The sequence below is a fragment of the Macaca mulatta genome, chromosome 12 (genome assembly GCF_049350105.2).
Source record: "Macaca mulatta isolate MMU2019108-1 chromosome 12, T2T-MMU8v2.0, whole genome shotgun sequence".
Lineage (NCBI taxonomy): Eukaryota > Metazoa > Chordata > Mammalia > Primates > Cercopithecidae > Macaca > Macaca mulatta.
The window spans coordinates 140,192,419-140,335,270 of NC_133417.1; the positions used below are offsets into that span (position 1 = coordinate 140,192,419).

General features: G+C 49.5%; 1 protein-coding gene across 21 annotated transcripts; it reads left to right on the forward strand.

Annotated features, from left to right (window-relative positions):
• The first annotated feature begins 9,351 nt into the window (after positions 1 to 9,351).
• SH3BP4 (SH3 domain binding protein 4) lies at positions 9,352 to 113,499 on the forward strand. 21 transcript variants are annotated; one of them, XM_077956084.1, is made up of 9 exons: positions 9,352 to 9,505; positions 42,056 to 42,110; positions 45,066 to 45,168; positions 54,003 to 54,076; positions 67,265 to 67,457; positions 92,480 to 92,730; positions 98,343 to 100,702; positions 110,406 to 110,594; positions 111,433 to 113,467. In XM_077956084.1, exons 6-9 carry the CDS (start codon positions 92,613 to 92,615, stop codon positions 111,655 to 111,657), a joined length of 2,892 nt encoding a protein of 963 aa, XP_077812210.1. In that variant the 5' UTR covers positions 9,352 to 9,505; positions 42,056 to 42,110; positions 45,066 to 45,168; positions 54,003 to 54,076; positions 67,265 to 67,457; positions 92,480 to 92,612; the 3' UTR covers positions 111,658 to 113,467.
• Positions 113,500 to 142,852: the final 29,353 nt, after the last annotated feature.

The window sequence follows — 142,852 nt, forward strand, 5'->3', positions numbered from 1 at the left end:
TTTTGAGTTGATTTTTGTATATGGGGTGAGATAAGGATCTAGTTTTATTCTTCTGCATATGAATGTCCAATTTTCCCAGTACCATTTAGTAAACAGACTGTCCTTTTCCCATTGTGTATTCTTAGCACCTTTGTCAAAAACCCATTGACTGTACAGATGTGCATTCATTTTTGGGCTCTATTCTGTTGCATTGGTCAATGTGTCTATTTTTATGCCTGTGTCATGCTGTTTTAATTACTATCACTTTGTAGTATAGTTTGAATTCAAGTAGTATCATGCTTCTAGCTTTGTCCTTTTTGTGTGTGATTGCTTTGGCTATTTGGATTTCTTTTGTGGTTTCACATGAATTTTAGGATCATTGTTTCTATTTTTATGTAAAATTACATTGGAGATTTTATAGTGATTTCATTAAATCTATAGATTATTTTGGGTAGCACAGACACTTTAACAATATTACTTCTTCCAATCTATGAACATAGGATATCTTTCTATTTATGTGTGTTTTCTTCAATTTCTTTCATCAGCATTTTATGGTTTTCAGTGTACAGGTTTTCACCTACTTGGCTACATTTATTCTTAAGTTGTTTTTGTTTCTGAAGCCATTGTAAATGGGATTGCTCTTTTAATTTGTTTTTTGGAAAGTTTGTTCATAGTGTCAACAGATCAATAGAAACTACTGATTTTTGTGTGTTGCTTTTGTAATAGTCAACTTTACTGTATTAATTTCTTAGTCCTAACAGTTTTTTGGTGAAATCTTTAAGGTTTCCTCTGTATGGGATCATGTCATCAACAAACAGCAACAATTTCACTTCGTCTTTTCCCATTTGGATGCCTTCTATTTCTTTCTCTTGCCTAATTGCAAGGACTTCCAATATGATGTTAAATAGAAGTGGTGAGAGTTGGTTTCCTTGTCTTGTTCTGAATTTTAGAGAAAAGGGTTTCAATTTTTCACCATTGAGTATAAGGTTAACTGTGTGCTCTCTCTCTCTATATATATTCTTCATTGTGTTAAGGTATATTCCTTCTATACCTAATTTGTTGAGAGTTTTTATCATGAAAGGATGTCAAGTTTTGTCAAATGCTTTTTCTGTGTCTGATGACATGATCATATGGTTTTTGTCCCTCATTCTGTTAATGTGGTGTATCGCATTTGTAGATTTACATTTGTTGAACCATCTTCCTATCCTATGATAAATTCCACTTAATCATGGTGAATGATCCTTTTAATGTGTTGTTGAATTCGGTTTACTAGTATTTTGTTGAGGATTTTTGTATCTGTGTTCAACAGGGATCTTGGCCCATAGTTTTACTTACTTATTTATGTATTTATTTTTGTAGTGTCTTTTTCTGGTTTTGGTATCAGACTAATGCTGGCCTCACAAAAAGAGTTTGAAATATTTCCTCCTCTTTAGTGTTTTGGAAGAGTTTGTGAAAGATTAGTATTAGTTATTCTTTAAGTATTTGGTAAAATTCAGCAGTGAAACCATGAGGTCTCTTAGGATCCTTTATATTTCTGTAGTATCAGTTGCAATATTTCCTCCTTTATTTCCGACTTTATTTATTTGTCCTCTCTTTTTTTTCTTTTTCTAGCTAAAGGTTTGTCAGTTTTGTTTATCTTTTCTTTCTTTCTTTTTCTGAGACAGAGTCATGCTCTGTCACCCAGGCTGGAGAGCAGTGATGAGATCTTGGCTCACTGCAACCTCCACCTCTTAGGTTCAAGGAATTCTCGTGCCTCAGCCTCCTGAGTATCTGGGATTACGGGTACACGCCACCACACCTGGCTAATTTTTGTATTTTTAGTAGAGACAGGGTTTTACCATGTTGGCCAGCTGGTCTTGAACTCCTAGCCTCAAGTGATTCACCCCTCTTGGCCTCCCTAAGTGCTAAGATTACAGGCATAAGCCACTGTACCTGGCCATTTATCTTTTCAAAAAACCAACCCTTCGTTTTGTTAATCTTTTGTATTTTATTTTTAGTGTTTCTCATTTATTTCTCCTCTGATCTTTATTATTTTTTTCCTTCTACTAACATTAAGCTTAGTTTATTCTTCTTTCTGTGTTTCCTTGAGGCACTATATTAAGTTGTTTATTTGAGATCTTTCTCCTTTTTTGACGTAAATGGAAAACACCAGTTAAAATCCCTATGTAAATACAATTGATATCCATGTTGACATGACTAATAGTTACCGATTTTTTTTTTTTTTTTGAGACAGAGTCTCAACTGTGTACTCCTTAAGTAGAAGAATATAGGACATACCTATCTTCCTATCCTCAGCTCCTATCAGTCATCCAGCCTGGAGTGCAGTGGTGCAATCTCAGCTCACTGCAACCTCCGCCTCCGGGATTCAAGCGATTCTCATGCCTCAGTCTCCCGAGTAGCTGGGATTACAGGTGCCTGCCACCACACCCATCTAATTTTTGCATTTTTTAGTAGTGATAGGGTTTCGCCATGTTAGCCATGCGTGTCTCAAGCTCCCGACCTCAGGTGGTCCACCAGCCTCCGCCTCCCAGAATGCTAGGATTACAGGCATGAGCCACTGCTTCTGGCCCGGAATTTTTTTTTTTTTTTTTTTAAAGAAATAAAGCAACTTCTCCCAGGCCATGTGGAAAAGCCATGTGTGAACCAGAGAAACAAATGTGGGTAAATCTCAGCCCTTTAGACAGAATGTTCTGCTGTTCGTGCTATTTCCTAATCACAAGACTGGCTGTGGGATACAAACCTGTCACCTCTTTTACACATTCCCAAACTCACCAAAATGCCTTTGTCAAATTTTCATAGTTTGACACTGAAATATTAACTGTGCAGACGATGACTGGCCTTGCACAGTTTTGATTCTATTCTTTGCAGGACTTTCTGGGCTTTGAGGTAGCCTGCATATCTGGCCTGGTGTTCCTTGGCCTCGCAGAAATATCCCACTCTCCTCACCAGACACAGAAAGCCCTTTGATCCTTTCCTGGAACTTCCTCAAATCTCCAAATTTTGCACTTGCAGATTCTGCCTGGGATGTCTGTCCCCTAGTTCTGTTTCTTTTTTTCTTTTCTTTTTTTTTTTTTTTGAGACAGTCTCGCTCTGTCGCCCAGGCTGAAGTGCAGTGGCGTGATCTTGGCTCACTGCAACCTCTGCCTCCCTGGTTCAAGCAATTCTCCTGCTTCAGCCTCCCAAGTAGCTGGGACTACAGGCTCGTGCCACCACACCCAGCTAATTTTTGTATTTTTAGTAGAGACTAAAAATACGAAAAATTCACCATGCTGACCAGGCTGGTCCCAAACTCCTGGTCTCAGGTGGTCTACCCACCTCGGCCTCCCAAAGTGCTGGGATTACAGGCGTGAGCCACTGCCCCCGGCCCCCAGCTCTGTTTCTAAGCCTACTAACAAATCATATTCACCCTTCATCATCCAGCCCTGAGGATACCCATGCCCACCTACATCCAGGATGGGTCCAGGTCGCCTTCCTCTGTGCACCCTGACACTTTTCCAACTATTTATCATTCTATAGACTATATAGAATGATAGCAACTGTGTACTCCTTAAGTAGAAGAATCTAGAACATACCTATCTTCCTATCCTCAGCTCCTAGCACATTGCCTGACTCACAGCAAGCATTCTACATCATTTGTTGAATGGATAAGTGAATAAATGAGCAAGGTAATGAATATTTGTTTAGATGTGTTTCTGGAAGTTTCCTTAAAGCCACAGAACGCTCTTCAGCAGATCATTTTGTCTCTGTATCCCTTCTGGATTCTGTATGTTCCTGGGATGCCTGGGTTATGTCCCAGTGCATATGATTTTTTTTTTTTCTTGAGACAGATTCTTGCTCTGTCACCCAGGTTGGAGTGCAGTGGCTGGATCTCGGCTCACTGCAATCTCCACCTCCTAGGTTCAAGCGATTCTCTTGCCTCAGCCTCCTGAGTAGCTGTAACTACAGGCATGCGCCACCACAGCTGCTAATTTTTTTTTTTGTTTGTATTTTTAGTAGAGATGAGGTTTCACTATGTTGGCCAGGCTGGTCTTAAACTCCTGACCTCAGATGATCCACCCACATTGGCCTCCCAAAGTGCTGGGATTATAAGTGTGAGCCACCGTGCCTGGGCCCAGTGCATATAAATTTATTAAGGACAGTCAGCCGTGTGGAGGGGGCTCCCTGTCACAACTTTTTAGAACTGGAAGGATAGAGGCTTCTCAGAATGGCAAACATATCACCCAACGTTTTCCGGCAAAACCAAAGTCTCGCTCTCTCTTATAGCTAGTGTCTCACGGAATTTTTGGCAAAGTAATGTTCTCCAAGCTGCTGGGGAAGTTACAGAGGATGGGCTGCATCTAGATGCCCCATGAACCCCCATTTCCCAACACAGTCCCCTTGGAATCTCTCTCTTTCCCTCTTTCCATTCACTTCATTCTTTTCTCTCTGGTCTCACTGGTGTCATTTCAGTCCCTGAGGGTGTGAAGCACTTTCAAGCCTCAGGGTCTTTGCACATGCCGCTCCCTCTGCCCAGCATGCCCCTCTCCACTCCTTTCCCTTTGGGTCCAATGTCACCTCCCCTAGAGCCTCTCCAGCCCTCCGACATAAAGCAGGTCTCACGTCATCCTAGTTCACAGCCGCCTGTGCTTTCTTTTAGGATGCTTCTCACCCCCTGTAGGCTTTGTGGTTCCCCTTCTGCCTGGCTCCACTCTGGAATCTCAGCTGCCTCTGTCTCACCAGGGCTCTCACTCCCTGGGGCCACGCTCCCGGGCTGGCATGCAGCAGATGTCCAATAAATATTTCTTGAACAAATGCATGTCATTCTGTAGGCTTGTGAATCATGTAAGCAGCATTTTCTCCCTCAACTTAAATCCACTGTATTAGGCTGTTCTTGTGTTGCTATAAAGGAATACCTGAGACTAGGTAATTTATACAGAAAAGAGATTTATTTGGCTCACAGTTCTGTGGGCTGTACAAACATGGCTCCAGCCTCTGCTCAGTTTCTGATGAGGCCTCAGGGAGCTTTTACTCATGGTGGACGGCAAAGTGGGAGCAAGAGAGAGAGGGGGAGGTGCCACATACTTTTAAAGGCCAGATCTCCCAAGTACTCACTCACTACTGGGGAGGACAGCACCAAGCCATGAGGGGTCTGTCACCATGACCCAAACACCTCCCACCAGGTCCCACCTCCAACATTGGGAGTTATATTTCAACACGAGAGTTCAAAGGAACAAATATCCAAATTTTATCACCAACAGAGGGTATGTATCCAGGCTTGCATTTTGATAACAGGTCCTCTCTCCGCATTCTGAGTCAGAGACAACTAATTTAAAGTTCCATTCACCCACATCGACGATTCAATTTCTATTGTTACGGATTCCATTTGAAAAATATCCTATGCCTTGTGTTCTTCTTCACTCCTTTAGCTGTGTTTTGTACATTTGTATTCTATTTTCCCTGTGACATGGACATTTTGGTCATTGATGATTTCACTTCACCAGAATAACATTATTCTTTTTATTTCACTGCTGAGAAAAAAAACATTTTTTTTTTTTTTTTTTGTCCACAGGGAGATATTTTCGTGGTGGGCCACATGCAATTTCTGAGTAGTTATTTCCTAATGTGAAGTGTACTTTATAGGTGGCCAGAACATTATAACTTATTAGAGGACTTATGTAGAGTTCAGGATAGTGTGTATTACTTGGGAGCTATTCTTGCCCGGGCTGCTTTTTCTGGGAGTGTTATATCTATTCTGAGAAGTCCCTGTGATGAATTGGTGGTGCTTGGTGTGATTGAACTGTTGCTGGTGTTAGTAACAGACGCAGCACATTGACCGTCAAACCTACCCCAATCTTTCCCTGCACGTCTGTGTGCATCTTACTTTCCTAGACGACAGAGACACTGAGTACACCCCAACACAGAGGAGCCCGTGCTCACCGAGAGATTTGCCGAGTGGAGTCCTTTCAAGACGTCCGAATTTCACTGTCTTCGACTTATTAATGTGAAACAAAGAATAGTGTATATGTGTGTGTAAATACTAATAGTAACAGCTTCTATTTGTAAACAATGTGCCTTGAGCCCAGCACCCAGCACTACGTTAAGCAGTCTCCATGCCCCACCTCCATTAATCCTGGTGAGCACTGTACCCACTCCAAGGTGAGAACACTGGCACTGAGTGACCCTGCTTTATGTCACCCAGCGGGTGAGTGGTGGGGCTGGCATTCAAAGCTAGGCAGCCTGATTTTAGAACCCACCACACTGTCTTTATACATAGGTGCATTTGCATGTATATATACCCATACAAATCATGCACATATGTATCATCTATACATGCACACACCCAACACGTGCAAACGCTTTCCCCAAGACGCTTGGGGAAAGCCTCTGGCAGAGTATAATTCACAGTTAACTATGGAATCTGGGAAAGGGTAGGACCTTAGGATCGATGCTTACTTTTTACTCTATACATAAATTCTCTAATCATTTTAATCCTTTGAAACAAATGTGTTATCTCTGTACTAAAAAAAACCCCAAGTTATTGATTTTGCTGTATGTGTTCCCACTGGAAAGCTTATTGAATAATTGAGTGTTACGAATGAATAGCTCATTTTTTTTTTCTTTTGATCCAGAGGCCTTTAGAAGAGCAAGTAACAAAAATTGGTGGAAGAAAAGCACACATTCAACAGGAAGCAACATCTAGAGACCTTTCTGCCTTCCAGGATGCAAAAAGAAAACAGTTCACAAACAACTTACACCTAAACCAGTAATGTTGACTCCCTGGCTCATACCAGCTGAAGAAGAATTCCAGTTACTGTAATAAGAATATAAGGTAATATGTTCTCTCCCCCCGCCACCCCCCTCTTTGTTTAAACATTCTGACCTCTGTTAATTCCTCTCTAGGATGTGGACTGGTTTGAGGATGTTTGAGGCATGACTGTAGCCAGTACTGCGCATACATATGTGGACATCATAAGACACGTTCTCTGCTTCCTCAGGCGAAATCTGTAATGCTTTGTTTATTCACGTTCTATCCTGCATTTCCACGGCACTTTGTTCTTTGTGATTTTTAGGGTATCTTCCTCCCTCTCTGCTCAGTGAACTGAGCTGCCTGGACAGGCCTTGTGTTTTCTCATTCGATTTTTTGTGTGTGTGTATTTAGCCCTAGTTCCCTCACTAGTATAGTCAAGGAGCTTTTCATGCTTTGAGCCATTTTCAGGAATTATCTACATAGCTTTTGTTCATTTTCTACTGGCTTGTCTTTTTCAATGTTTTTATAGGTATTTTTTTAAAAACACAGTGTGGATGTTATTTGGGATAGCAGTACTAATAGCCGCTAAAACTTATTAAAAGCTACTATGTGCCAGGCAGTCTGCTGAGCACTTTGCATGCTGCCTTTCATTTTCACACTCATTTAGGAAACTGAGTCACAGAGAGGCGAGATAACTTGCCAGAGATTCAGGCACACTCCAGACACATCCCTACACCAATCAGACCTTCTAGCCACCCAGAAACTTTCCTGTGTTCGGAGGCTTCTCTGCTTCCTCCACCTGCCCCTTCGCCTCACTGCCTCCTTTTAAAATCTGCCGCATGCGCGGTGGCTCAAGCCTGTAATCCCAGCACTTTGGGAGGCCGAGACGGGCGGATCACGAGGTCAGGAGATCGAGACCATCCTGGCTAACACGGTGAAACCCCGTCTCTACTAAAAAATACAAAAAACTAGCCGGGCGCGGTGGCGGGCGCCTGTAGTCCCAACTACTCGGGAGGCTGAGGCAGGAGAATGGCGTGAACCCGGGAGGCGGAGCTTGCAGTGAGCTGAGATCCGGCCACTGCACTCCAGCCTGGGCGGCAGAGCGAGACTCCGTCTCAAAAAAAAAATAAATAAAAATAAAAAAAATAAAAAAAATAAAAAAAAAATAAAATCTGCCGCATGTATTTTAGGGATGCTCGTATCCGTTTTCAGGAATTCCATGATCTACACACGGATGACACCAAAATCAGAACAGCAATGTCCACCCTTCTCCCGAGCCCTAGGTCGGTGTCTCTGTCCACCTGTGTCTCCTGAAACTTCAACACAGACTTCAAATGCAGCGGCAGAAAACCAGATTCCTTAGAGAAAGGAAGGTCTACCAGACGGACGGCAGGAGCGGCAGGGCTTGGGGCAGCCGCAGGGGCTTGGGAGTCTGAACGTTCCCGGTTTGAATTCAGACTCTGGCACGCCCCATGCAATCATAACATAATGTTTAACGTCTCAAGCCACCTATAAAATGGGGACAATAACAATATCTGCCTGGGGGTTAATGGGGAGGACTGACTGTGTGTGTCTCGGAGCAACAAATGTTGGCTTCTTCCCCGGCAAAGACCCGCGCTTTCTCCTGGGCTCCGGGTTCCCGGGGTGGGGGTGGGCGAGTCCCGAGGGCCCCAGGCAGTGGCACAGTGGTTAGACCCCAGCCTCTGGAATCGGCCTCGGTTCAGATTCTGGTTCTACCCTTCTCCTGCTGTGGCGAACCAACCCTCCGAGCTCTAAAACACTCGTGTGAAATGGACTAAGGAGAGTAGCCAATTTTTTTTTTTGTTTTTTTAAGGATTAGATGTGTCGGTCCATAGTCGTGGCTGGCCACATAGTTAAGTGGTACGTTCACTCACTGGGCATCGATGGAGGGCCTACTACGTGCCAGGCCTGTTTTACGCGCCGGGGGCCCAGAAGCGCCCAGGTCAGACGAAGTGTAAACTATTCCGACCAGAGCCCTTCAATCTGTATTCCGCTTCGCAGGAAGTTTTCCTCCCTTTATGATTTTCAGCGTGACTGCCTTCCCTCTTGTTAGTGTGTAACTTTCGCGCCGGCCCCCGAAGCCTCGCGCCTGCCTTCCCTCCACGGTCCTCCGCCAAGGTGTTGTAAGACGTCTCCGAACCCGGCGCGACCCTCGCCCACGCCCGCTCGCGGAGGGGGGGCCGCACCGCCCCAGGGGTCCTCGCTAGGGGTTCCCGGAGAAGGGGTGGGAGATGGGGGTGCGGGGGAGCACAGGAGCGCGAGCCAGCACCCAGACCTGCTCGGTACCGGGGACCCAGACCTGGGGATGCTGGGCGGCCAGGACCCCGCTACCCTGGCCGGCTCCGGGCGGAGTAACAAGAGAAGGCGCCCAGACTGCATCTCCGCCGGGACCCGGAGCCGCGGCACCACCCCCAGCCCGCCCCACGCTCTCCAACCTCAGGCGGCCGCGCCCCGCCCCGCCCCTCTTCCGAAGCCCCGCCCCGGCGCGGGACCCCCACTCCGCGGCCTCCGCTCTGGTCCCGGCCCCGCCCCCCGCGACCCCGCCCCGCCCCCGCCCCCGCCCCGCCCCCGCCCCGCCCCCGCCCCGGCGCGGGACCACCCTCCGCCCGGCGAGGCGGGGGCCCAGCGCGCCCGGCACTCTCGGCGGTCCGGGCCCCTCGCCACCACCGCCGCCGCCGCCGCCGTGAGTCCCGCGGAGCCGCGCGCGCCCCCGGCTGGGCCGAGCCGCCGGCCGACCAGCGGAGCCGCAGGAGCCCGCGGGGACGCCATGCGAGCCAGGTAGGCAGGCGGCTGCGGGGAGCGCCTCGGGCGGCAGGGCCCTGGAGGCCGGCGGGGGCGCGGGGTCGTCCTCGGGGCTTTGCACTCCCTCGCGGGCGCCGATCGTGCCACCGCCGCCTGAGTTCGGGGCTGCGCGGGTGCCTGGGCGCGGGGCGGCTTCGGGGAAGCCTCGCGCGCCCCTCGCCGCTCCCCCGGGCGCTCGGGTCGCCCCGCTGCTGGCGGGCAGGGACCCGGCTCGGGGTTCCGGGGGTCGAGCAGCTCTCGGAGCCCCCCGCATGCGCTCGGGCCGACCCCCCCACCCCGGCTCTGGCCACTTCCCGGCGGGTGGCCCTGCAGGGTGGCCTCCCTGGGCAACCGGACGCGTCCTCGGGCGCGAATCGGGGGGCGCGCTCTGCTCGTGGGGGCCGTGGGGTTACGGGAGGGCGTGGAGGGGTCGGGGCTCCCCCCTCGCGCGGCGCTGGGGAGGAGGGAAGGACGTGCGGTCTCCAGTTAAACTTGTTGGTGACAATGCATATTTCAACTTCTTCGGAGATCCCTCCTGTGAGGATGAAATTGAAAACTCCGGTTTCTGGCTTGGCGATCGGGTGACCGGGCAGCCGCGAGGTGACAGCGCCGGCGGCCCGCGGGCGGGGACCGGCTGGGATAGAGGCGCGTTGTTCTCTGAGCGATGTTTACCGAGAAGCCCGCTCCGCGGCACGGGCGGGTGTCTGTTGGGACCCCAACCCTGGGTCCCGCGGCTCCTAGCCCGGGGCCTGCGGTGTAGACGGGGTTGGGGGACAGGCCCAGCTGGCCCTGACCGGGTGTCGGGCGCCCAGATATGCCACGCGGGAGGAGCCGCGGGAGAGCCGCCGGGCTCAGCGAGCAGAGGGTCGTGGAACCTGATGGATCAATGAAATCTGAAAAAGAACACTGTGCGAGATTGCATTCTTGCTTATTCTTTTCAAGTTAATAGGCAGATTGGAACTATAGAATTTATCCGGGATAATAATAAAGTTCGCATAACTTTTGTTCTGATTACAGAAACAATGTATGCTCAGGGCAGAAAGCTGGAGATAAAGAGAAATATAAACAGCAAACAGGAAGCCATCCCCAATCCCACAGTTTCTACCAGCGTTGTCACAGCCTGGCAGAGTTGAACATTAAGTTAGAACTGGAGCCATTCTTGCCTAAACCAGAGAATCCCTGAATGCAGCTTCCCCTTCTCACCCTTGTGATCGTCTCTGAGCTCCAAAGTTTGCGTTTTTTCCTTGCTCCCTACTCGGGCAGAGCCTCTGCTGGCCACGAGTCCCCTTCCCTGTGGGCTGGGGCTTTCCTTGAGATCCGTGGCCCAGATGGAATGATGGGAGAGGCCTGAATCCTCACCGCCCTCTGTGGTTTTGGTTCCTTGCCTTGTAAAAATGAAGGTAATGATTCTCAATCTGCTTCTCAGGCCACCATAAAAATTAATGGGTGGTTTGCAGAGCGTTTTGACATCCGTGGATGGACAGCGGCTGTACTTTAAGGTGCTGGGGAACATTTTGCTGTTCCTCATTGCAGTGGTCATCCAGTGTAATATAGGCTGCTTCTCACCTGGCCGCCCTGCCCAGGAAACAGACTCCAGGAATGTCCAGTGGAGCCCTGAGGACAATATTCCTGGTTCCCTGCTCAGTGCCCTCGGGACTCGGCCAAATCCCTCAGAGTGGGAAGCTTGGGAGGAGGCAGCACTGTCAAATCCCTCTCCCCGACCTCTGCTTTCTGCTTGTAGGCAGATTTCTTAAAGTAAGGGGGCAGTGATATTTAGGCAGGACCCCAGATTGCCCACTGCCTGATGTTTGTGGGTCTGTGGAATGCCCGGGCCATGCTTATCCAAAAGAACAGTTAGTTCTGGGAGGACGCGCGAAGTGAACAAACCTGGCTTCCTAGGGATTTGTATGGCTCACTTGTTTACTAAATGAACAATGACCGGCTGAGGAGAAGCCCAGGACACTTCTGTGAGCTTTATTATTTTTTTTCCTGTTGTCCCAAGACTACATTTTAGTGATCTTATAAAACAATAAATAAGAAGCCATGCCATTTGTTAATTCCGGGTACCAAAGGCCCAGGTGGGGAGAGGTACTTCACAGCATGCCTTTTGTCCCCAGGCACCCATGTCACCCCGCCAACCACAAAGTAATCAGGGTAGAAGATCCTCTTTCTGTAACAGTTTGTCATTTGATAGTTTGATTTTTTAAATTGTGGTTTCCACCAGCACGTGGATCTGATCAGGGTCTGTCTAGTTGCAGATGACAGCTCAACCGGGGATTTTGGAAAGACCCAGAAAGTGGGCTGAGAAAATTGCTGATAAAGTATCCTTCACCGCGGGCCTTGTCTGTGAATGTATTGTGCTCTTACTTTTCTCAGTGGAGGGAGGACCTTCCTGGATTTTCTTCATTGCTCTTGTTTGCTAATCCGGCAGCCTGGAATTATTTCCCTCTGGGCTGCTTGAATAGACTTTCTTCTTATTCTAATGCTGGGTTCTGGTCCGATATAAGATATGCGAATGGTGAATGTGGTTTACGCCCTTGAGTCCTGGGAGGTGTTCCTGGTTTTAAATCCTGGGATCCTGGCCAGTTAAGAGCCCTTGGCTCCCCTGAGATTGCGTGGGAGGTGTGTGTGCTTTCTCTTCCTGGGGAGCTTCTTACAGCACCCTTGACCCAAACAAGGTTAAGAGCTCCAGAGTGCGGCCCTGCAGACCTCGTCCCTGGCCCCTGGCTCTGGGCAGACCTCCCCGTTCCTTGTTTCAGGTACCAGCCTTGTTTTGACCGAGTAGGAACTGCTGTTTACAATTGGCCAGCCATGTGGATTTCCCTTAGCTTTATTGTTTTCAAATTCCACACCTAAATGGGGCTGTGTTGTGATTTTTCTTCTGAAAGTTGGAGTCAGGCCCCTGGGACATTTCCCAAGGCCCTGGGGGTGGGCATCAGGTCTTTGTTGCGAGGTCACCGCCTGACAACCAGGAATCCGAAAAGGTCACCGAACACTAAATAGAGTTCTCAGAGCACTCTCAGTGCACGGGTCAGCTTTGCTCCTGGCCGGGAGTGAGCCTCAGGCCAAGCAGCGTTTACACTTAGCTTCTGGGGAGCCGGGCTAGGTCTCTGGTCTCCCCAGCTATTTGCACAAAAGAAGCCTCACATTCTGCCACCACCCTGTGGAGCAGTGACATGAAAACAATTCATTTAGCCCCCAAACGCCCGGGGAACAGTCCAGCTACTTGATTCAGTATCCTCCAGGAAGCCGAAACCAGCTCCTCAGTGGGCCCTCAGGGCATCCGTATGTTACATAACCCAGCACCTGATGCCACCGTGACCTCGCTAAAGGGAAAAAGTCTCAATAATCAGTCTTCAGATGGCGAGGGAGTGCAGAATTCGCTTTAGAAAGAAAGGCTGTGTGCGGTGTTTAAGAAGGGTGAAATCCCATTAGAACATCACAGCCTCCCATCTTCCAGGTGAACAGTGCCTCCTGAAGTCGTCAGGAAGCATGTGAATTTGAGGAGGTAGAATTGCTGTATGGAATTCCTCTAATTTAAGGTTTGGGGTATTTTGAGGGATGGAAATAGGTACCCCTTGTTGAGGGCTTACCATATGCTAGGCCACATGTATGCCCTTTTGAATCCTCACGAAAACTACCAGAGGTTTCATTTTACAGGGAAGCTACGAGAATTTAGGAAACTCCTGCAACCTTAGACTTTAATGAGTGCTTGACTTGGGATTTGAACCTGGATCTGTCCAAGTCCAGAGCTCGTCATCACATATCCCAGGGTGCTGAGATTAAAGAAACAAACGGCTCTCAGTCACACATTGGAGCCTGAAGATACAGGCATGCAAATAGCAGGGTGCCAGCCTCCTTCACCCAATTAGAAAATAGCTTGTACTCTGAAGGTGATGAAATCTTTAAAACATGTGACGCTTTCTCAGCCTAAATGGAAGGCGGCCATTTTGCACCTTTGTTCCTGAAACCCTCACCCCATCGCCAGGGTAAAGCAAGGTTTATTTGGAAGATTGTGACTTTGAACTTGGGATAACTCAGGATTTGGTACAACATCTTTCCTTGTCCCGTGAAAAGAGCGCGTTTGGGCACATGAGGTCACTAGAATGAGATTAAGATTATAGAAAGGCTGTTAAGTAAATGTACAATAAGGGTTCCACCTTCCTCTTTACAATCAAATAAATGACATACTAATGAGATTATTCTTATATGTACAATAAAAGCTTGTCTCAGGGGAGTTCTCTTTGCTGAAGCCTGTTAGCCCAATTCTTCTGTAGAGACTGAGAAGAATACTTCCTTTGAAAGGATTTTATGGTTCCAAGTTTTTGTTAAATCTTCCCCCCAACTGCATAACTGAGGACTACCCTGCCTCTTTGTGTGTGTGTGTGTGTGTGTGTGTGTGTGTGTGTGTGTGTGTGTGTGTGTGTTGAGATTTCTCTGTTACCCAGGCTGGAGTGCAGTGGCTCAATCATAGCTCACTGCAGCCTTCAACTCCTGGGCTCAAGCAATCCTTCTTCCTCAGCCTCGTGAGTGGCTGGAACTATATAGGTACACACCAGCACGCCCGGGTAATTTTTTTTTTTATTCTTGTAGAAATGGGGTCTTGCTATGTTGTCCAGGCTGGTTTTGAACTCCTGGTTTCAAGTGATCCTCTGGCCTTGGTCTCCCAAAGCACTAGGCTTACAGGTGTGAGGCACATTGCCCTGCCCTTGTCCCATTTTTATGAGCTACTAAAGTCTGCAGGCCTGAAGGAAGCTTTTCTAGCCCCTCCGATGTAGGAGGTCCCTGAGCCCATAGTGTGCTGGTAAACCTGCTCTCTGAGGAAAAAGCAGAACTTTGATTGCAGTATCTGCCAATTTCTGTGACGTAAATACTCCCACCATGGCTAATTTCTTTCTTTTCTTTCTTTTTTTTTTTTTGAGTCTCACTCTGTCGCCCAGGCTGGAGTACAGTGGTACCATCTTGGCTCACTGCAACCTCCACTTCCCAGGTTCAAGCTATTCACCTACCTCAGCCTCCTGAGTAGCTGGGACTGCAGGCGTGCACCACCACGCTCAGCAAACTTTTGTATTTTCAGTAGAGACCAGCTTCCCCATGTTGGCTAGGCTGGTCTCTGACTCCTGACCTCAGGTGATCCGCCCACCTTGGCCTCCCAAAGTGCTGGAATTACAGATGTGAGCCACCACGCCCAGCCTGATTTCAAACTGCCGGTTTGGGCTAGGAACATTACTAAACAGTTAACAATCTGTGTGAGCCAGTAAGAGCTGGGTCCTGCTCACCGTTCCTTGCACTGAGCCCACCCACATGACACCCCCGCTTCCCCTCCCGTCTGCCCCATCACTTAATAGCCGAAATCGTGGCCTCATGTCTGCTTGGTCCGTGTCTGCCTAGGAGCAGTGCTGAAAAAGGATTTGGGTACTACTGAGTAACCAAATTTGGCCAGCAAGAGTAGAAGGCTTCAAAACTCAGGCTGCATTTTAAAATCACCCGGGAGCTTGAAAAAACAACAGTCCATGTTCCAGGCCCATCCCCAGTTGAATCAGAATGTCTGGGTGTGGGGCCAGACCTCTGTAGATTTGGAAAGCTTCCCGGGTGACTGTAATGTATATCCACGTTGAACTCCAGGGCTGCGGTAATGAATTTGTTCAAGAAGAAAGTTGGGGGTGGGGGGGCAATTTGGGGCAGGGCGTGGCAGACCCTGTATTTGAGCCCAAGGAAGTAAGATCTCCCTTGAAAAGCAGGGAATGTTTTTCCTTGAAGCCTGGGAGCCGGTGAGGAAGTGCTGGGCTAGGAGAGGCAGGTGGAGCCCATCTTCCCCCGAGCAGGTCTGTCCTCCTCCAGGGGCACGTGTCCTACACTGATGAGGTCCACATACTTGTTTAGCTTTGGTTGCTTCTGCTGGTCTAGAAAGGAAAAGGGTCTTCCTTCCAGGAAGTCAGGGGGTCAGGATGAAGCCAGGCAGACCCCCTGGGTGGCTGTGATGAGCTGTTCTCAGATGTTAAAGCAGAGGGGCTTACTGGGACCACCCAGGCGAAGGAAAGAGAAATCCTATGGCTCGAGGACCAGAGCTGAGCACTTCATAAGAGTGCTTGAGCTTGGGTGCACACATAAGCTGATTATTTTTTCTCCATCATAATTAGCAGTAAAATTATTTTAAAATGTGAGAGCTTTCTTTGGAGGCAGTAAGCATGTGGGAGGGAAACGTCATTCAACTTCAGAGCCAGCCTTGGTGAGCGGGGCTGGGACTGGGGAGAGGCATACGTGGCCCCTGGGGTGCAGGAGGCACACGAGGCCCCTGGGGTGCAGGATTCAAGGAGATGTTCACCCTGGGGGGTGTCTGGAGCAGGGTCTGTCCTGCTGGCCAGAAGAGGGCTGTTTGAGAGAGGGCGGGCCTGGGCTCCCTTCCTTAGAGTTGGACTGTAGGTGTGGAAGAGCTTACACATGGGAACCTAGTGTGAAGAGCAGGGGCCGGGATCACACTGCTGGGTCACCCCCGGGTGGGGCAGGAAGGCTAAGGGGGAGCCAGTGGAGGAGCAGCTGGGATGGGAGAACAAGTGCCCTTCGTGGCCCTGAAGCCAAGGAGGAGAAACGTGGGGGTAGGGGGAGAGGGGGTTGAGAGCTCAAAGCAGACGGGACAGTTCTGGGTCTATCATGTGCTGAGGATTTATGGACGGGAGGACTGGAACCCTGTCACTGTGGTAGTGGAGAAACTCCTTTAATAGAAGAAATAGTGCAGAGTGGAGGCCACGCAGAAGAATGTTGGTGATAAGAGAAATTGGACTGTATTTGATGGTGTGGAGACAGGGCAGGAAGGAACCAGGGTTGGGGCAGAGGGACTGGGATTCTAGCAGGGGGCGGAAAATTCTCCTTGGGGTACCCGTGCACTGGGGAGTGGCCGCAGATACTGAGAGGGAAGCATTGGGTGTGAATAGCTGATCACCAGGAGCAGCTGGTTAAAAGACCTTCCCCAAATGCTTTTTCAGATCATACATCTGCAACTTTTTCCCACTAGCCTTTGTGGAGGGCTGGCTGGGGGGCCCATTTGTCCTTAAGACGCAGTTCACCAGACTCACTTGCTCTTCCAGGCCCAGTTCACACTCCCTTCCCAGACACACCCGAGTGATCTGCGCCTGGCTCTGCCTGTGTCCTAGCTTTCTTACCTGTCTGTTGTCCCCCTAGGCAGGGCGCTGCTTGGGAGCAGTTGCATTTTATGATCTCTGCGTCCTCCATACACAGGAGCCCCTCAGACCCATGCCCAGTGCATGAAAGAGCTGGCAGAGAGAGAGAGAGCGAGGCTAGGCAAGGTGAAAACTTAGGGTGGTGACTTCATACAGCCATGTAGTGACAACTCCAATATTCTCTTCTTGACATCTTGGCAGTTTAAAACTTGCAATATATGATAGAAGTAATTCCTCCCTATGAATAATAAACAGCTTGCTTATGAAAACTGTCAAGTGGCTGTCCCCATAGTTCTGTGCAGTTTAATTTTTAATTCAGGCAGGTTTACCTCGCCTTTGTTTACCCATTTTCCACTGTTGCCCTTTGTAAGAGGATTTGACTTTTTTTTTTTTTTTTGGAGACGGAATCTCACTCTTGCCCACGCTGGAGTGCAATGGCACGATCTCGGCTCATTGAAACCTCTGCCTCCCGGGTTCAAGTGATTCTCCTGCCTCAGTCCCCCAAGTAGCTGGGATTACAGGCGTGCACCACCATGCCTGGCTAATTTTTGTGTTTTTAGTAGAGATGGGATTTTACCATGTTGGCCAGGCCGGTCTTGAACTCCTGACCTCACTTGATCCGCCCACCCCACCCAAAGTGCTGGGATTACAGGCGTGAGTCACCTTGCCCAGCAAGGATTTGATTTTTTAATAGCTTTAAGATATTAAGAGGTAAATGGAATATTCTTAAAATGCATGTGCATTTAAACATTTTTAAATCCTCCTATCAATCACAGTTGATGGACAAGTGCTATCAAATATTTGTATGTGTCCTGTGCATAAATGGAAAATAAGGGTCCTGTGTTCAGATCTAACTGAAAATAATGATTAGAGCTGATGTAATACTTATACATAATTCATGTAGAATGCTAGGCCCAGGGCCTAGGCCCCAGTGCAAAGTGGTGAATAAAAATATGGTTGTGATTCTTACTGCTGTGGTCTGGTCTCCTGGTCTCACTTTTCCTTACTCCTGTCCCAGATATCCCCTCGGGAAAGTTGGGTTTTTGTTTTTATCTTGTGGTTTGGGGAATCGATATTTCAGATGTTTGTAAGAGGCATGCTCTGTTCCGGTTCAGAACTGAGCAGCAACCATTGATTCTCTCCTTTACAGTGCAGGACTAGGACATCGACGCAATTTTGAATTTTGGTCCCATTTCAGGCCTGTGTGAGGGGGTGCTGACTCTGGGTGACATCAGGAGATCAGGCACTGGCTAGTCATCAAAAATAGAATCCCAGGAGTTCACTTAGTGCCCATTTTTGCTAATATGTGTATCTTATTGGAGCCACCTGTGATTTTCAGAACTACTAAATTGGGGGAAAGCAGATGCTACTGTTTGGGGCCACATGCGCACACACTTGAAATGCTCAGTTGTACTGTGTAACGTAGGATGTTTCCCTGGGTTCGGATTCTTCCCAGAGTTGTTGGCCTTTTCCCTGTGTTAGGCAGTGAGACACTTCTGTACACAGCTGTTTCTTTGAAATCAATCACATATGAAACAGCCTGATTTGCAAAACTGAAAGTCGTTGTACGGAGGAAAATCCTTGGTAAGAATTTCATGGCTCACGCATCATGTTCTTCTAACATTGTTTTTTGTTTCCCAGCCATTGTCGGGGAACAATAGCTGGAATGACGTTTTCACGGACTGCAATATGAGAAGTTCCTTTTTCCAGTGGCGGCTCCGTGGCTCTTTGTTGGGACCTGGTTCATTGCGGGGACATCACAGTGGGAAAGAGCAGGGGGTGTCTCAGCCCCACACACCTGTCTGTGTCCGAATATTTGGCTTCTCTTCCTGATATGACTTGGGACACGTTTTTGGATGTCTTTGAGGCTCAGCCTTCTGATCTCTAAAATGGTGACCATCGTACTTCGCTCCTAGAGTTGGGCAGTTTAAATGAGATCACACTAAATGCCACTGTACTGCTAGCTGTGGATTTGGCTGCATCATTGTCCCTGTGGTTTCTGTTGTTTGTTTGTTTTTGAGACAGAGTCTTGCTCTGTCACCGAGGCTGGAGTGCAGTGGTGCGATCTTGGCTCACTGAAATCTCCACCCCCTGGGTTCAAGTGATTCTCCTGCTTCAGCCTCCCAAGTACCTGGGATTACAGGTGTGCCCCACCATGCCCAGCTAAATTTTGTATTTTTAGTAGAGATGGGGTTTTACCATGTTGGCCAGGCTGGTCTTGAACTCTCGACCTCAGGTGATCCACCTACCTCAGCCTCCCCAGGTGCTGGGATTACAGGCCTGAGCCACTGCGCCTGGCCCCCAGATTGGTTTTGAGTCCCATACTTGTCAGCATGCAGTTCTTCATACCTTGCTTCTTTTGTCTTGTGTACATGTGCCGTAGTTTATTTTTAGATATTGAGTTAATAGAGTTTCTGTGATGTTCCGGCATCTGAGTTGAACAGATTGTAGGGCTTTGATATTCTTTTGGTGCTCAACTTGACCTTTAAAAAGCATGTAGGTGTGGACCAGGGGCTTGATGCGGTCCTAAGTGTCTAAATAAGGTTTAGGGCTCATCCATGCTGACTTTGCCCAGTTCCTGGAGGAGGTGGGGTGGTGGGTGTGTGAAGAGAGGGATGTGTTTGATGAGGCCACAGGTCCCTCGACCTGGGGTGGAGTGTGGCTCTGGCGGGTAGCATAGAAGGACCAGCAGCAAGTGCGGGAGGCGCCTGTGCCTTTGTTTGCATGAGGTCTTTACCTGCCGTGACTTCTTGGGTGGGGTAGGGAGGTGAGAAACATCTTTTGTTCACTATAAGTACTTTATAGACATATGAGTTGTTTTCGGAATTGTTCCTTGTGATTTTCTTTTGTCTTTTTTTTTTTTTTTTATTTCTGGAGGCAGCATCTCCCTCTGTCACCCAGACTGGAGTGCAGTGGCCCAATCTCAGCTCACTACAACCTCCGCCTCCCGGGTTCAAGCGATTCTCATGGCTCAGCCCCCCTAGTAGCTGGGATTACAGGTGCACGCCACCACGCTTGGCTAATTTTTGTATTTGTAGCAGAGACGGGGGTTTCACTGTGGTGGCCAGGCAAGTCTCAAACTCCTGATCTCAAGTGATCTGCCCGTCTTGGCCTCCCAAAGTGCTGGGATTACAGGTGTGAGCCACTGTGCCTGGCCTCTTCTTTAAAAAACAAAACAAAACAAAAAACCCTTTCTGCTTATGTATTTTAAATTACTCAATAAATTACAGGTTTGTATGTGTTTGTTTTAGAAACACTAGAAAATGTAAAAGAATTCACATCAGTGGAATTCTGCCACCCACGATGACCCCTCTGGACACTTGCATATGCATCTTTCAGATATTTTTGCCTGGAAGTATAGAGCTTCCAGACAAAAATAGGCTGGGACAATGAGTGGTCTTCCGTGTGTATCTGGCATATAGCAATTTTTCAATAAGTATTTGTTGAATGAACACTACCCTTTTTTTTTTTTTTTTTTTGAGGCTTTTTGAGTATCGCTGTGTCGCCCAGGGTGGCTCGCTCCAACCTCCACCTCCTGGGTTCAAGCAATTCTCCTGCCTCAGCCTCCAGAGTAGCTGGGATTACAGGCACTTGCCACCATGCCCAGCTAATTTTAATATTTTAGTAGAGACAGGGTTTTGCCATGTTGGCCAGGCTGGTCTTGAACTCCTGATCTCAAGCGATCCACCTGTCTCAGCCTCCCAAAGTGCTGGGATTACAGGCGTGAGCCACCGTGCTCAGCAATACTATGCTTTTAAAAATAGCTTTTTATCTAAAATTGTTGACTTATTTTCAGATCAATAAATACAGATTTGCATCCTCATTTTTCATGTCAGGTTTGTATAGGTAAGTACCCTGTTTGTTTAACAAGCGTTTATGAATAGACACTTCCCAGTTATTTTGAAATTATAAACAACACTGCAATGAACGTCTCTGATATATAGATTTTTCCATGCATATTAAGTTTCTCCTTTGAATGAATCTTTTACTTTTATTGTGCTTAAAATCTATGAAGAACTTCTAATTATATTAATTGTTGGGTGACTGTGTAATTACTATACAGAAAAGCACCTCAAAAGGGAGGAATGTTGGGAAGAGTTCCAGAATCTGTTGTGTAAAACTTGGTGAACTTTAAGAGCAGCCTTACTCATTCCCATCCTTTTTGGGGGAATGCTTTCTGTTTCTCCAGATCCTGATGTGCTTTGCGTCCTGTGCTTTTGGAGTGGGAGGTTGGGTAACAGGGTAGCGTTGATGCCTTAAGCGCATACTTCAGTTTTAATATGCACACATACATGCCAGCTTCAGAAACATTAACATCTGGGAGTAACTCTGTGTCCTAGAGCCCAGGAGGTGTTTCTGCTGGGAGGTCTTCAAGGCCCACTCCCTCCTAGAAGGGGATGAGGGATGGTTTTCATGCGTTCAGCTTCGGAACTGTCGTTGCGAGCTTCTCCAGGGGCAGGTTGTCATGGGCGTCCGGAGTGATTTTTGGCTGTGTCACTTGATCAGCTGTGACAAGACAGACTGCAATTGGATCTGGCATCTGGTAAAAGCGCAGACTTGGTTTTCAGGACCTCTGGGTTCACTAAGGGGAGAGTTTGTCATGCCTCCTGCTGATTGCAAGACTGTAATTTGGATCTTGGACTGCGGTCTGGTGTCACAAGCCTTCTTTCTGGCAAGGGAGGAAAACAAATTTATGGGCGGAATATTTTTTGGCCTGTCTCCTGTGCGTAGTTTTGCACAGGGGCCTGGCTGCCTCCTTGGGTCTTGGCACCGCAGTATTTGTGAGTCATCCACCTATAGGTAACATGAGGCAGCACTTTGGGGCTTCGTGAAACCCCAGCTAGGCGGGTAAGGGACTGGCCAGCATTCCCAGGACACCCCAGGGGCTGCCTGGAAGCAGGAGACTGTCCATGAGTTCTGGTTTTTTGTTCTGAGTGTGGGGGACACCTTCAGGAGACTGGGGGCGGGGGTGCCGACATCAAGCCTGAGAGCTGACCCCTTTTCTAACTCTCTGGGACATGGTCCTGGCTCTTCCCCTCTTCTTGTTCACGCTTTAATGCCTTTTAATTCCTTGACTCACTGCTGAGCCCCTCTGGATTCCAGGTGGAGGAGATAAATGGGGAGCCCACCAGACACAGCATCTGCTCACAGGGAGTTCGCTACCCAGCAGGGGAGAAGGGGCGTTAAAGTGCACCAGGGGAAAGGTCAGGGCTCATGAGGTTGTGTTAGGGGTCAGGACAGGATCCCCAAAGAAGTCCCACTAAGTAGGAGGACCTGAAGAATGAGCAGGCCAGGAAGTGCATGGTGATTTAGGGGGGCAGTGGACTGGTGGGTTCTGGGCAGGGTGACTTGGTGAGTCCAAGGAACCAAAAGACGGCCATAGTGAGACCCCTTCCCAAGAGCACCTGGGAGGGATTCTGGGGCAGGTGGCTGGATCGCACAGGTCCTTCTGCGCTTCCCTAGCTTTGAACTTGTATCTAAGGGCACCGAGAAGATGTGATTAGATGTGTAAGCACGACTTGAAAGGGGCCAGGTGACCTGCCCGGGGTTCCCCGGCACAGGGGGTGATCTATCCATCATCGAGGCGTGGCAGGGAGGTTATCCTGTGCACCACATCCTGTTCCAGACCCCCATCTTCACAGCCCTGGCACTACGTGTAGCAGAGTCGGTCTCCCAGCCCAGTGCTCCCGTGACCCCACAGATGACCCACATGTGGAACTTCTCCCTCCCGGCCTGCTGTGAGATTCTTATAAAATTGTCTCCTGATTAATCACCCTGTACAGCTTTTAAAAATTACTTTTATTACCCAAAACAACACTTCAGAAACTAAGCTGACCGTTGAATCATTAAAGGAGTCACAGCGTTCTTTCATCCCAGAGGGAAAAAAGTGTTGAAGAAGAGAAGACTGTCCAGTGAAAACCACATGAGAGGCACCCAGCATCAGTGCACCTCTCTCTGGTCAGCTGAGTCCTTGAACTCCTGGGCAGTTCCCCCTCAGGGAAGGTCAGTGGACAGGCTGTGTCCTGGCTTTAATTGTCAGTTTCTGAAACTCACCGGGCTGGGTGGTCAGATCCCTGACAGCCCCTGTCTCTGCACTCCCATGAGCTGCTGAGTTTACTGGCCATTCAGAAAGACTTCTGTGTTGAACCCACATGAATCTGGCTAATCCCATCTCTTCTGTGAAAACTTGAATACAACCTTCTGCTGCAATAGGAAAACCGGCTGTCCTTAACTTGCTCAGAGGAAAACCATTGGTTTTTCAAGGTGAAAAGGAAATAGTGAAAACCTGAGAGATGATGTGGTAAACACTGAATTTTTTGTCATTAGTGAAATTGTCTAGAAATTGGCTGCTTACTAAATTGGGAGTCGGATTGTTATTCTGGGAAGATGGGGGTTATTTTTCATGAGCAGGAAGATGGATAAAATGGCAGTGATTCCCAAAGTGAACCTGTGTTGGAGGGCTGTGACTAACAGGTGAGTAACATTCGGGACAAAATTCCGATTTACTGCTTAGCCGATGATTGCCAGTTAGGCATTATGGGAAAAACTTGCGCTTGTGTGACTTTGAAAGTCAGGTTGTTTGTTGGCCTCTTGTGCTACTAGGAATTGCAAATCGGCAACGCAGTAGAGTTTGCAAATAGGGTCTGGAAGGGAATGTACAAAAATAACAATTGTTGTTTGGGTTGAGCTTTGGCCTGGCGAGGTTCAGGATGGTTATCTCCTGCCCAGCCACACCTCACCCCTCCTGTTGTCTTTAAGAAAACAAAGTAAACTGTAAATTTAAATACTTGGGGAGAAAAGAGGAGAAATAGGCTGGACATGGTCGCTCACGCCTGTAATCCCAACACTTTGGGAGGCCAAGGCAGCTGGATCACTTGAGGTCAGGAGTTCGAGACCGGCCTGGCCAACATGGTGAATCCCCGTTTTACTAAAAATGCAGAATTAACCAGGCATGGCCTGTAATCCCAGCTACTTGGGAGGCTAAGGCAGGAGAACCACTGAACCCAGGAGATGGAAGTTGCAGTGAGCCGAGATTGTGCCATTGCACTCCAGCCTGGGCAACTAGAGCAAAACTCTGTTTAAAAAAAAAAAAGGAGGAGAAAGGGAGGTGGTGGCTAAAATTTGTAAAGCAGCTACCGGCAGTCACTGTACTAGGTTATTTCACTTCCTTAATCCTCGGGAAAACGCAGTGGAGTAAATGATTTTGTTTCCATTTTATGATGAAACTAAAGGCAAGAGGATAATTAATGTGTCCGTGAACACAGCAAGTATCTGAAACACCAAGCAGTAAATCTTGTGTGTGGCACTTAGGTCTGGATATTAACCGAGGGGAACTGGAGACACAAGGCACTGGCATGTTGCTTTTACTTTTCTGCAAACTCTATTTCACATTCTACGTTTGAGGATGCCTGTGACTTGGACATCATTTTGACTCTCTAATATTCCTTTGAATTATAAGGGTCTTTTGAAACTTTGGAAATAGTTATTTTCATTGGCAGCAAATAGCCCTGGTGTCAAACTAATGTGAACATTGCCTGTCTGGCAGAAAAGGTAAAAAAAGCTTTGCTTAATGAAGGTAACATTATTCTTGATAATAGAAATATTAAAAATATGTAATCCTACTTTGCTAACTAATCATGTTTATGTATTCCGTCTTTCTGATCCTTGTTTGGTGTTCATGCATAATGCATATATTATGCTCACAGTAATAATAGTAGTAGAATAGGGCTGCATGCCATCCTGTGTTCTCAGCACTTTACAACCTTACAACACATAGGAGGGGAGGGACTCCTTCTCTGTTTAACAGATCGGGAAACTGAGGAACCACGGGGTTTAGGGACTTGTGTGAGCTGGGAAGGGCAGAAGCCGGGAGTTAAGTCCTGGCTGTCTCAACCATGATACTGTTCTCCCCGACACGGGCCGCCGGGTCTCGATTCCAGGGTGAGCAAGGTGCTTAACTGGGACCAGACTGGGGAGCAGGATGGGGCTGTGTTGTGGGAGGTGGGGAACCTGAGGTCCCAGATGAGGTGTGAGGGTGGGCGGGAGATTGCCAGGTGGGTAGTCAGGAGGATGAGTCCAGACCTACAGCAGGAGCCACTCCTTGGAGGATGAGGGGAAGGCCCTAACGCCAAGAGGGTATAGAGCTGGGGTCTCACCACTGCACCCTGACACGTGGGCTCCCTCTCTTCCCTGCCAGCTTGGAGCCTCCTGCAGCAGTCCTCGACCTCCCAGCCCTGCGGCTTCTGCTGCAGCCTTACACTTCCCTAAGTGGTACTGGGGCTGCGCTCATTGCAACAAGGAATTCTTCTCATGGCTTCATATCTGTGTCAGGTTTCCTCTTTCCCGTTCCTCCCTGGCTGCCCGGGTTCTTGGTGCTCACCTCTGCACAGACAGGTGTCACTGAAGCCACTCACCTTGTGACCTGGTGATGCTGAGTCCTGCTTTGGGAGGTGTGGCACAGGGGCAGCCACAGTGGACCCTTGGTGGAGATGATCGGAGCCAGGATCCCTGCCACCCTGAGTGGCGGATGCTGCAGAGACACTCTTTAAACCTGAGAAGCTTGCCTCAGGTATCTGTACATTGTCGGTTTCTCTGATTGGCCATTGTGTGTTCATCTAAGAATTAGTGCAGGACAGGAAGCTCCCACCCAGATGGTGAAGGCACCTGCTGGGTTTCCTGCCGCCTGTGGAGAAGCCCACTCCTTCGCTTGCTCAGTTGGTTGGTTCCGCTTGGTTCCACCAAGCGGTCTGTAGCTGATGGAATGAAGGGAGCAGCTGGGCTGTAGCCGGGGGTGGTCAGGGATCTGGTCAGCTCGGTGGTAGCAATGATAATAGATGGAGTGTTCTAGGTTTTCCCCTTTAGAAATCTGAACTCTACTCAGGGAATATTTGTTAGTAGCAACCTCAGTAGACTCATGAGGTGGGGATTGGGGGCTTGTGTTTCCATGAGGGGCTGCAGAAACACGGCCACCTGGTGCCCAGTGGGTTTGTAGAGCCAGATGGACCCTGGGGTATTCTCCTTGTACCTTCTAAGGAGTCTTTAACTCAAGAGAGTTGTTTTTTTTCTTTCTTTTTTTTTCAAGTTGTTTACTCTTATTTTCTAGCTACCTTCTAGAATGATTGCACTGGGGCTAAGTGGTGCCTAGTACAGGTTTTTACTTTGGGGAGTTTATTGAAATTTTCTTTGGCTGAGAATGCCTTCAGTGTTTGTGGTTACTCCTTGGATACTTGCAAATCAATTGTATTTTCTCTGGGACATGGGATTTCAGATAGATCGGTTAAATCAAGCTTGATTGTATCGTATTTCACGTCGCATGCCACGTGTCTTGTCTGTTGGACTGTCAGATCTCAAGAGACGGGCTTGGGCTTCCCTATGTGGTTGCTGCTTTGCCCTTTCCCCGATCCTCACTCACAGCTTTTACCATATGTTTTAGTCGTTCTTTCGGCATAATTGGATGTTTCCGTTGCTTTGCAGTTTTACCAGTAGAGAAATCCTGTGTGTGTGTATTTCATACTTTTCCTGATACCCTTTTATTGCCTCCCTTTCTAGGTCATTTGTTGTGGTTTTATTTTATGCAAACAGTGTGCAAGTGATTCCTTCTGCTGGTTTTCATATTTGGTGTTTGATCTGACTCCACTGGTTTCATCAATGCCTTCTTATATGAAGAGGCCATCTTCTAGAACTCTTCTTTCCTTTATGATTTGGAAGTGAGACCAGCCACCCTGGTTCCAGGCGACTTTGCTGTTAGCTTTAGAAAGGAGAGCATTCAAGCTCATCCCAGCCCAGGGCAACTTCCCCCAGGGTGCCTCTTCCCCTTAGCCACAGGGGAACTTTCATTTGAGAGGTTCTAATTTTGTGTTGTTGAAGCTGCCAGTCTTGTTAGGCAGATTGGCAGCGTAGGATATCTCATTTATTGGCTTTTTGCAGAATTTTGTGGGTGGTTTTGGTTTTGTACTTTTGGTGCTCTGATCTGTGGGTGGCTTTGGGGAACGGTAGAGTCTGGGTCTATGCCCCTTCCTCATGCTCAGAGTCCCCTCCCCTGAAGTTTGGAAGTTGCATGCCATCACGTGCAGTCCTGGGACATCCCAGTGTGTGCTGGCTCTGAGTAGGTGGCTCTGTGACCCTGGACTCTGTCTGGGAGGCTACCCTTGTGCCTTCTGCCCATTTGTTCATTGATTCGCTCAGCAGACAAGCACAGGCTGCCTTCAGCGCCAGTTGTGGCCTTACTGCTGTTCCAAGGACTGAAAACACAGATCTGATCGTGCCTCTTCCTGGCCTGCAGACTTCCAAGGGCTTTGTGGTTTTACAGAATAAACCTCCACTTTTCCACACAGTACACGGAGCCTGCCAAGCTGGACTTGGAGGGTTTTATCCAGAGCCTGTGCCTGCCCTGCCTCCTCCAGCGGGCCCCTAAGATGCCTGTGGGTCCCTTCAGGGAAGCATGTGTGCACCCCAGCCTTTCCCTTACTGCCTCGCCTGGTGGGACCTTCCTTCTCAGCTTTCAGGCTGAAACACGTGTGTGTGTGCACACACACTCTCACACATACACACTCACACACACTCACACATACACACACACACTCTCACATACACACACTCTCGCTGTCTCACACACACACATAAACACACACACAGTCACATACACACACTCTCACACATACACACTCACACACACTCACACATACACACACACTCTCACACACACTCTCGCTGTCTCACACACACACATAAACACACACACTCACACACACATACACACACTCTCGCTGTCTCACACACACTCATACATACACACACTCTCACATACACACACTCTCACACATACACACTCACACACACTCACACATACACACACACACTCACATACACACACTCTCGCTGTCTCTCACACACACACTCGCTGTCTCTCACACACTCTCACACACACACACTCACACATACACACACACTCTCACACACACACACACACACACACATACTCTCTCACACTCACACACACCCCTCTTTGTTTCCAGAGCGCTTCTGCTTTACTTCTAGCTGTGTTGGTCAGAACTCAAAACACTTGGGAACGCTGATGCTGAAGGACTGACCGGATGGAATCTTAAATGTGGAGAAGCCTTAACCCATCTGTAAACCTTGGTGGGACTTCTCCTCCTGTGCATCAGAATCAACTGTGAGGGTTAAAGATATTGCTCAGGTCCTTCCCCTAGAGATTCCATTGGCCTGCAGCTGGGACCTCTGCCTTTTTAATTGTAAAAGCATCCTAGGTGATTGGATAGGCCCAACTGGCATTGAAAATGAGCAGTTTAGACAGTTACCTCCTTTGGAATACGTGTCTTTAGTGGTATCATTTCTGAGATCATGGTTTTTCAAAACTTTGGGTGTGCATAACTGTTTTTATTGTAGGAATAATAAAAGCCTTTGTAGTCATTCCAAATATTACAGACACATAGAAAGTGAACAGTGAGTCACCCTCCTTTCCTGGAACGCCTTCCCCCAGGGTGCCGGTCTTGCATTCCACCGCTAATTCCAGCTAATTGGGGTACACTCTTCAGCTGACTACTGTTGCGTAGGTTTCCATGTCTGTATTCCCAGATGGGATTTATGTGTCATTTGCTTTTTTGTTTATTAGCGCTGGGGATCGGGATCACTTTTTGCCTAGTAAAAACAATTGGAGAGAGGGTTGACTTTTTTTTTAACTGCTTTAGAATTGTTTTGTGGGTTATCAGGTCTAAATGGAAAGAAGGTAGATGTGGTGATGGCTGTAGCGTGAGTTACCAGACACATTTCTTCAGAGACTACATGAAGACAACAAAATAGGCTACTCAATATGGCCTTCCCTCACTGCCTTTAAAAAAATATTCTAAAATTGTGGTAAAAGACATAATATAAATGTTACCATCTTAACCATCTGGAAGCATACAGTTCAGTTGCCTTAGAGTTGTGTAGCAGAATCTTCACCACTTTTTCATCTTGCAGAATGAAAATTCTGTACCCGTTTCCTCCTCCCCCAGCTCCTGGCACCCACCATTCCACTTTCTGTTGCTATGGATTTGACTACTGCAGGTACTTCGTATAGGTGGAATCATACAGTATTTGTCTTTTTGTGATTGGTGTATTTCACTTAGTGTAGTGTCTTCAAGGTTCATCCATGCTGTGGCCTGTGATGTTACAGTTGAAGGCTGCATAATATTCCATTATATGTATGTGTTATATTTTGTTTATCCATTCATCTGTCCATGGACATTTGAGTTGCACCTCCTGGCTATAGTGAATAATGCTGCTGTGAACCTGGGTGTGCAGATATCTCTTCGAGACCATGCTCCCAGCTCTTTTGGGTATATTCCCAGAGGTGGAATTGCTGGATTATATGGTAATTCTATTTTTAATTTTTTGCGGAACTTCCATATTATTCTCCATAGCATTCACTCCATTTGGCGTTTCCATCGACAGTGTACAAGGGTTCCGGTTCCTTCACATCCTCACCAGCATTTGTTGTTTTCTGTTTTTTTTGACAGTAGCCGTCTCAACAGGTGTGTGGTGGTCTCTCACGGTGGTTTTGATTTGCATCTCTCTGACGACTCATGATGTTGGCCAGCTTCCCTTCTTTAAACTGCATTTATTAACTTAAAGTTTCTGTAAAGTTTTCCTTTTTCGTTTTGCTTTTTTCTTTCTTTCTTTTCTTTTCTTTTTTTTTTTTTTTGAGACAGAGTCTTGCTCTGTTGCTAGGCTGGAGTGCAGTGGCGTGATCTCGGCTCACTGCAACCTCCACCTCCCAGGTTCAAGCGATTCTTCTGCCTCAGCCTCCAGAGTAGCTGAGACTATGGGCGTGCGCCACCACGCCCAGCTAATTTTTGTATTTTTAGTAGAGACGGGGTTTCACCATGTTGGCCGGGATGGCCTCAATCTCTTGACCTCATGATCCACCCATCTCAGCCTCCCTAAGTGCTGGGATTACAGGTGTGAACCACTGTGCCCAGCCCTTTTTTTTTTTTTTTTTTGAGACAGTGTCGCCCAGGCTGGAGTGCAGTGGCGCCATCTCGGCTCACTGCAACCTCTGCCTCCTGGGTTCAAGTGATTGTCATGCCGCAGCCTCCTGAGTAGCTGGGATTATAGGCATGCGCCAGCATGCTTGGCTAATTTTTGTATTTTTTTGGTAGAGACAGGGTTTTACTATGTTGGCCAGGCTGGTCTTGGACTCTTGACCTCAGGTGATCCACCTGCCTCAGCCTCCCAAAGTGCTGGGAAGCATGGTGGCTCATGCCTGTAATCCCTTCAGTTTTTTTTTTGTTGTTTTTTTTGTTTGTTTGTTTTTTGTAGAGATGGAGGAGGGAGGAGGGAAGCTGAGGCAGAAGGATCGCTTGAGCCCATCAGTCTGAGACCAACCTGGGCAATATAGTGAAACCCCGTCTTTACAAAAAAATACAAAAACTGAGCTGGGCAGGTGGCATGCGCCTGTAGTCCCAGCTACTGGGGAGACTAAGCTGGAAGGATGACTCAGCCCAGGAGAGGATGGTTGAGCCCAGGAGGTCAAGGCTGCAGTGAACTGCGATCATGCCACTGCACTGCAGCCTCCAGCCTGGGTACAGAGCAAGAGCTTGTTTCAAAAAAAAGAAAAACAAAAGAAAAGAAAAAGTAAAGCTCAGCACTTTGGGAGGCCGAGACGGGCGGATCACGAGGTCAGGAGATCGAGACCATCCTGGCTAACACGGTGACACCCCGTCTCTACTAAAAAATGCAAAAAAAACCTAGCCGGGCGAGGTGGCGGGCGCCTGTAGTCCCTGCTACTTGGGAGGCTGAGGCAGGAGAATGGCGCGAACCTGGGAGGCGGAGCTTGCAGTGAGCTGAGATCTGGCCACTGCACTCCAGCCTGGGCCACAGAGCGAGACTCCGTCTCAAAAAAAAAAAAAAGAAAAAAAAAAAAAAAGAAAAAGTAAAGCTCAAGTGAGTTGTTTTAGATAGTGTATGTTTCTTTCATTGCACATTTGCTTGGGGAGCTTATTTCTGAACAGACTGCAGAGAGAAGTTCCTTCCGTGGAAAGTGGGAACAAACCTTTTTCCTGGGTTTACTCTTCCAAAGCCACCTGTACCCTTGCAGATCGTTGAGAGTGCATGTAGTTGAAGTGTGTTGTGTTGAAAAACACATGCGGAACACAGACATCACTGCAGACCTGAGGGCTGAGACTCCAGCCTCCTGGTGACTCTAAAGTGTGACCAGCAATTGTCCTTTTGTCTGTTGGTGAGTTACATGTGTATCGTAGAAGATGTAGAAAATAGAGCCTCGGAAAGAAATTAAAAATCATCTGACTTCTCTTAACTCCATTACTGTGAGCTCAATCACACAGACATTCTTTTTAGATGGCGTCATTTGTGTTCATATCTGCACCCTGCTTCTTTCACTGGGAGGTTTCACTGGCGGTGCTGACGTCGCCCACACACCATCCACCTGTGAGCCACCCCCGGCGGGAGGTGGAAGGCCATCTTCCGGGGAAGTTATTTTCAGTGCTGTTTCGTGACCCCTCGCTGATGGAACACAGTGGTTCACCTACCCCTGTGCCCTCCCAGTTTTAACATTTCCCTTGCCAATCTTCCTTGCTAAGATTGGCATCTTTGCAGCATTTCTAAGCAGTAGGTACAGCTTCACTTTGCAAAAGTCATTCCAGTGCTTTGTCCTGAAATCAAGTCATCGAGGATTTGTTGACCACCTCTTATGCGGGAGGCACCCGTCAGTCCCAAAGCAGTTTGACTTTCTGAGGCGGTCATATGCAATACGTACCCCCCTGAACTGACGGTACCTGCCCTTCCTCACTTAATTCAGCTGTGGGCTCCCAGAAACCCTTCTATCTAAAGCCCGGATTTTTTGTTTTGTTTTGTTTTGAGACTTGGTCTTGCTCTGTTGCCCAGGCTGGAGTGGAGGGCACAAGGATGAGTGACTTCTGGGCTCAAGGAATCCTCCTGCCTCAGCCTCCTGAGTAGCTGGGCCCACAGCTGTGTGCCACCACACCCAGCTAAGTTTTAAAACTGTTTTTGTAGAAGGTTTCCCTATGTTGTCCAGGCTAGTCTCAAACTCCTGGGGTCAAGGGATCCTCCTACCTCAGCTTCCAAAAGTGCCAGGACTAGAGGTGTGAGCCACTGCACCTGGTCAAGCCTGGATTTTTGGGAGACTATGAGGCTGCACTGCTGACACAAGCCAGTCTCCAAGTGCTCCGGGTCTAGTAAGTCAACAGGGGAGGCTTTTAGAACTCAGCAGCTCCTCGCTGGTCGTGGGAAAACTCATTTAGCAATTTGTGAAGGGCCTGGCATGGTGGCTCACGCCTGTAATCCCAGCACTTTGGGAGGCCATGGTGGGTGGATCACTTGAGATCAGGAGTTCGAGAGAAGCCTGGCCAACATGGTAAAGCCCCATCTCTACTAAAAATACAGAATTAGCCGGCCGTGGTGGTGCACACCTGTAATCCCAACTATTCAGGAGGCTGAAGCAGGAGAATCACTTGAACCCGGGAGGCTGGGGTTGCAGTGAGCCAAGATCGCGCTATTGCACTCCAGCCTGGGCAAAGAGCGAAACTCTGTCTCAAAAAAAAAAAAAGAGAGAGAGATTTATGAAGGTCATGAGCTCTAGCCCATTTCACCACTCCATAAAGTGCTGCGTTGGTGAAATGTGCAGGACACGCAGCTCTGTGGACACGCAGCCCTGGAGCTAGCAGGAGTATCCTGCATCCCACCACAGGAGGTGCTGAGTCCACTTGGAAGCCCAGAAAAAGCCTCCGTGTTTAGCCCTTCAGGTCTTGCCTTAGTGTTGGGCTGGCACAGGCCTTCTGGTGCTCAGGGTCTTCGTTCCCTGGTTGCATTTTACAGTAACAAAGGCTCCATGCAGTCCGCGACCCAGGGCGTTCACAAGCTCTCTTAGCTCCGAAAAATCGAGGGGTTCCTTGCCAGCTTCTCTGGCTCCTCTCTGCCTCCTCTTTGTTCCTTGGCTGGTGCTGGGGTGCTTTTTGGCCAAGGATGAGGGGAGGGGAAGGAATCTGAGCCCGTCAGCGTGCCCACACTGGGGGTGCTGCAGGTCGCGTTTCACCCCGGCACGCCCTGCCTGCCCGTGACATGTGGCGATTTGTTATGGGGATCATAATAAAACTTAGTCTGATTAGAGGCATGTGGGAAGCATGCCCAGCACACATCTCAGTCCCGTCCCTCAGAGCAGGCCAAGCTCGGGCGGCAGGCAGCTGCCTTGCAATTCTCAGAGTTTCAGGAACTGGACAGGGGAAGGTTGGCTTGCGATGTATTTCTCTGGGTTCGTTTGGTGCCGGGATTGAGTATTTCTGGTGGAGAGAGTTGTTGGAGAGCTCCTGGGGAGACAGGCATTTTGTGGTTGGTTGCATTGTTATCCCACAGGGAATTGGTTTCTTGCCTCCAGGAAATGGCAGTAACATCGGGGACAGCAGCAGTCGCAGGACGGCAGACGCGTCACTCAGGGTGCAGGGTGCTCTGGCTGGAGCTGCTGCTGTTCTCCCTTTCACTGGTGGAGAAGCCGGGCCTGGGGAGGTGCAGGCACTTGCTGAGGTCACAGCAGCTGGACTTGAGCCTGGAAATCTGTCTGCACCTAAGCCAGTGTCTCTTACCTCCGGCATCTGAGTCCCATCGTCTGATGTGGCTTTAACCTCAGGATCGGGCCTAATTCTAGAATCCTACCTGTGAGGCAAGCACTGTGAGTGGCTTCATTTCATATATGGGGAAACTGAGACACCAAGCAGTTTGCTCAAGCTTTGAGGGTCAAAAATTGAAAGTTGTTTGAGGCTGGGCGCTGTGGCTCATGTCTGTGATCCCAACATTTCAGGAGACTGAAACAGGGGGATTGCTTGAGTCCAGGGGTTCAAATCCAGCCTGAGCAACATGGTGAAACCCCTTCTCTACAAAAAATATGAAAATTAGCCGGGCATGGTGGTGCGTGCCTGTAGTCTCAGCTACCCAGGAGGCTGAGGTGGGAAGATCACCTAAGCCCAGGAGATTGAGGCTGCAGTGAGCTGCAGTCATGCCGTTGTGCTCCAGCCTGGGCAACAGAGCAAGATCCTCTCTCAAAAAAAATAAAAGTAGTTTGACCAGGAACATTCAACCTTAGTTTCCCCCTAACTTCTAGTGGCTTCCCCGCTTCTCTGCTTAAAAGAGACTATTTCTTTTCTCCAGCCTCAGCTTCCTGTCTCCTCAGCTCCATAGAAACTGAGCTCCGGGTCCCCCATAGAAACTGAGCTCCAGGTCCCCCATAGAAACTGAGCTCCAGGTCCCCCATAGGAACTGAGCTCCAGGTCCCCCATAGAAACTGAACTCCAGGTCCCCCATAGAAACTGAGCTCCAGGTCCCCCATAGAAACTGAGCTCCGGGTCCCCCATAGAAACTGAGCTCCGGGTCCCCCATAGAAACTGAGCTCCGGGTCCCCCATAGGAACTGAGCTCCGGGTCCCCCATAGGAACTGAGCTCCGGGTCCCCCATAGAAACTGAGCTCCGGGTCCCCCATAGAAACTGAGCTCCGGGTCCCCCATAGGAACTGAGCTCCGGGTCCCCCATAGGAACTGAGCTCCGGGTCCCCCATAGGAACTGAGCTCCGGGTCCCCCATAGGAACTGAGCTCCGGGTCCCGCATAGGAACTGAGCTCCGGGTCCCCCATAGGAACTGAGCTCCGGGTCCCCCATAGGAACTGAGCTCCGGGTCCCGCATAGGAACTGAGCTCCGGGTCCCGCATAGGAACTGAGCTCCGGGTCCCCCATAGGAACTGAGCTCCGGGTCCCCCATAGGAACTGAGCTCCGGGTCCCCCATAGGAACTGAGCTCCGGGTCCCCCATAGGAACTGAGCTCCGGGTCCCCCATAGGAACTGAGCTCCGGGTCCCCCATAGGAACTGAGCTCCGGGTCCCCCATAGGAACTGAGCTCCGGGTCCCCCATAGAAACTGAGCTCCGGGTCCCCCATAGAAACTGAGCTCTCCAAATTGAACAAGGACCCCAGAACACAGGAGTCTGTGCCGAGTTTGGTGCCAGGGATGATGCATGTGGTTGTATCTTCTAGGGACAGGGGTCCTGGCTTTCATCTAGTGACCCCTGTGGGGGCCTCCTGCGGATTCCCCATCTACCCCTGAAGAGTAGCTCCTGCAGGGCGGTCCAGGTTACCCCAGCAGCGCCCACCTGGCCAGCTTTGAAGGGCTTGGGCAGGACAGGTGGTATCTGGGCCCTTCTCCTAGAAATTGTCTTTTTATAAATGCAGGCCAGTGTGTCACCTTTATTTATTCATTCAGTCACTTAGATTTTAAACTCGTGTTGAGCTTATAGTCAACTGACAGTTCTGAGTATCTCACTTAGATCCTTATGGGGTGACAGGGCAGGTGTGTACCAAGTTAAGGTCTCTGTTGCATTTTATGGGTGGCTGCCTGCAGTTAAGCAGGGCTACCGTCTCTTGGTCCTGGGCTTCTTTTTTCGTGATAAATACAGAAGCCGATGTTTACCCCCTTCTGGTAGTGGACATAGGGGCATCTCTGAGCAGAAAGCAAGCAGGGGCCTGCGGAAGGGGTTAAGAGGGGCTGGACAGGTGACCAGGGTCACCATCGCATGGATAAGTCACGCTGATGGCATCGTGTGGCGAGAAGGGCACTTGCCTCTGTGGTCTTCCTGAGTAACACACAACCCAGTCTCACTGGGAGAAATACATGAGGCAAACCCCAGCCGAGGGGCGTCTTACAGAATACCTAACCAGGCCTCCTCTGTACTGTCAAGGTCACCCGAAACACACAATGTCTGGGGAGATGCCCTAGCCAAGAGGAGCTTAAAGAGACACGACACGTAACGTCGTGTGGTGATCTGGATGGGATCCTGGAACAGATAAAAGGACCTCAGGGACAAACATAGGAGACCCGGATGAAGGACAGGCTTTATTGTTTGACGTTAGTGCACTGACATCCATTGTGACAAAGGTGGCCCTCCTGTAAGACATTCACAGGGAAGCCAGGGGGTGGGGGGCCTGTGGGAATTCTCTATATTATCTCCATGACTTTTCTATGAATATAAATCTATCCTAAAAGAAAAAGCGTATTTAAGAAAACAGGTAAGAGTGGTTGGGAAGACTGGTCGGAGGCTGGGGTTCCAGGCCTGACCCTCTGCACCCGTGTCCGCTTCAGGCAGGTGACACTGGGCACCCCCTGCCAGGGAGAAGCCCAGGGTCCCCACTCTCCGGCCGGGAACTTCCCTTTCCTACAGACCCTCGCTTGGTGCGCCATGGCAGGTGGGCCCAGGCCTCCCAGTTGGGCCGAGGCCCATCTCTTTTCCCAACAGCACGTCCTTTGTTGTCTCCAGCCCAGACGTGTAGAGGTGAGCCACCCTCCTGGCCAGTGAGGAGCTTCTAAACACAGAGACAGATCAGTTTTTTGCCGAGTGAACTTGAGAACCAGAGCAGAGCTGCAGGGACAATGGTGCATTATTAAACGGCTCTGAAACTCAGAGCCCAGAGCACCCGGCTCTGGGGTGATTGGCAGGTGTTGGACCTGTGGCTGTGGCCCCAGCCCCCACTAATCCCATTACCGACTTAGGGGGTGAGTGGATGGAAAACAGGATGAGAGTGTCTCTCCCCCAAAGAGGGCTGGTTCAAGTGGGAATATTCACAGCCACACCAAGGCACCTGCTCCTTAGATGTTTTTTTTTTTTGCTTATGCAGTCAGTGCACAGAGTGAGCCCTGCACTGGAAAAGACACGCACGTGCATATGCACACACACAGACACACACACACACACATGCATGCACACACACAGGCACACACACATGCATGCACACACAGGCACACACACACGCATGCACACACACACGCATGCACACACACAGGCACACACACATGCATGCACACACACAGGCGCACACACACACACACATGCACACACACAGACCCTGAGGCCCTGCACTTGAGTTTCTAGTCTTAAGAAGGGGTCACCGAGGCTGTGTCCTGCAGCTGCCAGTGGCCAGTCTGCCCCACTCGGATGGTCTATTTTATTTATTTATTTATTTTTTGAGATGGAGTTTGGCTCTTGTTACCCAGGCTGGAGTGCAGAGGCACGATCTCTGCTCACTGCAACCTCCACCTCCTGGGTTTAAGTGATTCTCCTGCCTCAGCCTCCCGAGTAGCTGGGATTACAGGCATGCGCCACCACGCCTGGCTAATTTTTGTATTTTTTAGTAGAGATGGGGTTTCACTGTGTTGGCCAGGCTGGTCTTGAACTCCCGACCTCAGGTGATCCGCCTGCCTCAGCCTCCCAAAGTGCTGGGATTACAGGTGTGAGCCACCGTGCCTGGCAGTCTGTTTCTATTTTGACATTTCCTCACTGCACCTGGAGAAGAGCTTCATTCGTTCATTCATCCATCCATTCATTCATTCTTTCATCCATTCATTCATTCATTAATTCATTCAACAAGTACCTGCCAGCCTGTGCAGCAGTGTTGCCAGGTGAGAAGGGTGGGTAAAAATGCAGGGACCCCCTCACTCGGTCACTGCGGGACTAGGTACTCTTTTCCTGCACCCCACAGTGCCCCGAGGCCCCACTGGTCATCCAGCGAGCACTCTGCTCGCTGACTGGTGTGGTGAACTCTCCGGCTGGGCTCCTTTCCTGCTGCAGGTGCTGCGTCTCTTTCTTAAGACTGTGTAGAAAGTTCTTTTGTCCGGGTGACATTGGCATGATTGAATCAGTGCCAGGGCCAAACAGGATGTGGTTCTGGGCGACTCCCAACTCCCTGCAAATCCATGGTTGTTTTCAGTTGCCTTAAGAGGGATAACTGAAACAGAGACAAACGCCCCAAAGGTAGGGTTCTTCGAGGTCCTGGAGGGCAGCCCTGGCCCCGTGGAGAGAGACCGAGTTCTGCAGCATCCGTGGCCTGCATTTGAAACTGAAGGGCAAGAGGCTGGTGAACTCCAAGAGTCATGCCGCGGCACGGAAGAACAGGCTGAACCTCTGGAGGAACGGCTCTACCTCCAGGTCAGGCTAGAGGCTTTTACATTTGGTTTGGTGAGGAGAGAGAGCAGGGTTTCTGGGTGCTGGACATGCTTCTGGGTCAGAGCTGGTGCGTTTCTTTGCAGGGCAAGGTGGACAGGAGGCGGGGATGCCAGGGAAGCATCTGCTGCATTTCTTGAGGTTTCACAGGGTGCAGAGCCCCTGTCCTCACTGTTCCGTGGGGTGCCAAGGGAGCAAGCCGTGTGGTCCCTGAACTTTGAGTAGATACAGATAATATTTGAAAATATTTGGGAATGTTTACACAATCACAAAAGCAATGAACACTTGCATAGCCACTACTCAGGCCAAGAAATGGAACTTAACTTTGAAATTCCCTTTGCCCCTCCCAATCCCAGCTCCCTGCTGCTGATCCTCTTCCCTCCCTGCAAAAATGTGTTTATCGGATAAACCCAAAGCATTTAAGGGAGTCCCTGTCCTGAATTTCGCGGTTGTCATTCTCTGCTGTTTTTTGGTTTTATCACATGGGGTTGTGTTTCTAAGCAACATCATTTGTTTTTGTTTTTAACTTTTATATACATGGAATCATGCAATATCTTTTGTGGCTGGCAGACTCTGAGATGCCCTTCAGTGATCCATACCTCCTGGTGTTCACATCCTGTGAAGTCCCCTCCCTTTGGTGTGAGCCGAGCTAGCAACTTGCTTCTAACCAGTAGGATGCATCCAAGTTGATGCTGCGCCTTCCTCCTGTGATTAGGTTATGTGGGCTTAGAACTTCCTCCTTGACAACAGATGGTCTCCCCTGCTGGCTGTGGTGGTGCAGGCTGCGATATAGAGAGGCCACATGGCAAGGAACTGAGGGTGGCCACCCCCTGGCAGCCAGCATGCAGTTGAGGCTTCAGTCCCATGGCCATGAGGAACTGGATGCTACAGCAAGCAGGTGACCCTGGAGGACCCCTCCCCAGTTTAACCTTGAGATGAGACCCCAGCCTGCACCAAGACCTTGATGGCAGCTCTGTGAGAGGCCCTGAAGAAGAGGGTCTCTTCTTCACCCAGCTAAGCCGCATCTGGATTCCTGACCTATAGAAACTGTACAATAATAGAAGTCTGTTGTTTGGGGCAATTTGTTACACAGCATTAGCTAGCTAATACATAGTCTTGCAAGAGTTCCTTTTTTGCCTGAGCGTGATGTTCTTGAGGTTCGTCTGTGTTGATATCTGTAGTTGTAGTTCATCTGCTTTCATTACAATGTTCCTTTCCCTTGTAAGTAGTCCGCCCTTATCTGCAGGGGATACAAGGCCCCCAGAAGGTGTGCCTGAAACTTCAGATAGTGCCAAACCCTATATATATGATATATTTTTTCCTATGTATACATGCCTATGACAAAGTTTAGTTTGCAAACTTGGGCACACTTATTTTTTCCTATGTATACATGCCTATGACAAAGTTTAGTTTGCAAACTTAGGCACACTGAGAGATGAACAATAATGAATAATAAAATAGAAAAATTATAGCACTGTATTGTAATAAAAGTTGTGTGAATGTGTTTTCTCCCTGCCAGAATATCTTATTGTACTGTAGCACCTGTTTTGGGACCACAGTTGGCCAGGGGTAACTGAAACCATGGAAACTTGGGATGAGGGGGGACTGCTGTATGTTAATGCCTTGGCTTAATTATTCTTTCTGCTCCTGAAGGACAATAGGTTGTTTACAGCCTTTGCTATCAGAAACCACACTTGCTGTGAAGGTCTTTGTACATGACTTCCAGCTCAGCGTGCAAATGTTTATCTAGGGAGTGCTGCTGGGCCTTGGCTGCCAGTCCAGCTCCACTTCCCACAGCAGCCTTCAGGTTCGCCCAGGCTCCTCCACATGCTCCCCTCCCTCAATATTGTCCGCCTTTTTTCACTTGGGGGGATGCTGATGGGTGTGAGATGGTATCTGAGTGTTTTTATGTTCTTCCAGAAGCTAATGTTTACGGACCATTCTGATTTCCTTCCATGCGGAGATCCTTTTTGTGGTTTTTGCCCACTTTTCTTATTGAATTGTAGGAGTGCTTTCTGTTTTTGTTTTTTTAAGACAGGGTCTCACTGTGTCGCCCAGGCTGGAGTACAGCGGTGCGCAAGCTCTGCTCACTGCATCCTCCGTCTCTGGGGTAGCTGGGATTACAGGCTTGTGCCACCATGCCTGGCTCATTGTAGGAGTGCTTTGGATTTTCGGGAAAATAAGCCTCTCAGTTATGAGCATTGCAGATACTGCATCCCGGTATGTCCCTTGCCCTCATAGGCTTTTAAAATCAAATCAGGCACAATTCTGAGTTTTTCTCTCCCGGGGGGATAATTTGCAGAATTATGCTTTTGCGGCATTCCCAATCCTGGCCTGTGTGTCCTGGTCTCTGGGTCATGGACTGATGCCTGCGGACTCGGCCCCTGTTTATCGCTGTTGCTTGATGCTGCCTTCCTGAGGTGGAGACTGCTGGGCTCTGTTCCCGTCTGTGGCTCACCCTCCAGTCTGGGAGAGCTTTCCTGTTCAGATAGCTCATTCCAACCTCTTAGTCACTTTGGAGAGCATGGGTCAGTGAGTCAGCACGGGACCTGGAGCCCAGGGACCCCTCCCAGCCAGGCCAGTGCGCACTTGAAATCTGCAGTTTGTCTTGGGCTCCCTGGAGGTGATTGCTTGACTGCAGAGGAATGCACGGGTCTGGGGAGAATTTGCCCAGTGTGTTTAGAAGGAATGCATTCCTGGAGAAAGTTAAAATTAGAAAAAGCTGCTACATTTCCTGCCATTCAGTCGCAGTTGGCTGGTGTTTGTTTGCACAAGGATTCTTTGGTAAGGATCTGTAGTCGGTTTGTGGTGGAATGCGAGGTGAAGTCACGATTTTCGGGATGGAGGTAAGCGGTTTCCACAGCGATCTCTGTTGTGGGAGTCACTGCTTTGTTTTCCGAGTTGTTGAAGAATCATACCGGAATGGAAACATATTATTGAAACAATCCGTTGTTGATAATTAGCAAGAAGATTATTTTATTTATGTATTTTAGAAAGCAGCTCTTTAGTGGGAAGCAAATATTGCAGAGTGTATCTCTTTGTAAGTTCGGCTGCCGTCTTCCCGTGTCCGCCTGCTTCCTGGGCGGCCACCTCTGATGTCACCTCCTGAGGCTGGGCTTTTTAGGAAACCCCCTCTGACTGGCACAGGCAGTGGGGTCCAGGTTGCGCAAATACAAATACCCAAGTCCATTTGAATATCTGGGGTAATGTACACTGAAACGTTATTAACTGTACACCTGAAATTCAGATGTAACCGGGTGTTCTGGGTTTTGTCTAGAGACCTCTCCTGGCGCAGCTACACCTTGAAGGCCCCTCTGTCCTGGTCTCTGGTGGTGCCCGGGCCTCTCCTAGCTGAAAGGGGTGTCGCCGGCACCAGGCGGGCTATTGGCACCAGTGGGCACACCTGTGGCTTTGCAGGGTTTTGTCCACTTCTGTGTTGGCACCCTCCTCCTGCTGGTGCTGGGCTGGGGTCGTGTACCCATTTTATGGGGGCGGAAGGGAGAGGCTGGAGGTTACCAGCCTGTCCAGCGGTGTGGAGCTCGTGAATGGAACTCTTAGTCTGTAGAATTCAAAGCCCAGCAGCTGGAAGGCACAGGAGAAATGAAACCATCATCTTCCCTGGAGAACAAAAAAGATGGTCAGAAACTCATGCACAGGGAAGAAGTGCCATGGGGCTGAGAGTCTGGGTGGCAGGGGGGCTATCCCCGAGACCTGGGAACACAGGCTGCAGGGAAGCCTCAGTGTGGGCCTTGAGGGAGAGGTAATTTTTGTGCAGGCAGGGAGGGGACCAAGGAGGCATTGCCTAGTAACAGGCAGTGGGCAAATGGGAGGAGGTGGGATGTGTGTAGGAGAGTCTGAGGGTGGGGCCGCTGACCTGGCTTGAGTGAAGGGGGTTGGCGGTGGATGCCATGGAGTCTGTCCACGTGGGGTAGGGCAAACTGCAGAGAACCCCGAAATGGGGCAGAGAAGCCTGGCTCCAAGGGAGGAAGGGGCAGGAAGGAGCAGGGCACCCTGTGCTCTTGAGCCGAGGATAATACTCTGATGGTGAGGCAGTGGGGCTGTACATTTGGTGGAGAGATGCTGCTGAGATCGGCAGGGAGGCGGTGGATCGGTGGACCCAAGACCAAGCTGCCGGTCACAGGTGCTGGGGAAGCTTCCTTTTCTGTTCAGGCAGCAGGTGCTATTGATGTAGCTGCCACTAAGCACTAGTGCAGGCCTAGGGGCTGGGGATCCAGAAGTGAGCAGGACAGGTGGGTTCCTGCCCACAGGCCACACAGGCCAGCTTGCCAGACACCCAGATGCCAGTTCCCCAGGGCACTCCACGCAGCCCATTCAAGGTGCTTCTTGTTCTTGTCCACAGATTTGTGCTTGAGAAGCTCTGAGTTCCCGTGCGTCCACCCGCATTGGCATTACAGGTACTCTATAAATCATCCATCCATTCAAACACTGACTGCACCTGCTATGTTCCAGGTGGTTCCCGGTGAACAGGACAAAGTCCTTGCGTTCATGGGGGCTGTTCTGGTGGGAGAAAAAGGAGAGAAGTAAATGATAGATAAAAGAATGTCAAGAGTGGTGGACAAGACCGGGGGAGGGAGTGGGCAGCAATAGTGTGCTTGTGTTTTTGATATGGTATGTGAATCTCCTCTACAAAAAAGATATTTCTATCCTAATGCTCAGAACCTGTAGGTGTTACCTTATTTGGCAAAAGGGACTTTGCAGGTGTGATTCATTGAAGGCTCTTGAGATGGTGAGATACCCTGGATTACCCAGATGGACCCTAAATGTTATCACGAGTCTTTGAAGAGGGAGATGGAGATCTGACCACCGGAGGAGGCCCTGGAATGGTGGAAACAGAGACTGGAGTCCTGAGCTTTGAAGACGGAGGAGGGGCCTTGAGCCAGGAATCCAGGCAGCCATGGGATGCAGGAAAGGGCAGGGCCACGGAAGCAGCTCGCGCCCTTGAAGCCTCCAGAAGGCACTGGCCCTGACGTCAGCCCAGCAAGCCTGGTTTCAGATTTCCAGCCTCCAGAACTGTTGAAGAGTCAGTGTGTGTTTTAAGCCACTAAGTTGGCAGTAATTTGTTACAACATCGATAGGAAAGTCATGCAGGGTTCTGCGGCTTTGAGGGAGGTATGTTTGAGCAGAGCCCTCTGAGGTTGGGGCTGGGCTTCCCTGCCGACACGTGGGCTGGGGCCACAAAGCCTGAACCAGGATCCAGGCCTAGCTAAGGGTCAGGAATCCCTGCTCTGGCAGTTGTCCTCAGCCTGGAAATGACCCACAGTGCATATATATGTGGATATGGGTTTTGTTGTTATTGTTGTTGTTTTGGTGCGGGGCAGGGTCTCATTCCGTCTCCAGGCTGGAGTGCAGTGGTGCCATCATGGCTCACTGTAGCCTCGACCTCTGGGCTCAAGTGATCCTCCCATCCCAGCCTCCCGAGTAGCTGGGACTACAGGCGCACATCACCATGGCTGGCTAATTTTTTTTTTTTTTTTTAACTTTTTGTAGAGACTAAGTCTTGCTGTGTTGCCCGGTCTGGTCTCAAACTCCTGGGCTCAGGCAATCCCCCTGCTTGGGCTGTCCAAGGTGTTGAAATTACAGGCATGAGCCACTAAGCCCTGTCCTTTTAAATGTAAAAATGTCAGATGAGGTATCTCTTTGCTGAGTATAAGTGTATCTTATTAACAGAAGAAAATATTTGCTTGGCTTTCTAAATTGGGAATTTCTAACAATTCGTAACAGCCCACTGGCTTTGACCGGAACCGACCGAGTGCTCAGTTACGTCACTCAGCGGAGTGCCTGTGTCGTGGACAGAAAACCCAGTGGTCCAGCGCCATTTACCATCTGTCCTGGTTTGCAACCCCTGAAAGCAGAGCCCGAGACAAGGACTTGGGTGCTGATGTTTTTGGGGAGCTGACTGGTCCCAGCAGTCTATCCAAGCAGAAGAGAGTGAGAAGAGGGAAGAGGAAAAGCAAATCAGGGGTCAGCTACTGAGCTAGTGGCCACTGTTAACCGCTGTTAGGGCTCCACCATGCTGGAGACGCATTTGAGGAGCCATGATACTATGCCCTAGAATTGTCTTTCTGGAGTCCAGAGGCGGGGACGTTGACCCCAGGGCCGCCCCGGGGGCTATATCTCTGCAGCACATCCTCCATCCTGCAGGCTGACCCGGGCTTGGGGCTGTGGTGTGCTGGGGTGGCGGAGCTCCTGCAGATCCCACCCACCATTTGGAGAACGTTTTGACAGCGCAGCAACAGAGTACTGAGTGTACAGAGATCTGCTATAGCTGGCCTTCACTTCCACCAAGTCCTCACTTTGTGGCTGTCCCCTGGGAGTCATAAGAAAGGCCCGTAGTTTAGCTCCATCCACCAAGACTTGAGTCACCTACCAACATCTGCCTTAATGACTTTACAAACAGTCAACGTGGCGGAAGATGTTTAGAAAAATGTGGGAGAAAGTCAAAGTGTGAGTGAATGAAGGGGAATGAAGTGGGAAAGCGCATCTCACCTGCACACACGTTTTTTGACTCTTGTGCACAAGCATTTCTCACCCAAGGTACACAGGCGTTTTTGACCCTCTGCGCACGGGCATTTTTGACCCTCTGCATGCAGGCATTTTGACTCTCAGTGCACAGGTATTTTTGACCCTCTGCACACAGGCGTTTTGACTCTCTGTTTGTAGCAGCCTCCCTTGATGTATGTTCAGGTGAACCAGCCCTCGACGCACACCTACAAGCTCAGGGACCATGTGCAGGTGAACCAGCCTGTGACACTCACCGACAAGTACAAGGAGCACGGTGCAGGTGAACCAGCCCTTGATATATACCTATGAGCTCAGGGTCCCTGTGCAGGTGAACCGGCCTCTGACACAAACCTACAAGAACAGGGACCGTGTGCGGGTGAACCAGCTCTGGATACATACCTATGAGCTCAGGGTCCCTGTGCAGGTGAACCGGCCGTCGATGCACACCTGTGAGCACAGAGCCCACGGTGCAGGCGTTCTCTCTCTTATTCACGAGGAGGCCCAGTCATTCCCTCCCCACCCTGAGTTGAGGAGGAAGGATAAGACTTAACTGTGGTCCCAGCATTTAGTGGCAGAGCCAGGATTTGAGTCCATATTCAAATAAGGTCCAAGTCTTCAACACACTCATGTTTCCTAGATATTTTCAGCCTCCTAAAGATTTATTAGGGGGGCATAAACTCTTTCAAGACTCCATCACAAATATTGTTAGTCTGATTCAGGACAGGAATGTTCACTTCTACTTTGAAAGACTTGCGATTTTATAACCTGCCATGGGAAAAGAAAATGCAGGATTGGAGCCGGGTCTGGAATCTTGCACCCTCACTTGTCCACGTCCTGTCTTACTATAGCCTGTCTGGTCCTGGGATTGTTCCGTTTGTGTTTGCTGTTACTCTGCCTATCAAGGCTGCTGGCTTTGGGTTAGGATCCCAGCTTTTCGCTCCCTGATCTCTGGTAAGTCTTTGAAACCTGGTCAGTCTCAGTTCTCTTATCTGCTAAATGATGGCATGATAATACACGTGTGGCCTACCTCACAGGGTTGTTGTGACAAGTGACCGAGAGGCCAGATGGGAACGTATATTATCAACTAGGATACATTCTGCTAATAATTCTATTTATTATATTTTTGGGATGAAGTTTCACTCTTGTTGCCCAGGCTGGAGTGCAATGGTGCAATCTTGGCTCCCTGCAACCTCAGCCTCCCAAGTAGCTGGGATTACAGGCGTGTGCCTTCATGCCCAGCTAATTTTTGTATTTAGTAGAGATGGGGTTCCACCATGTTGGTCAGGCTGGTCTCTAACTCCTGACCTCAAGGGATCCACCCGCCTCGGCCTCCCAAAGTGCTGGGATTACAGGCATGAGCCACCCCTCCTGGCCTGCTAATGGTTTTCAGAGGCAGCATCAACATCAGCTGGGAGCAGGTTAGAAGTGCACATTCTCAGGCCCACCCCAGACCTACAGAATCAGAAACTGAGGGTTGTTGGGCCCAGAAACCTATATTATAATCAGCCCTCCAGGAAATTCCAGTGAATGCTGGTGTTTGAGAACCACTGCCTCAGTCACAGAATTTCACGGGTGTTGTGTGCCATTTCTACTATGTATTTGGTAATCAGTGTCTGGTATGTTTCAAAGAAAACAAAACAAAACGAAAGACAGGGTCTCTGCCCTCAACATGGTCTATAGGCTGGAAGAAAAACTAAAAGAAGAGAAACCCATACAAACTGGATGTACGCTAGAGTTCTGCGTTACAGTTGTGGAAAACGAGACCCAGGAAAGATAAGTCATTTAGCAAAGGTCGTGGAGCTGGGGTGAGAAACGTGAACCCTCTCGTTTGACTCATGACCATCTCCAGACCCTTCATTCCCCACGCTGCCTTCCCCCAACATGGGCGGCTCATGGTGTCCCCCTACTTGTTCATGGGAGAGAGTTCGGAGGTCAGAATCAAAGCCTAGGACGCCTTCCTTGAGACGCTGTCCTGGCTAGCTTTTAGGTGGTGATTGTCGAAACCTTGGATTAAAACCTTCACTGCCTGCAGCCCCGGTAGAGCCCAGAATGATGAGCTAGATCAGCTTGTGAGGCTCCGGAAGTGATTGGTCAGTGAGTTGAAAAAGTCAAAGTCTAGAAGAATCATTAAAAATACAAGGAAAAGCTGAGTGTGCACGGATCTTCCAGTCTTTCTTTCTTTTTTTTTTTTTTTTTTTGAGACGGAGTCTGGCTCTGTCGCCCGGGCTGGAGTGCAGTGGCCGGATCTCAGCTCACTGCAAGCTCCGCCCCCCGGGTTTACGCCATTCTCCTGCCTCAGCCTCCCGAGTAGCTGGGACTACAGGCGCCCGCCGCCTCGCCTGGCTAGTTTTTTGTATTTTTTAGTAGAGACGGGGTTTCACCGTGTTCGCCAGGATGGTCTCGATCTCCTGACCTAGTGATCCACCCGTCTCGGCCTCCCAAAGTGCTGGGATTACAGGCTTGAGCCACCGCGCCCGGCCGGATCTTCCAGTCTTTCTGTTGGGTTCGGGTCTTTTCTGAGTGTGGGTTTGGCCCTGGTGTCTCCTGTGTGATCCACATGCGTGATTCCATGATTGATTTCCAGTTCAAGATGGTGCCATGACACGGGGACACTGGTGAAGCCATCTGTGCCCAGAGTTCTCCTAGAGTTGACTCCATTTTTCTCAGGTGTTGAATGTCATCTAGCTTACCAGCCACATTTTTGAGTCAGTGTCTTGCTCTGTCACCCAGGCTGGAGTGCAGTGGTGCAACCCCGGCTCACTGCATCCTTCGCCTACCGGGTTCAAGCAATTCTCCTGCCTCAACCTCCCAAGTAACTGGGACTAAAGGCACCCACCACCACGCCCGGCTAATTTTTTATATTTTTAGTAGAGATGGAGTTTCACCGTGTTAGCCCGAATAGTCTTGATCTCCTGACCTCGTGATCCGCCCACCTCAGCCTCCCAAAGTGCCGGGATTACAGGTGTGAGCCACCATGCCCGGCCCGCCAGCCACATTTTTAAGTAATTCACCTTTAGTGAGTCTTTCTGAAATATTCCACTTGAGTTGCCATGGGAGCTGCCCTTGTCTCACCCCTGCCATCAGTTTGTGTAGTAATTAAATATGTAAAATTTCCACAATGAGCTTCCCCCAGCTCCAGCCAGGGGAGCAGAGCCCAAAGGGGAATGAGAAAATGGTCTTGTGGCCCCACAGGTGTAGTGGGCCCTGTGTCTCATCATCCTCCTGTCTTCACATTGAAGGGCGGGGGGCCTCCACCTCCTCCACCGCCCTGCCAGGGTGGAAGGGCGTTCAGAGAAGGCAGCCACTCGGTGCTGCGCAGGTGCCAGGAGGAGCTCACGGTGTACAGGGGGGACTCATGAACAGGTGTACAAAGCTGTTGCGGGTGCTGGGTGGGTGGTTGTCTCAATGCCCCTCCCCCGTTTTTATGCTTAGTATTCATTCCAGGTTTAACACGGGAGAGAGGAAGGTCATATCCCATTCCTTATCACATTCTCTGTAAAATTGGAAATTTTGTGTAATTATAGGAAAGGTAAGTGAAGCAGTTTTGTGTTCTGCATAAGAAAATGTAACGTGCATCAGGTGAGATTTCAGGCCCTCTCACGTGGCTGCTTCATCCTTCCCTTGCCCAAATACGTTGTCAGTGTGTAAGTTTTAATAGTGTTGATTTTGCTAGCATGAAGCACAAAGGCTTTTGTCCGTCTGCCAGAGTGCCGCTGTCTCAGTTCTGTAAATTGGTTGTCTCAGAGTGGAATGATCTGCCCTCACAGAGAATGAAGAACCTGGGGTTGGGTCCATGGCCAGGCCATGAAGCCCCCCTGTAGTCTTGGACGTGCCGTGCATGAGGACGGATTGTGCGAACCCGAAGCTGGAGGAGGACGGCGTCACTGTGCTGCCGGAGGGGGGCCAGAGATGCCTCCCCTCTTTTTGAGGTTGGAGCCAGCTCTAGAAAGAAACCTTGAAATGGATGTTGGGCCCGTTCCCGTCTCCCTTTCTGACCACACCTCCGTCTGATTTTCTTTCCTTCCCTCTTGCCATCTCTTACCCTAGCTGGTCTTTTGGCAAACACGCCTGGCATGCAGCCATGTACCCGGGTAAATGCCCACTTCCGTTTGGCCTGAGCCTACATCCCGCCTGGCCCTTTGCCCGCTGCGTAAGTAGGAAGGGTAGAGAACAGGGCTTGGCACGCTTTTCTCTGTAAAAAGCCAGAGAGTAAATATTTTCCACTTTGTGGGCCATAAGGTCTGTGTCACAGCTACTCTGTTTTGGTTGCACAGAAGTGCTATTGATAAACGGGTGGGGCTGTGCTCTGTGAAACTTAGGTAAGGACACTGGAACTTAAATTTCGTATCATTTCACATCGTGAAATATTACTCTTTTTATTTTCCCTCCAACTATTTAAAAATAGAAAGACATTCTTTGTTCACGGGCCATACAAAGATAGGTGGCCAAGTTGGATTTGGCCCACGGACTGTAGTTTGCCTTTGATTTGGATAAGAATTTTCCGGGTGAACACCCCTCATCCAAAAATTTGAAATCCAAAGTGCTGCAAAGTCTGAAACTTTTTCAGCACCGATGTGATGCCACAAGTGGAAAATTTCACACCTAATCTCACATGACAGGTGGCAGTCAAAGCTGCGGAACAAAATTATTTAAAATGTTACTTAAAATCACCTTTGGACTGTGTGTATAAGGTACAGATGAAACATAAATGAACTTAGTGTTTAGACTTGGGTCCCCTCTGCAAGATATCTCATTGTATATATGCAGATGTTCCAAAATCTGAAATCCGAAACACTTCTGGTCCCAGGGATTTTGGATAAATGGTACTCAGCGTGTATTTAGTTCTACTTTGTAGTTTGGTTCTAGTGATTGGCTCTGATGTATGGTGGTGGGTGAGGATGGAGCGACCCCAGTCATCCAGCTGTCGGGGATGCAGGATATAGAGGCTCCTCTGGCCAATGGCTCCATTGATGTTCACTGTGGAGGCTTGGAAATCTAAGAAATAGGCTTACATGTTTTCCAGTTTACTCAACACCAGCCTAACATTGCTTCACCTCAACCCTTCAAGAACTATGTCCCATAACTAGTGGGTTGGACTTTTGGGCCCATACCTGAGGTTGCTGTAACAGAATTAGTTGTGGGTGTTCCTGCATGTTCACCATGTGGATCTGGCCCTGAAAAACTCAGCTCTGCAGCATGGACCAGCTCTTGGTGTGGTCAGCACAGGCTGGCCTGTAGGTTGAGTTGGGCGAAGAGTTCACGGAATATTTTCAAATCTGTCACTCCCTCAGCAACCTCTGAGATGGGCAGAGCTGTGAGAATTCCTTTTCCCAATTTGCAGATGGAGACTCTAAGGTCTGATGAATTACTTTGACGGGGCTGTTGTCAATGAACCACAAACTGCTGGGTGGTTTGCACCGCGGAAAGGGATTATCTTACAGGTCAGGAGGCTGGAAGTCCAAGAGGAGTGTCAGCGGGGCCGGTTCCTCCTGAGGCTGAGGGAGAATCAGTTCCAGGCCTTTCTCCCTTAGCGTCTGGGGGTTTGCCGGTAGCCATTGGCTTGTAGAAGCCTCACCCCCCATCTCTCTTGTCCTGTCACCTGTCCCTCTCTGTGTGCATGTCTGTTGAAACTCTCCCCTTTTATAAAGTCACTGGGTCATATTGGATTGGGACCCACCCTGGTCCTCTCACTTTAGCTTGATTGCACCTTGAACGCTGCGTCCCCAAATAAGGTCACTTTCTGAGGTACTGGGGATTAGGACTTAACGTGCAAATTTGGCGGGACACAATTCCATCTGTACCATTTGGGAAATGGGGCGATCGCTGTCTTTTTGACTGTTCCGAAATGAGGATTTAGGACGCAGTGGTCATCTCTGTGTATGAATATAGCTTCCTGTCTGGATGTGATGGGGTGAGGACCACAAGCCTCGTATCATTTATCCACTCCCCCTCCCAGACCCGCCGAGGTGGGATGAACCCTCTGCAGATTTGTCATCAGCTGAGACTGTCAGCCGTTGTTAAAACAGCTACTCAGATGGACAAAGTGACATAACTGCCCTTCTCTCTGCACCGTGGGAGAAGACCCTTGTGTTTTGACCTGCTGAGACAACAGAATCTTGTCTTCTTGGCATTGTGGTTTATGGCGATTTGCCCCAAATCATGGTTAATGACAACACTGATGTTTCTTGAAACAACCGGAGAATAAGGCATCCCCTAGACTGCATGCTAATTCCATCCACCCACACTAAACTGCGTGGTTTTCTTGGGGCTCCTGAAGACTGATGGGCCCACACTGGTGTCTGGTGGTGCCCACGGGAGAACGGAAAGATCGTGCCCCCCTCTTCTCAACAGGGCCGGTCCTTGTCCAGAAACCTTGGGCCTCTGGAGAGGTTGATCAGGAGGTGATCAACCTCCCGGGGAGGTGGAAAGGGGCCAGCGGTCCTGTCCACTGAATCCATCCACTGGGACCTCCTGGACATGACAGAGCCAGATTCTCTCCTCCCTCCACTCCAGCACTGAGGGGGCCAGTGGTGCCACATGTGCACCTGTCCCTGCCCAGGGTCCAGTTCTGGCGTCTCTGAGTCCCTTGTCAGGGAAGCTGGGTCCTCCCTTACTTAGGCATGAGATGTGAGTTTACCCAATCATCCTTGCTGTCCAGGAGCCTTCTGGGCTCAGTTTCGGGCCCGCAAGGCTGTTAAGTAAAGACGCCACCTAAAGAACCTGCCAGAAGGAAAGCTCCAGAGGGCTTGCAGGGCCCTTATCGAAAAATGCGAAGAGAATCAGTGCCGAAAGCCACAGTGATGGAGGGTGTTGTCAGTGCAGCCTCTCTCTAAATAGAGAAAGGAGCGTGGCAGCTTTTTGGAGTGGGGGCGAGGTGGTATGTGGAATTATCCAGCAAAGATTTATTTTGCGCCTTGGGGGGCGGGAGCTGGGCAGCCTGGGGAGGGCTGGGCAGCAGCGAGGATGGCGAGGTTGAGGCCCTGGGCCACATGCAGGTCGTTTTCCTTGTGGCGGCTGGAGGGTGGCTCTTCAGGTAGCTCCGTGGCCTCGGTAGCCCCCATGACTGAGTGGAGTGGAGTGAGTTGGGGGAGGAGTGTCACAAGGAGGAAGGCATCTTGGGCCCCTGGAGATCCATGTGTTCCTGCCACGTGGCTCTGGGTCTGGAGCCCCTGGAGATGGATGCGTTCCTGCTGCGTGGCTCTGGGGCTGGAGCCCCTGGAGATGGATGTGTTCCTGCCGTGTGGCTCTGGGTCTGGAGCCCCTGGAGATGGATGTGTTCCTGCCGTGTGGCTCTGGGTCTGGAGCCCCTGGAGATGGATGTGTTCCTGCCGTGTGGCTCTGGGTCTGGAGCCCCTGGAGATGGATGTGTTCCTGCCGTGTGGCTCTGGGTCTGGAGCACCTGGAGATGGATGCGTTCCTGCTGCGTGGCTCTGGGTCTGGAGCCCCTGGAGATGGACACGTTCCTGCCACGTGGCTCTGGGTCTGGGCAGCACCTGGCAGGCTTTGGGGCAGGCCTTGCCCACAGCCTGGGAGGCTGGGGAGTTCCTGTGAGGGGAGCCGGGTCTTTCTGGGGAGCGCTTGATGGGGCAGGGAAAATACACTTGTCCCTGCCTTGGGCTTGTCTCAGGAAGTGCCCCGAGCAGAGTGAGGAAGCTGAGATGAAAGCCCGTTTCTCAAAGCCCCTGTCAGAGCTGATGTTCGGGCCACACGTTCTCTTGGGGTGTTCTGTTCTGTGTCACTGGACTCGCCCTCCCCTCATTTCCTCACCTGCCCAGTAGTAACTGCAGCCACCGGAGGCGGGTCCCCACTGAGGCAGTTCCCATCTGTCCTTTATGACAGCCTGCAATGGACCCGCCTGACGAAGGGGCCCAGCGGTGCCGGTGCCTGCCTAGAATTCAGGATGGAGATTCCCAGTACCCTGGCCAGGGCATAGGGGCTTGGGGTACAAAGGAAGGAAGAGGCACCAGGTTCTCAGAGATGCTGGTGCAGCGGCTTTTAGAATCAGAAAGAAGAAAAGGGAAAGGCGCGCTCACGGTAGAGGAAATGGGAAGAGTCTGAAGAAGGCAGGGATGTATACCATGAAGCCAACCCCCTTTGTAGTTTCTCTTCCCCCAGGTTTTTTTCAGTGCCCTTTTATTTCTTTTAAGATGATGAGATTTTCAACTGCTCTGTCTTGGGATGACTCTTTGGAGAACGAGTACTTTGAGAGAGATTCTGAAGAGCTCTGAGCAACATGGTAGACCTGTCTCAAAGGAGGGGGATGGACGGATGGCGGCGTCCTGCCTTCTCTCCCGTGAACAGGGCCGCCTTGGGATTCCTGTCCAGAAAGTCAGTCTAGGCGTGAGTGGCTGCGTGGGAGCCGTGGTGGCACCTGCATTCCCACCTGTCTCTTCCCACCCTTTGTTTTTGTCTTCTCTGGTTTGAGATCTTTTGTTGTGTTTGTGCATATATTTTGTCACATTGTTGCAGCCTTTTTCTTAGCGTTCATTGATTCTTTTCCTTTTGCCTGTGTGATTTTGCACATCGCTTGTACCCTTAGAAGGTCCGTGTCTATGTAGAGATCAACTATACAGCTAGATTTTCTGTTATCTACTGGGCAATTTCCTTTCCTCCCTCCCTCTCCCGCTCCACACTGTTCTATTGATCTGGAATTCATTTTATCTTTGGGTATGAGTTGAAGCCCTGAAGTGGGGAGGTCTGTGCTCTGAACACCAGCCAGTTGTCCCAGCACCACAGGGAATGATTCTTTCCTTCTTGAGTGATTGTGGTGCTTCTTTTAATTGCATGTTAAATATTTACATGGATGGAGGTCTGTTCTGGGCTGTCTGGTTCCTGCGGAGGCTGAGTGGCCATGGTTTAGGGAAGGTGTCCAGAAGGAAGTTCTCACTCTTTCTTTCATAGTCCGATGAGGTCCTGGATTCCTCGGAAGGCCCCGGGGCCCACTCTGTTATTCCTATGGAGAAAGTCCGCTTGAGGGAGAGGGCGTCATGGTGGCATCTGCAGTCCCGCCTGTCACGTCGAGGTTGGCCAGTTCTGCTCTCAAAGGCGCCGGCTCTGTAGTGATGTCAGCGCCGTGTGACTTGAGGAGGAGACCCCACTGCTGCGGCATGTCTGGGGTTCATCTTCAGGGCGCAGCTGATAAGATGCTTCTGTTGCGCTCACGATGCCAGTCGTTGCAGCAGAAGTAATGGCAGGTGACGGGAGACTCAGTGTTGGGGTGAGAAAAGGCACAATAAGCTATTGTCACAGGCAGGACTCCCTGTGAAGCGGACCGTGACGCAGAGGCCACTGGGCGGGATGTTTAGGTTTGCTGGGGAGCACAGCAGCAAGCAGGGGCAGAGGACGGTGAGGCTGGGACGCAGCCTCCACGCAGCCCATCGCTGACCCCACAGGAGCTCTGGCCTGGGCCGGACTGCCAAGTCACCCCGATTCAGGAGTGGGGTGAGGGGCAGGCTTTGTTACCCTGCGTTGGTCACTGGTCTGGTCATTGGGTGCAGGCTGGCCCAGGAATGGGGCTGATGTGACCTCGAGAAGGGCTCTTTCCAGTGAGACAGCTCTGGGTGGCCCTGGGTCAAGGTCCTTCCGCTGGCCACACTCCCAGAGTTGGCTTCAGAAGGGGACCTGGGGGCCGCGTGGCAGCGTCCACCACTGTCCTCACCTGCCGTGGAAATGCACTGCAGAGCCCGTCTGTCCTCCAGGACGTGAAGGAGCCCTGGTGGGAAGCAGGCCTGAGTTCTGCACTGGATGGGACTGAAGCTCACTCGTGTTTCCTTCTTGTCTTGCAGCGCTTCCCTTCTCTCCTGGACAGAAGGCCGTGTCCTGGGACTTCTCTGACGGCGGGAGGCTGTGGCTGTGCCAGGTAGGCAGTGCAGGCATGGTGTGAGTGGGTTGCCGTACCTGGACCCTCTTTAGCATGTCATGACCAAGGTGCCGGACTCATGGGGAGACAGGCCCCAAATGTGTGCAGAGCAGCTGCAGGAGGGAGAAAGCTTCTGGAAGCTTCTGGTGACACTTGACCTTTTGCAGGCACTGCAGGCCTGTCCCTCCTGGTGCTCTCCTCCTGTCCTGGAAGCCCACAGTGTTGGCCCCGGTGTGGGAAGGTCGTTTGTGATCCTGGCATCCAGAAGCCCAGCCCCAGCGCGTTCCCAGAACAGCCCCGTGTTTCTGTTCTCAGCGAATCCCCTTTCTGTTGCCTCCCGTGGAACGTTCTCACTCTTCTGAGAAGCCGGGCTAGCATCTCATCCCCGCCCCAGCAGCCGCAGGACAGAGCCCAGGCTGGCTGTCCTCTCCTGTGGTGTGTGCACAGAGGAGGGATTGTTCTCACGTCGCAGGAGGTTACCTGCAACGAGATGGGGACGACCGGTGGTTACGGGTCACCCTCCCTGGGGCGTCGGGGGGAGCATTTGTCCTTGAAACACGCTGGCAGAAAATGTTCCAAGGAAGCCTTGGCTGGTGTTCGTGAGGAAGAGCTGGATTAAATGGTGTTCTGGTAAAATGAGGAAGAGCTGGATTAAATGGTGTTCTGGTAAAATGTTCCTGGAGGTTTTCTTGGCTGTTCTTGGCCTTTATCGTCCTGGTTGGCAGTAGAAGGAACAGCCTGCTTTGTAAAGTCGGTTGGATAGGATCGCCTACCTCGTAGGGCACAGCCTCCATTTGCTTAAAAAGCAACATACGAGTCTTTCCCCAGCAAGCAGAAAGGATTGATCTCAGTAAACGCTACATTTGGATGCTCAAGGCCGAAGGGGGAGTTGAGAAGCCGCGGCTCACAGTGGGATTCCTGTTTGGGCCATGTTGGAATTTTAAAAACCCTTCTAAGGAAAGCAGGCAGCTACTTGCACGGTTTCAGGTTTTTCTTAAATCCTGTAAACTAAGGGTAACTGACTGGATTTTGTTTAAACTTCTCCCCCCACCCTTTCTGTCCTGTCTCTTTGTTTTCCAGTATCTGCCTGTGCCTTAGGGTGGAGAGAAGGTTTGAGACATTCAGGAGGAGGCTCAGGGCTTTTCACAGTGACGTAAGGAATTCAGGGGTTTTCTGGTCCTAGGGTCAGTCCTCCGCCCACTGGGGCCTCAGCGACTTGAAACACTTCAGCCCAGGCGGAGGCCACCAGCAGGCCTTTCCTTATAAGTGCAGCCCCTGGCCCCAGAGGCTGTGGTCTCTTTGGGCTGCGGTGAACCCTCCTGAAAGGCGTCCACATTCCTGGCATTCTTTTGGCCTGGCATTGGTCAGAAAGCGGGGGTTTCTAAAATCAAAGGCGAGTGCTGCAGCTTGGTTCTTGTCTAGATAAACTGGAGAGACGTGGGGGTTCTTGTCTCTAGATAAACTGTGCAGCGTGGTTCTCTGGGGGCCCCCACATGGGCTCGCCTCGCTGGACTTCGCATTTGGGGCTTTGCCAGAGGAGGCCCCATCCTGAGCAAAGCAGGAGAAGGTTAATGGGGGTCCCTCTTGGGCTGCAGCAGTTCCTTGGGCGGCACGCATGTGGTTTGCTTTTTCTGACCCTGTGCCAGAGTTACTGGGGCAGCAAGATGTCTGGAAAGAGAAACGGGAGGGTGGGACGGGTGTTGCCATCCCACGGCGGTGCCCGCTGGTCTCCATGGCGGGTACACAGGCTTCCGGGAGCCTGGTGAGGGAGGTGCACCTAGACTTGCCCCGGATACAGTGGGCGGAGCGTTGCATGCGCCTCTGGGTGAAGTTTAGGGGTGCTTGGGGGCGTGGGTCCTCACAGCAGTTAGAGACCATCCACAGGCCACGGAGCTGATTTTCGTTTTGCCTTGTTTTCCCAGAGGCATACATGCAGTGTTTTCTTGGTGCCTCTGAATAGTCACAGTCTGATTTGCCTGGGGGTCAGTGAGAGACAGGGCTGCCCAGGGTTTCTGTTTCCGTGCCCTGAGTTTTGCCCGTGGCAAATTTTGTGATTTGCATGTAGTTCCCCCATCGTGGGTTCAAGTTGTTAACCGGTTCCTGCTCCCGTGGTCATCACCGTCCAAGGTAATTTATCCTGGTGCCTGATGTCCTTCAGGACAAAGGAAGCAGCAGAAATGCTCCCTGACTCAGTTTCTGAGACCAAAACGACTGAGGAAAACGGAGGCCTGCGGCAGAGGACGACCGACTGCTCCTCCGGGGAGTGTCAGCCAGAGGACAGAGCTGGTGCGGAGACTGAGGCCCCACAAGGCCCGCCCCTGTGGTTGTTCCCACCATCCCACTGATGGCTGGGAAGGGTGAGCTCCAGCCCCCCCGGCTTCAACACCCACCCTCTGTAGTTGTGTCTGTTCAAGTCCTGGGAACACCCTGCCTGTTTCACAGATGAGAAACTCATCTCAGAGTACTCAGAAACCCAGACTACTTCATTCAAGTTCAAGTTCAGAGGGTGATTAAGAAGTATCAGTGGACTGGGTACGGTGGCTCATGCCTGTAATCCCAGCACTTTGGGAGGCTGAAGCGGGCGGATCACGAGGTCAAGGAGATTGAGACCATCCTGGCTAACACGGTGAACCCTGTCTCTACTAAAAATACAAAAAATTAGCTGTGCATGGTGGCGGGTGCTGTAGTCCCAGCTGCTTGGGAGGCTGAGGCAGGAGAATCGCCTGAACCCAGGAGGCGGAGGTTGCAGTGAGCCGAGATCGTACCACTGCACTCCAGCCTGGGCGACAGAGCGAGACTCTGTCTCAAAAAGAAAGAAGTCTCGGAGCTTAGCCTGGAGTCCAGCTGCATTTGTGTGCCCCCTAAACCACTCCGTTCCCTTAGCTTAGCTGGGTGCCTGGGGCGGGGGGGCGCGTGAACCACGTGGGCTGGTACCACACCCCCACTCTAGACTGGCCAATGGGAATACATTGTGAGCCACAAACAGGAGACGTAAAAATGAACAGGTAAACATGATTTTTTTCTTAGGACTGTAAATTCACATGACAGTTGAAAGTGCAGTGAAGAAATGGGTGGTAGTAGAATCACCCACTCTCCACAGGGCAACTGGCCACGCCGGCTCTGCCTGGGCACCTCCTGCCTGGACCATATGGAAAGTCTTTAGCTGTCACTTCAGACTGAGGGTCTCCTAAGTTCCTAGCCCTGTGTGCGTTTGGTGAGCTTTTTGTTTGTTGGTTTTGGTTTCGAAGTGAAAGTCACATAACGTCCAGCTGACCACTGCAGTGGGCATTGAGCGCATTCTTGGTGCTATGTCATCTCCACCTCTGTCTCGTTTCAAAACTTACTCATCACCCTGGAAGAGCACCCTGTACTCGCTATGTCACCACTCCCGCTGCCCCTGTCCCTGCCTCTGGCAACCACTAATTGGTTTACTTTTGAGGTTTGCATTGGGTTAAGTCCCCATGGCCTTCAATCTGGGACAGTGATCCTGGCTTTCATACATCCTTGGGACAGAGAAACTAAGGCCAGTGTCCTTAATAGCATGACCAGGTCTGCTTGGACTGTCCATTGAGGTGACCTGCAGGCACTGATTCTGCACCTGCCAAGGCCTGACCTCCGGGTTATCAGCAGATAATCCAATGGAGGAGAAGGGCACTTGAGGCCATGTAGTGGCTGAACGGGACTGTGCTCAGCGTCTCTCCAAGCCTCTGCATTCCGGTGACAATGTCCGCAGGGCCTCAGTGAATAAACCATTGCCAAGTGCACATTGGTGAGGCCATCAGCCACTGAAGGGAAGCTGGGGAATCTGCACGGAGGAGAAAGAAACGTGAGCCGCACTCCCGGCGACACACTGGACTAAGAACGGCACCTGCCTTCTTAAGAGGCTTGTTCTGTGGTGTCATAACTAGCCTGCCTTACACCTCTCTCAAAGCAAGCATGTCGTGAGTTCACAGGAGGGATTTTTAACATACTTGAGGCTGTGGGGACAAAAGATGTCAGTCAAAGAAAGACTCCACTATGATTTATTTCAAGAGCCTTTGAATCTCTTGCTGAAATCTGCTCCCGTTTGGAAGAACCTTCCCATCAAATCAGAAAAGCCCTGATTTTCCTATCTCTGTGCTTGGAGTTGTCCCCCACCCTGTTGTTCGTTCATTCCTTAAAGTTGTCTGGGCTGACTGCAATTTCAGAAGGGCACCTGGATGTATTTCATTCTTGGGTCCGCAAAATACCTATGCAAAGAGCTTCTGACTAAGCATAGACAGATTTCAATTATTGGCACAATAGCATGTTATATAAATGAATTTCCTTGGACCTCAGTTTCCTCTGGCAAAGATGGAACCTGGGTCTCTGAAGGTTCTCAAAGACTAAAAAGGAATTGAAGATACCCTCAGACTTGCTCAGGAAGAAAAGGGGGCAGGATTATTGGAATGATCCAGAAACAGAGCATAGTGAGTCTTCTCAAACTTTGAGAAATGAATTGGCCATCAAAAATTATACTTTCCTCTCACCTGTGGGGCTGGCTCCGTCACCTGGCCTCTGCTGCTCACCACCAGCACACACCTGGCCCGGGAGTGGCCGCCAGCCAAGGTGCAGAAGCCCATTGCAGGACCTGCCCTTGGGCCGCTTTTGAGTTTCTGAGCATCCAAGTCTCAGTCTCAGAAGTAGCTGGTTGGGCCAGCTCAAGCTCTGGGTCTGCTGTGGATTGATTCACCTGTACCTGGTCTCCACCGCTGATCCATCTGGGGAGGGGTGAGGCCATAGGGGTTTCCGGGCTGGGGGTGTGCCTGGGCCAGGCAGCGACAGCCACTGGGACCCCCAGGCAATCAGGGAAGTATCACTCATCCTCAGCTGGGCTTCTCTGCAAGCTCCCTCCCTCCTTCCCTTCTTCCTTCCTTTCGAAAGTCCCCACAACCCCATCACTTTAAGCAAGTCCTGTATCCTCTCTTCTCTCATATGCTTATGGAGGGCCCCCAAGCCTGAGCTGTGTGGCTTCACTCTTATGTTATTGATGTGACCAGGGGGGCCACCCCTGTCCCTGACATTTCATTCATGCTATTCTCCCATGCAGGTTGCTCTCCTGATCTGGGCCCCGCCCTTTGGTTCCAGGGGATAGGAAGGTCAGAGGAGGGATTAGCATGATCCACTGGCCAGAGTCAATAACATGAGGCCCCTCCTTCCAAGAAGTCAGCAAGAGGCTTAGCCAGAAGGGGAAGCCTGGATCTTGGGGTCGGGCTCTGATCCTTTGTCTCTGAGCCACTGACACAGAGGACGTCAAGCTGCGATGTTCATGTCCCCGTTGCATGGAGGCAGGTCCTGGAGCCCCACATGTGGTGTGCCCAGAATCTCCTTTCCACTCTGTTGGAGGGCCAGAGGGACTTAAAGATCACGGAGCCCAGCCTTGCATTTGGCAGAGGAGGAAGCAGAGACATAAAGGCCAGGGACTTGTCCTGCATCCTACCCTCCATCTGGTGCCCCACACACTGGGGCCTGTCCCCACTGCCAGCAGCCTCCATGTGGTCTCTGCCTTTTTCTGCACTGGTGGTATCTCCCAGTTGCCCCAGCTGCTTGTGGGCAGGCGTCACCTCGTTCTGACCCCTTTCCTTTCCCCAGGCAGCTCTGGACTTTGCTCTCAGTAAACACAACTTGATTCTTTTTCTTGTTACCTTGTCATTGCCCATAAATCCCGTTTACACGGTGCTCACTTTTGTGTCTGAGCTGGGGCGTACAACCTCATCTCTGCCTCCAGTTTTTGAGAAATTAATTATAAACAGTGTTGACAGAGGCTCTGGCTTGACCTGGGGCATCTGCTGCTCTTCCCAGCCGTGGTCTTCTGAAGGTAACTGTTATCAGTAACAGAACAGATGTGTTTATCCTGGGCTCCTGGGCCCTTGGCGTGGCCCTTTGAGAGGGTCTGTGAAACCCCTAAAACTGCATGCAGAACTTTACAGGTGGAGGTGGTTTTCTAAAGAGAGGGTCCAGAGACTTTGTCCGATTCCTTAGAGGATTTGCACCCTCAAAAAAACGTTAACAACCTCTGAGCTGGAGGCAGGCCTCAGACAAGCCTATCGCACTTGGAGATAAGATAAGCCAAGGTGGGACCTAAGGGGCCTGAATGGGGCCTGAATGTCGTGGCTGGAGTGCACAGCTGAAACAGAGATGACACTTGACAGAAACCAGAGTGTAAAACTCTCCTTCCCTTTATGTAGCTTTTATTTCTTGTGCTTTTCATTAAGTACATATATTCTTTGCCCACTTGCAGAACAGGGAAGACCTGGCTTCTGAACATTATCTTTAGGTTTTTCATTGAATTTGGTCTTCTTCTGAACGATACCTGAGAGTCAGAGGTGCTCCCCTAGATAGGTTAATAGAAACCCACAGTCCAGGGCAAGAGGCAGCATCCAGGGAGCCCGTGGAGAGGTGACTGGAGACGTGAGTCCTCACGAATCGTTCGGGCTTCCTGGTATTCAAGCCTGGGCATTTCAGTGCTGCATTTGAAGAGGAATTATGAATTGGCTCTCAAAGGAGGGTTAGGTGTTTTTTTGTTGTTGTTTTTGCTTTTTGTTTTTTGTTTTTGAGATGGAGTCTTACTCTGTTGCCGAGGCTGGAGTGCAGTGGCGCAATCTCACCTCTCTGCAACCTCCGCCTCCCGGGTCCAAGTGATTCTCCTGCCTCAGACTCCAGAGTAGCTGGGATTACAGGTGTGCGCCACCACACCTGGCTAATTTTTGTATTTTTAGCAGAGACAGGGTTTCACCATGTTGGCCAGACTGATCTCAAACTCCTGACCTCAGGTGACCCACCCGCCTCGGCCTCCCCAGAGTGCTGGGATTACAGGTGTGAGTCACCACACGGGGGCCAGAGGGTAAGTTTTTAAGTGATGCAATTCTGGGGCCATCGTCAGATTTGGCGAAAAGGAAGCTGCGGGAGAGAACTGTTACTATGCAGGGTTTGAAGAACTCTCCTGCAGGTTTATTTTATGTTTACATTGTGCACAGTGGTTTATAGATTGCCAAGCTCTCTTGGGTTTGTTATGCTGCATAATCTTCTCAAGGACAGGTGGGTTGAGCCAAGTATTCATTAGCAGCCTCGTTTTGCAGATGAGGAAACTTGTGCCTCAGAGAAGCTAAACAGTCATCAAACCAAGGTCAAGTCGGATGCAGTGGCTCACACCTGTAATCCAAGGGAGGCTGAGGCAGGCGGATCACTTGAGTCCAGGAGTTCAAGACCAGCCTGGGCAACATAGCAAAACCTGGTATCTATAAAAAATACAAAAAGTTAGCCAGTCGTGCTGGTGACACTTGTATCCCCAACTACTCAGGAGGCTGAGGTGGGAGGATTGATTGAGCCCAGGAGGTCAAGGCTGCAGTGAGCTGTGATCACACCACTGCATTGCAGCCTGCATGACAGAATGAGACCCTGTCTCAAAAACAAAACAAGGAAAACAAAAAGGGTCAGGCATTTGACAGGGATGGGCCTAAACAGAAACTTCTGATCCCAGTGCCATGACATAGTGTACCCAGAGCAAATGGGCTGGGTTCAGATCACAGAAGGCCACACAAGATTCCAGAATTGTCAGCAGAGGGAGGAGTTGGCTGACAGTAGCAGATTCCAAGGACGGCCCGGATGAACCTCTAACGGGAATGCTGATTCCGTTCTGCCTTTGATCTCTTGATTTCAAAAGAACTTGAAGTAACTTGAACCTGGCTGCCATCTGCCCAGGCATAGATGTGTGCCAGGAGGCAGGTCTGCATCTAAGTTGCTATGAAATAGTTTGCCCAACTCGGATGCTACGTTTCTTTAGAAAATCTTCAAGCTAACACACGTGAATAGGCTTCTGATCGAATAAACCCAGGACTTTGGTGGATGGGGTGTGGCTGGCAGCAGGGCCAGTGTGGCCCTGTCCTTTCAGTCCTCCATAGTGGGGACCCGGGAGGTAGAACCCAAGGGCTGGAACCAGTGTGACCGAGGAGAGCTCTCCTCTGGCCAGGGCCTGGCGTTCAAACAGCAGATTCTGGGGTGGACTTCGATCCTACAAACCCAGGCCATGGAATCTAGGGTACCAATGTATTCATTTGACAGGAAGAAAGGGGCTACTTTGGAGGTGCAGATAATGCGTCCTCACTGTACAGGTCAGGGACATGAGAGCAGAATGAGGGCTGTTTACAGTCTGTTTACAGTTTGTTTCATCTGCTGAGAAGCAGACCCTGTTTTCTTCCCATTTTGCCGGCACCTGTGTGTAGCCTGGACTCTGGAACTAAACTATCTGGTCTTGGGGGTAGAGGGGGTCGAATCTTGGTGAGGAACAGTTGCATGGCTCTGCTCGCTGACCTCTGTTGGGCCCTAGTTTGCTCATCTGTAAAGTGGGAGTGAGAAGTCACAGTTATGGGCGTGTGACGCCTTCCCAGTCACACTCCTATGCAGGGAGATGTGGCTCTGGCATACAGAAGCTGAACCTACAGCGATGGTGACAGAGGCTAGAGGCTGGGGGACTTGGAGTGTCTGCATCCAGTTGGCTCCAGGGATGGCCCCAGCCCTGTCCTTACCTCGGTGTGATTTTAGGGGCCACAGTCTGTTCCTATTTTTTCTTAGCTGGTTTGAGTTGGGTTTTTAGAGTCCTAAAACCCACCCAAGATGGCCCTGGGTAACTGCCCTCTGTGGGGTGTACTGCTCCAGTGGGACTGCAGGCTTTGGGGCTCCCTGTTAGCACCCCAACCGCTCCCAGCTCCTGGCTGTCACTCGGTGAAGTTTGCCACGGCTTCTCCTGTTGGTGGCGTTGTCCCTGGGCCTGACTGACTAGGGACCCTCCTAACTCCTAACTAAACATAGGTTTTCTTTTTCTCTGCTTTAGTAGTTTATTGCTCATAATTAAAAAAATGCTGTCCGTGTCCCAGTTATTTTTAATCAATGTATCTTTCCAGACTGTTCTCTGTGCATGTGTATAATATTTTAGCCCCAGATGGGTTCCTCGTGGGCAGCTTCTTAAGGTGTCATTGCCTGTAGTGGCCTCGGTGGCACTGGGCCTCTTTAGAGTGACTTTGCTTCTTTATCGGGTTTCATTATTTTTTTAAAAATTATTGAAATGAAGTTCACATAACATATAATTTACCATTTTGAAATATCACAATTCTGTGCCGTATAGAATATTCACAAAGTTGTGCAACCACCACCTCTATCAATTTCCAGAACGTTTTTTCAACCCTAAAGGGCCCCCATTAGCAGTCGCTGCCCCTCCTTCCAGCCCCTGACAGCCACTGCTCTGCTGTTGGTGTCTATGGATTCCTATGGATTTGTGTATTCTGGACATGACTTATAAATGGAACCATACAGTATGTGGCCTTTGGTGACTGTCTTCTTTCACTGCAGAGTGTTTCCAGGGTTCATCCACGTGGCAGCATGTGTCAGAATCCCATTCCTTTTTATGGCTGCATAATATTCCATTGTATGGCTATATCACTTTTTGTTTACACTTTCATTCGTTGATGGACATTTGGGTCATTGCCACCTTCTGGCTCTTTTGACTGGTGCTACTAAGATTCATGTATGATCTAATTCTATTCTAAGAGCTGTCTTCTCTCATTCCCAAGTTCTTGGAGAGGTCCCAGGCTTTTGATTCCTTCTGCCCCATCCCATGCCTATCCCCAGGATTTTATGGATCTCCCAGGAGCTAGGGCATGGTCTGTTGTTGAACTCGCTGTTGGCATGGACCTGCAAGGGTCGCTGTCATATAAAGGCCTGTGCTAGGTGCTCTCCGCCTGCAGATCGCCCTGGGTGTTAACACAGGAATGCGAGGAAGCGCTGCTTGTGGAGAGCAGGGTAGTCAACAACAGACCTAGACCAGGTGTTTGCCCAGGTGTCACACAGGAGGCTTGTGGTGAAAAAGCAGCTTCCTGGGCCTCCCCCGTGCTGGCCATGTCTGTCTGTCTGTCTGTCCCTCCCAGCCCTGCTGTGCTGTTGGCCTAGGGAGTGGTCTGAATTGGCTGCACCCCAGGGGCTCCTCTGCCTTCTGGCTTGCGGTGGAGAGGGAAGTGTCAGGGGAGCCCCTCGTCTGGGGCTGACTCCAGCTCCCCTGGCTGGGGGTCCCTGTCTCCCCCAGGTTCCAGTAGAGGCTTCTCTAGCATCACTTCCCCCTGGGGTCCCTGCTCTGTTGTAAATTGCCCCTTTCCTGTTGGGACCTTTGAGTGGTGTCTCAGCCCGACTGAGTGAAGATCTCCAAGGCAGGCTCAGAATCTGCATTTCAGCAAATCTTCCCCTGACACCATGAACCCCTCAGAGTTGCTGAACCCCCGCCTCCACCACCCCACTTAGTTGTTGATCTCGGCTTCCTTGTGCCCAGGCTACAGGCTGACCTCTCTTGTGCTTCTGCCTTTCAGAGCTTCAAAGGAAGCGCTTGTTTGCTGAACCCTCCCAGGGATCCAGGCTTTGCAGGTTTCACACACATCTTACAAAATGCAGTGGGGGCAGAATGGGAGGAGAGCCGGAGCATGCTGGCTTTGGGAAGGTGGCCCATTATAAACAAGCCAGCGCTGGCCGTCCCAGGGTCCCAAGCAGGCTGGCTTTGTGGGGGCTGCACACAGCCAAGCCCTCTTAGCTCCTGCAGTTGGCATCCGCTGTTGCGTGCCTGCCTGTGTTCCTGGCTGTGGGAGTCGCCAGGGGCAGGTTTTGATCCCTGGGTGAGTAGGAAGCCCGCCCAGCCCCTGCCGCTGTCTGGCCCCAGCCACTCATCCTGGGCAGGAGCCGCCTGTCCTGGCACGGTGCTGGGCTGGCTGGAGCGGAGTGACCTGAGAACGGGGCCTGCTTTGTACCCAGAGCACACGCTGGCCACAGCTTTTCTGACCTAGCGAGCGGGATGGAAAAAGGACAGCAGGTGGGAGATGGGAGTCAGCCTCGGTCTCCTTTGTCTTCACGGGCTTTGTTCCGCGAGGCTTTTTTCTGACCTGCCCTTTTCCTTTGGGATGGGCATGGGTGTGTTCAGAAAATCTCAGAGTGGCTCCTTGCTGCCTGGGGGGGTATCATACGCATTGTGGGTTTGGTCAAGAGTGGATCCATCAGAAATCTGTGGGGTAGCATTTTGTTTTAGGAAATGAAGCATAGTGCCTTTTATTCCTAGTGGATTTTTAGCTGTGATACAAAAGCATTCCCGGAAGGAAGCCAGCGGATGAAGGTCCCGATGGTGCTGGGCTGGACCACAGGACTCTCAGAAGCAGAGGGCCTGTGCTCTCAGGGGCCTGTGTCCTCAGGAGCCCGTGGACTCAGGGCCCCCGCCTCGCTCTGCTTTGCCAGGGGCCGCCCAGCCTAGATTTCTGCTGGGCCAGCACCCTGCGGGCTCTCAGATGAGACTGGCAAGGCCAAGGGCGTGAGGCCTGTTCCCAAATGGAAGCATCCGTCTGTGCTGCTGCACGGCTGCCAAGACCCTCCAGCTCTGACCCTCCACCTGGGTTTTGCCTGGGGGTTCAAAGAGGGGCTGGGTTAGGGGAGATAAAGAGAGGGGGACCAGGGCAGGACCTCAGTGACAGCAGCAACATGGCTGATGGTGCCTGGTGTTTAGTGATGAAGATTGGGGGTGCCACGCTGCATCTGTGTGTCCTTAGACAAGTTCATTCTCTAAATCCATTCCATTTCCTCTACTCATCGGACCTGCTTCAGAGACTTCAATGAGCTGACGGAACGTTTAGCACAGGGCCTGGCCGTGGGTAAAGGGTGTCGTCTTCTCGGTCAGGATGGAAATGAATTCCATTTCCTAGGGTCAGGTGAACCCACATCTGAGAAATCAGGTAGAGGGGAGGGAGTGGAGGCAGTTGAGGGGGAGAGTCCAGGTGAGACATGTGAGTCCCTACAGAAAGGCAGGGGTGGGGGGCGCAGAGGGGAGCTGGTCAGAGATGGAGAGACAGCAGGTGGGGTCCAGAGCAACTCCTCCCTGCTTCCTCCAGGTTGCAGTGGAGACCAAATGGCCTGAAAAGCCCCAGATACTGACTGACCCTTTACCACAGGGCTTCTCACCTGGGGCGACCTTGCCTCTCCCAGCCCCCCAGGGACATTTGGCAATGTCTGGAGACTTGTGGTTGTCATCACTCAGGGAGGAGGGAGGAGGTTCCAACCGGCATGGGGTGGGTAGAGCCTGAGGACGCTGCTGCACATCGTACAGTGCCCAGGACAGCCCACAGCAAAGGCGGATCCGGCCCCAAATGTCAGCAGTGGTGATACGGAGAAATCATTTTCCAGACAAAGTTTGCTGTTTCACCTAGAGAACCGATTGACTGGTTTTGGAGGAAGGAGGAGTTTAGGATGAGGGATTTCTGGGCGCTGCCACTTGCTATCTGGGGAAGAAGAGGCCAGGCGTGCAGTGCTAGAGAGGCTGTGGCCATCCTGAGCCCGGGCTGTGGCCATCCTGAGCCCGTGGGGGCAACTGTGGGTGATGCTGAGGAGGCAGAGTAGAGACAAGGTTTGGGCATCAGGAGAGATGCTCCTAGCCATTCCCAGGGTGGACTCAGGCACCTGAGGAGAATGTGCCAGCGAGGAGACCAGCAGAGCAGGGATGGACACCGGAGAGGTTGGACATCAAAGACAGTCAGGGGAGGGGACTCTTTGAAGGAGGCCAAGAAGGACCAGCGTGGGGGGTGGCCGGTGCCCTGTGAGCTGCACCCCCATGGGAAAGGAAGAGCCGCAGCTGGGTGGCTCGGAGGTTTCGGAGCTGTCAGGAAAGCTGCTCTGGGACGTGGCCCTCTGTGTGGCCTTCCTCTCCAGCCTGGGTGGGAACAGTGTCGTGAGCTGTTAGGTGGGAGCTGGTGCCCGGAGAGGTGTGGCACAGCTTGAGGGGCCACTGCAGGATGTATATAAGCTGAAAGAAAGAAGGCCTGTTTGCCAGCCTCGCCTCGCAGCTCAGCCAGCCTGAAGCCCTGGGCTGGGACAGCCCCTTGATGGGAGGGAGGCCCTTTGATGCAGCTGGGGCTGTGTGGTCGCCTGGCATGAACTCTGGGCTGCAGCCTCCCTGCAGGGCACCAGGAGGGCCGGAGAGAAAACGCCAGGAAGAACCCGCTGAGGCCTGCTCAGGAACCATGGCGAAATAAAGCAGGGGCGGAGAACGCTTGAGGTGCTGCCTCTTGTACCGCTTCTCCTTGTAGGTGGTTATTTTCTCCTGATTCTGTTTTTGGTACCCTCTGTGTAGAATAATGCTCCTTCGGTACTTTCTAGTTGGAGACAAGAAAGAAGCTTCTCCAAGCTCCCCTTGGTTCTGGCGGTGTCCTCTGGCTCTGGATCACTCTTGGTGCCCTTTCCAAGCACCTCTCCCTACGTCACTGTAAAAACTCCAAGGCAAACAAGCTGTGAATTATCAAAAGGCCACTGGCCTCTGGGGAACTCATTCTCCTGCTCGGAAACCTGTTGGGTAAGTTTTGTTCCATTTTATCTCCACCTGGTATGGGCTTGTAGCAGAGGCCCTACTGAAAAACGGGGTGATTCACACACTTTGCTCATTTATGCTTTGCTTTAAAAAAGAGAGCAATGGGAGCAGCTGGCTGCTGCCTGCCTGTTTTTGTCTGACTGCCCTGTTACCTCTACCGCACCAACACAACACTGGGGTTCCAGCTGGCTTGCAGGGGCTGGGCGGACGTTTGCCCAAGGGACAGGTGGAGGGACAGCTTGTGTTCTCTGGGACTGTCTAGAAATCAGCTGATTTGCATAAGAGTGTTTCCCCATAGCTGAGAGCTAAGTGTTCATCACTGACCCATTGGTGAGTTTGTTTAAATAGAAATGGTTCCGGGTAGAATATACTTGCTACCTTACCACCTGAAGGACTATTACTTGGGATAAGCAGGCTTCCTGGAGTGCTGTCTGGGCCCTCCTGCTGCCCAGCTCCCCTCTGAGCTCTGCAGGTGCCGTCTGGCCTGCAGCGTGTATCTGTCTGCTGTGGCCTCCACTCTGCAAAGGCAGTTGGCCCCTCCACTTCCAAGGAACAAAACTCAGAGGCTCACTCCAGTATGGCGGGATGGTTGAAGGGACCAAAGTGTCACTGAATGGACCAGAGATAAGAGGATCTTAAAGGAGAGTTTGAGAGAGGGGCCGTGGTGTGCCTGGGACCCTGGAGGGCGGAGCTCCTAGGTCATTGCGTCCAAGAGTGCTTTGGGGATTCAGCTCCTTCCGTTGGCCTGCATTATTTCTCAGCTTCTCGTCATGTCTCTTCTCTCTCTCCTTGGCCTCTCTCTGCATCTGTCTCTGCTCTTTGCTAGTTGGCCCGCCTTTGATGGTAACTGTTCTCTGGGGTCCTGCCCTTGACCCTTGCCTCCTTCCCATATCCTTGATCTCATCCTCTCTCTATGGATCTCTCCCCAAAAGTCTATTCCAGATCTAATTGAGATTTACCTCTCGCTGCCAGAGCCATGTGTTTGCTCCTCCTATGGGTACCCCACATTGGCATGTCCAGGAGAAAACCCTCTACCTTCCTTTTTCTCCATGCTGCCCACATTCAGCCTATTTTGGGGATCCCAGCTAATAACGTCTTTGTTTGTGGTTTTCGCTCGCCACCTCCATGTCACCCCCAGGCCCTGCCTCTTACTCCTGGGCAAGTGTGTTAGTCTCACCTCTCCTCAGACCCTCCCTGCCGTGGTGGTGATGTTCAGTCACCTCCTTCTGGTGAGTGCTGGAGCTTCCTGGAGGGTCTTTTTCGGGGTTACCGCCTGCTTATCTACCCTTCATCCCATCCCTGGAGTCCCCCAAACTACGTAGGGTGTATCATCCCCTCCTTGGCAGCCTGACTTTCAGATTGGAGACCCCTCCCCATGGTGCACACAGCCCCTGTGGCTCCCACCCCAGGTTTTCTCTATAAACCTTGAGCCAGTACACCTTCGCGCGCAAGAAATGATGGGTGTTTCTGTGAGCCCCCTTTGCTCTGTCCCTGGGCCCCCTGCCGCCACTTTATCTCCAGTTGCCTGTCTGAGTCTTGTGGTGCTGACCTCCCGTACTGGGCCCAGCCTGCTTCGAGGAGGCCCGCAGGGCAAGGTGCACACAGGAGGCCTCAGAACTACTTGGTCTAGCTGTTTGGTGGCTGGAAAACCTTGGACAAGAGGCTTGGCTTCTCTGCATCTCGGTTTCCTCCTTTGTGAAATAGAGGTCATAATCCTTATCTGTCTCATGGGGCACTTGTGATACACAAATGAATTAACACATTGAAAGCACTTAGAATGGTGCCTGACACACACCCAGCAGCCAACGAATGTTGCTGGGCATACTGGTTCCCTAGGGCTGCTGTAACACAGTGCCAAGGACTGCGTGCCTTAAACCAGAAACACATTCTCAGTCTGGAGGCCGGAGCCTGAAAGCAAGATGTTGGCAGTACCATGTCTCTCCAAAGACTCTAGGAAAACCCTTCCCTGCTCTCCAAGGAGAACCCTTCCTCCCTCTCCTAGAACCCTTCCTCCCTCTCCTAGAACCCTTCCTCCCTCTCCTAGAACCCTTCCCCCTCTCCTAGAACCCTTCCCCCTCTCCTAGAACCCTTCCCCCTCTCCTAGAACCCTTCCCCCTCTCCTAGAACCCTTCCCCCTCTCCTAGAACCCTTCCCCCTCTCCTAGAACCCTTCCCCCTCTCCTAGAACCCTTCCCCCTCTCCTAGAACCCTTCCTCCCTCTCCTAGAACCCTTCTTCCCTCTCCTAGAACCCTTCCTCCCTCTCCTAGAACCCTTCCCCCTCTCCTAGAACCCTTCTCCCTCTCCTAGGAAAACCCTTCCCCCTCTCCTAGAACCCTTCCCCCTCTCCTAGAACCCTTCTCCCTCTCCTAGAACCCTTCCTCCCTCTCCTAGAACCCTTCTTCCCTCTCCTAGAACCCTTCCTCCCTCTCCTAGAACCCTTCCCCCTCTCCTAGAACCCTTCCTCCCTTTCCTAGGAGAACCCTTCCCCCTCTCCTAGAACCCTTCCCCCTCTCCTAGAACCCTTCCTCCCTCTCCTAGAACCCTTCCTCCCTCTCCTAGAACCCTTCCCCCTCTCCTAGAACCCTTCCTCCCTCTCCTAGAACCCTTCCCCCTCTCCTAGAACCCTTCTCCCTCTCCTAGGAAAACCCTTCCCCCTCTCTTAGAACCCTTCCCCCTCTCCTAGAACCCTTCCTCCCTCTCCTAGGAGAACCCTTCCTCCCTCTCCTAGGAGACCCCTTCCTCCCTCTCCTAGAACCCTTCCTCCCTCTCCTCGGAGAACCCTTCCTCCCTCTCCTCGGAGAACCCTTCCTCCCTCTCCTCGGAGAACCCTTCCTCCCTCTCCTCGGAGAACCCTTCCTCCCTCTCCTAGGAGACCCCTTCCCCCTCTCCTAGAACCCTTCCTCCCTCTCCTAGAACCCTTCCTCCCTCTCCTCGGAGAACCCTTCCTCCCTCTCCTAGGAGAACCCTTCCTCCCTCTCCTAGGAGACCCCTTCCTCCCTCTCCTAGAACCCTTCCTCCCTCTCCTCGGAGACCCCTTCCTCCCTCTCCTAGCTTCTGGAGGTTGTTGGCAGTCTTCATTGGCTTAAAGCTGCCTTCCTGCAAAAAATGTCTGCCTTCATTGTTATGTGGCCCTCTTCTGTCGGGGTCTCTGTACTGGATTTAAATTTCCCTCTTATAAGGACACCAGTGATTGGAGTTAGAGCCCATCCTAATTCAGTGTGACCTCATCCTGGCCACATCTGCAAAGACTCTATTCCAAAATACGGTAAAATGTACAGGTACCAGGAGTTAGGACTTGAACACATCTTTTGGGGTGACTCAGTTCCACCCATAACAATGACTCTTGCTGTCTTCCCTGGATCATAGTCTCTTTGATTTCACTCGTCTTTGCCATTTCTGTAAACCTGCTGGGGTCAGCGACAGTCTTGCTTTTCTTTGTATTCCTGGCAAAGGCTCAGTACCTGTGTATTTAGTGAATGTCCTTCCTCTCGACTTAAATTAAGGAAGACTGCAGTTCTGATAACTCTGGTTGTCAGAGCATATGCCTGTACCAGCTGGAAATGAGAAGGATATGAGCATAAGATGTCTTGCTTTTGGGAAGCAGCCCCATTCATATAGAAGGAGATGGATGGGAGCCACCCCGAAGCCCTCTGTGCAGTTGACTAGTGTCCATTGAGCGGTTGCTGCTGCATTCCAGGCTGTGGGTGGGGGCTGGGATACTGACAGACAGACACAGCCCTTGCTGACCCAGAGCGCACAGCTTGGCTGGATCGACACACAATTCAATAAGCTGTTACAATAAAGTGATTAGGTCCTATTAGAGGGAGAGCACGGGGCTGGTGCCCGCACACTCGGTGTGGACGCAGGGAGCAGCTTGTTGGTTTAAACACTCTGGCATCTTCCCTCCAGCTGCTCATGGGTGTTACGGGGCACTGACGGTGGCTCAGAGCACTGGGAGGGACAGCCGGCCAGAGGAAACACAAGAACAGTAACTGGAAGGGGAAGGGCCCTGACCTCGGCAGACCATCTCCTGGGTTTCTGCTGCACACGGCACAGTTCAGTGATTGACAGCCACAGCCAGTGACCCAGCGTCTTCACCCCACAGACAGGTCATGCTGACCAGGCTCCATCTACACAGGTCGAGAAGGGTAGTAGCTACAAATGTGTCCTGTAACGTTCTATAAACGGGAGCTGAGGGGACGCCTGAGTTGTCTGCCAAGTTTTCATCCTGGTTGTCATGTTTTGATCATTGTACGTCCCACCTAAAGAAAGCACGCCCTGTGTCTGAGTGGGGACAATGACCAGCCACACTGCAAGGGAAGGCTCTTCCTTTTACTGCCGGTGACCCGTGTGCCTACAGGCCTGGCCTGACCCCAAGCCTCGCTCATAGTTCCCCTCTTTCACCTGCCCGGCCGGCTGGGCTGCAGTGCCTGCAGGGTGCACTGGCCTGGCACCAGCCCATGGCCCTTACTGTCACCCACCTTACTCCTCGGAGTGCATTACACACTTGTAACCCCAACACGCGTTTCCAACTCGTGCCGTGCCATCACCCCAACTTAGTCTCCACTGTGGTCCAAGGAGCAGGAGGAAGGAGATGGGGATGAGTTTTTAATATTTTACCAAGGATCAGGTGAGAAAGCCAAGGACTATATCAGACGAGTACACAGGCCTCTGGGAGCAGAACTGGCCTTTCTGCGCCTCGGCTGTGGGGCTGGAGGCCGGATGCTGAATGTGCATGCTCTCTAAATGCAGATGGTGACACAGCTTTTCTCCCAGGCTGTGGAAACTTCAGCCCACTCGTAATAAAAAGAAATGTTTCCAAAACAGCCTTTCTGTTCCCTGGTCTTTTCCCAGAATGACTCTCTTGAATCAGCAGAGGTGAGAGGCAATTGTGAGAGAAGACACATTAAAACCCTAAATGCCGACTCGCCGGGCACATCTGGCCAGTGTGGGAAGGGAGGAGGTCTTCAGGCCTCCGCTGTCTGAGTGGCCTCCCCGGCCTGCATGGTTCGCTGCCAGCCCTTCCTCCCTCCTGTGCAGAAGGTCCGGCCCGTCTTCCCCATGATCACGCAGGAACCTTGTGTATGGAGCCGTTCCCCCTTCTCCAGTTGTCCCCCATGTCTCTGGGCAGTCCATGTACTTCCCAGTCCTCCTGCAAGCTGGGATTTCCCACCCTTGGCTGGTTTTCACTCAGCTCCTACTAGCTGCTGGAAATTTCTCCTTGGAGTTTGATCTTAGCGCTGTGACTAGGGATGGGCATTCATTTGCATTAGTAATTATTTTGTTCGTTGGTGCGTATACTGCTGCAGACTAGTTGGGCCCCACCAGGAGGAACTTGATTTTCTGGGGAGATCAACGCTGCCTCGAGAGCTCCCAAGGTAACCGCTGGGCTGAGAACAAGGGGGTTTTGCCTGCCGTCTCTTACAGGGTCTCCGTTCTGCTCTGTCCTTTTATTCCCAAGACCCTCCCCCCATTTTCTAATGGTTTGAGTGCATTCCTAGTTAATCGCAATGTTCAGGTAGCTCCAGTATCTTAGTGAAAGCTAGCGTGAAAGCCCCAGTGATTTGATTGCCATTAAGAAATGCCTTTGCGTGGCTCTTAAGGTGACGTAGCAGGATTTAGTAAATTGCACGGTGGATATAGAGGTATAATTACCCGTTGCCTGCCGACGTCAGCCTGATCCTTCAAGAATGGCGAGCAGGATCGGGCGATGCCGGATAGTTTGGGCTCTTAGGAAAGTACACTCAGTGAGCGTGGAGGCTGGCCGAGTTTCGCGGTGAAGGCCTCGTGCCTGTGTTTCGGGAGCTCACCCTCTGTGTGCTCTGAGTCCGCATCGTGTTAGATGTGAGAGGCACCCGGGAAGCAGCGCCCACACAGCGTTAAGGGGAGTGAGTTCTGAGAATAGGGATCTGCGTCCGAACCTTCTCGGTTTTAGCCTTTAAGGAAATGTTTGTTTCCTGGGGCCGCCGTAACAAAGCACCACCAGCTGAGTGTCTTGCCCGTGGAAGTCTGTTCTCAGCTCAGGAAGCCCAATGTCCACAATCAAGCATCAGCAGAGCTGTTCCTCCCGAAGCTGTGAGGGAGAATCTGTGCTATTCTCCACTCCTGGCTTCCACTCCTCAGCATCCCTTCTTGGCTTGCAGTTGGTCACCGTCTCACCGGGTCTTCACATCACGTTTCCTTGTGTGAGTCTCTCCGTGTCCACATTTCCTCCTTGTATAAATGAGGATGCCAGTCCTACTGGATTGGGGCCCCCCAGTCACTTCATCTTAACTTGATCATCTGCAAAGACCTTCTTTCCAAAGACAGTCACATTTACAGCTATTGCGGATGAGGACTTCAGCATCTTTAGAAGGGACAGAGGGTATTAAAACAATGGGAGCACAGTGACTTCTCAGTATCATCCTCTCCAGGGCCTGGTGGCATTTAGGTTTTAGCCAAAAGGCGCTTGTTCACAAGCATTTCTGTGTTATCCTTTAACCCCTTGTTTGGGCCTTAAATGGCTCAAACAAATGCAAATAAGGTACAGTGAATATTGCTAACCCTTCACTAAGCGCAGCCCATAGTTTCCACAGCTATCAATGGAGGGAAAATTTAGTAACTGAGCAGTAGTTAATAAAGAAATCATACTACCCAATGTAATGAAGCACCTGTTAACCCAATCTGGTGTAATTCTTTGCATTCCAGACCACACTGGAACATTTGGGAAGCAGCAAGGCTGAGTAAAAATAAGTGTGTCAAAGAAACTTTCACAGACTTTGAGCTCTTGCCACCACGCCCAGCTAATTTTTTTGTATTTGTAGTAGAGACGGGGTTTCACCATGTTGGCCAGGATGGTCTCAATCTCCTGACCTCATGATCCACCCACCTCTGCCTCCCAAAGTGCTGGAATTACAAGTATGAGCCACCACAACTCATCTTTTCATCCGTCCTGTCTGTCTGTCCATCCATCCATCCGTCCGTCCCTTCCAAGCTGATGCAGAGATGCGGGTTTCTGTCTATGGGAGATGGGGATGCCACCTCACACTTCCCCCAAGAACGAACCACGTTGACTTCAGAAGATACAGGGAACACAGAAAAAAATTATAAGCAACAGCGTAAATCATCCAGATCTCAATTCCTGCAGTGAGTTTCTGTTTGCTTTCTTTTCTTTTTTCCTTTTTTTTTTCTTTTTTTGTAGCTTTCTCATGTACCCAAAGAAAATTGAGACCATGCTGTAATATTGTTTGGTAAAATACTCTAAGACTTAATATATTCACATTTCACATGTTTTAAAATGCTCTCCTGGCTGGGCGAGATCCAGCACTTTGGGAGGCCAAGGCAGGTGGATAACGAGGTCTGGAGTTTAAGACCAGCCTGGCCAAGATGGTGAAACCTATCTCTACTACAAATACAAAAATTAGCCAAGTGTGGTGGCAGGTGCCTGTAATCCCAGCTACTTGGGAGGCTGAGCCAGAGAATTGCTTGAACCCGAGAGGCGGAGGTTGCAGTGAGCTGAGATTGTGCCACTACATTCCAGCCTGAGCGACAGAGTGAGACTCAGTCTCAAAAAAAAAAAAAAAAAAAAAAAATCCAGTCCTAAGCCATATTAATGGCTGCTTGGCATTCTGTCATCCATAGATCAGACTTTAATTAATCAGTTTCACCCTTGTCTGTGGGGTTATCTCGAGCTTTTGTGTCTGGCTTCTCAGAATGAATGGCTGGGCATAAGTAGCTTTATCAACACGGGTGGGCATTGATATTTCTGCACACGTGCTTATCTCCCCTGCCCTCCAGGGGCCCAGAGTCATTCCCTGGGTGCCATGTGTCAGGCCCCCTCCCTTGCCTTTTCATATGGGTGGAGTGTTATCAGTGTTAAAATCCCTTTCAGGAAATTAGAGGCAGTGCCACATTAAATCTGTAATGAATTATTTTAGAATGTTGGTTTTAGGTTGAACCACATCAAATGGTTGATATTCAACCAGTTTTTTTGGTTCTTTCTAAAACACAGCAGGACTCTTGGTGGGTCCACTGGAGCAGAAAGCACTGTGGGTACCTCGTATCTTGGGTCCTATCAACACCACCTACATAAACATTCTGTGCGGAAGTGAGACACAGGCCCTAATTCCGGGGACCTGGCAGATCTCCATGGCCCAGGGAGAGTGGGGGCAGACGAGAGCTTACAGGGTCTTGGATTACCTGTGTTCAAGGGTCTAAGTGGCTTATGGTGTAGCCAAACCCTTGGTGCGGGGCAGGGAGACTGCAGGAGGGAGGAAGCTGGATGAGGTGATTGTTTCCGGTCTGAACTCATTTCAGACCATGGCCCTGAGTTCATTCTGTAGAGTCTGGATGCTTGCTCGGAGTGAGGTGCAGTTCCAAAAACCAGGGGATTGGGCAGGGGGCAGGTAGAGCAATAAATGAAACAAAACAGCAGTGCCTGTGCCTATTTTAGTCTCGTGGGGAACAGGTACAGGCTGTCTCTCCCAGGCCAGTGTGCAATAGCCAGGTTCAGGCCTCTGGGCAGGTGAGCAGGAAAAGCTGCCACTTCCCTCTTAAACACCAACATTAGTTACCAAAGCATCTAGCATGATTCTGGCATCAGCTTGCCTTCGGGGAGGCTTTATTGAATAGGTAAATCATTCTTCCACCCTTCCATGATCTTTGCAAGCAAAAGTTCCTGAAATTTTTGATCAAAAAAGATACGTATTATTATGACTATTGTTTCCACAGTGAAGTGCTTCTGGGAGAAAGGGAGGCAGGACTGGGGTGCTCTGAGGGGCCCCTTTGGTGTGTGATGCTGTCTTTGGGTTTCAGTTGTTTTTTTTTTTTTTTAACTCATTTTCCTGAGTGACTAAGTCATATCTAGCGCTGTTCTGGGAATCCGGGCACATCTGGGAACAGGGAGTTTGTTCATGGAGCTTACCTTCCAGAGGGAGCCAGGAAATAGACAAGACCTGAAGACAGAGTTGATTGAGGTAAGTCATGTGCCCTCCAGAAAACAGCAAAACCCGCTGAGCAAGGCTGCACTGGTGAGTGGTCAGATCCGCCTTTCTGGCACAATGGCATTGGCCTGAGATCTGGGTGGCAAAAGTTCTCAGCCAGGTGATGTTCTGGAGCAGGGCTTGCCTGCCAGAGGGAACAGCCAGTGCAAGGGTCCTGGGGCAGGAACAGTTCCATTGTGCACCAGGGAGGAGACAAGGACAGGCAGGGCCTCAGGGCCTAGTCAAGAGGTGAAATTTTGTTCTGAATGCAGCGAGATGCCCCTGGAGAGACTTAATTTGTTGAAAGAGCCCTGGGTGCCCTAAGGAGAATGGTTTCGTTGGTGGGTGGGTGGAGGGAGTAGAACCAGGGAGCCCAGGCGGGAGGGCGCTGCAGGGCATCCAGGTGAGTGATGGAGCACATGGCCAGGAGCAGGTAATAGAGAGAGGAGGTCAGACTGGAGTTCAGTGACGATCACACTGACTGGACATAGTGGGCTGGATTGGGGGCAGAAAAAGGGGAGAGATGCAGGGAAAGCCTCTTGTGTGAGGATGATGGGCTTGACAGCGGGAAGGGTGATTTTGTTTTTTTTCTTTTGAGATGGAGTTTCGATCTCGTTGCCCAGGCTGGAGTGCAATGGTGCGATCTCAGTTCACTGCCACCTCCGCCTCCTAGGTTCAAGCAATTCTCCTGCCTCAGCCTCCCGAGTAGCTGGGATTACAGGCATGCACCGCCACACCTGGCTAATTTTGTATTTTTAGTGGAGATGGGGTTTCACCATGTTGGTCAGGCTGGTCTCAAACTCCTGACCTCAGGCGATCTGCCCGTCTCAGCCTCCTGAAGTGCTGGCATTACAGGTGTGAGCCCCCGCACCTGGCCAGGGAAGGGTGAGTTCTGTTGTCACCACTGTTTCTGCTGCTGCTACCTTCTCAATCTAGAAGGAGGTCCATTCCGCTCCTCCTTTTCCAGATGAGAGATCTGAGGCCAGAGTTCCCGGACTATACTCTGAAATTCTTAAAAAAAAAAAAAAAAAAAGAATCTTTAAAAGAGAGAAAGAAAAGCAAGTTACATGTTCTATATGGAAATGTTGTTGTAAATGACATTTTAATTGATTATTGACCAGATTATGAGAAAGAAACTCAAGCTGGAGCTCGTGGCCCCCCCGAGGGAGAGTCACCAAATCTAGGAAGATTCTTCTTTGCGACGTAAGAGATAGAACGGGAAAGGCAGTGAGACAGACGCCACTGAGCTGGGCAGACTCTGGCTTGCCTTGAAGCAGGTTTATAGGAATGGGTGTCTTTAAAACAAGATTTTAGTTGCTGAATTGAAAATGCCTAGATATAGAAATAAGTGACTTCTTGAGCAAATTCAGTAACTCATGCCTGTAATCCCGGCACTTTGGGAGGCCAAGGCAGCAGATCACCTGTGGTCAGGAGTTCAAGACCAGCCTGGACAGCATGGCGAAACCCTGTCTCTGCCAATAAATACAAAAATTAGCCAGGTGTGGTCGTGCATGCCTGTAATCCCAGCTACTCAGGAGACGGAGGCAGGAGAATTGCTTGAACCCGGGAGGCAGAGGTTGCAGTGAGCCGAAATTGTACCACTGCACTCCAGCCTGGGCCACAGAGTGAGACCCTGTCTGAAAAAAAAGAAAAGAAAAAATAAGTGACTTCGGTTTTCTAGCAATAATCTCCTGAAAATATAATCAGGAAAAAGAGACGGCATTCACGGTGATGACAACATCCAAACCCAAATTTAAAATATCGTAATGTATTAAAAAGATTTTCTGCAAAGAAAATACTTTGAGTCCTCTTCTGACTCCTACTGTTACTACTACAGCTGGTGTTGGTGGTAGTGCTGGTGTTACCCGACAGTTATTGTTATGCTTTTAGTTAATATCAACCCTAGAAGCAGTGCTTTTTGTGTACCTATTATCTCATTGCGTTTTCATTGTTTCCATTTTGCAGTTAAGGACGCCTTTCAAGGTCAAGTGATTTTTGCCCTAAGCCTCCCAGCTGGTGATTGGCAGTGCCAAGGCCCCAAGTCCATCAGCCAGACTCCAGGCAGAGTGTCCCACCCTCATACTCTTGACACCGGGGAGAGGCAAACTGTATCTGCCTCCTGTTTTTTATAAATACATTTTTGTTGGAACGTGTTCCTCCTCATGAATTTGTATCATCTATGGCTGCTTTTGGATCACAAGGGCAGAGCTGAGTCTTTGTGACAGAGAATATATGGCCACCCAAAGCTTCATTTCCTCTCTGTCCCTTTACAGGAAAAGTTTGGCAATCCCTGCCCTACGCTGCTCTGGGACTCATATCTAAATCAATGCGGACCCAGCGACATTTGTGGGAGAAAAGATGGAAGAGTATAAAGCTGTCACTTCTTGTAGGGCAGTACCCAGGAAATGCCAGTGGGAATACGTTTTTGCAGAAATTAGATGATGGGAGACATTTTATTAAATTATTCTAAAGTTTATTTGGAAGAGAGCTGGGTATAGTGGCTCACTCCTGTAATCCCAGCATTTTGGGAGGCTGAGGTGTGTTGGATCCCTTGAGGTCAGGAGTTCAAGCCTGACCGGTGACCAGCCTGGCCAGCATGGTGAAACCCTGTCTTTACTAAAAAAAAAAAAAAGTCAGGCATGGTGGCACATGCCTGTAATCCCAGTTACTCAGGAGGCTGAGGCAGGAGAATCCCTTGAACTTGGGAGGCAGAGGTTGCATTGAGCCAAGATCATGCCACTGTGCTCTAGCCTGGGTGAAAGAGTTGAGACTTTGTCTCCAAAAAAAATGATAATAATAAAGTTTATTTGGAAGAAAAAAAAGGTAAAAATAACTGATAGGACTTTGAAACAGAATAGTGCATAGAAACTAGACCTTCCATGTAGCCCAACACAGCAGAACTATCATGGTTAAATAAAGGTTGATATTGTGATAAATATAGGCAAACTAATGACACAGAACAGCCCGGTTCAGACCCTAGTGTCTGTACACATTTAAAAGTGCATTAAGATGACATCACATGAGTCAGAAGGGGACAGATTGTTCAGGAATTCATGCAGGAGTAATTGCTCATCTGTTTGCTAGTTAATTTTGTAACATCCCTCCCCGAAAAGCAAAATAAATTCTTTGTACATTAATCTCAGTCCACAAACCTTTTTTTTTAAGTAAAGGAAAATAGATGTGAATGTTTATTGAATTTGTCATCAAGGGAGGCCTTTCTGTGCATCAAGGAGAAATGACAAAGGAAAGATTGATACGATTACATAATTGAGACTTTATCAAGTTACCAAATGGATTAGTGCAAGCGAGCACAGAGCGGAGGAGATATTTGCAGCTGACCTGCTGAGATTTTAGGATGTAATTGAGCAGAGGGTGCAAAATGATAATCCACCAGGTAGGACTAAGAAGTAGTTGCTACTTGGCCGGTTACGGTGGCTCACGCTTGTGATCCCAGCACTTCGGGAGGCCGAGGCGGGCAGATCACTTGAGGTCAGGGGTTTGAGACCAGCCTGGACAACATGCTGAAAACCCATCTCTAATAAAATACAAAAATTAGCCAGGTGTGGTGGCACACACCTGTGGTCCCAGCTACTCGGGAGGTGGAGGCTGCAGTGAGCCGAGATCGTGCCACTGCATTCCGGCCTGAGCGACAGAGCAAGACTCTGTCTCCAAAAAAAAAAAAAAAAAAAAAAAAAAAGAGGTAGCTGATACTTGAACTATTTCTGACTAATATTCAAAGGAGGGTGGATTGAGATGTTGAAAGTGGGTGAATCGAAACGTTGACGGCCCATCCCCTTGTTGTCAGATGAGCAAGGCTTTTCTTGACCTGCTGGTTAAGGGTGAGAACTGGACACTCACTGCTGTGGAGAGGATGGATTGCCACAGTCTTCCAGGACTGCTTTTGGCAACCCTTCATGCTGTACTTGAAAGCAGTCCTAAGAAAATAACCCAAAATGCTGAGTATGATTGGATATAAAGATGATCACTGCTGTGCCACTTACAGTAGCAAAAATGTGGCAGTCTTGCTGGGAGGAGCGGGGCCAGGGTGGTGCTCCCTCTGCAGAGCTGCAGTTGGGGCCTGATGAGTCTGGCTGAGCCCCACTCCTTGACCTTGTCCCTCCTCACATCTTTCTAGCCAGTAGCCCATATCTCCTACTTAGTGGAGTAATAAGGCCAAGAGAAATAGGTGTACCTTTTATTTTCATGTAATGGCAAAATGACTTTCCCCAGATCATAGAGCTGGAATTGGGAATCCTGGAGTTAGATCCACCGGGATTAGTACACGATTAGAGGTGCTCAGTCAAGTAAGTATCTGAGAACATCCAGGATCAGCTCGGCTGGCATCCTTTTCACTTGCTCGTAGCATGGCCTTACAAAGTTGCAAAGACCTGCTGGAATCAGGCCTCATGTTTCAGAATAAGAATGGGAATTCAGGCTGGGTGTGGTGGCTCACACCTGTACTCTCAGCACTTTCAGAGGCTGAGGCAGGTGGATCACCTGCAGTCAGGAGTTAAGACCAGTCTGGCCAACATGGTGAAACCCTGTCTCTACTAAAAATACAAAAAATTAACTGGTGGCGGGTGCCTGTAATCCCAGCTACTTGGGAGGCTGAGGCAGGAGAATTGCCCGAACCTGGGTGGTGGAGGGTGCAGTGAGCCGAGATCGCACCACTGCACTCCAGCCTGGGTGACAGAGTGACTCCATCTCAGGGGCGGGGGAAAAAAAAAGAATGGAAATTCATCTTATAAAAAGCATTTTTGATTATAGAAGAATCTTAGGAAAATTAAGAAAATTTTGAAGAGGAAAAGAGCTCTCCATATGCTTGCTACCTAGAGATAATGTCAGCATTGAGTGTGAAATTTACTCTTCTTTTTCTATAAAAGCTATTTTTTTGAAAACAAAGTAGAAGAAGATTTTATTATACAATCTGTGGATTTAATTGTTTAAATATCATGTTGTATGGATTTTCCATTCTGTTAAATAGCCTAAGAAGAATTGTAATGGCTGCATGGCTGTTTATGGAGATACGGTGCCTTCAATCTCTGTGTGAGGAACTAGGTTGTTCCCATTTCCATATCACTAAACACTTTATCTACATCTTTGATTTCCTAAAGACAGGTATATTGAGGGACAGTGGGAGGGGAGGAGGGACAGGAATTCTGTCCCCTCTCATTTTCTTAATAAATATTGGTCAAGGATGGAGTTTTCATTGCTTTTTTGCTCTAGATATCTCAATTAGTAATTCATGGACATGTGAGCTCTTCAGTGGGGAAATTCATTCATTCACAAATTGTACTAATTGCTTAGAGGCCAGATTCTTGATAAATTGGTGGATAAAATTGCAGTTGCTCCCTTTCTTTGTGGCTGAAGGTCTGGCTGAGAGGCAGAGGCTAAAACAATAAACTAAGGAGTGACACCTTGCAAAGTCATCTCTCCTAAGTGACACCCTGAGGGCCCTTCCACACAGGTCAGGCATCCTGGGCGTGTTGGCGTTTTTCAGCAGATCGATTGAGTGGGTTTTGCTTTCTGCTTGTGGCTTTTTGCAATGACTGTGGCATCCGCATGGCTGCTTTGGCTTCAGGACTCCACTCACGTCCTCACCGTATGAAATTCCTTGAGCCTCAGACATGGCATGTGTATGTCACTAATGAGAACTGTTAGTAGAATCAGGAACAGTATTAAACCCTAGAAGCCACCTTCCCCTCTCCAGCCTGTTCAGATCCAGCGTTTTAATCAGGGAAAGCTCCTTTCAATAAAAGGGAAGCCTCAGTTTTCTCATCTATAAGATGTGTAGGGCTGGCTAGCTCTGCAGTTTTCGGAATGGCACCTAAGATGCACTTTAAAACATTCCTTTAAGTTAATGTGCACTAGGAAAGATCTATCAAGTCTCTTTAGAGTACGATAGAAAGCTTCCTTTAAAATGACCAAGTTGTAAAAAGTGGGTTGATTGATAAAGAAGTATTAATAACATTTGATTTTTTTAAAAAGAAGATGGTAAGTCAGTGGCTAGTGTTTGGAGGGCACAAATCCTTCCAGTGCCGATGCTTTGCAGTCTTAAGTGGCAGGTGGGAGCCGGGAGTCTGACTGAATTCAGCCCTCTGGCCAGCCCCAGTCAAATGAATGGGACTCTCTGCTTGCTGCTCTTAAAACGTCTTCAGAGACAGTTGCACTTTTTCTTTCTGGTCACTGGCTGGGGACCCGAGCTTGGAAGTATTTCTGGTCTGGGCTGATCACAAGGTCCTACTTCACAGCCTGTCTGCTGTCAGTCGTCTGACACGGGCAGGCCAGCCTTCCCATGTGATTCAAGGGGACTGACAGAAGCCCATTGTAACGAATGTCCACCTAAACCCCAGGCTTGATGAGCACTTGACAGGTACACACTGGTGTGTCTGAGCTCTTCATGATTCTCAGCGGCAGGGTGAGGGCGGGGAAGGTGAGGGATGTAGGTGAAGAACTTTGACCTAGGAGCACGCCAGGGAGGGTGTCTGCAGACTTCCAGTCCCATCCACGCCCAGAAGACATGGCGGGGACCCCCACCCCTCTCCTGTGGTGTTGGTTTCACTTGTGTATCTTTCCAGCTTAATGATAAGCAGTAGAGGGAAGGTCCGGGTCCTGCTTTCCCTTGTGTATTTACTGGTCCTGAATGCATGTGATGCTGAATTAATGTCTGAGCGCCAACAGTCATCCGTGCCACAGATGGCACCAAGCACCGAGCTTCGGGGGCCCCCACAGTCTGTGGGAGACAATCCAAGCTTGGGCTAGGCACTGCGCTCAGTGCTGGAAAATTATAAAGACAGAGCAGCCAAGTCACCAGCTTTCAAGGAAACGAGTATAGTTAGGGAACTAAGAAAAAATAACAAGCATGATGAACGGTGTGACGCTCGGGATAAAAGCAGTAAATGCCTAGAGACGATGACGATGTGTCCAGGAGAGCTAGGAAAAGAGGTGGACTTCCATTTGCAAAGGCAAAGGCACTGTTTCGGGGGGGTCATTCTCCAGCTGGTAGGTTTTGATGTTGTAGAAATAGGGAACCCTGTTGGGTCTTCAAGAAAGTGGGTGGGGAGAAACGCACGAGGTCTGGAGATGTTTTGGAAGAAACAGTAGCTGTGTTTGGTGAGTCCATGGGATGTACGGAGGAAGGTGTGAAGAATCTGGAAAGCTTAGACTGTCTCCCACAGACTGTGGGGGCCTCTGAAGAGTCTGTCATGGTTGCTTTGAACACAAGGAGATCTGTGCCGTGTGCTGAGAACAACCCCACAGCCCGGCATCACGTCGAGGGGAGGCGGAGAGGGAGGGGACCAGGAAGGGAAGAAACAGGGGAGAGGGGAGGCAGGAAAGGGAGGAGGCCAGGTGAGAAACTCAGGCCTTGGAGAGGGATTCGCATGCCCTCCCCTCCCCTTCCTGGCCTGTCTGGGCGATCCCCAGCCTCAGATGTTCTTAGTCTGGCCGGTGAAAACATCTGGAGTCCTGACTCCAGCCACGCTAGCCATCTTACTTTTTACAGTGAAAACTGAGCAAGCGAGGAGCTCCTAGTGGCAACTCGTGGCCCTTGTCTTCCATGCATCTCTGAGTCACCAGCTTTGCACCCACAGTGAAGCCTTGAATGTGTGCAAGTTATAACCTGGTGTCTGGCACGGAGAAGCTTAGCGCTCCTTCCCCTCCAGGTCTTCCATTTTGTTGGTGTGTCTCCAATATGGGTTCCTTCAAAACCAACTCTCTTCCATTTATTTCTATCCCTAGTTTTGAGCACAGAGCCTCGTTGCTAGAGCCCGGCACTCAGTAGATGTTCACTAAGGTGACCTCTGTGCGTGGTCCCAGGTAGATGTGGCACCCGGGAGATGCCCACCTTTCTCAAACTCCGACTGGAACGCGTGGTCCTGTCCTCATTCCTCATTCGTTCACTCTGTGGCGTGGCCTTGGCTCTAAATAACCGCTGCCACCTCCTGAACTGAACTCAGTTGTTTAGGGAAATGCACCCCAGAGGGGCACTGTGAGTGAGTCTGATCTGCCGGTGTGCCTGTCGGTGGCTGCCCGTGCCTTCCAATGGGCCGTGCTGTTTTCTCCCTCAATAAGAGGCAGCCCGCCTGAGCCCCGGGCAGCGTGTTCCTCCTGTGCCCTGGGTGCGTTAGGCGAGATCAGGCGCGTTCAGGGTGGTATGACCATAGACCGTGCTCCGGGTGCATTAGGAAAGGTTTTGCTGATCAGGCTTCTGTAACAGGGAGGGGCATCTGCCAAGGTGGCGGGAAAGATTTGGATTTCACTGCAGCTGGGCTGGTCCTCGCCCTGAGTCGGAGCCTTGCATTCCCTGCCAAGCCACGCCCAGAAACCTCCTGGCAGGGACACCAGTCACGTGTTGACTCCACTTGGGCTGTTGCCCAGACCAGTCGGGTCAGGAGTAGGAGGCAGATTTTCATGATTTTGCTTTTGGAGTGAGAGAGGGAGCTGGGGTGTTAAACCCATAGTCTCCTTGTGGTCCCATCAAGTGACTCTGAAAGCCAGGTGTCCCTCTCACCCACCCCAGGCCCCCAGGCCCCCAGACCCCGAAGGCTTTTCCGCTATAGCGATGGGGTCCAAAGCGCGGGGTGCTGGGTGTTAGGCCGTCAGTAACAGGAGGACCGACCTGCTGGGGAGGAACGTCTGTGGATTTCAGGGTCCTCCGGAACGCACTCTTGCTCAGGGAGGGAGGTGAGCAGATGTGATGAGTTTCCATTGACAGAGGCTGGTGACAGAAATTACAGAGAGCAGGTGGAAACTCACGCTCTTTGTTTTCTAAGCCGGAGGAAATCTGATGAAATCAACATGATACTCCAGAAATTATCATCAAACATGGAGAATGAGTCATCCTAAACAAGGCACGCAGGGAATTGGCAGGGGAGGAGCAAGGGCAGTATTTATGCCTCGATTCCCTCCAGGCTGGCTGCTTTCCTTCTGCAGGGTTCAGGTTCGTGGCCGTGGGAGAACAGAGGAGAACATGAACAGTCCGTGCGCTCAGCCTGAGGCTCCCGTAAGACCTTCTCCACCCCAGACACGCTCTCGTTTGGTTGGTTTTTCTGGATCCGTTTGTTCTCTAATTGTTCCTTGGGGCAGATCATTGGCAGAGGCCACAGGGAGAATATTCTGTGATCTGGAGTCTGCGCATGGCGTGACAGCAGCCGTAGCAGAGGGGGTGTGTGCGGGTTCTTGGGTTTGCCACCGGATTCTGTCAGTGATTCCTTCTGTATGCAGTGATGCTGTCTGTTCAGAGGCTGCCCTCTTGGTTCCTGGGGAGGAGCCAAGAGCAGCCTCTTTTGTCTCTAGATGAATCAGCCTTTGCACAGAAAAAGCAAAAACTTATCAGTTATGAGCTCAAATACGCCTTCCTGTCTTCCTAGACCTGACCCCGGCTGGGAAGACAAGAGGTGAGATGGGCCCTGCTCTTCTAGGGGGTCTTGAGATCCAGTGGTAGCTGCCCTGCCCAGGGTGGGCCCTGCACCTGCAGGCTGTCCTGGAGAAGTGACCACTGGGACCCACTGAGTAGAGGGTGGCCAAGCTTGTTGGGCAGTCTAGGTAGACCCGAGGTGCCCACCAAGGGAACCTGTTGGTGTTTTGAGGACGTGTGGCTTAGGTTTCAGGAATAGAGTAGAATTCCTAAATTCAGTCTCCTGAGTATAATCCTGTCACATCAGCCGTTTGGCTCCTTTAAAGATTATCCCAGAGATACCTACCAAGGTAACTCTGAAACAGTCATCTTTATTGAAACCGAATTCATTCATTGATTCGGGTTTGAGAGGCAACCATGCACATGACAGGAACAGAGAAAGACAAACAGATGGTCCTATGTCCTGGGAACACTCAGATTCTCATGGAAAAATTGGGCTAGGGACAAGTCTATGCATGGTGTGTCTAGTGGTGATAAAGAAGGGCAGAGAAAGAGGATGGGGTAAGGGCTGTTTCTGTTGCATTGACATTTGAGCAAAGACCTGAATGAAATGAGGGGATGAGAGCATCTTGTGTCTAGGCCGGGGCCTTCTGGGCTGAGGGCACTGCATGTGCAAAGGCCCTGTGGTGGGAGGGGCTTAGTACCTGGGGAACTTCATGGAGAGCAGAAGAGTCAAGTGGAGGGAGGCAGAGAACAGCAGGAAATGGGACAGGGGCTGATGATGTTGGGCTTCTAGGGCACTGGAAGCTGCTGATGAGAGTCCAGGAGCCTTTGGAGGGTTTCAAACAGAGTCCTGAGGGTGTCTGACTGACTTTTCAAAATGTTCCAGCTGCTAATTGAGGGGTGGACTCCAGGCTGCAGGCAGGCCTGCTGATGACTGTAATTGCGTTGGGAGATGACGGTGGCGTGGAGGTGCTGGGGAGAGGTCAGCCAGAGGTTGTGTTCTACAGGTGGAGCCACCAGGAGTGCATGAGAGAGGGACGGGGCAGGGAGGACGGGGAGGGATGTTCGGCTTCTTGGCTGGGTGGATGGAGCTGCCCTACATGGCTGAAATGGAAGAGGCCAGGGGCAGGGGTTTGGGGCAAGCTCCAGAGTTGGCTTTGGATCCAGGAAATTCAAGTTGCACCTTAGGTACTGAAGGGAGCACTTGGTGGACAGGGGGTTGTCTGAGTCTGAGGTTCAGAAGCCACTTGTTAACAGAATGGGAACGCAGCCATGTCCACCTGTGCTTTGAGGGGGCTCAGGCTGCCTGGGCATTTGAGTTGGTGGCTCCTTAGCAGTTTTTCTAGCCAAGGGGAGATAGCCACACCCATGAACACACATTCTCTCTCATGGCACGTGCCTGGGAAGGTAGGTAATGCATGTTTCCTAATATTTTCTAGTTTTAAAAATGTTTTATTGTGCACATTTTCATACAAGTACCTAATTTTAGGAAAGATAGCATAATGAACCTTTGGGAGCTCATGATAAAGTCAGTCACAGCGACGTGCCCTTTACAACCCTACTTTTCTACTAAAGCAAGGACCAGTTCACGGGCGTGGCACTCGGGCTGGGTAAGGCGGATCTGAGGCTCTGGGTTACCCGCACTCCGCAGGCCGTGCACTGGTGAGTCACTCTAGGACCTCGCAGGACTGGGGAACAGTGGAACTAAGAGATGGGGAGAGAGAAGACGGGCTTCCTGGAAGCTTGGGTGAGGCCTGGCTGCTCCGAGCAGCAGTTGAAGGAACAATACAGAGGTGGATAGTGCTGGGCCGGCTGGAGACACAGCAAGTTCCAGCGAATGTGGCCGGTGATTGATTGAAGGGTTGCGATCGGCGATACATAACCCTGGAGGTACAGGTGGACACTGAGGAGCGGGGGGCTTTGCATCCCAGGCCAGGGGAGAGCAGACTGATTTCTTTGAAAAAGCAGTGAGCACTGTCCAGAGGTGTTCGAGGAGGACAGCAGCATGACTTTGAGAAAATCAAGGGCTCACCAGAGGTGGATGGCGAGGAGCTTGAGGAGCTCCAGGGGCCCAGCAGCCACTGGCAGCGAAGGCCTGGGCAACCCTGGGCGTGGGAAGAAATAGTTAGCAAGGCTGGGAGCAGAGAGTGTTTTGTCAGGCTCACGTCTTGGCTGCATTACCCTGGGCAAGTTGCTTTAGTGATCTCTCCAAGCCCGTTTTCATGGAATCTGCAAAGTGCAGCCAAGTCTGGTACCTGCTGCCTAGGGCCCTTGAGGACGCAGTGGGATGGTGCCTGGTGGAGCTTGGAGCTAAGCCTGTGCTATAAGGGGAGGACACGTAACCGTCAGCATCCACATCTATTCGGTATAAGAGATGCTGTTAGGATCCATCGGGGGAAGTGGGTGATCCGGGGGAGATTGGGAGGTTATCAGCCAGGAGGTGACCAGAGAGGGCGGCCACACCAGGCTGAGCTGGGAGGAGGAGGAGAGGTGGGAGGGGAGAGGATTCTGCTGTAGGAGACAGAACAGAGCTGACATCCCAGCGAGGAGCACACAGGGCAGCCCTGTGGTGCTGGCCGCGTTCTCCATCCCGTGCTAGCTCTCTGTAGATGCGGTGGTGTCTGGAGGAGCAGAGCTTCCCTTTTAGCCCTCGGTCTGACTCCACCTGCTCAGGAAGGTTTTGGGAGTAGGGAGCCCTCCACACTCAGTCCACACCAGGGCTGGCTGCCCTCTTTCTGTACTGTAAAAATGGCCCTGAGGGTTCAGACAGTGGGCATCTCCGTTACTCACCCCTGAATGTCTGGACGGGTCAAGCCTCCCTCTGGCCCTGGGGAAGAAGCTGTCAATCTGGGGATTTACAGAGCATTGAGGACCACAGGACACACGTCTCCCACCTGCTGCGTGGAGGTGAGGGCTGCCTGTGAGTGAGCTCAGTGGTGCCCGTGGGAACATGGTGGCATCTGAGCCCTGGGAGTGGGACTTCCTTGCTTGGCTTCTCTCAGCCTGAAAAGGGGCAAGGGTGGCAGAGTCCACAGTTGTTGACACGTCTTCCTTGAATGGCTTCCTCTATGGGGAGAGGACTGCAGATCTCTCTCTAGAACCGCGAACACTTTAGCTTTTTGTCTCATCACTGGTTCAGGGGAGTGGCCATACCCCTCCATCAATAATAAACACAAACACTGCTGCATCTCCAGAAACCACGTGCACAGTTCTGTGACTTCTTTCTTCTGCCCCCAGGGTGCTGGAGGCCGTATGTCAGTAGTTTTCAAAGAAAACGACATTGCTGCTTCCATTTTTCCCTTGTCTACAGCCAGAGTTCTCTTTCTCAATCGGAAAGCTGCAGTGGCTTTCCGGGGTGTCCTGGGCAAGACTGACCTTCACCTCCGCATTCCGCCCGCTTACCTGGCCTCCTGCCTTCGATGCGGGCCCCACCATAGCCCCTCCATCCCTCTAGCCCCTCCACACTGGTGTAGCCAGGTCTTCACTGCGCCCACCTGTTAGGCCTTCCATAGGCCTCTGGGCCGCCGCCTCCTCCTCATTGAACACTCACTAGCATCTCACCTCGTGTGGGAGCTCTCTGGGCCTCACTATGTCACCAGTCGTGCTCTCCAGACCCCGTTCCTATTACTGCCCTCGGCCCCACCGGGCCTGGCAATGTCCTGAGCAGCCTGCGTGGAGCCCCAGGTGCCTGACGCCCATCTCTGCTGACAGCTTTGCAGAGCCAGGACATGCCAGGCAGCTTTTGGGAATGCCTCCCTCTTGTGCCCAGATGGACTTTTTGTTAACCCTCCATGAAATAATTCTTCCTGGTGTGACTGGGAAACCAGGCAATGCTATAGTCATGAGGGGGCGGGGTGACCATGGTGGCCGAGGCAGCCCTTTCCCTTCTGCAGGAGAGTCGTGGCCCCATTGGGAAGGGCACACATTGGTGATTAACAGGAGCCTTCGTTCGGCCACGGTGACCCAGAGTCTCATCCGGTGCAGTCCTCAGAGTAGCTCTGGACTGGTGGGGGTGGGGGCACCCCAGTCCCTCACCGGATGGGCAGGTGGGCTCCAGTTGCCCTCACAGCTGACACCCCCTGATTTTTCCTCCTCCTCGGGTGCAGTCAGATGGAGACTCTCAGGCAGGAACTGTCACCGTCACACGTGAAAGGCCGCATGGCAAGTACTGGTTGTGGGCTTGCGATTGTCCTGAAGCTCCTCCCCTCACCCACTCATGGGTCTCTTCATTTTCTCTCCGCATCAGTTCTCTGCAGTAAATGATCCCGCATTTTTGTATGGGAAGGATTTTTACTCCTCACTCAGCCTGTTGAAGTCAGGCTGCTCTGGAGGTGGCCGTCACTGAGGTCTCCGCAGTGGCCTCCAAGCAGCCCAGGGGCTTGCACATGTGGCCCTTGCATTTGGGGGCTGCCGGGCTACCTGGCTGTGGTAGGGGGGTCTCTCAAGTGGCGGCAAGACCCCTTCATCCAGCTCTGCACGCAGGCTGTGCAGACAGAGCCACTCGGTCACCGCTTCTGGTAGGGGGCGAGGGTGTTGTCCCGTCAGTGTTGAGCCTCAGCGTCCCAGACCCCAGCAGAGGAGTGGAGTGTGGGGTGGAAGGAGGCTGCCTCCTGGCCTGAGCTCCGTCACTTCCAGCCAGGCAGTCTGGGTCCCGGGCATCCAGGGAGCCTGTGGGCTCCCCAACGCACGGTTCTCTGGGGCCGGGAATAGGGAATGAGCATGCAGACCTGACCATTGTAACTTCATAGGGAAAGATGGAAACATCTGTGACCACCCAGTTTGGGGAGAACAGCTTCATTCCTTCCTGTGAGTAACTGGCCTGTGTGCGTGCTGGTCTCCACTCCGCCCCTCCCTACCATGCTGGGTAGGAGAGACGGCGAGGCTGGCCTCAGGTGGGTGTTTTCTAAGGGAAGGGCCCCCAACAGAGCAGCTCTGCCCCTCCCCAGAGAGGTGGCCGCCGTGCCTTCCTCTCCGGCTGCCGGCTGCGCTCAAGCACCACAGCCCCAGCGGCTCCAGCACGGGAGATTCATCTCTCACAGTTCCAGGGCCCAGAAGTCCAAAGTCAAGGCGCCGGCCAACTCTGTTCCTGGGAAGGCCCTCTTCCTGGCTTCATGTGTCCTCACGTGGTAGAGGGAGAGAGAACGGAAGCTCTCTGGTGTCTCAAATAAAGGTGCTGATCTGATCATGGGGACCCCACCTTCATGACCTCTTGTAACTCTAACTACTCCCCACTGCCCCATCTCCCAGTGCCATCACGTTAGGGGACAGAGCTTCAACATAGGACTTTAGGGAAACATAGTTCAGTCCATAATACATGCCTTCTGTCCAGACAGCGTTCAGGTGCAGAGTGCAGCCTTCTGAGGCCTTGACGTGGAAACAATGCCTCCCTTGAGCCACTGTCCGCCGGTCACTCGGAGCTGGAATTGCAGCTTCTGATGCAGTGGTGACGGTGGCTGAGACTCGGCAGGGTTAAATACTGAACACAAGATTGCCCCTATAGCAGCATGTGGACACACGCCTGGCTCTGCTTACTGCACAGGGGCCCTCCAAGCCGTGCTCACTGCACTTGGAGCCTGGGGGAAGAATGGGGATGGTCAGGGTTCTGTCCCGGCTGCTGCAGAGGGTGGTGTCAGGGCCTCTGGGTCTCTGCAAGGTAAAGGCGGCACGCTGGGTCAGAAGCTACATTCTCAGCTGTCTCTGGATAGAGCAATTGAGGAACAAGGGACCTCAGACCATCGTATATGTGCCTGGTTATGTAGGGGTGAGATTTGCTTGCTCAGAGCTCTACGTACTGTGGCCTGCTATGACAGTGTCTGCCAGTTTCTCTTGGAGAGCATATGAAATTCACCGCTTTGAAATCGGCTCACTGCTCTTCCTGTCCCTTCTCCTGGGCCCCGGTGAAGGGCCTGCTCAAAGCCAGTTACCTCATTCATATCCAGAACCCGTAACATGCTTCTGTCCTGTCTGTGTGCCTGTCCAGAAAAAAAAGCAGAGGCCTTAGGGGTGATTCTTGGGGTCTCTTCCACGGAAAGATCTTTCCTGCTTAGTTACAGTGGTTCAGTAAATATGCCCTGGTTTCATCTGCATACATTGCATCTGCATACGTTGCATTGAGAATACCTTATGGCCGCTCTGTGTTGTGTTTAGAATTGTTTATTTGGGGTGCAGGGGGGATTTCAGCAGCGGATGGGTAGGGAGCATCACCCTTGGGGCCTCTGCTGGGCTGTGCCATTGATGGCCGCTTCCCAGGGCCGAGTCACCATGATGACTGCTCCTGCACTGGAATCAACCACTCTGAACAAGCAGAAGCCGATTTTTCCTTTTCCGAGCCCTGCAGCTAGCAGCGTGGACTATACAGTCCTACTCTGTCCTCCTCTTTGACTGTAATGAATGGGCTGGCCTGGAACACATTTCACAAACACTCTTGTGCTCCCAAGAAGAGCAGGTGCAAATAGCCAGAAAACACTGCTGGGCTGTGTGTGCCCAGGGTGCCAATGAGACAAGCACAAAGTGGGCACAGAGGCCAAGGAGCAAGTGCTGCTCTGCTCTGTGGGGCCAGGAAGGATGAAATGGGTCTATCCTCATTGGAACAGTCTGGAAGAAAGAGGATTCAACTTCCCATAAAATTACCATTGAACCCATGTTTCGCTTGCTCAGGGGACTTTTTTTTCCTCCTCTACTTTCAGGAAGAAGGCATATTGCCAAGTGGATGCCGCCGCGCAGCATGTTTGCTTGAGGCGGAAGCTTCAGCGTCTGCTGGGATAACTGGAGGAAGAAATATGAAGCCTTAGCAGCTTTACCCGGGAAGCGAGTTTCGAGATGGCGGCTCAGCGGATCCGAGCTGCCAACTCCAGCGGCCTCCCTCGCTGCAAGTCAGAGGGGACCCTGATTGACCTGAGTGAAGGGTTTTCAGAGACGAGCTTTAATGATGTCAAAGGTGAGCTTCTGGGGAACAGGACTGTGGCTAAGGGAGAACGTTGGGATTTCCAAGTTGGAACTCAGGAACTTTTCTGCTTTAAAGATCGCCAGTTTAGCATTCAGATCATTAAAGTTTAGTTCTTTAAACTTCACCGTGTTCGTAGGTTTAGCCCTAGAACCATAGCCGCTTGTCTTATTTTTTGGTTCCCCCTTATTAGTGAAACCCCTTCTTAATACAGGGTATGTTTCTTTTTTCGTGATAAAATTCAGTGACAGTGTGGTAGGGAGCTTGGTGGCGCAGAAACCCAGGGGAACAGAGAGTGTGGCAAATAGATGAAATAGTGAGAACCACTAGAGAAGAAAAAAAGGTGGCTTAGGGGAGGGGTCAGCAAACCTTTTCTCTAAACGGTCTGATAGGAAATATTTGAAGCTTTGCAGGCCATATACCATCTCTGTCACTACTATTCATTGCTGCTTTGTTGCATGAAAGCAGCCACAGAAGTAAGTCATTAAATAGCCACAGTCGTGTTCCAAGACAACTTTTTTTTTTTGCAGACAACCCCGTGTGGCCCCAGGGCCGTGCTTTACCAATCCCTGTTCTAGAAGGTGGTCCTAAGGTTTGATAACCCTGGGTCTCCGGGTTTCTCCAGTGGCCTCATAAAATTGAGTTCATGAGAAGACCTACCTTTTGGACACCAAGGTTGATACCAGTAGGGCATTTTCTTCCTGGACATCTGCCCCAACCTAGGCCACATTCAGTCTCTCTCAACGTGCTCCCTCGGGGCTTGGCAGCTGCAGTGACGGCACCATCATCATCAATATCATCATCCCTTGGCTTTCTCTTAGCTGTTGAAATTGTCTTGCCTGGAGCACAGCTGAAAAGTAGGAACTTGACTTTGACCTTTGTATCCTCAGCCCCGGCCTAAAGTCAGTGCTAAGTAAATGTTTCTTGAACTAAACCGCTATCCCCCAGATAAAGTTGTAATCCTCTATCCTGATGTACTAGAAATTATACGCACTGTGTTTATGTCTGTCTAATTGAGTAGCTTCTCCTTCCCCTTTATCCCAAACATCTTCTCCCTGCCTCTGATTGATGCTGGCTTCCCTGAGCATTGCTGTAAATGTTCTTTAAAATAAAAGGCTAGCCAGTATGAGATGTTATTAATAAGAGAACAACAGTGATTGGGTGTTGCCATAAATAACTGAAGCATTTATTTTTCAGATTCTGTTAATGGACATTGTTTTTTTTTTTACTTTATGGCCCAACTCAGAGTCAAAGCTAGGACTAGGGAGCATAAATTGTGTGATTTGGGCAGAGTGTTACAGTGAGGAGGGCAGAGTCTTAAAGTGAGGTGAACTTTTTAAAATAATGACAGCGGGCTGGGCACAGTGGCTCACACCTGTAATCCCAGCACTTTAGGAGGCCGAGGCAGGCGGATCACAAGGTCAGGAGCTCGAGACCAGCCTGGCCAACGTGGTGAAACCCTGTCTCTACTAAAAATACCAAAAATTAGCCAGTCCTGGTGGAACGTACCTGTAATCCCAGCTACTCAGGAGGCTCAGACAGGAGAATCACTTGAACCCAGGAGGCGGTGGTTGCCGTGAGCTGAGATCACACCACTGCACTCTGAGACTCTGTCTCCAAAATAAATAAATTAATAATAATAATAATAATAATGACAGTGCTCTGGAGGAAATATTGGCTGTTATCCCTAAAAGACTCCCAAATTTAGAGGAGGAAGACAAACAAGACAGCCTCGAATGTGAGGAGGAGGATGTTTTGAGAATCTGAGGTTGACAGAACCGTGGGATCTCCGGTCTCGCCCAGAGATCCTGGGGAGTCTACCTCCAAGGCACCACATGTGACCCAGGCAGTGCGCCAGCCAGAAGCTTCACGCACATCCCGGTGATAGACAGACTCCAAGGTGGGAATTTATTTCAGCCAAAATATCTGCCGTGGAACCTTCTGCTCTGATGAATGTTTTGCCTGCAGAAGAACGTAGGCAGAGGGATAGGAAATGTATTATTCAGTACATTGAACTTCCTAAAACCCAGGGAGATTTTTTGTATTAGAATCGAGGTGGCTGTGAATCTGGGTAACACTCCTCAGAATTCATTAAGATGTAATTCGATAAGGATTCTCTGGCATTTGATGGGATGGAAGCCCTTCCCCAGGGTCCCCAGCTGCTTGGTGGCAGTTGACTGATGGAGGACCTCGTCTAGAAGGGGTTATCACACAACAGTCCACCTTCCTGGGAATCTGGAAAGGAAGAGTGGGGTGGTTTCCCTTGGGTAAGCCTGATCCCTTGAGTGAAATCTGTGACGACTTCTCTTCCAAGGAGAGTGCTGGGAATTTTAAGTGAAACCGTTCTTAATTCTTCAGTTGGATGAAACTGAGTGATAATTCTCGTTGATACATTCTAGGCTATGCACAAAGCATGCTTGATTGCTTTGGTTTCTTAGTTTTGAAACGACTATAAGGGAATTATTCTGGGGGAGCATAATAAGGACATAACCTTTGAGGGATTCTGGCAAGATTTTGATGGCCGGCAAGCTTTATTTAATTTCCATTTAGTTTTTTTCATCTTTATGTGACATTTCCAGTAGATGTGTCAAGGAGACAAAATGGTTGATATTCCTGGAGATCATGACTAGCAAGCAGAAATAGGGGAGAAGAGCTTCTGTATCCTCTGGCCTCAGCCTGACCCACATAACTTCTTCCCACTTCTCCATCAGAGCCATTTTCTTTCACAGGTTTTTGTTCACTTCCATCTCATATTAAATAATTTGTCAGTTTTATGATTTTTTTAGAGCACAAGAGCATAGCCGGGGGGAATTCAGACATTGCTTTGACCAGCACCAGGATCCAATAACACAGACTATGGCTTCTCTGTGTCATTTATGCACGCACGATGATCATTCATTCCACAAATATTCATTGAGCCCTTGCTCTGTGCCAGGCCTTGTACGAGGCCCAGGGATACAACAGCAAACAAAACAGGCTCTCATAGTGCTGATATCCTAATGGGGAGATGGAGGCTCCCCTCCTGAAAAAAAAATATATATATATTTTATTTTTCATATATATTTTTTATTTTTTGTATATATATATGTGTGTGTGTGTGTGTAAGGTATGTAGAGAAGGAAAAATTCTGAGTTCTTGGCTTGGGCCCCTTTAACAAAAGACATTAAGAAGAGAAAAGCATGCAAACTGACTTAATGTATGTTTTATGTATATTGCAGACATTTCTTCATAAGGAAATGAAGACTTAAAGAAGTAGTTAAACCTGAGGGGTTCGATGAGGTGTGGAGAGTCCTGGAAAAAATGTGATGGGATTAAAAAAAAGCATGAGCAAGTGTCACGAGCCAGAGGACAGCAAGGCCTGGGCATTGCAGATTCCCTGTGTCCTTGGAGATAGGATGCTCTGTCCCCCACATCCAGTGAGGGCCCCTCCCACTTGAGAGTCTGTGACCTGCTTCAGGGGTGGGCAGGGAGTTCTTCCTGCACCTGCTGTTTCTCCAATTCCTCCAGCTTAAAATACGCATGGTACTGTATTTTGGGGTAGCATGTTCTGAACCCCATCAGGTACATGATGTAGTGGTTGGTGATAAGAGCTATGGAAGAAGATAACGTTGGGGCCAGGAGATGTCTATTTCACATAACATCCTGTGCCTCTTCAAGTTGGGACAAGCAATATTATGACAAGTGCCTTATCTACGTCTTTGCATTTTATCCTTTCCAAAGCTCATTGAGGAAATATACTTTTTCTCCACCATGAGTAGAGTTTTAGGCTCTGGAGATCACACAGTTTCTAAGGACTCCATTCAAGTCTTGGTTCAGTGATCCCAGAGCCGGGTTCTCTGAGACACCTAGATAGACCACCTGCTGTAATTTCACAGGAGGAGGTAGGTGGGGCTTCAAGGCCCAGGGATGCTCCCAGCCAAGCGCATCTCTGGGACCCAGTTCATGTAAATGAATAGAAACTGTCTACCTGATTTCCTAACACTTTCCCAAGGAAGTGTGATTATTTCCTTTCAAAGGAAAAGGAAACTGGCAGGTGATTTTTTCTGGGGTGGGGCGGGGCAGAGGGGGGAGCAATTTGATAGAATATGATGACTGTGGACTTAATCACATTAGAAAAGGTGTAGGTTAGTTCACCTAAAAATGGATTCTTTGCTTTGGCAACTTAAAAAAAAAAAAAAAAAGCAAAAGAAAAAGAAACATTTCCTTTCTTTCTTTCAGTTGTTTATTACAGGAAGCCAGAATGTCAGCAGACTCCCAAAGTGAGGCAGTGTAGGAGGTAGGGGAGGGGAGTCCCGGGGAGAGGTATATATGCTTATTTTCTTCAGAAGGAATGTTCTTCATCTTCTGAATATACCTTCTCATGTATGAGAAGGAGAGAAAACACTTGGTTATTTAATCATATCCATTATTTTTCAAAACACACCACTTGTTTAACTGACTTATTTTTGCTGTTTCAATTGCTGTCTACATTGGTAACATACAGAGTTTAATGGCAGGAACCGTAAATTAACTTGATTCACTTTTTAAAGGGTTGGAATTTTTCAGACTGCTTCAACACTTCTTCAATGATAGTATGAGCTATGACTAGGCATAATCTCTCATTTTCAAGGTATGTGGACAGTCTATTTTCATGTTGTGATTTTGAATGATAATTTAAAAGAGGTTGGGCTGGGCGCAGTGGCTCATGCCTGTAATCCCAGCATTTTGGGAGGCTGAGGCGGGAGGATCATTTGAGGTCAGGAGTTCGAGACCAGCCTGGTCAACATGGTGAAACCCCATTTCTACTAAAAATACAAAAATTAGCCAGACGTGGTGGCACACACCTGTAATCTTGGCTACTTTGGAGGCTGAGGCAGGAGAATCGCTTGAACCTAAGCGGCTGAGGTTGCAGTAAGCTGAGATCATGCCACTACACTCCAGCCTGGGTGGCGGAGCGAGACACTGTCTCATAAATAAATAAATACATAAAATAAGAATAAAAGAAGTTGGAAGGAACTGACTTCAGAATTCATACTTTATCTGAGGAAACAGTTGGATGAGGAACAGGTTGAGCTTGGAAATTTAAGAAGCAGGTTGAGGGAATCTTTCCATCCAGAGGCAGGGCTTGGAATCGGCTCAGACATGTCATTGTGGGAGTTTTGGGAGACTGTTCATTTCCAGTCCCTGGTCACATGCCGTGGTCACCTAACTCATCATGTCACCGTGTTTTCTAAGTAAATCACATTCAGTTTCTCTTTGTATCTAGTAGCAGTTCTTTTAAGAAGTTAAAGTTGCCCGAAATGAGATGTTTAGGGCATAGGGCATGTTAAATATTCCATTGCACTGATTTGCTTTTCTGTGAGTGATGGAGAGGATCCTCTGTGGTCTTTCTGCCGGGCATAGGCTGTCGATTTCGAAAGTGACCAAGTAGCAATGGTGCTCTCAGTAACCAGTTCATTGGCCAGGTAAATGACGTACCGAATTTCATTTTGGTTTGTTTCTGTTGGTGACTTGCCTGGGTTATTGTCCACCTGTCTGGTTTACCACCCTCCTCCCTCCTTTGGGAAGCACTCTGGATGCACCACCGGCCTTGCCCTCACTGTCTGTTTTCTTTGTGTTTTGCACAGTGCCTTCTCCCAGTGCCTTGCTAGTAGACAACCCCACACCTTTTGGAAATGCGAAGGAAGTGATTGCGATCAAGGACTATTGCCCCACCAACTTCACCACACTGAAGTTCTCCAAGGGCGACCATCTCTACGTCTTGGACACATCTGGCGGTGAGTGGTGGTACGCACACAACACCACCGAAATGGGCTACATTCCCTCCTCCTACGTGCAGCCCTTGAACTACCGGAACTCAACACTGAGTGACAGCGGTATGATTGACAATCTTCCAGACAGCCCAGACGAGGTAGCCAAGGAGCTGGATCTGCTCGGGGGATGGACGGATGACAAAAAAGTACCAGGCAGAACGTACAGTAATAACCCTTTCTGGAACGGGGTCCAGACCAACCCGTTTCTGAATGGGAACGTGCCCGTCACGCCCAGCCTGGATGAGCTGAATCCGAAAAGTACTGTGGATTTGCTCCTTTTTGACACAGGCACATCCTCCTTCACTGAATCCAGCTCAGCCACCACGAATAGCACTGGCAACATCTTCGACGAGCTTCCAGTCACAAACGGGCTCCACGCAGAGCCGCCGGTCAGGCGGGACAACCCCTTCTTCAGGAGCAAGCGCTCCTACAGTCTCTCGGAACTCTCCGTCCTCCAAGCCAAGTCCGACGCTCCCACATCGTCGAGTTTCTTCACCGGCTTGAAATCACCTGCCCCCGAGCAATTTCAGAGCCGGGAGGATTTCCGAACTGCCTGGCTAAACCACCGGAAGCTGGCCCGGTCTTGCCATGACCTGGACTTGCTTGGCCAAAGCCCTGGTTGGGGCCAGACCCAAGCCGTGGAGACAAACATCGTGTGCAAGCTGGATAGCTCCGGGGGTGCTGTGCAGCTTCCCGACACCAGCATCAGTATCCACGTGCCCGAGGGCCACGTCGCCCCTGGGGAGACCCAGCAGATCTCCATGAAAGCCCTGCTGGACCCCCCGCTGGAGCTCAACAGTGACAGGTCCTGCAGCATCAGCCCCGTGCTGGAGGTCAAGCTGAGCAACCTGGAAGTGAAAACCTCTATCATCTTGGAGATGAAAGTGTCAGCAGAGATAAAAAATGACCTTTTTAGCAAAAGCACAGTGGGCCTCCAGTGCCTGAGGAGCGACTCAAAGGAAGGGCCGTATGTCTCCGTCCCGCTTAACTGCAGCTGTGGGGACACGGTCCAGGCACAGCTGCACAACCTGGAGCCCTGTATGTACGTGGCTATCGTTGCCCACGGCCCAAGCATCCTCTACCCTTCCACCGTGTGGGATTTCATCCATAAAAAAGTCACGGTGGGTCTCTACGGCCCCAAACACATCCACCCATCCTTCAAGACGGTAGTGACCATTTTTGGGCATGACTGTGCCCCAAAGACACTCCTGGTCAGCGAGGTCACACGCCAGGCACCCAACCCTGCCCCGGTGGCCCTGCAGCTATGGGGCAAGCACCAGTTCGTTTTATCCAGGCCCCAGGATCTCAAGGTCTGTATGTTTTCCAATATGACGAATTACGAGGTCAAAGCCAGCGAGCAGGCCAAAGTGGTGCGAGGATTCCAGCTGAAGCTGGGCAAGGTGAGCCGCCTGATCTTCCCCATCACCTCCCAGAACCCCAACGAGCTCTCTGACTTCACGCTGCGGGTTCAGGTGAAGGACGACCAGGAGGCCATCCTCACCCAGTTTTGCGTCCAGACTCCTCAGCCACCCCCTAAAAGTGCCATCAAGCCTTCCGGGCAAAGGAGGTTTCTCAAGAAGAACGAAGTCGGGAAAATCATCCTGTCCCCGTTTGCCACCACTACAAAGTACCCGACTTTCCAGGACCGCCCGGTGTCCAGCCTCAAGTTTGGTAAGTTGCTCAAGACGGTGGTGCGGCAGAACAAGAACCACTACCTGCTGGAGTACAAGAAGGGCGACGGGATCGCCCTGCTCAGCGAGGAGCGCGTCAGGCTCCGGGGCCAGCTGTGGACCAAGGAGTGGTACATCGGCTACTACCAGGGCAGGGTGGGCCTCGTGCACGCCAAGAACGTGCTGGTGGTCGGCAGGGCCCGGCCCAGCCTGTGCTCGGGCCCTGAGCTGAGCACCTCGGTGCTGCTGGAGCAGATCCTGCGGCCCTGCAAGTTCCTCACCTACATCTATGCCTCCGTGAGGACCCTGCTCATGGAGAACATCAGCAGCTGGCGCTCCTTCGCCGACGCCCTGGGCTACGTGAACCTGCCGCTCACCTTTTTCTGCCGGGCAGAGCTGGATAGTGAGCCCGAACGGGTGGCGTCCGTCCTAGAAAAGCTGAAGGAGGACTGTAACAACACAGAGAGCAAAGACCGGAAGTCCTTCCAGAAGGAGCTTGTGATGGTGAGTGCTCAGCAGGTGCCTGGGCGGTTAGGGGTGCGGCTCAGCAAAGCCCTTCCGCCTTCCCGGTGCACATGGGCGTGGGCTGCGGTGTCGTAAGTCACCACAACAGTGTCTGTGGCTGATGTCCCGCTGCCTGGGATAGGTGCGGCTGGCTCAGCATAGCCTTTCGCCTTCCCAATATGCCTGGGCGTGGGCTGCGGTGTCGTAAGTCACCAGGACAGTGTCTGTGGCTGATGTCCCGCTGCCTGAGATAGGTGCAGCTCAGCACAGCCTTTCGCCTTCCCAAGATGCCTGGGCGTGGGGCCGTGGTGTAAGTCACCACAACAGTGTCTGAAGTTGATGTCCCGCTGCCTGAGATAAGTGCGGTTCAGCATAGCCTTTCGCCTTCCCAATATGCCTGGGCGTGGGCTATGGTGTCGTAAGTCACCACGACAGTGTCTGTGGCTGATGTCCCGCTGCCTGAGATAGGTGCGGCTCAGCATAGCCTTTTGCCTTCCCAATATGCCTGGGCGTCGGCCGTGGTGTAAGTCACCACGACAGTGTCTGTGGCTGATGTCCCGCTGCCTGGGATATACATGTGGGGCTTGAAGTGTGCATCTGGCAATACGGGTGTACCGGGGATCCTGGGAGGCCCCAGACCACCCGAGAACCCTGCAAAGAAGAGCATTCCAGTCACTTTTCCCACCGAGTCTGTGAGCTCCTCGAGGGTCCCCAAGTGGACCCGCTGGGGGTGGGGGCAGAAGGAGGCCTGTGCTCTCGCCACTTCAGTTTAGATCTCTTGGGAGCAGATCTGTGGTTCGTTAGATTCCCAACAGGGTCTGTGACTCCAGAGTCTCAAGAACCACTGCCCCAAAGCCTGAGTTCATTGTAATGTGAGTTTTTCTTGCCTTTGCTTCCTTGAAGCTGCCAACATCGCTGTGTTGTTTCCACTTCCCCCTCTGTGTTGGTTTGAGTTGTGGGGCGAGGACAGCATTTGTTTTGCCGGCACAACTGTGAGCTGGAATCCAAAGAAATAAAAGGGGGAAGTAAGCATCAGACTGTGGGTTACGCCCCAGCCCACAAGCCAACTGGGGAGCATTTGCTCAATGCTTTGTCAGCGCCGCTCCCCGCAGGCAGCCCCGCTGTCAGCAGAGCCGGGTCCTGGCGGTTACCTTGGCTAGGCTTAGCGACACCTGTGTTCTGGCATCAGGGGTGTTTGTGGTGGAGAGTCCCTGTGGACTTCCCCCTGTGATAGAACAGAGTCCACCTCCATCCTCCGGAGAGGGGCGCATCACTGGTGTTCATTCCTGTGGGAAAACCCTGTGACCTTGCCATGTGCCGCCTTTCCTCGTTCCTCTGAACCCGCAGCCTTTCTTGCGTCCTAGCTTCTGAGAGGTGTGGTTCTTGGTGCCCTGGCCTTTCTGCCACCTCCCCGGCTCCCCTGGATTGAGCCCTGTGTGTCTGGGAGAGCCCAGAGTGTCCTGTAGACACAGGTGTGCAGGCAAGGGGCACACATGGCACATACCCGGCTCGGCTGCCCGTGTTGAGTCAGGAGACAGAAGGGACGCAGCCCAGCAGGAGTGGGGCAGGAGTGGGGCGAGAGACCCTCTCTGGGTGTCCTGCAGTTGTGTGTAGTACCAGAAGCATGGAGCCACGAGATTGGCTAGGGGAGGAAGATGGAACTGGAAGCGGCTGTCAGAGGGGCCACCTTGGCAACCAGGAAGGCACTGTACTTGGGTGGGGAGGAAGCAAACAAACGCAGCAGGGGAGCCTCTGGGGCCCACATGGGGTCACCTGCAGGGAGGGGATGGCCTGTGTCCCTCCCATCAGCCATCACCCATCACCCGTGTGTGATTCAGAGCACACCTCCCGGCTCTCCAGTAAAATAACTTTCCAGAACCTGGTGCCTGGCCGTGGCCTGGTCTCCTCACGGGTGCACCCAGCACAGTGGCACACAAAGCGCTTCCATCCTGTGAGAGGCTTTGTGCGGGCGGCCCCGAGACCACAGCCATGGCCGTGCATTCCGTCATGGAACCTGACAGCGTTGGTGAGCCCAGGACACTCACCTCGACGTTGCACCAGAGGTGGAAAAATGACACAACCAGGACTACTACACCAGCGGCGGAAAATAACTTCCAAGGAGGTGGCTTTTACACTCATTTCCTGCTTTGTTGTCTTTTTCCAAAAGACGTAAATGATCAAACTCTTTCAATCAAATTGCTTGGCGTCTCTGGGAGGGGATTTATCGGTGGGCCTCCCCGTCCACACCAGGGACGGGTGTGTCCTCCATGCCCGAGTCCTTCCTCTACCCAGAGAGGAGGAAGTGAAACTTGCCCTTGGCCAGGTCGGCTCCCTGAGGCAAGGTTAGATTTTGTGGTGATAAAGTAAAACTGGTTTTGCAGTGTCTCCACCCCCCCCCCCCCCCCCGACACCTGTGTCAGTCATCATCTTGACCAAACTTCTAGAAACCACAGATGGATTTCTCCCAGGGCATTTATTAGGAGACCCTGAAAACTGGCTGTTCTATTCCGCTTGTCATCACAGGGCTGTCACGATTTCTGTGGCCTCTGCCACTGCTTTACCTGCCCCTCCCAGAGAGTCACAGCCCGGCCACCCCCTGCCTCTTATTTTTATCATGGCTTTCTGTGTCCTTGTTCTGATGCCTTGGGTTGGAAACCATGTTTAAATGATGGGGAAAGTGTGAGAGTTTGAGACGGTCAGTATGCAGGGAGATGGGAAGGAAAAAGGAATCAAATGAGACCTGGGTTGTTCCTCTCTCCACTGCCATTAGAATGGGGTCAGCCCCTGCGCCTGCCCCACAAAGTCCTGTAAGATCTTGCCCTACCCATCCCACCCCTGGAGGCCACCATGCTCCGTGCATCCCTGCCCTGAACACACCCAGCTCGCCCGGCTTCCAGCCCCTGCAGATGCTATGCTGTTCCTCTTCCTGAAGCTCCCTTTCCCAGACCTCCTCATCTCCCTCAGCTGCCGGCTCAAATACCATCTCTCCAGGACGTCCTTCCCTGCAGCCCCGTGCACCCCATCATCCTCTGTCTCTGTGGTGTTTCTTGAATCAGAAGCAATTTGTTTTGGCCAGGCATGGAGGTTCACACCTGTAATACCAGCACTTTGGGAGGCTGAGGCAGGAGAATCGCTTGAGCCCAGGAATTCAAGACCAGCCTGAGGAACATAGTGAGGCTTCATCTCTCCATTTTTTTTTTCTTTTAATCAACTGGATGTAGTGGTGCACACCTATAGTCCCAGCTACTCAGGAGGCTGAGGTGGGAGGATCGCTTGAGCCCAGGAGTTCGAGGCTGCAGTGAGCTATGATCGCAGGACTATACTCCAGCCTGGACAACAGAGTGAAACCCTGTCTTGAAAATAAAGGAAGAAAAGAAAAGAAACAAGTTTATGTTCTTGTGCACTTGTTTCTCATTATTACTCTAACTGAACATAGGTCGCATGAGAGGAAGGGCCCTGGCACATAAGAAACACTGAGGCACTCGATGGATAAGTGATGAATGAATGGATGAGTGATGAATGAATGATGCATGAATGAATGAGTGATGAATGGATGAATGAGTGATGAATGAATGAATGCAGGCCTTGGGCTGGGCTAAGAATCCAAGCTGGAGGCATTCTCACGTGGCCATACCATGCTTCTGTTCTGTGGTTCCATTTCCTCTTTCCATTATTTTTGCGCCTGTTTTTGATAGAGCCCGTGCGTGAGGTATCCCAGTGCCTCTGCCTGCCCCTTCCCAGCAACGTGGCTGTGGCTGCACTCAGAGTACCCCTCTGTCCTGGCCACCTCTCTCCCACTAGAGCCTCTGTCTGTGATGGTGTCAGCTGAAGAATGACAAGGTTTGTGCATTTGGAAAGGAGAGCCTCATTCCTCATAAAGGGTTGCAGCCTGCGGGTGGCTATTCTGACAGGTTGGGAAGGAGAGCCTCCTGCCAGAAGCCAAAAACAGACACTTCAAGGGAGGAGCAAAGGCAACAAGAATTTATGGATATTGGTGGCCAAATATACATATTCAATAAGCTGTAGGGGGAGTCATAAATATTTATGAAAGGAGAAGCGTGCACATTCACATTTAAGCCTTATGCTCTTTCGTGGTCCCATGTTCAAAAAAATGGTGGCAATGGCATGATTCGAGGGTAGGGTTTTCTTTCAGCCCCCTGAGACATCAGAGGGGAAGCAGGGGACATGAAACCCTCACAGTGCATCCTCTGTAGACTGGCCAGAAACACTGTGTGCTTGGTGGATTCCTGTCAGGCAAAGAGGAGGAGCAGCGTCTGGCAGTGGTGGAGGCCTTTGAAAGGGAACCCAGCTTTTTGAGAATCAGAAAACTTTGCATTCAGCAGCGCCCTTTTGGTGCAAGAGACCATTCCCAATTCTCGGGATACTGTCAGCACTCGGCACGTGGTCTCTGTTATGGTGGGGAAGGAAGGGGAGTTGGCTGGAGATGGCCATGGGCAGTGGCCATCAGCCATGGGGGCAGAAGCAGCCTACGGTGGTCTCAGGCCCAAGGAGAACTTCCTAAGGGGCCAGAGCGAGCTGTCACAACTGGTCCTGGATCCACCATAAGAACGAAGCCATAGGGTGTGGTGACCTGGAGCCATCGGTGATGGCTGTAGCAGGGACTTTTTGCTCAAGTTGTGGGAGGTAGGGAAATAGGCGTGTCGGGCTCTGTGGAGAAGTTTCTAAGAGAAAGAAAGAGGAGTTGCTGTGGGATGCAAAGCAAGGGAGGGTGGTGGTTTTAGGAGTGGAGTGGGGGCTGGAATAAACCCAAAGAGACCTGAAAACTAACAGAAATAAGGAAGCTAGCAAGTGCGTGGGGCGCATTGGGGTGGGAAAGAATGGTGTGGAGGGACTCTCTGTGAATTGGGAGAAGACGCACTTTAACCTCCAGAAGAGGAAGAGTTGATGGACAGTGTGCATTGGATGGGGTCCTGGGGGGTTCCTCCCAGGCAGCCCCAGAGCCAGAGCCTGTGGCTGTTAACATGGGAAAGGGAAGGAGGCTGGGCCTATTGTCCAGGTGCTGTGTGCAGAAGGCTTCCCTTCCAGTTTTGGGACATGTTGGGAAGGAAGCAGGATGGAATAAACATGCAGCAAAAAAGCCTGAATTGTATTTCTTTGTACTTTATAAGAATATTCCCCCCCCGCCGCCCCTTTTTTGAGACAAAGTCTTGCTCTGTTCCCTAGGTGCGAGTGCAGTGGTGTGATCACAGCTCACTGCAGCCTCGAACTCCTGGGCTCCAGCCGTCCTCCCACCTCAGCCTCCCAAGTAGCTGGGACCACAGGCACGTGCCACCACACCCAGCTAATTTTTTTTTTTTTTTTTTTTTTTTTGTCTGTAGTAGAGACAAGGTTTCACTGTGTTGCCCAGGCTGATGTAGAACTCATTGAACTCAAGCAATCCTCCCCCCTCAGCCTCCCAAAATGCTGGTATTATAGGGGTGAGCCACCCTGCCTGGCCAAGAATGTCTCTTGAAACAAGTTGCCGAACTCTAGCCCCCAGGTCTGCTATTCCTGTCAATGGCATTTTGTTGGAACTCAGCCACGCCCATTCCCATATGCTTTATCTGTGGCTTTCAGGCTTCGTGTGTCCCACAAAGCCAAAATCACTATCTGTCCCTTTATAAAGTTCAGTAACCCTGACTGAACTCACAGTGTACTCACTTTAACAAAATTCCAACTGAAATCAGGATAGGGCATCAGTCCGCTGAGTGCTTCCTGGGGTACCTGTGTGCGCATACAAAGAGGAAGCTGCAGGATCAGGCTCACAGAGCTAGAGCCTCCTGCTGTGAGATTTTTCTACTGCTAACAATTGGTGGGCACCCAAAATTTGCCCTTTGAAAATATGCATCAATTATGCCTTGTCGATGGTACAGGTGGTTTGTAACAAACTAAACCAGGGCTGGACTCAGTAAAAGTTGTGTAAGTGGAGCCAAAGTGAGTGAGGGAAAGATGCCTTCATTCTTGGCGTTGGAAGTGCCGACCTCTCCATTCATCCAGGATCCGTGGAAAATGGGACCCTGGCTGCCCTTGGATGGAGTCCAGGCGCCCTTCTTCCCAGGGGCCAGAGAACACCTGTGTTTCCCAGGACGTTGAGGACCTGTGCTCAGTTCCCCTGGGGAGAGAGCAGTTCTGATCACTCGTGCCAGGAATGACTCGAGTCAGAAGCAGGTGACTTTGACGTGTTCTGTTACCTAGAAAATGAGGCTGCTTTGGAGCCAGGCAGCTGTGCACACAGCCAGATGGGCTTGATGTGTGCTGAGTAGCCACGAAAGACCTGAGTGGGGACATTGAGTGACTTCGTATCAAACCCTGTGGTGGTCCAGCGCACCTTCCCAGGACCGCAGACGAGGCTCCCACCACAGCAAGAAAATTAGGATCTGACAGCCTACCAGCTTAGTACACACCCTCCCGACACGTGAATACACACCCGTATGCTTTTATCTGCTGAAACAAATCTAGCAACATTTCATTTTTTGAAACAATTTATTTTGAATATATCCAAATTCAAATTGAAACAGACCTTCTTCTGAAATATATAAAGAGTTGATGTGAAGCATAATCCAGGCCAGTATTACATTTGGTTCAATTCCCAATGCCCTGTGGGGCTCACGGCATCGGGAAGGACGCTGGCCGAGTGCCAAGAAGTTTGCGTTTGCCCCCACGCCTGTCACTTCCAGCTGTGGGACCCGGGACAACTGCGGGCTTCTTGTGCTTATCTGTAGAACAGACGCCTTGCAGCCTACACAGCAGGGAGGAGCTGGGGATGGGCGCCCAGAGGCAGCTCTGGCTGTGGCATTTCTAGGTGTGAAACCCACTTCGCCTCTCTCAGCTTCTTCTGTAAAGTGGGTTGAACTCAGGCTCTGCTTTGTGGGGTGGCTCTGGGGAGTGGAGGAGCCCAGTGTCTGGCTTGCAGCAAGCCCTGAGTTTCTAGTAGCTTCTACAAAAACAGAAACGGCCACCAGGACCTCAAACCTCCCCCCCCCCCCGCTTCTGGCCAACCTCGTTGGTAGCCAGATGTCAGCCTCAGCCTCTCATATCTAGGGAGGCATCAGAATGATCTGTCGCTCATGGTTCTTTTTTTTTTTTTTTTTTTTTTTGAGACGGAGTTGTTCTGTGGCCCAGCCTGGAGTGCAGTGGTGCTATCTCAGCTCTGCCTCCCGGGTTCACACCATTCTCCTGCCTCAGCTTCTCGAGTAGCTGGGACTACAGGTGCCTGCCACCACAGCCGGCTAATTTTTTGTATTTTTAGTAGAGATGGGGTTTCACCGCGTTAGCCAGGATGGTCTCGATCTCCTGACCTCGTGATCCACCCGCCTCGGCCTCCCAAAGTGCTGGGATTACAGGTATGAGCCACCGCACCTGGTGCTCATGGGTCTTTTTTTTTTTTTTTGAGACGGAGTCTCGCTCTGTCGCCCAGGCTGGAGTACAGTGGCCTGATCTCGGCTCACTGCAAGCTCCGCCTCCCGGGTTTACACCATTCTCCTGCCTCAGCCTCCTGAGTAGCTGGGACTACAGGTGCCTGCCACCTCGCCCAGCTAGTTTTTTTGTATTTTTTAGTAGAGATGGGGTTTCACTGTGTTTGCCAGGATGGTCTCGATCTCCTGACCTCGTGATCCGCCCGCCTCAGCCTCCCAAAGTGCTGGCTGGGATTACAGGCGTGAGCCACTGTGCCCGGTGCTCATGGTTCTTTTTAAATTGCACAGATTGAGATGCTGGGGGCCACCTAGAAGGACCGTGAGTCACCTGCTCTGGCTGATGCATGCCACACGTCACCAAAAAGGTCACCTTTTTGTATTGTTAGACTACCCCCAAGTAAACTTACAATGTACCTCAGAATACTCAGTCTAAAACAACTGGGCTCGCTTTGAAGCAAGCAGCCCAGCCGACTGCATGAGCGCTAGCAAGACGACCCAGCTGTCCGCACAAAATAGTCGGCCAAACAGCGCTGGCAACCAGCGGTGCGGTTGGCGGGGGTGGGGGGTTGTTTGTTTGTTAGCACACTTTGGAGTCCTAAAATGACAACCTCAGGTGCTGAAGCAGAGCGTAGGGAGAAAGAACGCCAGGCCTGGTGACTTTCCTCTCTTCTTAGCAACTCGCCTGTCCAAGAGCCCACGGGAGCCTCAGAAACCGTCTCTGGGCTGCCTCGGGCCGCTTTGCCCTGGAAGCCAAGCCTTTCCCGTTGTTGGATGAGAGAAAGCTTGAAGGGTGGCGGTGAGCTGTGCCTTCTATGGCAGAGGAGACTCAGACGAGAATCAGACCCAGCGTGTGGCTCTCCTGCCTTCCTGGTGACATCATCCTGACTGGCTCAGAGCCGCACGCTAACCATGTGTGGCCTCATTTATAATTAGGATGGCGCCAGAGCCGCTCGCATGACACCCAGTGGCAGTCATGTGACTTGGCACGGTGTGCAGGACTAGCAGGCCTGCTGGCTTGTGCTAGCCAATTTGATTTGTTTCTTTAAACCAGAAATGTGTGTTTGACCCCAGCCTGGGGTCCGCCACGTATATTAGGCTATTGAGCCATATGTTCAGTGCCTGTCCCATCCAGCCCCCGTTTTTAGGTGGGAATTGAGTCCCAAGGCAGCATGTGGTGGTTCCAGCCTCAGCTGGGACTTCACTGTCCCAGCAGGGCTGTCTGTCCTATTAACTCCCCTCTGACTTCCTCTGTGGTTAGTAATCCCTGTCCTAAAGGCACAGTACAAAGTTCTTGCAGCTTTGGCATGGGAGCAGTCCCACCAGTTGTGGAAACTGTTTCCTCATGTTGCACAGTCCTGGGGGAGGTCCGTGGATCTCCTGATCACTGTGGTTCTTGGTGGTACACCCTCTGTCTCTGCCCCAGGCCTCTTCTGTTCTCTGCCTTCTCCTCCCTGGGTGGTCTGTGTCTGAGTCCACCAGCCTTCGTCTCTTCTGCCCGCAGTGCTCTCTAACTGGCCAAGGTCAGCACTGCACGCTCAGCAGGTCCAGCTCGCCCTCCGTCCCTTTCAGCCTCAGGCTATGGTGTCTGTTTGGTGAAATGCATTCGTTCCTCTCTGGCATCCCCAGAGAGTGGGAATGGTGACAACTATAATCCATATTCACCCTGTCTGTTAGCTTCCCGGGGCTACCAAGACAAATGACCACAAACCAAGGGGCTTCAAACAACAGATACTTGTCCTCTGACTGTTCAGGAGGCCACAGGTCTCAGTCAGGGCTCCCAGGGTGGCCCCGTCTGGAAGCGGTGGGGGAGAAGGTGTTGCAGGCCTGCTTCTCCTAGGCCCTGCTGGCTCAACCCTCCTTCTGTTCCTTGGCTTGTGGCTGCGTCTGTCCAGCTTCTGCCTCCATCTTCACATGGCCTTCTTCCCTCTGCCTCTGTGTCTGCTTTCTCTTCTTATGAAGACGCCAGTCGTTGGTGACTTCCCCTAATCCAGAAGAACCTCATCTTAATTCTCTCTGCAAAGACCCCATTTTCAAGTAAGGTCACGTTCTGAGGTTCTGGGTGGATGTGGGCTTTGGAGGGAGACACTGGTGAACCCAGCACGCTCTGCACATCATCTTTTCTCTCCCGTGAGCCCTGGCAGTGATCGATTTCAGGGGACATTTGGTAGGCCAGGGAACATGGAGAATAGAGAGCCCCTGGCCATTCCTGCGCCATCTGCTGGAATTCTGCGGGGAGCAAGCCTGCCCTGCTCCCTACACTGTCTCACACTGTGCCTCTTCCTCTGCAGGCCCTACTGAAGATGGACTGCCAGGGCCTGGTGGTCAGACTCATCCAGGACTTCGTGCTCCTGACCACGGCCGTAGAGGTGGCCCAGCGCTGGCGGGAGCTGGCCGAGAAGCTGGCCAAGGTCTCCAAGCAGCAGATGGACGCCTACGAGTCTCCTCACCGGGACAGGAACGGGGTCGTGGACAGCGAGGTGAGCCGCGGCTGAGCTTCGAGCTCACTGAGCCCCTCTGTCCCTTGGCTCTTTGGACCCATGCAGTGCAGCTGTCAAAAGGTCTGCCTCGTGGCATTTCCATGAGGGTGAGATGGGTGGAAATGTGTACGCATGTGCCCAGCACTGGGTGCGCCTCACTGAGCGGGAACCGTCCTCTGGATTGGTTGCTATGAGCCCTGGCTTTAGGATGTCCTTCCCACACGACATGGGAAAGACAAACAGACCTGCCTGTCCCTTGCTCATTTCGATCTTAAATTACCATCAGTAGGATTGAATAATGCAGTAACGCATACACAGAGGCCTTTGTGAGCTGTTCTGGGCTGGAGTGATACCTGGTACGTTACATAACTTGGGCCAAAGCCGGTGTGGCCGGGCTGTTGCTCAGAGGTCCTTTGTATGCTTGCTTGTTTGCGGAGGGCACCCTAGTAAGCTTCCTGGAAGGCGGTTCAGGCTTGCAAGATCCAGGAAGCAGGAAGTCCCAAGCGCAAGGCTGTGTTTTATGAATGGGATGAATTTCCAAATGAATGGCACAGAGAGAAAGTGCCATAAGGATTGTAAGGAAAGAAAAATCCTTTCTGATGATTCATTTGTTGTGCACCTACTCTTGCACAAAGCCCTGCTTTTTTCCCTCTGGAGTGTGTGGACCCCGGCCCCGAGATGGTTCCCCTGTTTTTTTCTGTGGACTTGTTCACTCGCGAAAGAGTGTCTCAAATAGTGACTACAGAAGCTGCACCAAGGAATAGGAACAATTCTCGTTCTGTCTCCTAATCTTTCTTCTTCTGTCCCTCCTTTTGTTTTTTACGACTCCACCTCCCAGGCCATGTGGAAGCCTGCGTATGACTTCTTACTCACCTGGAGCCATCAGATCGGGGACAGCTACCGGGATGTCATCCAGGAGCTGCACCTGGGCCTGGACAAGATGAAAAACCCCATCACCAAGCGCTGGAAGCACCTCACGGGGACTCTGATCTTGGTGAACTCCCTGGACATTCTGAGAGCAGCCGCCTTCAGCCCCGTGGACCAGGACGACTTCGTGATTTGAGTGGGTCCCCTCCCCTCCTGCTGCTCTGGAGTGCAAGCCCTCTTCTGCCCTGAGTGCCGCTGTCACCATGGAGCTGAAGAGGGAGGAAGGGACAGCTGCTCAGACAGATTTAGGGCCCGCCAGCTAGGCCTACACCCATCCTGTGCCACCCTCCTCCATCGAGGGAGAGGCCTGAAGGGACTGCCTATTGCAGCTCGTTGCCAATCACATAGCTTTCTATTTGTTAAGTGTAAATTGAAATTTAAAATCACTTTTCTAAAGAATGGGGGGAAGGGATCTATGAGAAAGGTGGTGTCTAATTTTTTTTATGGACCATAAAGGTTTAAAAGAAAACTTAATCGGGGCACAGGCTGTTGAGGTTTTTATGTTGTTATAGACCTTTTTAAATTATGTTAGAGATGTATATAGGTATTTAAAGGTCACTGGGGGCATTTCTGATTCCCGGCCACACTTTGCATTTCAGCACTCAGCCCAGAAAGACACTCGTTCGGTTGCTGGACCTCTTTCACTCCCTACACATAAGAACGTGAATCACGTGGGAAAAAGTGGCTTTTCAATAAACGGGTACAGCTTATTCTTTCTGAGAAGGCCCGAGGTCCTGCTCCCTCCTTGGATTGGATTGTCTTCTGAGCTTTGCCTCACGCGTAGTGAATGACCATCCACAGAACATGTAAATCTTTGGTGAGCTTTGGTGGGCAGAGTGAAGTCCCGCGTTAGCATTTAGGTGCCCTGAGCTGTTTCCACCAATAGATTAGAAAGCAGCCGTGCCAGTTGCATTTAGTCACTGACAAGAACAATGCCATTTGAGAGTGAGGTGGTCCCACTGCTACGAGGCCATTGTACTGTTTTTTCCTTGGGGTCAAAGCAGTGCTTCCCATAGAGTTTGCTGCCTCTTCTGTGGACAGGAAGAAAACTTCACGAGCGAATCAGAGCCTTGGTGGCCACCGACTCTCGTGCTTCTTGCAAATGCTGTGGTTGGCCTCACAAGCAACGCCTTATGCTGATGTGCACAGGTGCCAGCTACCATTTGCCAAACTCCGCATTTCATTTCATCTAAGGCTTAACCCCTCTTCCTTCCTGGTGTACCTGCGTCTCCTCGAAGGAAGTAATAGTTTGGATGAAACGGTTTTTTGTACAATGTAAAGATCATCTGAGCAAGATGAGCATTTTGTAAAAATGAAAATGTGTGTCCCATAAAATCAGGAACTTGGCACAGTGTCGCATTAATAACTTTAGGGTGCAGACGTGCTGTGTGAATCTCACAATGCCTCATAGATGTCACGTCTTGGAAGGGAGCAGGAGGAAGGACTGATACCTGGCAAATCAGTAGAGTGAGGTGATCCCCAGCAACGCGCCAGGACACAGCTGTGTGCCTGCAGTTGTCAGGGGCCATTTGGGATCCCAAATCTCATTCTCTAAAACTGCTTTCCTGAAACATGTTACTTCCTTAGTGTAATCAATGTATACTCCCTTACTGGCCTGAAACGTTGTATAGCTACTTATTCAGATACTGAAGACCGATGGACTGAAAATAAGAACAAACACTAGCTATTTTATGCTGCAAGAACCAGGACACACAATTCGCCAATCATCCCACCACGTAACCTTCGATTGTGCTTCTCAACTCCACCCCATAATTTCTCCCAGAGATCATCTATCACCTTTTCCCCAAAGAAGAAACAAAACCAGTTGCACCTTAAACCATGGATATTTTTTCCTCAGGGGCTTTAAATAGTTTCCTATGCAACGTGTCTTGTAGCACAAATAAAATTCTACAAAAGTTGCAGTAAATTTTATTTGGATATTTTCACCTGTTAAGTGTGTGTGTGTTTTCTGTACCCAACCAAACTTTAAATAAAACAAAAATAAAACCTAATGTAAGTATTTATACATAGACCAATGGCTGCCTCCCCAAAATCATCACCCCTAGATGACAGCATGACAGCTGGTGTGGCAGGTGTCTATTTTCTTGCTATTCATTTAATTTGCTCTTGAAACAAGAGTCAGTCATCACTAACCAAATGGGAATTGGTGTTACGTCAGGCACCCAAAGGAAAGCACATCGATGCCTTGCTTTTTTCTGGGTCCTGTGAATTGGCAACCCCAATCCCGCAATAGAAAGTTTAGGATGGAGTCATTTCTGTGTGTCAGGTGTCAGCCTTGAAGTGCTGATTGCAGCAAACAAGGGCACACCCTGCTTTAGGAAGACCGTGTTATGGGGGACTCCTAATGGAGACCAACTCCACCTGGAGGTGGGGGGAGGAATGGGGCTTATGGAACATGACTTTGATGCAAGGCTTGAAGGCTGAGTGGGAGTCAGACCACCAACAGGCCAGACCTGGGGACCAGTGTGTCAGCAACGTCGATAACACAGTACATGGGGCAAGGAGAGGCTGAACCCTCCACATGGCTGGAACTTGGGGAGTGAGCATAAGCCCTCTGTTAGCTGAACGCTTTCCACCCCTTGTACCTGTGTTGATTCCACCCTGCAGCACCTGCCAGCTGGGTCCTCACACCCATTTTGCAGTTGAGGACAGGGCTCAATGTGGTCCCGTAATTTACATAGCCAATAAGAGAGGCAGGGACCTTGACTCAGGGCTGCTGTAACAAAGTGCCGTGCGTGGCTTAGGACAACAGAAATGTGTTCTGTCACAGTTTTGGAGGCCAGATGTCTGAAATCAAGCTATCACATGGCCGCTTGTTCTCCGTGTCTGTGACTAAATCTGTCTCTAAGGGCACCAGTCATAGGATTTAGAGCCCACCCTAATCCATCAAGACCTCATCTTAACTTGATCACACCTAGGATGACCCTGTCTTTAAGTAGGGTCACATTCACAGTGGGATTTAGAACTTGGACACGTCTTTTTGAGAGGCACAATTCACCCACCACCCTGCTCCATGCCTGGCCCTTTGGGCGTAGCCTGCTTGGGAAGAACAGTGCACGAATCAGGTTTAATCTATCTTGGTGCCCTCCGCCCAACATAAAGCCAGGGTGGAGGAAGGCAATTCTTTAAAGGGAGAAAGCTCTTCTGATGGACTGCTGTGTTCCCCCAAGACCCATCCTCCTCCTGAGCCAGCGACTGGGCTGTCTTTCCCCATTTCCCTTGCAGTCAGGTGCAATCCAGCTGGAGGATGGGAACCAAAATGCTATGGGCCACCTGCTGTTGAGTCTGGCTCGCAGGAACCTTCCAGAAATCCTCCATTCTTCCAACTGATCACAAGGAACTCCAAGTTCCTAAAGGTGAGGCAGGGGCAGAAAGAAGGACCCCAGTCCCTTAGGGACCCCCCGTAAGCTCTGTTCAGCAGAGTATCTGTCACATGGTATCTAGAGAGAAAAAACTGTGATTGGCCACTGAGAAGGTGAGAGTTACTTGTTAGAGTGGCTGGTGTTGCTTTACCTTATCTCAGGTATATTATGCCCAGATGATCACTGTAATCTACAAGCTGGCGGGGAATGCAGCTTGTTCTTAACTGGGAAACATCCCTACCACGCCTCATTATTTCAGGCAACAAGATCCCCCTTTCACACAATTTTTTTCTTGGCCTACACATGTTCACAATTGGTCAGTACCAGTCTGAATATAAATGACTTTTCTCCCTAATACTCCTAGGCCAGCTCAAGCAGTTCAGTTAAACCTCCAGCTTGTTATTGATATTGATTTGGACATTGACATTGTTGAGAATGATAATTAACATTATGGTACTTGTAGGTCTTCTTCAGGACCTCATTCAGGAGAAAAGATTTAGTTAGAAAAGAGTTAGGCTCTGACTTCTTGAGGAAAGGACAATTTTGTCCCTGATTAATTCTTGCCTTGATCTGCACCTGGCCATCTTTATGTCAAGTCACTTGGGGCATGTGTCAAGTTAGTTATTCTGTAATCCTCCAGGACCCAGCCCCTCTGAGTATCCATCACCTCACAGTAGTGCCCAAGCTCAGACTCGGTCCTGGGGCCCTTCCCCAGCCGTGGTCCAGATTCCAGCAGCTCAGGTTTCACAACCATTCTTACTGCCATGACCAGAATTAAGACTTTTTTTTCTTGATGCTCATCCTCTTTTTTTGGTCAAGCTACTCCAACACCCTCCCCCTGGTCCTCCCTTCCAATTCTGTCCTCCCCTATCCATAGACAAAGGACTCCTTTCACAGGAGCCCTTCCTGCATCCTGCTGTGTGGTCAACTCTGGGCTCATCCCCTTTGCTCTGTCCTTGCACACACGGACTTCCTCCAGCACTCCCTTGACCATCTTTTTATAAACCTCCCTGCGTTGGTCTAAGCTGTGCCCAGGCTGTGGCACCTTTCCTTCCCTACCTGGCAGAGTCACACACTGAGTTCTTTGAGGACAGGAACCTTGTCTTGGCTCATCTCTGAATCCCAAGAGCCTAACACAATCAATATTGGTTTCTTGGAGGAATTGTTCCTATCTCTGCAATAGAAATGCATCTCCAAATAAGATGGCTTTGGCTATTGGAGTGAATAAAATGGCTTCATGTTGTGTTTACAACCAATGTAAGAAACAAGTGAAAGTTGTCCACCAATGAATGCATCAAAACCGGCTTGGATTTTAAGAAGTCAAAGATGAACCTTGCAGGGATATAGCTCCATGAAGTGTATACCAAGAACCATTATATTCCTTAATGAATCATTTTCTGGCATGAGGGAAACGTGGTCAGTTTGGTCCATGATTTAGGCTGCAATAAAATTTGGCTTTATGTAAAATAGATTGAAATGAACAACTTAGCTCTTCTGTGCTATAGATCAACCCCTCTGGCAGTTTGATAAAGGCAATAAACTCCTCAGTATTATGGAAATGCACATAAAAACCCTGGGCTCACAGGTGAAAGCAATTATGTTTACGTACAATTACCAACAATTTTTAGAAACTGTGGTGTAATATATGTACTTCTTTATGCATTAAATAACACAATCTAGTAGTTCATCTTACATCCCCCGGAAACTCAAAATAGTGATGAGCATTTCGCTACCTGCAAAAGCATTGACGGAAATAAAAATATCAGAGATTTCTGTGTTTGGCACATCACAGGAACTCCTAATACTAGAGAGGTTCCTTGCCTAGGTGCATTCTTGAAGGAAGCACCAACGTCCAGTTGCAGGTTAATGAAAATAAAGACATAATGTTTTCCCCTTATTCAAGAAAAAAGAGCTCGTCCTAAGGAAACTGAAGTCACCCAGATTTGCTATACACATTTTTTAAGTGCTTGTATTAGTATTTTCTGCTCCAGGCTAGCAAGAATTGTATTTCTAAAGCTTTGCTTCTCTGATAGAATTTTTTGCTTAATGAGGGAGAAGGAAAATGTGAAGAAATTAATTGGTTGTGCCTGTGACTTTTTAAATATCTAAAGTCATCTTTCTTAATTTTCCATTTCAATTGGCTTTAAAAAAAATCTTTGTGCTTATGTCATATATATATATTACAACTTTCAACGTAATTTTCATTTTGGGAGGGTGCGGCATACATCTTAGTGAGCTGCAGGCAGCTTGGCGTTGGCAGAGGGCCACTCGCTGCTTGTCAGAGACAGGCCGGCCCATGTCAGTCCTGGGCACGCAGAGGGTCCAAGGGACAGCAAGGGAGAAAAGAGATGGTTCTTGGGCCTCTAGGAGTTTGCATCCAATAAGGAAGATCAACACACAGGAGCAGGCCAGGAGCACTGGTTCATGCCTGTAATCCCAGCACTTTGGGAGGCTGAGGCAGGCAGACCACTTGAGATCAGGAGTTCGAGACCACCCTGGCCAACATGGTGAAACCCCGTCTCTACTAAAAATACAAAAACTAGCCGGGTGTGGTGGCGAGTGCCTATAGTCCCAGCCACTAGGGAGGCTGAGACATGAGAATCGCTTCAACCATGGAGCATGGAGGTGGAGGCTGCCACCATGAGTCAAGATTGTGCCACTGTACGCCAGCCTGAGTGACAGAGCAAGACCCTGTCTCAGAAAAAAAAAAAAAAAAAAAGACCCAGGAGCAAACACCTGAAACTCAAGGGAGATAGCAGCAAGCGGAGAAAGTGCTTGAGGAAGAGGAGAGCACCTGCTGCGTGATGGAGCTTTGGATGCTACCGAGGCTGAGTATTCCAAGGCTGTGAGAAGAGACTCCCAAGGCAGGGTGGGGTCCTGAGAAGATAGAGAAAGGACAGGGAGAGGTGTTTATTAATTGATAGACACTGATTTTCTGTTTGCCAGGCATTCTTCTAGGCCCTGGGATGGGGTCCCTGTCCCCATGGAGCCCACATGCTAGTGGGGAAACAGCAATGAACTAGATTCATATGCTTGAGGAGAGAGAGGTGATAGGAAGACAAATCAGTGATGCACTGGCCAGGGCGAGGCTGGAGCAGGGTAGCCTGGAAGGCCTCCCCTGTGAGGTGAAGTCTGGGGAAGAGTGAGCAGCTCAGAGAAGCTGGAGAGTAAGTTGCTTTAAAAAGGGCAAGGGGGTATTAGAGTGGGACGAGCTATGGTTTGGATGTGTCTCAAAACATCAGGTGTTGAAATGTAATGGCCGGTGCGATGGGATGAAGAGGTGGGTCTTTAAAGAGTGATTAGATCAGGAGGCTGCTGACTTTACAGCCCTTAAAAAAAAGAGGTTTTGGCCGAGCGTGGTGGCTCACACCTGCAATCCCAACATTTTGGGAGGCCGAGGCGGGTGGATCACCTGAGGTCGGGAGTTCAAGACCAGCCTGACCAACACGGTGAAACCCCGTCTCTACTAAAAATACAAAAAATTAGCTGGGCGTGGTGGCGCATGCTTGTAATCCTAGCTACTTGGGAGGCTGAGGCAGGAGAATTGCTTGAACCTGGGAGGCGGAGGTTGCAGTGAGCTGAGATCGCACCATTGCACTCCAGCCTAGGCAACCAGAATGAAACGCCGCCTGAAAAAAAATTAAAAATAAAAAACGGTTTCAAGTAGCGCTTGGCACACTTGCCCCTCTGCCCTGCCCGTGAGGACACAGCATTCCTCCCTTTTGATGGTAGCAAGGTTCGATCTTGGAAGCAGAGAGCAGCCCTCACCAGCCCACAAACCTGCCCAAGCTGTGATCCTTGCCTCCCAGCCACCAAACTAAGAAATACATTTCTGCTGTCTTGACACCACCCAGCGCTGGGCATTCGTTAGAGCAGCACAAATGGGCTAAGAGAGATGGGAAGACAGGCCAGTGGTGAGCAGCCTGGATTGGCAGACAGGGAGGCGGAGGCCATGGGACCGTCAGGCAGTGCCAGGCAGGAATGGGGAAGGCAGAAGGCAGACAGAAACGGAGGAGGGAGGGTCAACTCGTCTGCCGTTTAGCTGGACAGGAGCAGGCTGGGCCAAGAGGGACTGGTGTCCTGGGAGGATGTGGCCCAGGCTGCAGTGAGCAGCTTTGCTGGACTGGAGGAGAGGAGGGGTGGAGGGAGAAGCTGTGGTTGGGGGAGAAGCTGAGTAAGACATAGATGGGGGAGCAGGAGGGAAAGCAGATCTAGGACTCAGCTCTGAATGGGAGGATCTAAGGCGTAGCTGGAAGATCGTGGACCAGAGGGTAAAGGCCTTTGAGAGACGGCCGGTGAGAAGAAAAGGTGGAAATACGTAGAAACCTGGTCAGCAGCCCCTCATGTATCCACCCATTGAGTTGGTCATTAGGCATCTGATTCAACCGCCTTCCATCTCTTCCTTCCCTCTCCACGGCGACTCCTGTACTTCCGGGCACTGTCACCTCTCGCTGTAACCGCAATTCCAGCCTTGTCCCATCAGCTCATCCTCCATGGCCCCCAGAAGGGTCCTTCTAAAATGGATTCAGGCCAGGCACGAAGACTCACACCTGTAATCCCAGCACTTTGGGAGGCCAGGGTGGGTGGGTCACATGAGGTCGGGAGTTTGAGACTGGCCTAACTAACATGGTGAAACCCTGTTTCTACTAAAAATATAAAATTAGCCGGATGTGGTGGTGTGTGCCTATAATCTCAGCTACTTGGGAGGCTGAGGTAGGAGAATCATTTGAACTCGAGAGGTGGAGGTTGCAGTGAGCAGAGATCACGCCACTGCACTCCAGCCTGGGTGACAAGAGAAAGACTACATCTTAAAATAAAATAAAATACAAAATAAATTAAAAATTGGATTCAGGCCGGGCGCAGTGGCTCATACCTATAATCCCAGCACTTTGGGAGGCTGAGGTGGGTGGATCACTTAGGTCAGGAGTTCAAGACCAACCTGGCCAACATGGTGAAACCTCATCTCTACTAAAAGCACAAAAAATTAGATGGGTGTGGTAGCACACTCCTGTAATACCAGCTACTAGGGAGGCTGAAGTGGGAGGATCACTTGAACCCAGGAGGCAGAGGCTGCAGGGAGTCAAGATTGTGCCACTGCACTCCAGCCTGGGCAACAGAACGAGACTCTGTCTCAAGATAAAAAAGGATTCATACCCCTCTCCTGCTTAGCCTCTGCCATCAGCAGTCCCCAGGTTTAAGCTGATGAATGGAGGCTCCCAAATGCCAGCTTGGAGGTCACTGTGGGTCCTGATGAAGCTTTCACAGGTACACGAAAAATGAGAGAAGAAAAGATGGTGCACAGAGGATTTTCATGAAGTCACATTGATGCAAATCAAGGAACTGTCTCTGATCCTGAAGTTAAGCCCCTCACTTCTTTCTGGCGTTAAAATGTCCTATATCCTGGTGACTGAAGGTGACAGGGGATTGTAGAGGCAGGAGTTGTTTTGGTGTTTTAATGCCTTGCTTGGCAAGGTGAAAGGCTGGCCAATAACACACATCGTTCCAGACTTCTCTTGTTGATCACAGGGAGGGAGAGACGGGATGCCTGCCTGCAGCATTTCCACGCTGTCTGCTCCTGCGGCTGTTTCTGCCCTCACTGGGAGGGTGGCCTTTGTCCTACCTTCCGGGTGCTCAGCATCTTGGAAACTCTCTTGCTGTATTTAGGACCCTTAAAACACAAACTCACAGCTTCCCAAGCAGCTAAATCTAAGCATATGACCAGAATCCACCACGTGGAGCTTGGACTCTGAGGCTCTGATTCATGCAGAAGGAGGGAAGGGAGCTGGCGGGAGTGTCAGGGCAGCCGTGGTCGCCAGGGTGAGCTCCTGACCTGGCTGAGAGTCCGTGGGGGACATACGGCCATGGCAGTTTGTCCTAGTGCCAGGCACGCCCGCTGCAGCCACACGTTTATCGCCAGGTCAGTTCTGGACGGGGTTCCTGGAAGCTTAGCGCGGAGTGTGGGGCTCAGCTCTCCCAACCCTGTTGTGAATTGCCCAAGTCTCCTTTACTAAGCCCCTTTGGTGAAGAATCAACCCTTGGCAATTTCTGTTGCCTTCCAATTAGCACCTTGACTTCCTACTCTGTTTACTCCTTCAGGATTCAGCTCTACAAATCGCGCTCCTAGGAGAGTCCTCTGGGATGTTCCCTCTGTGAAAGGTCCTTCCTTCGTTTTCCCATAGCTCTCTGACCTCACCACAAATAGAACCTGAATCTCTCTGTATCACGGCTGAGTCTTTGCCTGGTGTACCCCACAGACTGTGAAATGGACAAAGAGGATGTCACAGCACTGGACTCACACTCAATAAATTCAAACTCACACTCAATACATTCTTGGATGAATGAAATCTTCAGAGAAATTCCCTCAGGGGCATGGAGGCCACGTCCCAGTGCCTGAATAGCTTTGTGAGTACCTTGTGATACTCATTTCTTTTTTTTATTGAGACGGAGTCTCGCACTGTTGCCCGGGCTGGAGTGCAGTGGCATAATCTCGGCTCACTGCAACTTCTGCATCCCAGGTTCAAGCGATTCTCCTGACTCAGCGTCCGGAGTAGTTGGGATTACAGGTGCCCGCCACCACGCCCGGCTAATGTTTTGTATTTTTAGTAGAGATGGGGTTTCACTAGGTTGGCCAGGCTGGTCTCGAACTCCTGACCTTGTGATCTGCCTACCTTGACCTCCCAAGGTGCTGGGATTGCAGGCGTGAGCCACCGTCCCTGGCTGACTCCTTTCTTAATCAAACAAATATATGTTTTGTGGGGGAATCCAGACTTTGTTCTAGAAAGTTTCATCTCTACTCGTTTCTAGTTTGCTGGTCTTCCCGCTATAATGTTACGTATGTTTAACTCAGCTGAAGCTCACACTTTGGAATAACAAGTGCTTGCTGTATTTTTCACACACCCACATATTTTTCTGCACTTGAAGTGTAAAATCAGTTCACACCCAGGGTGTAGATGATCCCACTTAGGCGAGAATAGCAAGTATGGGTACACTTGGTGGGCATCTGTAGCCTCAGGTGAGCTTTCTGATTGTTGAAAGTTCTTTCTGAACAGTCCCCGGACACCTGAGCCAGCCCAAGACAGGTAGAGGGGTGTAGGGAGGTTGCCTGGCAACTCCAGGAGGCTCAAAGCCATCCTTTTTGTCTAGGAAAGAAAAGATCCAGAAAACAGAGTCACTTACATTTTTTTTATTCTGAGCCTGGTTAGAACCAACATACATAGAATGAGGAATTTACAGCAAAATTCACACCGACAGATCAGCATAACAACCTGCAACGCTGACAGGTACAAATGCAACTCTGTGCCTGTTTACGGGAGTGCTGGATGGGGTGGATTCTTTGCACAGCCAGTGAATTCATAAGGATATAATTATGCATTAAACATCTCTTTAGAAAATCAGATTCCAGTTCTTCCAGGCACTTTGTACAACACCTTTATATGTTCCTCATTATCACATTTTCCACATGATAGATGAGCTGAGAAATTAAAGACAGGAAAGGGGATGTGTGTATGTTTTGAGGGACTCAGGGCACTTGACCTACTTAACAATAATTCACACAGACCCTGGAGATTTATGGATTTTTCTCAGGTCCTGGGAGGTGGCTATCATTTTTCAAATATTAAGTTTGTCCAAAACATACACAGATATACCAAAGGCTGATGTCACTATGCCACGCACAAGAATATCAAAACAAGGATTTTTTTTTCACATTCAGAAATTCATATCCAAGCAAAAACAACTCCATTTTCTGTTTGTGATGTGCATATAACAATATTCCAAAATTCTACTTCAAATATTATTAAAGTCCTTTGGTGTAGTCAGGCAGCTTTCTCTCCTGCAATGAAAGAGCTTTGTATGGTTACTCACACTTCACTTCAAACAAAGCAGTTTCTTAGTGTCATTATTAGTATCACTACTTTCAAAATGTCTTAAAAATATGTTTTCTAGGTCGGGCGCAGTGGCTCACGCCTGTAATCCCAACACTTTGGGAGGCTGAGATGGGAGCATTGCTTGAAGCCAGGAGTTCGAGGCCAGCCTGAGCAACATAACGACACCCCCATCTCTAAAATAAATAAATGAATAAATACAATTTAAAAAAAATATATGGTTTCCTCACATTATTGTTGTTTTTTTTTTTTTTTTTTTGTCAGAATCTCTTTCTTGTTGCCCATGCTGGAGTGCAGTGGCACCATCACAGGTCACTGCAGCCTCAACCTCCTGGGCTCAAGTGATCCCAAGTAGCTGGGACCACAGCTGTGTGCCACCACCATGCCCGGCTACATTTTTTCTTTTTTAACTTTTAATGGAGATGAGGTCTTGCCACGATGCCTAGGCTGGTCTCGAACTACTGGCCTCAAACCATCCTCCCACTTCAAACCCCCAAAGTGCTGGGATTACAAGCATGCGCCATGGCACCCAGCCACATTATTGAAATTTTTATAAAATTTTCTTATTTGGGTATTTTGCAAATCAACCAGATCACAACAGAGCTCTGGTTGGAATATAATTACCTTGGGTTTCCATGTATATTCTTTCATTCACAGCTCTGGGAGGAGGCCAACTAGGTACCAGCCTAGTAATCTGGAGAAAATGAAAGAATTCCACTATTTAATACCATTCTGAAAACATAGTTGCTGTGGCCACTCCTCTGTGTCTTTAAGTGTAGCCCATGGAGCTCCTGAAGAAAACTCAGCAGGAGAAAGCCTGGTAAAAATACAGCTTCCAAGGCCTTCCCAGGCCTCCCGAATCTGATGCCTGTGGAGGCCCAGGAATCTACATTTTAGCAAGCTTTCCCTCGGATTCTTCCATGTCCTAACATGTGAGGACAAGCTCCATTTTTGATTTTTTGGTAAAATTCTAGACAGAAAAGAAACAAATGACTGCCATGTCTGGAGAGGAGGGGAGGAGCGGGGATTCTGTTTGTGATTTCTAAATATTTCAGCAGCCACAGCTCCAGCCTCTTCCTTCTGCATCTCCTGGCTTCCAATCATTGTCCGACTTGCAGCACCTCCCGCTGAAGTGTAATTAAAATCCAGGCAGTGGTGTTCAGGGAGCCTTCTTGATGCAGATCATGTGACTGGGATCTGTTGGGTTGCCCCCGCTGAGAGGGATAAAGAAGCCAGCCAGGGCTTAGCAACGGACCCCCTCTCTCTACCCAGTGTCTGTCTCAGGCTGTCTGTGCATCCAACAGAGTGATTTTTTTTTTTTTTTTTTTTTTGAGACGGAGTTTTGCTCTTGTTTCCCAGGCTGGCGTATAATGGCATGATCTCCGCTTACCACAACCTCCACCTCCCAGCTTCCAGCAATTCTCCTGCCTCAGCCTCCCAAGTAGCTGAGGTTACAGGCATGCACCACCACACCCAGTTGCTTTTTTTTTATTTTTAGTAGATACGGAGTTTCTCCATGTTGATCAGGCTGGTCTTGAACCTCCAACCTCAGGTGATCCGCCCATCTCAGCCTCCCAAAGTGCTGGCTTTACAGGCATAGGCCACCTCGCCTGGCCTGAGAGAGTGATTCTTATCCCCTTGCTGGAAACTCTGAAACAGGACAGCATGTGCCCCTGGCCAGGCTGAGGCTTGGGGCTGACCCGGGGCTATATGTTCAGGAACTAAGGGCCATGGCTGTTTGGATGGACAGAGGTTCCCTGTCTCTGTGGAAGGTACCACGTGGGCAGATCCACAGTCCTCACATCTGGCTGATGCCAGTCTTCAGACAGGACTTCGCTCAGGTCCCTCTTGCACACTGGTACCTGCGTAGTAGGCCTTTGTAAGTCCCTGGGAGGTGTGCAGGTGAGGATTTGTGTGTGTGTGTGTGTGTGTATGTGTGTGTGTCCACCAGGGTCCAGGAGGGTTCTGAGACAAGCCCAGTTCCTGGCATTCCTTACCCTGGGCAACACCACGACTGCAGAAGCAAAAGCGGCTCCAGTTTTATTCCTAGGCCACCTGGACTAATAACAGCCAAGACTCACTTAGCACTTACCCTGTGCCCATCACAGTCCTAAGCACTTTAGAGATTTTTAACTCATTTGATTCCGGCAACAGCCTGTAAAGTAGACAGAATTAACCAAACTGCACGTTCTGCACATGTATCCCAGAACTTAAAGCATAATTTTAAAAAAGTGAGGCACAGAGGGGTTAAGCAACTTTCCCAAGGTCACACAGCTAGGAAGTGCGGAGCTGAGATCTAAATGCAGCTCCAAGGCTCTAACGTGTGTGCAGTATCCTGCTGCCATCATGCTCAGGTGATGGTTTTCTGAGTCAAAAACCTCCAGCCTGGGCGAAGAAGCGAGACTCCGTCTCAAAAAGCCAAAAAACAAAAACAAAACAAAACAAAAATAAACCAGCAAGATAAATAGTGACTTAATTCAAAGTGGTAAATAGCAAAAGTTGTAATTTCTCACTCTTGACATGAAGAGGACGGTAAGAAGTGGAGAAAGACTTGCCATCGATTTGATGCTTTTTGTTTTTATTTCCTTTGGCCAAGCAGATATCATTAGTTTGCATTCTCTCTGCACACTCTGATGGCTGGCGTGGAGACAGCACACAGACCTCCTGAACCAAGAGTGATTTTAAAATTTGCTGCAACATAAATATCTGTCAATAATGGAGTAGTTAGAGAGCTCGCACTACATTTATACAATGGCATCCTGTTCCACCATTAAAAGGGAAAAGGCAGCTCTATAATTATTGGTGTGAAAGGCTTTCCAAGATACAGTAAAGGGAAAAAAGAGAGCAGTGAGTATAAAATCTCTCATTTATAGTGAAAGAAAAAACATAGAGCTGTACGTGAAGTATTTCTAAAATGACACTCAAGAAACTTAGTCATGGGTTTGCTGGGACCTGCACTTCAACTTCTGGAGAAGGACCCAGTTTCCATTGTGTTTCCTTTGATGTTGTTCAGCATCTTACTCAGTGCCAATGTAATTTTCATAATTCTACAGACTTTTTTGTGACCGATAATTTATGAAATGAGAGCAATTTAGAATTGTCTGTAAGTACCCAAGAAATAGAGCAAATACCCCAATTTGCAAAATTAGAAATCAAACAAGTACCTAATTAACATGCTATTAATCAACAAAGTGGGCATATACAGACAGATAATCAAAACGAGTTGCGTATTCCTACAAGACTTTTGCAGCCAGGGTCCATGGATGGGTTTTAGGGGGTGTATTAGTCCGTTTTCATACTGCTGATAAAGACATACCCGAGACTGGGTAATTTATAAATAAAAAGAGATTTAATGGACTCACAGTTCCACATGGCTGGGGAGGCCTCACAACCATGGTGGAAGGTGAAAAGTACATCTGTACATGGCAGCAGGCAAGAGAGAATGAGAACCAAGCAAAAGGGGTTTCCCCTCTAAAGCCATCAGATCTTATAAGACTTACTCACTACCATGAGAACAGTATGGGGGAAACCACTCCCATGATTCAGTTATCTCCCACCAGGTCCCTCCCATGACACATGGGAATTATGGGAGCTACAATTCAAGATGAGATTTGGGTGGGGACACAGACAAACCATATCGGGGGTCCATGAAACCCTTAAAATGATGCACAAGTGTTTTGATAATTTTGGCTTGTGCATCTTCTGAGGAGATTATGCAGAGTTTTTAATAGATTCTCACACAGGTCTGTGATCCATAAAAGCTTAATCACCATTAGCCTAGAAGTAGGCAAAGGAGGATGTCAGTATATTGTTCAAAGGTTAATGAGTATTGGTGAGGGACTCTCCCGTACAAAGCTAAACAAAATGAAGGTATGAGGCTGTTAGTCTCCAGGGACCAACTCACTGACTCTGATGCCCAGGCACACCTTGCCCAGATGTTCTCAGGAAATACACATCAGGCAAAGCACACCCACAACAGGCACCTGCACCTCTAGCAGTCTGCAGGATTGCACTCCACTGGCTGCAACAGGAACCCGAACAAGAGTGGATGTGGCGAGGAAAGGGTTTCATTTTCTCACCTAATGTGTTGTCCAGGGTGGGTAAGCGTCCCTTACTCAGAACACACAGCCTCCCTTAGAGTGTAGCTTTGTCCCACGGTCCGCCTCTGGGTGTCAGGTCCATTTTCAGGCAGGAGGAAGGGGAGGGGGCTCTGCCAGCTCAGTTTGTCTCTTTGTGAAAGGGAAACAAGGACTTTGCAGGTGACTGCATTCAGTGGAATTATGTTGCATTGCATTAGCAGAGCTGTGCTCCATCGTTGCCCCTGGTTATAGGGAGCCTGGGGTGGGGCGTGGAGGGTTATGTTCACTCATTGGTTACAATCTAACCATGTACCCCTAGGGATGCTGCTCATCGGGAAGAATAGAAGTGAAGAGAAATTATTCAGGCCTCAAGTGGAGTCTGCCATGTATGGCTTTGTTTCCCCTGTGAGCTGGCAAGCACAGATTCCTGGATCAATTGGGGTTAAAAACTGGTCTCATAGCCCCATTGTGAAGGTGCAGCCAGAGGGTCTGACTCACAACCTGCATTCATTAGTGTCACTGGAATATAAGATGAATGTACTGACACGATTTTTAACTACTCAAGTTTTATTTTGATAAAAGTATATGACACAGGTGGAGCAGAGAATGAGTCTGGTCACCAGGGAAGTGGCTTGATAGAAAAAGTGGGAGCTGAATTGACAAGAAATGATCTTGAACCAAAGGACCAAACAAGTTGTTAAGAGTGCAGAGAGTGACTGCCTGTGGGGCATAAGACTTCCATCTACACAGAGTTCAAGTCGAATGAAGTAACATCAATTTTATTCCTGTGAGTTTCCTTGAATTTTAACTAAAAGTCTTTTCTAGGCAGGATAACTGCATGGATCAACTGCTTTTACAATAGCTGCCAAAAAATGAAATACTTAGGAGTATACCTAACCAAGGAGGCGAAAGACCTCTACAAGGAATACTACAAAACACTGCTGAAAGAAATCATAGATGACACAAACAAATGGAAACATGGATGGGTGGAATCAATAATGTGAAAAATGTGAAAATGACCATACCGCCAAGAGCAATTTACAAATTCAATGCAATTCCCATCAAAATACCATCATCATTCTTCACAGAATTAGAAGAAAACAATCCTAAAATTCTTATGGAACCAAAAAGAACCCACATAGCCAAAGTAAGAATAAGCAAAAAGGACACGTCTGGAGGCATCACATGATCTGATTTCAAACTATACTATAAGGCCACAGTCACCAAAACAGCATGGTACTGGTATAAAAATAGGCACATAGACCTATGGAACAGGATACAGAATCCACAAATACTTACAGCCAACTGATCTTCAACAAAGCAAACAAAACAGAAAGTGGGGAAAGGACATCCTTTTCAACAAATGGTGCTGGAATAATTGGCAAGCCATATGTAGGAGAATGAAACTGGATCTTCATCTCTCACCTTATTTAAAAATCAACTCAAGATGGATCAAAGACTTAAATCTAAGACCTGAAACTATAAAAATTCTGGAAGATAACAATGGGAAACCCCTTCAAGAGATTGGCTTAGGCAAGGATTTCATGATCAAGAACCCAAAAGCAAATGCAATAAACACAAAGATAAATAGCTGGGACTTAATTAAACTAAAGAACTTTTGCACAGCAAAAGTAACAGTCAGCAGAGTGAACAGCCCACATAGTGGGAGAAAATCTTCACAATCTATACATCTGACAAAGGACTAATATCCACAATCTACAACAAACTCAAATTAGCAAGAAAAAATAATCCCATCAAAATGTGGGCTAAGGACATGAATAGACAATTCTCAAAAGAAGATATACAAATGAATATCAAACCTATGAAAAAATGCTCAACATCAGTAATGATCAGGGAAATGCAAATCAAAACCACAATGCGATGCCACCTCACTCCTGCAAGAATGGCCATAATCAAAAAATCAAAAACTGATAGATGTTGGCATGGATGTGGTGTACAGGGAACACCTCTACACTGCTGGTGGGAATGTAAACTAGTAAAATCACTATGGAACACAGTGTGGAGATTCCTTAAAGAACTAAAAGTAGATCTACCATTTGATCCAGCAATCCTACAACTGGGTATCTACCCAGAGGAAAAGAAGTCACTATACGAAAAAGATACTTGTACATGCATGTTTATAGCAGCACAATTCACAATTGCAAAAACATGGAACCAACCCAAATGCCCATCAATCAATGAGTGGAAAAAGAAACTGTGATATATATATACACACACACACACATATATGATGATATGTATACACACACACACATACATGATATATATACACACACATATATATATGATGGAATACTACTCAGCCATAAAAAGGAATGAATGAATGGCATTCACAGTGATCTGGAAAGATTGGAGATTATTATACTAAGTGAAGTAACTCAGGAATGGAAAACCAAACATATGTTCTCACTCAAAAGTGGGAGCCAAACTATGAGAATGCAAAGGTATAAGAATAACATGATGGACTTTGGGGACTCGGGGAAAGGGTGGGAAGGGGATGAGCGATAAAAGGCCACAAATTGTGTGCAGTGTATACTGCTCAGGTGATGGGTGCACCAAAATCACAGAAATCAGCACTGAAGAACTTATGCAGTTAACCAAACATTCCCCAATAACCTGTGGAAATAAAAAAAAAAGCTTATTTAAAAAAAACGTTAGCCAGTCACAGTGGCTAGCACCTGTAGTTCCAACTACTGGGGAGGCTGAGATGTGAAGATCTCCTGAGCCCAGGAGTTCAAGGCTGCAGTGAGCTATGACTGTGCCACTACACTTCAGGTTGGGTGACAGAGTAAGACCCCATCTCAAAAAAATAAAGAAAAACAAGAATGGAATATTTGCAGTGTGATATTTCTCCAAAGGACAATAACTTACTAATTGATAGTAACATTTCACCAGAAACTATTATGAATATAAACTTAAAAGCATTCTCTTCCTTGGAAATTTTTCATGTTCTTTACATTAATTCCAAAAATTTAACTTGAGACCTTTGTATTTTAAACAGATGCTACTGCAAAGTATAGTCTCCAAATTTTCCCTCTTGTTTATTGCAATATAATGGTTGTCCTGAATGCAGCGGAAATCACCAGAATCAGAAAATTTATATGACTTAATACATGAGGAAAAATAATTGAGTATATCTTTGCAAAAACCCACAGTCTAAGAAAAAGAGGAAGGTTTTTTCTTAGTTTCCAATAGAGAAAATCCAAAATACACAGATACTTGCTCAGCCTTTTATAAGAAATTACTGGAGAATGATTTTGGATCACAGCTTCTCTTTCACTGTTACACAAGATGGTATTTTTAAAAAATCGTGTAAAGTACCTTTGATTTATGTTTTCTATACACGCAAAGAAATAGCCATAAGGCAATTCAAAAGCTGTAATTTTGGAAAATATTAGTCCTTCCATTAAGGTTCTGAGGATAAATTGAAAGCCATGTTTCTTTAACCTATGCTTTGTTTATCACAGCTCTCTCTACAATATTTTAAAACAGGTGTATTTCATGTAGTCTAATGCTTTCGAGTATCTTGAGGCATCCTGCGAACAGCTTGTAAATCTTTAAAATGCCCTTGTGGGAGCTGCATAAAAAATTAAAGAGATATGCAATCAAAAATGCAGGGGCCCGCAAGTGCTGTTGTTAAAGTCAGTCTACATTTACTGGGTGACTGGCCGGCCCGGTCACTCTGATTAGAGGCAGCCAGAATCTCTTATCTGAATGGACTCCAGAGGACTCAAAATAACATCTTGTCAAGCTGGATGTCACTTCTTTAGCAGAGGCCTCTGCGAGAACAAGATGAATGGAAGGGTCACATTTCACACATGAAAAAGCACATCTGGGAGCTGTTCTTGGTTCTCTGGCTGTTTGTGGGGTCCCCTCCCTGGAGATGACTCTCTCCATCACATCCCTTCCTAACCCTCCCCTGGGTCACTCCCTCTAACACTTCCCTAGGGATGCCCTCTGAACCCCCGGAGGCTTCTTTGTTAAAGTCTCACAGGCCCCATAACCCTTTACTCTGGACAACTTACCTTGTTTTATAATTACCTCATCTTTCTTTTCTCTTTCTTTGGGACGGTGTCTTGCTCTGTCACCCAGGCTGGAGTGCAGTGGCACCATCATAGCTGACTGCAGCCATAATCTCGACACCCTCCCATTGCTCAGCCTCCCGAGTTGCTGGGACTACAGACATGCACCACCATGCCCAGCTAATTTTTAAAATCTTTTGTAGAGATAGGATCTCACTATGTTGACCAGGCTGATCTCAAACTTCTGGCCTCAAGCCATCCTCCTGCCTTGGCCTCCCAAAGTGCTGGGATTACAGACATGAGCCACCACACCCAGCCTACACCATCTTTAATATAACTATTTCCTTCCTGCTACCTCCCCACGAGATTCTGGGTGGTGTCCCACCTGGCTGTGCTCACCATTGCATCCCTGGCAGGCAGTATAGGGGCTGGCACACTGAACATTGAGTAGGAAAGAAGGAATGGAAGAGACGGCAAGGAAAGAGGGAAGGAAGGATCCCATTGCTGGGCCATCCAAATTCTCATATGGGCAGTCTGATCTGACAACCCCGTGGAACTCAAAATTGGAGCTGGACATAGTGTTTAATTGGCTGGTTACATCTGAATGCAAACAGCCAGCCATTGTCAGTGCTAGAGTGAGGGCTTCCCCCATTTGGAGAGTCAGCCAGCTCTTGGGGCTCATTCACCTTTCTTAATGTCATTTTTAAGCAGCATCCTCTATTGGTGCTTAGAGTTGCTTAAAGGAACAAAACTACTATCATATTTGATAAAACAATTTCATGCCCAGAGGCCTGGATGTATGGTAGGTTCCTGAAAATGCCTGCAGGTGCCTGGTTCTAATATTATTACCTGTGACTTAATAGCCCAACTTTGTCAAAATGAAAGACCGCCATAAGCCCCCAAGAGCTCGGCTGAAGTTAGTCTCCTAGTCTCCCGGGAAAAGTCACGGCCTTTAACTGCACTTGCTACACTTTGCTCTGCAACAGACACCATCCGTCGGTGCTTTTTCTGCCTGAGTTATACGTACATATCCAGAGTCGAATGAAGAAAGACAAAACATGATCTAGCCTTGGAGAAGTCAACCTGGACCTCACATAAGGAGAAATGATTTGACTCTTGGTGTTTCGAGTGGAAATCAGCAAGGAGGCAGGCCTGGCGTGTCGGAGGTATGGCTGCATTCATGACAACAACTGGGTACAGCTGGCTGGCGTCCCCCGGCCTGACCTTCACTTCAGGCCATGCCCTTGACCACCCTGGAAGATCCGATGTGATCTCAGCCAGGCCAACCACTCGCCCAGCACCTAGGGAAGCCTGCTTCGCTCTGGACCTGAGGGCCTGAGAGAGAAGACAGTTTCCTAAAAGAAAAATGTCTGGAGATTTTCCTACCCCTCCTCTCCATCTCCGTCCACTGCTCTCGAACAGGCTTATTTGTTTAGCATTTGCACTCTTAATAAAAGTGGTGTTATACCAATACCTATCCACTCAAGTGCTGTTGGTGAAAATTCAAAGCCCTCTGGACATGGCATGAGACGATGCATGTTTACAAGGTGTTGAATCCCGACATGATTAAGTGGGTAACAGACTACGTCCTCCAGACCTACTGTTGGCAGGGACTGGGGAGGAAGGATGCTCCAGCTTTTCACTAGTTAACTTGCTCACTATTCATTCTAAGGAATTCATTTTCTTCCAAAGTCTTTCAGGCCTATAGGAACCTGTTTCCTTTTCTATTGTTGTTTATCATTTTATGTTTCTTTTTTTATTTTTCCATTGTTTTTCCTGCAAAGAAAACTGCTGAAGAAATAAGAGCATGTCGTGAATAATAGTCACCTCTTCCCTTAGATATTCTTCACAATGGCTGAAAACCAGCCTCTTCCCTTAGATAATCCTCATACTGGCTGAAAACCACTGACCCTATTTTTGTCAAGACTTCATTTCTGCCTTGGTCATTTAGTAGAAACGTCTAGACTGGCAAATGATTTTTTTTTTTTTTTTTGAGGCGGAGTCTCGTTCTGTCGCCCAGGCTGGAGTGCAGTGGTGTGATCTGGGCTCACTGCAACCTCCGCCTCCTGAGTTCATGCCATTGTCCTGCCTCAGCCTCCTGAGTAGCTGGGACTACAGGCACCCGCCACCATGCCAGGGCAATTTTTTGTATTTTTAGTAGAGATGGGGTTTCACCGTGTTAGCCAGGATGGTCTCAATCTCCTGACCTCACGATCCACCTGCCTCGGCCTCCCAAAGTGCTGGGATTACAGGTGTGAGCCACTGCGCCTGACCATGATTTATTTTTTTTGAGAAATGGTAAAGTTGGATCCTTGCTTCCAGCCATGAGGAAAAATAATTTTATCACCCCTGGAAGGTTCCTCCTGGCCCCTGCCATTAATCTTATTCCCCAACTCCAGCCCCGGGCAACCACAGATTAGTTTCTTGTAATATAGCTAAGTATTATCATTCTAAAAGTTCACGTAAAAGAAATCATTGTTTTTGCTCAGGAAGAAGTTTTAAAGTTTTATCCACATTGCCCGTGTGTCAGTAGTTTGTTACTTTCTATTGAGGTGGGATGTCTTTCTGCATGGATATACTATAATTTATCTGTTTCTCTGCTGATTACTTTTGCCATTTGGAGTGTTCCTGTGTCCAGGCTATCATGAGTAATGCTGCTGTGAACATTCATGGACAAGTGTTTGTATGGACAAATGCTTCCATCTTTCTAGGGTAAAAAACTAGGAACAGAATTACTGGGTGATGCGGGTTCTGTTCTCTGCCCTTGTCATTCTCACCCTATTCTCCTGGTTGTTCTACATGTGGCTTATGAACCAAATACGGTCTTCTTAAAATGTGTTAGTCACACAATTAGCCTCTCAGTCTCATTCATGAATCACTTGGTGAGAGGATAGAGGAAAAAACAGACTCCATTTCCCCTACTCTCTACTCATCACAGCACAGTCAGCACAGAATACTTCTGTGACCTTTGTTCGTCAAAATGTGTGGGGATTTCTTTCCACCGGCAACCAATTCTGCAATGGACACCAGCTGGGTGTCCCTAATGCAATTCAATTCTAACACTGCCTACTGGGAGGTAGCATCAGATCTCACAGGTTGAAGGCTCAGTCCCACAAGGCTTCTCCCCTGTGCCACTTCAGATGCTGGTTGCAAGCACAGGTTGTGGCTGTGCTTCTGACCTACTGACTGTAGATTGAGGTTCCCATGATTCCCTCTTCTGGTTCAATTAATTTGCTATAGCTGCTCACAGAACTCAGGGAGACACATGTGCTGGTATACAGTCACACGTTGATTAACAACAGCAATACATTCTGAGACATGTGTCATTAGGTAATTTTGTCATTGTGCAAACATCATAGAGTGTACTCACACAAACAGATTGTATAGCCTACTATACACCTAGGCTATATGGTAGAACCTGTTGCCCCGAGGCTACAAGCCTGTACAGCATGTTAGTGTACTGAACACTGTAGGCAACTATAACACGATGGTGAGTGTATGTGTATCTAAACATATCAAAACACAGAAAAAGTACAGTAAAATCACAGTATGGTACTCTTAGGGCACCACTGTTCTACATGTGGTCTATCATTATGTGGCACATGACTGTATTGTAAAGGATATTACAAAAAATACCAAGAACAGATACACAGGGCAAGGGATGGAGGAATGGGTGCCGAGCTTCCAGGCCCTCCACAGGCACACCATCTTTCAGGAACCTCCACATGTTCAGTTATTGGGAAGTTCCTGAACTCAGTCCTTTTGGGTTTTAATGGAGGCTTCATTGCGTAGGCATGATTGATGAATCATTGGCCATTGGTGATTAACTTGACCTTCAACCTTCCTCCCCTCCCTGGAGGTTGCAGGCTGAGGTTGAAAGTCCCAATCGTCAATCACACCTTGGTCTTTCCTGTGACCAGCTCCCATCCTGAAGCCACCTAGAGGCTGCCGGCCACTGGTCATCTCATTAGCATACAACAGACACTCTTATCGCTCCGGAGATTCCAAGGAGTTTAGGAGCTGTGTGTTAGGAAACAGTGAGGAAGACCAAATATATATTTCACAACATCACACTTGGTTTCTAGAAAGAAGCCCATTCAACCAGGTGAGTCAAGAGAGCCTTATGATGTAGACAAAGGTACCTTAAGCAGTCTAAAGGCAAGAAACATGGTCAGGACTCGGGAAGGACTGAACAGGGAAAGCTGTCAGGAACAAAGGCATTGGTGACTTCAAGTTGTGTCTGGTCAGTTCCCTTCACCACCATCTCTTTCACTGTTCCCTGCTACCAACCAGCCCACACATTTGCACATGGTCCTGTGTGGCCATCCTCAAATGGGTGGCCCAAACTCCAAGTCAACAGGATATTCCTGCTCTGTCCCTGATAGGTTAGTTTTAGTGTCCACACATTTAAAGATCCCAGGAAAGAGAATCAGATGGGTCAGCTTGTGGCAACTGTCATTCCCTAGTTCAATTAGCTTGTGTGTGTGTGTGTATGCGTGTGAATGTGTGTATGTATATGTGCATTTGTGAATGTGTGTGTACATATGAGTGTTGTGTGTGTGTATATGTGTCGTGTGAGTGTGAATGCGCGTGTATGAGTGTGTATGTGTGTGCTGCATGTGAATGTGTGTATAAATGTGTATGTGTGTATATGTGAATGTATGTGCATGTGTGTGAATGTGTATGTGAGAGTGTGCATGTATGTGTGATGTGTGTGTGTTTATGTGCAGGTGTGTGTATGTGAGTGTGTATATGTGAGAGTATGTGTGCTGTGTGTATGTGAATGTGTGTGTATGTAAGAGTGTGTGTGTGTGTGTATGTGAGTGTGTATATGTGAGAGTGTGTGTGGTGTGTGTATGTGAATGTGTGTGTATGACTGTGTGTGTGGTGTATGTGAATGTGTGTATGAGTGCGTGTGTATGTGTGTGGTGTGTGTATGTGAATGTGTGTGTATGTAAGAGTGTGTATGTGTGTGTATATGTGATGTGTGTGTATGTGAGAGTGTGTGTATATGTGTGAGTGTGTGTATATGTGTGAGTGTGCATGCATGTGTGTGTGTCAGGCAATCGTGGATTGATGTACCATAGCGGATTATCCAAATGGACTGAGAAAAAGGCAGTTTCTCTGCGTACACATGTGATTGACAGAACCTGGAGCAATGTCGTATGATGGGCATTTCTCATTGAACCCCTTCCGCCTGTAGAACGGCTCTGGCAGCTGGCAGCCTCTGGTAGGCAGCTGACTGCCACCATGTCCACGCCAGCAGCTTGGGTCTTTACTAATGCAATTGATTCTGTGCATAATTAATTACTGAAAAAGTGAGCAACTCAAATTTAATTTCACTAAAAGTGCATCACAAGGCACGGGTATTCAGAAAGACCCCTGTCTCCAAAGAGGTACAAATGAAACCTTCATATGTCTTCGACTGATATTTGAGCCACACTCACTTCAATCCTGAATTTGCATCACTTTCTGACTCATACTTTTACATGTTTCATTTTGTATATTTTTAATAGTTTATTGTTCACATATCACACAATTTATCCATTAAAAGGATACGATGGAATGATTTTTAGTATATCCACAAATATATGCAGCTACCATTACAATTTTAGAACATTTTCATCGCCTCCAGAAGAAACCCCATAAGCTTTAGCTATGGAACTCTACTCTCCTAGCTCCCTCCCCCAGCCCTGGGCAAACACTAATCTGCTTTCTGCCTCTGTAGAAATGTTCTGGACATTTCATGTATATGGAATCATATAATATGTGGTCTTTTGGGACTAGCATCTTTCACTTAGCATAATGTTTAATGCTTTTGAGATTCATCCATGCCATAGCATGTGTTAATGCTTCCTTCCTTTTTAAACCTGAGTAACTTTGCACTGTATGTATTAATATATTCTGCATTTGTTTATCCATTCATCTGTCGACAGATACTTGGGTTATTTCTGCCTTTTGGCTATTGTGAGTAATGCTGCTATGAACTTGGGTGTGCAACTATCTCTCGGAGACTCTGCATTCTTTTCTTTTGAATATATACCCAGAAGTGGAGTAGCTGAATCACATGCTAATTCGATCTTTGTTTTTTTGTGAAACTGCCACACTGTTTTCCATAGCAGCTGCACTGTTTTCTGTTTCCACCAACAGTGCACTTGGATTCAATTTCTTCACATTGTTGTCAGCACTTGTTACTGTCTCAGTTTGGTTCTAGCCATCGTAGTGGGTGTGAAGTGGCGTCTCTTTGTAGTTTTGAAGACTCACTGGCATTTTCAACTAGCTACATCCAAACAGAACTATCTTTTTCCTCTCAAAATCTGCTTCTCTCCTTGTGAGTCCCATTTACATCAAAGGCATCAAGATTCTCCCACAAACCAGTGCATGTTTCCAGCATCTTGTTTCTAATCTAGCACCCATGTCCATGCTTGACATTGGCACCCTGAGCCAGCCGTGCTCTCAGCATGCTGCGTGTTGCATTAAATTTTAAACATCTATGTCATGTATCTTTCATCATTTTTTTTCGATTACAATCTACGTTCATTACTGAGAATCTGCAAAAGTATAAAGATGAAAATTTAAAATACTTCCCTCACCTACGGAAAACAATGGACCGGTGAATTAACTTCTTAGTGTGGTTGCCATGTGTACACACTCCATGCGTTTAATTTAAAAATAAACACTCTTTACCCCTGACCGAGGCAACTCTAAAGTGTGAGCTCCCCTTCCTCTGGAGTTCTCCTGTGGGGTGGAGCCAAAGTTTGTATTAGCCCATTTTCACACTGCTATAAAAAACAACTCAGGATGAGATTTGGGTGGGGACACAGCCAAACCATATCATTTACCCTCCAGGGGACTTTGTTGGATACTGCCCCCCCGCCCCGGCAACTCCCTATCCCTGGTGTCACTTTCCTTTCCCCACTAGTCTTTTCTGGGGCATGTCTTGTTCCATCACCCTTATAAGATCTGCTTCTCAACATCTGCCATAGGGAAACCTGACACATCCTGATATGGTTTGGCTCTGTGTCCCCACCCAAATCTCATCTTAAATTGTAGCTCCCATAATTCCTACGTGTTGTTGGAGGGACCTGGTGGGAGATAATTGAATCATGGGGGCGATTTCCCCTATACTGTTCTCATGGTAGTGAATAAGTCTCACAAGATCTGATGTTTTTATAAGGGGAAACACCTTTCTCTTGGCTCTCATTCTCTTCTCTTGTCTGCCACCATATGAGCCATGCCTTTCACCTTCTGCCATGATTGTGAGTCCTTCCCAGCCACGTGGAACTGTGAGTCCATTAAACCTCTTTGTTTTGTAAATCGCCCAATCTTGGGTATGTCTTTATCAGCAGCATGAAAACAGACTAATACAGATCTTTCCACACCTTTGCTAATCCAGGGTGACATTTTAAAACAATCTTTTAATATAAAATAATTTAAAGGTCAGGTACAGTGGCTCACACCTGTAATCTCAGCACTTTGGGAGGCTGAGGTGGGCAGATCACCTAAGGTCAGGAGTTCAAGATCAGCTTATCCAACATGGGGAAACCCCATCACCACTAAAAATACAAAAATAGCCAGGCATGGTGGCATGTGCCCATAATCCCAGCTACTACTTGGTAGACTGACGCACAAGAATCGCTTGAACCCAGGAGGCAGTGGTTGCAGTGAGCCGAGATCGCACCACTGCCCTCCAGCCTGGGCAACAGAGAGAGACTCCATCTCAAAAAAATATATATAGAGAGAGAATAGTATAATGAACCCCTAGTTCCATTCCAACAATTACCCACATTCTGTTCTTTGTGTTGCATCTGTCCTCCCAAAACTGTTTTGGCTTTTTTTCTTGAGCATGTACAACAAATTCCAGATGCCACATCATTCACTGAAAAGTACTCCAGTGCTTATCTCTAACAAATAAATGATGAATGCTTAAATGCACACACACAATACCATTCTTATATCCAAAAGATTAGTAATCATTCCTTAATATTATCTAATAACCAATCTATCTTTCCTGATTGTTGTCTCGAAAGTGACTTTTTCCGGTTCATTTGCACTATTTATTGCTCTTAGCTGATATGTTTCTTAATTATCCTGTGATCTTAACAGTTTCAACTCTTCCTCTGGTTTCTCCATGCCAGCTATTTGTTGGAAGCAATCAGCTCATTTTCCAGGTCATTTATCTTATAGAATGTCTCACTTTTGGATTGGGCTGGTTGAATCGTTGAGGAACCGTTTAAGGCTATCTTCCAACCCTCATATTTCCTGTGGATGGATAGTTAGATCTAGAGGCTCAATTCAGCTCAGGTTGTTCAATTTATGGACAATAATATGTTACAGGTGATGCTAGAAACTTATTGCTGAGAGTCAAGAGGCACAGGATGTCTGGGGTCCCACCTTTGGTGACGTTAAGATAAATGAGAGGAATCAGGTGTTGTCAGCCTGATCCATCCATTATAAAGTTTCCCATCAACTTTCCACCTCATGGTTTTAGCCCTCTCTTGGGATTATAAATTTAAAGTATCTTTGTGAGCTTGACAGCTGAGAAAAGAGACCTATGTGTGTTGGTTGATAAACTGATTGCTCATTTGGCAGCTCAGGGGATTCTATGTGATTTAGCGCCCTGACTCCTGGTCAGGCCTCCCCGTCGGGTCTTCATCTGGTCTGGTCCTGACCTTGCCCTTCCCATCAAGCCCTTTGGACTGTTTGATGCAGAAATCATTCCATACACTACTCCTGGGGATTGTCTCCACATTCCAGGCAACAGGGACATGTGAGATCCAGGGCAAGTCTTGGAAGCAGGTGCTGCCTGGATTCCAGCTCCATGCTGAGATGTCTGCTGCCACATCAAGATCAACATCTTTGAAGCCACCAGCGCTGCAAGAGAGCTGCAGAAGTCACCATGAAACCTTCACGAAACCACCTGCAGGGCCACCAGTTCAACACGCTTTCCCTCCCACAGTCAACATTGCAGAATGAGAGTTGAGTGAAACAGTTAATCTGTTCATTCTTACTTACCTTTTTTCACTTGTTTATTTCAGAACCCTCTTCCCAAGGCACAGACATGAGTCTGTGTGGGCTGGGCCACAGAGCAGTTTGCGGGATAGATGCTGTCCAGAACCCAAATGAGCCCTTGATCCTTACCTGGCTCACTCACTAGAGACCCTCGTGTGCTCTTCAACCCTCCTTCCTCTTAGGATGAGTTACTTCCCAGGGAGCTCCAAAGTCTCTCAGCAAATGTGTCTTTGATAGGGTCAGTCCATAGGCCATATAGACAAGATATACAGACCTGTCAGACCCGTCTGAATCATGGTATGAGAACAGGGAACTCCACACACTGGAGCTCCGCTGCTGCCTAAACAGCAGCAGAAAGCAGAGAGGTTGGAACCTTCAGAGAGGTACAAAGCATGGGCTACCAAAGGAGTGTTCTTCCAAAAGGCCTTTAAAAATATGAAAAATCATTCTAGTAATTCAAGTATCTCTGTTTGTGGAATGTGTTTAGGAAATGGGTAGGAAACAAAGACTTGAACAGCTGCCCGGGGACTGGGAAGGACTCTCAAATGGCATTATTTCTGTTTTCCTCTCAGGGAAACTCCCTTGAGTCTCAGGTCTTGATCAAGGATGCATGTAGGACTCTGGTGAATTTTTCAACTGGTTCTTGTCCTTCACTGATCTGAGGGGAATTCCAACGCTAGTCACCCACCATCTTGTGATGAGTGGCCAGGGACAGGCCCAAGCTAGATCCGTGACCATTGCAGCAATGATGTTCAACCATTCTGGGAACCCTCCTGGGGATGGTGATGACATTGGAATACTGTTAAGGTGGAATTTTGCCCCCTGATACCAGCCTGGAATCACAGACACCTCTCAGAAAGGTCCCCAAGGGAGAAATATACACACCTTGAAAACAAGCAGCCCAAAGATAGTGTTCTCTTACTAAGCATTCACATCATATTTTTATTTTATTTTTGGCGTAGCATTGTAGTGGCACCTTTTCCTGTTTTCACAATTAGGAACCCATCATTCCTATTCATCTCCTGAGCCCACAGCTGTGTAGGAGTTCTCTGGACACCACTCCCTTCCTCTGACTTCCCCTCTGCCAGCTTCCCATGTGGCTTTCTTCTCTCCAACCAAAGAGCCAGTGGATCCCAAGCACTATTTTATCACAGTTAAAGACTGTCTTCTTTCTCATTAGAATAGATTCCAAGTGAATGCCAACCCATTTGATCTTACTCAGGGAAGAACTGCCAAGTCCCAGTGACAGTTAGTGAGGACATTAGAAGAAAATGAACCGTGGACCACTTGGTAATTCTGCATCTCAATAGTCGGCCCTTCACACACAGCTGAGTTAGAGGTGCTGGATCCAGCTCTCATGCCCCGCAAGAACGTGACCAGTGGGATCAAGTCTTTAGAGTTCTTCAGGCCAAATGTGAGGCTGTGTGGCTTCCGAAGCCAGGACTAAAAGGCCATGTGGGTTCTGCCTTGTTCACTGGAGCATTTGCTTTTGAAATCCTGACTGCCTTGTAAAAAGTCCAAGGCCTCTGAAGCTGCCATGCTCTGAGCCCACGCCACATGGGGAGGCCATGTGGAAACATTCTGATCAGTAGTCCCAGCTGAGCTCAGGCACCAGAGATGTGAGTGAAGAAACTTCTAGAAGACTGCAGTCATTAAAGTCTTTTACATTGTGGAACAGAGAAGAGAGACAAGTCAACTCTACAACTCCTGCCCAAATTCCCAACCCACGAAATTCATAATAATAATAAAATGATTATTGTTTTCCTCCTGTAAGTTTTGGGGAATTTTGTTCCTTAGCAACTAACAGCTGAAACACTGAGAACTCTGGTCCTCGCCTCCACACAAGGATAGAAAATCTTTATTTTGTATCTTTTCTTTTATGTTGTTTTCCTTCTCTTTCACTTGACATCTATTATTGTGGGAGAAATCCTGAACTCTTCCAATTCCTTCTAGAAAAGCCAAAGAAGCATCTTTCAATTGATAATCAGTGATAAATGATCAATTATTTGCAGATCTATACAAATATGCTGAACACAGAACCCATAGCAGCATGATATGGTTTGGCTTTGTGTCCCCACCCAAATCTCACCTTGAATTATAATCCCGATAATCCCCAAATGTCAAGGGTGAGGTCAGGTGGAAGCAATTGAATCATAGGGGCAGTTTCCTCCATGCTGTTCTCATGATAGTGAGTGAGTCTCATGAGATCTGATGGTTTTATAAGTGTCTGGCATTTCCCCTGCTTGTACTCACTCCATCCTGCCGCTCTGTGAAGAAGTCGCCTTGCTTCCCCTTCGCCGTCTGCCATGATTGTGTAAGTTTCCTGAGGCCTCCCCAGGAACGCGGAAATGGGGATCAATTAAACCTTGTAAATTCTCCAGTCTCAGATATTTCTTCATAGCAGTGTAAGAATGGATGAATACAAGGCACATACAGTGAAGGTGGCTGAAAGGTTTCCGTTTGGCCACTGACTTCACTTACTCTACTTTTCAGTGACATGCAATGACATAGGAAGAAAGGAAAAACAAATCTGAAGACAAAGGAAGTCACGTTTTCAGGACACTCATGGTGGAATCATTGAATCAGCCAGAAGTCCTGCAGTAGGGAGGCCACCAGCTCAATGGCTACATCCGTATGACAGAGGATGTGACCACTTACAGTGATGGCAGAGAGCACAGGAGAGATGGGGGAAATGCTGAGATACACATTGTTGTGGAAAACAACAGACATGTGTGCATTGAAAGCAGTTCTGGATAAAGTAATTTTAAAAGAAGAGAGACAAACCCAGGAGATATCAGTCACTTACAACCGGAAACATATACAAGGATGTTCATTGTAGCCCTGCTGGTTTTAGCAAAAACATGGAAACAACCTCATGCATCAAAAGACAAGTGAGCAGATGAACTCTTCATTGGCATAAATACAAGCAAT

Excerpts from the sequence above, each read along its gene's own strand:
- SH3BP4 (XM_077956084.1), top strand. The coding sequence starts at position 92,613 with ATGGCGGCTCAGCGGATCCGAGCTGCCAACTCCAGCGGCCTCCCTCGC. Across the intron at positions 92,731-98,342 it reads GAGCTTTAATGATGTCAAAG|TGCCTTCTCCCAGTGCCTTG; the intron begins GTGAGCTTCTGG and ends TGTTTTGCACAG. Across the intron at positions 110,595-111,432 it reads ACGGGGTCGTGGACAGCGAG|GCCATGTGGAAGCCTGCGTA; the intron begins GTGAGCCGCGGC and ends TCCACCTCCCAG.